At 35.3% G+C, this 144179-nt stretch overlaps 1 protein-coding gene across 2 annotated transcripts; it reads right to left on the bottom strand.

The window, feature by feature from the left end:
* Positions 1–30766: 30766 nt before the first annotated feature.
* On the bottom strand, positions 30767–107888 carry LOC128213121 (uncharacterized). 2 transcript variants are annotated; one of them, XM_052918653.1, is made up of 4 exons: positions 107733–107888; positions 97981–98043; positions 38825–39626; positions 30767–32354 (listed from the first exon to the last, which is right to left on the bottom strand). In XM_052918653.1, exons 3-4 carry the CDS (start codon positions 38951–38953, stop codon positions 31446–31448), a joined length of 1038 nt encoding a protein of 345 aa, XP_052774613.1. In that variant the 5' UTR covers positions 38954–39626; positions 97981–98043; positions 107733–107888; the 3' UTR covers positions 30767–31445. The 2 variants fall into 2 exon arrangements, with proteins under 2 accessions (XP_052774613.1, XP_052774612.1); XM_052918652.1 differs by lacking the exons at positions 97981–98043; positions 107733–107888 and adding an exon at positions 58569–58801.
* Between the last annotated feature and the right edge of the window lie 36291 nt (positions 107889–144179).

Here is a 144179-nt window from a genome sequence, read left to right as displayed (position 1 = left end):
GTAGGCGGAAGTGCGTTCATAGTGCAAGGTCCCGCTGTAGGCGGAAGTGCATTCATTGTGCAACGTTTCGCTGTAGGCGGAAGTGCGTTCATAGTGCAACGTTCCGCTGTAGGCGGAAGTGCGTTCATATTTCAACGTTCCGCTGTAGACGGAAGTGCGTTCATAGTGCAACGTTCCGCTGTAAACGGAAGTGCGTTCATGGTGCAACGTTTCGCTGTAGACGGAAGTGCGTTCATAGTGCAACGTTCCGCTTGCAACGTTTCGCTGTAGGCGGAAGTGCGTTCATAGCGCAATGTTCCGTTGAAGGTTGAATTGCGTTCATAGTGCATATTGCAACGGTGCAACGTTCCGCTGGAGGCGTTCTTGGTGCAACGTTCCGCTGTAGGCGGAAGTGCGTTCATATTGCAATGTTCCGCTTTAAACGGAAGTGCGTTCATAGTGCAACGTTCCGCTGTAGCTTTCATAGTGGAACGTTCCGCTGTAGGCGGAAGTGCGTTCATAGTGCAAAGTTCCTCTGATGAACGCAACGTTCCGCTATAGGCGGAAAGGCGTTAATAGTGGAACGTTCCGCTGTAGGCGGAAATGCGTTCATAGTGGAACTTTCCGCTGGAGGCGGAAGTGCGTTCATAGTGTAACGTTCCGCTGTAGACGGAAGTGCGTTCATAGTGCAACGTTCCGCTGAAGACGGAAGTACGTCCATAGTACGTTGATGTGCTTGGTTGGTGATATGGAAATTTTCATAACTAGTTATCAGTGTGGTTTAGATTCTATATATATCATATATAAGACCAGTCTATCCCCTCAGAGTCAAGCATGTTATTCTCTGAAGAGATAAGAAAAGCCAAAGGTCGGGTCGAGACTTGTCGGATTGGAAAGTAATATCACGCTAATTTGCATAACCAGTTCTTCATGTGGAGGTTTAGAATGTATATATAAAAGACCAGTCGAGCCCGCTTTTCTCTGAAGGGATCTGTTTTGTCTTTGGCCTCACACGTGACACATTTAACAAAAGTTTTAACAAGACATGACGAGAAGGCCTGTTGTTTAATTAAATAAATAACGTAAAGTAACGAGATTAGAAAAACAAAATGTGGACGCTTCAACTGCTACGAACTTATGTTTAGAGTGGTGTAGTGGTATAGGCATCCGCCTGTCACCCAAGAGGTTGTAGGTTCGACCCCTACCAAGGCAACCTTCTGATGACCCTTCAAAATGGACATCAGTGCTGGTGTCTACCCATGAAACCGACTCGAGTGTGATTTTTTTAAACTGTAAGCTAATGTATAAACTAAAGAATTTGATCTGAAATTCGAAAGTTTATAAAAAATCTGCAAATATTGGTCTGAAAAATGACAGTCTAACAAATACGACATGCACGCACAATACATGTACACACTAGCGGATTCACCCGAAATGCACCATTTCGGACTAAAAGTTGTTACAATTTTCTTGGGGCAGTACCACCAAAGCCACTGTCAACCCTTTTATCCAAATTCATTCAGGTTCAGAGGGAGAGGCGCCCCTGCTACATCTTGGAATACCACACTCATTAAATGTGGTCACACATGCTTGGAGTAAGATTCATCATTGTTTAAACGAGAAGTTTGGAATTTAAGTTGAGTGACTTGTCTCGACAGAAGTTCTGTTTAGAAAAGAGCTGATACTTGGACAGAATATGCACTTTTACATAAGTACATTTTAACAAGAACTCGAGCGTTAACCAGACTTGCCACTTATCGGTAAATATTGGGACAAGCATAAGAATGGATGCACGTACACCGGTTTTAAATTTAGCCTTGAGTGGGTTTTGACTTAATTTTCACTGTCAGTGCAAAGGCGGTATCCCCACTTTTATTTATGACGTTTTTTTTGATAATTATGCAATGTTAGTTGTCTTGTAGCGCTGTACTCTTGTGTGACGATTTAAGCCTTGGTATTATTAGTGTAATGTAACCGCCTCACGATTGCTTCCCTTTGTTATTAGTATTCATTTTGCTGTCTATTAATTAAGAGACATCTCCATTCGGAGCTACTCGGCCATTTTTATCGAAAACAACCTCGGTTTACAATGTCAGAAATCGATACACTTTAACACGCTGCAAGAAGATCGCGTAGTAATTTCAGTTTAGCAGTTGAACTTAATTACTAAACTTTTGCGAATCTTAATTATGTTTGTTATAATACACTTCACTGGCAATCAATTTAAACTTAGATCTACAAACTACTTCTGATGTTCCGGCGGTTGTTTTCGTAGAAAATACCCGAGGAGTTCTGAAAAGGGATTTCTCATTATAAAAGGGTTTAAATACTGTGAATATAATCATTTTACAAAAAAAAAACAATGGGAATTGAGCATTTTTCAAAAGCCGGGTATTGATTACTTAAAGATAATTTGATGTTATGGCTTCACGTTAGTATTGTTAAAAATTGCGATATACATCAAAATTCCAAAATATCAATACAGTTAAGCCCCGTTGGCTCGAACTCGCTTGGCTCGAATTACTCGTTGGCTCGAACTTTCTGAAGAGGTCCGATTTTCTTTGTTCTGAAGGTTAACAATCTCGCCTGGCTCGAGGTAATTTCGATGTGTGTGAAGTTGGCTCAGCCATCGGCAATCGACAATCGACATTCGATATTATATAGCAAAATCTTCAATGCCGAGCTACAATGTCGAGCTGGACAGAATTCTAGCTCGACATTCGATATTATATAGCAAATCTTCAATGTCGAGCTGCGATGTCGAGCTGGACGGAATTCTAGCTCGACATTCGATATTATATAGCAAATCTTCAATGTCGAGCTGCAATGTCAAGCTGGACGGAATTCTAGCTCGACATTCGATATTATATAGGAAATCTTCAATGTCGTGATGAATTGTCGAGCTGGACGGAATTCTAGCTGGACATTCGATATTATATAGAAAATCTTCAATGTCGAGCTGCAATGTCGAGCTGGACAGAATTCTAGCTCGACATTCGATATTATATAGCAAATCTTCAATGTCGAGCTGTAATGTCGAGCTGGACAGAATTCTAGCTCGACATTCGATATTATATAGTAAATATTCAATGTCGAGCTGCAATGTCTAGCTGGACGGAATTCTAGCTGGACATTCGATATTATATAGGAAATATTCAATGTCGTGATGAATTGTCGAGCTGGACGGAATTCTAGCTGGACATTCGATATTATATAGGAAATCTTCAATGTCGTGATGAATTGTCGAGCTGGACGGAATTCTAGCTCGACATTCGATATTATATAGCAGATATTTAATGTCGACCTGGAACGTCGAGCTGGACGTAATTCTAGCTCGACATTCGATATTATATAGCTGATATTTAATGTCTACTTGAAACGTCGAGCTGGACGGAATTATAGCTCGATATTCGATATTATATAGCAAATTTTCAATGTCGAGCTGCAATGTCGAGCTGGACGGAATTCTAGCTCGACATTCGATATTATATAGCAAATCTTCAATGTCGAGCTGTAATGTCGAGCTGGACGAAATTCTAGCTCGACATTCGATATTATAATTATAGAAAATCTTCAATGTCGAGCTGCAATGTCGAGCTGGACGGAATTCTAGCTCGACATTCGATATTATATAGCAAATCTTCAATGTCGAGCTGCAATGTCGAGCTAGACTGAATTCTAGCTCGACATTCGATATTATATAGCAAATCTTCAATGTCGAGCTGCAATGTCAAGCTGGACGGAATTCTAGCTGGACATTCGATATTATATAAAGAGCTTAACGTGATCACAGCATTAAATTGACATATTCGAGAAGTTTGGACCAATGAAAAATGCTATTTTACCTAAATTGTACCTTTGTTCTAAATGACGTTACAACTTGTTCTTGAATTAATAACATTCGGCTTGTCACGGCAAATTAACAAACACATTTGAGGTGTCCAATGTCGTGCCAGCACAACATTCGATTTTGAATGTCCAATGTCCAATGTCGTGCTAGCACGACATTCGATTTTGAATGTCCAATGTCCAATGTCGTGCCAGCACAACATTCGATTTTGAATGTCCAATGTCCAATGTCGTGCTAGCACAACATTCGATTTTGAATGTCCAATGTCCAATGTCGTGCCAGCACAACATTCGATTTTGAATGTCCAATGTCCAATGTCGTGCTAGCACAACATTCGATTTTGAATGTCCAATGTCCAATGTCGTGCTAGCACAACATTCGATTTTGAATGTCCAATGTCGTGCCAGCACAACATTTGATTTTGAATGTCCAATGTCCAATGTCGTATGTTTAGCTAACTTCACACAGCTTATTTTCGCAGGTACCTGGGAGTTCGAGCCAACGGCTGTATTCGACTGTACTAATACTGGTACGGTCTTGTAAACGAACTTACGCTGATTGTGAACATGTTTCCACTATGAATAGTTCTTAAAACTTATAGGCTTTTTGGTTTTGACTTATAAACGAAACTATTTTCTGTATTGTAACCCAGAACAGAATCATGATATACATGAAAACATAGCCAGTATAAGTACATGCATATTAACTTATTAACATTCAGAAAACACATGACAGTTGTTTTGGACTAAAAAGCGATATTTCAGTCAGAACTCGCTTTGGCGAAGTCGCTGTGACATCGGGACGTACTTCGAGATAACGAACATTCGATATAACCGAAATACCGAAGTGTATTTTTTTACCAAATACGTTTGAAAAAAGTTCGATTTTCACAGAACATCGAGAAAACAGAGTTCGACATAGCGAGTTTCGACTGTTGTTTTATATTATATTAGAGTTAAAACATGTTTTGGTCATAGATGTATATGTATGAGTAATGAGACGGTCATGTATTTATTTGTATAGATAGACTTATACGATCATACTAACATTGAGATTGCTGATAAGCATTTTACACTTTGGTCTCAATAGTACAAGCATAAAAACATAAATCAGCACCTGACTTGATATGAAAAGTGCAGTCAAGAGAAAGAATTAATGAATCAATCTGCTAGGTAGAGCAGAAGTAAATTAACTATTGAATATTTATCCGCTAAGTTACACCATTCTTACTCGGAGACCACCGTCATATTCATATTTTGGTCTGATTTGATAGGACTTTAATAAGTTTAATTAATCGGTTAATACCTTTTGTCTCCATATGCGATATTTTACGATTTGATGATGTTGTCGAAATAATTTCTCATTAGTGGTTTCTTGAGTTACTTCCTTTTGTTAACACTAGATAGCCTATGTCAAAGAGAGATACGTAAATCGCGCGCTCTTCTATTCTCCCATTGTTCATCGATCTTGATAAAGCCTTCGACTGTTGCAATCGCGACAGTCTACTCCAGTCAGGGCGCATGTGGACTCGTATATCACTAGCCACAGCTGAATACTTCACTGCCAAATTGTTAAAATCAGGTTCTTCGACCTCATATTTGTCAGTCATCTACCATCCGAAAATCTCCTGAATGACATGATAAGGGGAAAAAATAATTGGCAGATGGGGTTTTAATAATGACTAAGTATCTGTGATTTAGTACTATAGACTAGTTGACATGACATGTTATTTTGTATAAATTAATTATCAGAGAAATGTTACGCTATAGATATTTGGGCGAATATTTCTTTGGAATGTTATTTCAATGCACCTAAAACCTTTCTGCTTGCTTTCGTAACAACGTAGCTTTTGAGTGTACCTTTATTCTCATTGTTAAGGGTGGGAGTAATTTAGTGGATAAAGTCTTTAAAATAGGTATAAGTCTGTATTAGATTATATACATATCCGTCTTTTAATCAAGATGTCGTGCTTTCGATCTATACCAGGGGAACACTGAATTGGCCTCTCATAAAGAACACTACTGGTTTTTGTCAAGAATGATGAATATAAGATTAATATGGTCTTGGTTCAAACGTACTTTTTTCATATAGAAGTACGAATCACAGCTAAGTTTCAATTTATGGATCTGGTTGTCTTATGCAATAATCAAAACAAAGGCGTTAAAGTTAACAACGATGGCGTTAACAACGTTGTTAACTTAAACGAAGTTGCGAACAACCAATCCACAGTTAGTTGTTCAATGTAAAGATATATTACATAGTTAGGCATTATAAAACAGCCGACGACTTCTATTTGAAGGATTGGTTTATATTTGAAGTTTTGACTTCTTTGCTTGTCCCTGTACAGGGGCGGATCCAGGATTTGACATTAATGGGAGCGTAAATTAGGGGCGTGACCTTTTGACTTGCGCCCCCCTCCTTTCGAACCTTGATTTATTTCAAGTGTTGGCAGGGGGGTGGGGATATTCTAGTCTTTGGCGTATCTTTATACTTTTTTCTCCTATATTCCTTTTTTCTCCTATATTAAAATATTTCTATTTTTCAAAAATGGGGGTAGGGGGCACCAGGTGCGCCCCCTTTCCTGGAGCAGCTGGTGCTGTAGTTTTTTTATTGTATTGTTGTCATTGCAAATAGCTGATCCATTTTAAACGCTACCAGAAATATTTGTTCTACGGGCTGGTTCCGCAGTTCGAAAAAAAAAACAGAACAAAAGTTATTTTTAAAAAAAGGTATGCGCATGACTCAAATAAAATAGCAACTTGGTATGAGGTCATGTTGTAAAAAAGGAAACATCCTTGCTCTAGAATGCGAATTATGTCGTGTAGATCCAGGTTTAGCACCATGACTGACTTTTAGCATAATCCAAGGAGATCATGATCGCGGCATTAGACACTTTCTCTGCTACAATGATCCCATCCTGTGTCATGAATTCCGCGAGTTGCAAGCATTCTTACATGCGGGTCATAACAAGAGTACTTATCTCGCCCTGGAATACAATTGCATTCTTACGAGGGCATGTCTTACATCATTTCGTGAGGAATATCATTGAAATATACAAAGGCTGTACCTGTTCTTGACTCGTGGTTCTTGTTTGAAGCGTCTTAGGTTTTGAAACATTTTGGTCGTAAATGTTGGTATTTTTTGCACACGTCAATTATTTCAAAAGGGCAGAACATAGATTACACCTGATATATGTATATTTTTAAAGTTTAATGCATTTGTTTTTATGCTGAACTTATTTGACTTTAATGATCAAAACAAAAAAGCGTATGGTTTGTGTACCAATAAAAAGCGGTATGTTGAGGCTATATTTTCCTTAGAGAGTTTGTGGCCACGTAGCTGAAGACCCCACTTATAATGACTAATATTTTTATATGTACACATATGATATGCTTTTTTGTTTTGATAATTTATTCTTTGTTAAACATCAATCTATTTTATTCCCCCTTCAAATTCAATGACTTAATATCGGGACATGATTAAAGAGATCTAGTCCACCTTCTCAATGGTATATAGATTATTAAGAATACGTTGAACCGTAATATACTGTGATGTTTTTATGTGTGTTATTTTGTTTTGTTTCGTGTTTTGCGACTTCGTTTGTATATATTCGTTTGTTTTTGTTTCGTTTTGTGTTTTGCTATTTCGTTTGCCTGCTTGCCTGCCTGCCTACCTGCCTGCCTACCTGCCTGCCTGCCTGTCCGTCCGTCCGTCCGTCCGTCCGGCCGTCCGGCCGTCTGTCTGTGTGACTGTCTGTGTGTCTGCGTCTGTCTGTCTGTCTATCTGTTTAAATGATAACGTTTTTGCTCTTTGATACCGAAATTATACAAGAAAACACCTTAAAGAATAAAAAAGTCTGGTTTTTAGTTTGGAGCGAATTCACGCCGGTACAGTCAATAAAAAAAATCAACAAAACCACTCGCCCACTAGGACTCATGTCCCAACTGAATGATAACTAACCTTTAAGCCTTTTGTTGAATCGAGTTACTTACACTGTAGATAATATTTGAGGAAATATCAAAATTTGTTGAAGGGATCCAGCCGTCAGTACTTTGTTTTAACACTACTAATGATTTGCCAAACTTTATTTCGTCATAAAAAAGTGCATTCTGCAAAAATAGAAATAAAAAACATGAGCAAATCAATTTAAGGTAAGCCATCCATGATTATGATTCAAAGATGTGTCAGTGCATTTTAGATTTTAACATTGATACTAGTTCTACGTTGAATTTAAATTGATTAATCATTATAATATTTTTGCATGGATTACATTTTTAAGTACACCTTACTGACGATAATGCTATGATAGGTTATAACAACGGGGGATTTGTTACTATTATAAATTAGCAATTTAAGTAATTTGTTTCTGAAATTACACACTGTCTGTATGAAAACTCTCGGTAAAACTTAAAGTATTAAAACTTAGCATTTTGTAAATTTAAATCGAATCTTCATCAGTAGCAAACGGTTCACTGGGAGGTAAAATCTCAACTTTTTGTCCGAAAGTTATCAATAAGAGCCAATCAAATGAGTAAGCAAAAATATCTTTAAGCGAAAAACGTAAAAGCAAAAAGTCATTTAAAATAGCGGGTACAATTCTCCGGCATTTGATGATGACAATATCAGGATGAGGAACCAAGTGACTTAAAGGTGTTCTTACGTGGGTCATCAAGGGTTAAAAACGATGTCAACAAACAAGTGACGTGAATTCTGAATAACTTTTTTTGTCAAAAAAATCTTAGCCTGTAAAAAGACTATGCTTTTTTCTGCTTCTGCATGTGTGAACTATTTTAGCTTTCTTGTATTTGTATGATGTAATCCTTGGCTAAATTTCACCTGGACATGATTGTGTAAAACAATGCAACGCTGAAATTCTGGCCAAGGATTGCATCATTGAATTACAAGCAAATCTAAAGCACTGTTTGATAAATCGGGTTTCAACCGTTATGACCCATGTGAAAACCCATTTGAAATCACGTGATTCCTCACCCTGGAGATAGTGAAATATGTGCAGTCTGACACTGTTGTCTAAGGATGTTGTCATGTGTCGTTGAGCTAGACCATGGCCATTGTTCCTTAGTTTAAACTTGCATGTAGTTACTTTAGGTAGATTATAACGAAAGCTGATATGATATAAAATCCCTATCGAGTCCGTTCCCTTGGCAACAAACAGTACTGGCTCTTTTTGACATGCTGTGAGAGTAAAACCTCTGGTTGTGCTAGAACGCACAACCTCTTGTGTGAGAGGCGGACTATGTGACGAAAGTTAACACGCTATAAAATCACTATTGAGTCCGTGCCCTGGGCAACACACAGTGCTTTCTCCGTTTTGACATGCCGTAAGAAAGAACCTCTGGTTAGGCGCGAACCCCCAACGTCTTGTGTGAGAGGCGGAATTGTCTGAGAAGCGGACACTTATACTATTAGACCACTCTTACCCTAGTTCAAGTAATCAATGACTGTCTGATTTTCCCTGTAGTTTCAAATTTATCATTATTTAAGTATTGTTGTACCTTTATAAAAAAAACTATTTTAGTAGTTTACAGAGATAAATCAGAGAATTAAAAATGATATTTCACTGTTCCAAACAGTGAAAGTATGAATTTGATTTGTTTTCCGTTTTAAAATCTAGCCCGTTCTGCTATTCAAATCAAACAACAACGCACACGATGCTGGGGAATGGTATCAAAGACGTGGCGTTACGTGCCAATGCGTATTGGCGCGTTTTTCTGATAAAATGCAATGAAATGCCTTAAAATAATCTTTGAGGGATAAAATCAAAGATCACAATATATTTCACCTCGTGAACATCACAGTGAATACTTCACTCGTGGTATAGCTTTTGGTGTTCAGTATGTGAAATACATTACGATCTTTCTCGGAAACATACTATTATACGCTATGTATTATGTTCTTTATATGTACATTTAACACAAAAAACTGTTAAATTTTTCGTGTAACATATTGGGTTTTGTTCTATTCTGTTCATTGATAGAGTAGGAGTAGACAGATGATTTTATTTTGCGATCTAAGTCAAAAATAAAAGAATTCTTAGCACGGATATTTTAAGCATTTTGGCGTATATTTTTTTTTAAAACTATTGCTTTTAGAGAGCCAATTCACTAACCGGTAAAGACATTTACTTAAATCTCTAAATTTAATATTTGAACACAAATATGGATCAAATTTGACATAGCTTTTAGATCGTGCTTTTAAAACAAGCCTTACAATTTCTTCAGAAAATGGAGGCCAAACTGTCAACTTAAAATAACATTGACATTTAGATGCGAAAAATGACGACTTATATTACGATTGTAGACTTTATAGTTATTGAATATGCTGTGGTATTCACCAGTTGAAGATGAGGCCGATAGTGCTTTCATGTGGTGAAATCACATCATATTGAATTACTTACAAGTTCATTGGTTTGTTATTGTTAAGTTCACTATAATAAATGAATTAACGTCGTCTGTAAAAATGAGACCTGTTGAGGCTTTCTTGTTTACAACAAAACACATTTTAAATTTGCACTCTCACAGATTGACTTTGACAACTTGTTTTTATTTTGTCTTGATATGAGCAATTTTTGCGTAAATGTCTGTAAACCAGTGATATAAGACTGCTGACAAAATATCAGCTCGCAATTTTTTATCTTAACGTTCGAAAATTGATACAAAGGCTGTACCTGTAATTGAATTTGATGTCTAAAAGTGCTAACCCGAGGTATTGAAGTGAAACGTCTCGATAAAGCCGATATTTTAGCACGAAGGGTCTCAATAAATCTGTAATTTGTAATTTTCTGTCTTTATAAGCGCGATTCTTTGTATCGAGCAGTCTCAATAACCTGATGCATTGCATTGAACATGCTCAATTAATTCGATACCCTGTAATTAACAGTCTCAATAACCCCGATACTTTGCCACTAAAGGTCTCAATAAATCCGAGAAATAGTATTTGACATCTTAATAAGCCCGATACTTTGTAACGAGCAGTCTCAATTAACCCTATACACTGCACTGAAAAGTCTCAATTAATTCATACTCTGTTTTAAACATTCTCAGTAGATTTGAGATTTTCTAGTAACAGTCTCAAAAAAACTCCGGGACTTTGTAATCTCAAAAGAAATCCGACACTCAGTAATGAACAGTCTGAATAAATCCGAGACTATGTTATAAACAGTCTCGATCAATAAGAGACTTTGTAAAAAACAGTCTCGATAAATCCGAGACTTTTTATTAAACAGTATCGATAAATAAGAGACTTTGTAAAAAGCAGTCTCAATAAATCCGAGACTTTGTTATAAACAATGTCGATAAATTAGAGACTTTGTAATAATCAGTCTCAATAAATCCGAAACTTTGTAATTAGCAGTATCGATAAATAAGAGACTTTGTAAAGACAGTCTCGATAAATAAGAGACTCTGCATATTATTTTTTTCGAAAGGATTTGCTTCAAGAATATTATTTTCATCGATCATGCTTTTAAACTTATGAATATGTTAAGAATAACTCAAAGTAAATTAATATCATCATCAGATGTGGCCTAGTATGACACGTCGTAAACTATAAATTAATAAAAAAACCTCCACCCATTATCAGCTATTGTGTATGCTAATTAATGACGTGTTTATTTTGAGATCTTTAACGATCACGCAAAAGAAAACACTAGAACTCGATTCTATTTTCAGACAAGAAGTGAATCTTTTTTAATTTAGAAATTCTTTAGAATAATGCTTTCGTCTTTCCTTTCTTTTCATTTTCTTTCAATTTGATTCAAACGTTTTTCAATTATCATTGCTGGATTGGATGTCTTAATTTTGAACTTTGATAAATATTTCCAATACGCTTGAATGCTGGTTGAATTTGATACTTCTGAAATTTAAGTGTTGTGTTCCATCACCCACTTCATTAAGTGCAAAATATTAGAATAGGGTAAGCTAGGAATAAAGGAAACATAGATATGTAAGAGAAGATAAAGCGATGAAAATATCGGCTCATAAACATGAATTTTTGCGCACCGTGACTTTGCAAAACCATTAAAGCGTAATTTATTATTGTAAACCTTCGTGAATTATTGCCTTTTTAAAAGGATGATATAATTAAGGAGGCATGAAAAATTGTCTAAAAACTGATTAGATCTATGTAAAATGTTTAATTTCCATTCCAACCATGCCTCACGTTTCACTTAAAGGCAAGTATCCCAGAAACTGATTTACTTCATTACCTCATACAAAAAACATTAACACACATGGTCCATGTGCTGACATGGGGTATGCTTCATGAAGCCCCAACGAAATTCCTGTATTGATATACCTGTTTATGATGCCTCAACGGAATTCCTGTATTGATAGACTTATTTATGATGCCTCAACGGAATTCCTGTATTGATAGACTTATTTATGAGGCCTCAACGGAATTCCTGTATTGATAGACTTATTTATGAGGCCTCAACGGAATTCCTGTATTGATAGACTTATTTATGAGGCCTCAACGGAATTCCTGTATTGATAGACTTATTTATGAGGCCTCAACGGAATTCCTGTATTGATAGACTAATTATGAGGCCTCAACGGAATTCCTGTGTTATTAGACTTATTTATGATGCCTCAACGGAATTCCTGTATTGATAGACTTGTTTATGATGCCTTAACAAAATTCCTGTTTTGATAGACTTATTTATGATGCCTTAACGAGATTTCCTGTATTGATAGACTTATTTTTGATGCCTCAACGAAATTCCTGTATTGATAGACTTCTTTATGATGCCCCAACGAAACTCCTGTATTGATAACCATATTTATGATGACTTAACGATGTTCCTGTTTTGATAGATTTATTAAGAATGACTCAACGATATTTCTGTATTGATAGACTTTTTTATGATGCCCCGATGCAATTCCTGTATTGATAACCATATTTATGATGACTTAACGATGTTCCTGTTTTGAAAGATTTATTAAGGATGACTCAATGAAATTCCTGTTTTGGTAGACGTTTTTATGATACCCCAACGTAATTCCTGTATTGATAACCATATTTTTGACGAAATTCCTGTATTGATAACCATATTTATGAGACTCCGACGAAATGCCTGTATTGATAACCATATCTATGAGACTCCGACGAAATGCCTGTATTGATAACCATATTTATGAGACTCCGACGAAATGCCTGTATTGATAACCATATTTATGAGTCTCCGACGAAATGCCTGTATTGATAACCATATTTATGAGTCTCCGACGAAATTCCTGTATTGATAACCATATTTATTGGACTCCAACTAAATTCCTCTATTGATAACCATATTTATGAGGCCCCAAAACAGTTCCTGTATACATTGATAAGCGATTTTATAAATAGAACAATTGGATTTATATGACCATTGACTTAAAACAGAAACAGGAAGGCCTCAACTGTGATGGTCAGTATTGGAAAATTCCAGCCGATTGACAAGGATGTCCTCTTTTCTTGTTTAAACAGGGATATGTGCCTTTAAGCACCCACTTGTTTAATCGAATTGACAATAAAGATTCACGCAAGCATGTAGACACAGCACAAAAAACTGACTTAATCCAAGTGGAAACCACATTTGGTGTATTCTAAACCATTTTACTCATGAACCATACCTCTTGCACTCAATTTTGACTGCAAAAATATAAAATGGTTATCTGAAAAGAAAAAGAAAACGGTATTTGGAAACGGTATTGACCACCAAGGCGGTAACCCTCACAATATATTATAACAATATTATAATGGTTTATCGTCTTGTAACGTTGTCATATATACAAGTAAGCAGGTCGTTTCAAAAATGCTGATTTTTGAATTGGATCTAAGAATGATGTAGCCAATCGGATTGCTCGTTATAAATAATGGACATATACAGTGAATGGAGTCAATGACGGATAGGTTTTGGGCTACCCAATCAAAAAAACAACACATTTTATTTGATCAACGACCTTGACGATAATTTTCAATTTCCTTCTATTCTGTTCTGGAATTCCGACTACAGCTCACAAGTGCTAACAACAGGCTTCATACTTTGTACTAGTACTCTTAGCATTTGATTTCGGAAATGATGCATTATGTTATGTGTGATTACCATTATCAACACACTTAAATACAGGGTTAAATGAACACATTTTGCAGTGGAAATACGTCAAACAACTGAGAGAGGTCCAGAATGGGCTAATGAAGCTTTAGTAGTATCATGTAGCCAAGTACGCATACTGACAATTTGGCTGATTTGTTTTTGTCAGAATCATCTGGATTCATCTGCGTATTCGCGTTTAGGCAGCTACGCGCCTGGCTCCAGGTTCTTCCTTTAAGATAACGTTGTTACTCGACAGTCTGGCTACGCCTTGAATAGATATGATGTGACCACGTAAAGTTTTGATTCATTGCAATATGTCAAAACGTCGGAATAAGCATTATTATAGAACTATTTATTCCTTCAACATTCTTTCGCGAATGATATACACCTTTGATTGAAATTGTCAACCAATTATTACAAAGCGTTTTCTGATGCCGCAATGTTCACCCGACCGTGACAAGAGGAAACACCCTTTTCTGAAAGGTGATTGTGATGTATGTCTTATGCGCTTAGTGAGGCCTTAATTTAGAATTATGTGATGTTAGTTATAGGGGCAATTTGATCATTTATTTATTTATATTGATTTCCTATAGAATTTTGATTAAAAAAGTTAATGATGGTTGCTCCATAAAATGTTTATCCCCGCTAAGGTTTAAAAGCGCCGTTCTCATATTTCATGTCGACGATTTATTGTTCATATTTGTTTTCAAGATGAATAGTATATTTATTTATCTATTTATCTATTACTATATATAGCCTTAATGAATTTTATTTTCAATTAATAGCTATGTAAGCCACAAATACCAGTTAAACTCGCCAAAATTTCGCTTTTATTTTGTTATCTCACAAATCATTCACTTTTCTTTTTTTAATAATTTGTCAAATAAATTAAATAAAAAAAAAATTAAAAAAATAAGAATGCATTGAAAAATATGTTTCTTTTGTGTCCTTATCAAGTGTAAACATAAGTTGTTTCCCTTAAAAAATATGCATTGTATTAATTAACGAAATGTATTTCAATATACACCAAAAAATGAACTAACATATTCACTTTCGATCATGGTTATTAAACCAATGGAAACTACAAGGACAAGCCAAGTTGCCTGAAGCTAAACTAAGATTTTAGGCACAAGAAGCAAGGCCAGTGAACGCCGAACTAGGGGCTTAGCGATACCAGTGTGTGTATACCACGTGAAAAATTACGTCATAAATGCTACGTTGGAACTTAATGTTTTGCTTTAAACGAAAACTTTAAACAAAGATAACTTTACTATTTATTCACCATATTAAATGAAACATAACGCAGTATCCGTCGCTTACATAGCCCCGCCCTCGGGATTTTACTAGGGTTTGATTAAAAGTCAAGTTCCTTAAAACCCTTCGACAAATATTTTTCCAAAACCCCCGCCTGATGGAGCACTATCAAAACAGTTGTTGGAAACATGTTTGTCGAAGTGTTTGAGGAAACTTATCACGTAATCAAACTCCGGTAATAAAACGAAGGCGGGGCTTTTTAAGAGGTATAGACTGCTGCGAAGAAATTGAAGTTATCATTGTTTAAAGTCATTATTCGAAGCAAAATGTTGCCTTGGGAAGAAGCATTTATGACGTATTTGGTGTACACACACTGGAAACAAGATAATACACATAGGACAACTGTCAAAATATAGTCATTGGTAAATCCTGGGGGTAATCATATTGGCACTGTCAGTGAAAATTGGTAAATGTTGGGGTAACCATAATGACACGGTCAGTGAAAATTGGTAAATGTTGGGGGTAACCATATTGGCACGGTCAGTAAAAATTGGTAAATGTTGGGGGTAACCATATTGGCACGGTCAGTGAAAATTGGTAAATGTTGGGGTAACTCTATTGGCACGGTCGTTGAAAATTGGTAAATGTTGGGGTAACCATAATGACACGGTCGGTGAAAATTGGTACATGTTGGGGTAACCATATTGGCACGGTCGTTGAAAATTGGTAAATGTTGGGGGTAACCATATTGGCACGGTCATGAAAATTTGTAAATGTTGGGGGTAACCATATTTGCGGGGTCAGTGAAACATAAGTTATTACTAACTAGGGGGTTTAATTGGGGGGTTTCCGCACATCAGCAAAGCACATTCACATTCAGAAACTCTTAAAACTGAAATGTTGAAGCAATAAGAATAAAACGATGAGACCTAAGACCGTATTAAATATAATTCTTATACTTATCATTTTTATCAGGCTTAGATATACCCGAGTGATTCCCCTCAGGAGTGATTTTAATCACTCTATTGGTAAATTAATTTTACTGTCCAATCATAGCTTCTCCTATATTTAAGTTTGGTCTTAGTTGGCTATCGCGTACGGAACCATGTTTATTATTCGTCGCACTGGAATCAAAAGCCAACAAATAAACAAAACAATTGGTAATAAAATTGTTATATTAAAATGTTAATCGTTATATAATTATAATCTCCTTTCCCACGTGTTGCGATCGTTATGTTCGCATTAGTACAGTAGTTTGAAAATTCAAATGCGTAAAATAAAATAAAAACTTGAAACACCTGCTGCATATAGTTTTGCAATTGCCATTCATTCTGTTTGACCTTCGCTGAGTAAACAATGTAACATCTTTCTAATTCATTTCAAATCACCTTCAATCATTTAAAAGTTCACAGAATTACACAGTTAGAGTGATGTATTGAAATGCCCTTCATTACAAAGCATTAATTTTACAACTTGTTTTATGAACTAAACGGCAAATAAAATCAAAAATCATAGAAATGTATCGTGATCACTTCATCCCATTCAATTTCACTTAGAATGTTTCAGCTTGTTTTCTTTTTTCAATACTGTCGAGCTCCCTTGGCTCGAACTTGCAGGGACCGCCGAAACTATCTCGAGCCTCGGGGAGTTCGAGCCAAGCGAGAATGCTTATATTCAGCATAAAGAATCGGTGCTTAACATCCAGTTCAGGTCAACGAGGAAATCGAGACAAGCGAGTTCGAGCCAAATGGGTTCGTCTGTATCTTGACTATCTCATTTTCAGTGGTTTTATGTTCTTGTTTCGTAAACATGTGAACTAACTTAAACATTCCTAGTATTTTTGGTGCTGAAAGGAGATTGGATGCTGAAAGTACATTGGGTCACAATTTGCCGTCTATACATGAGGTATTGGGTCATAATTTGCCGTCTACACATGAAGCATTGGGTCACAATTTGCCGTCTGACCATGGAGCATTGGGTCACAATTTGCCGTCCAAACATGAAACATTGGGTCACAATTTGCCGTCCAAACATGGAACATTGGGTCAAAATTTGCTGTCCATACATGGAGCATTGGGTCACAATTTGCCGTCCAAACATGGAAGATTGGGTCACAAATTTGCCGTCCATACATGGAACATTGGGTCACAAATTTGCCGTCCAAACATGGAACATTGGGTCACAATTTGCCGTCCAAACATGAAAGATTGGGTCACAAATTTGCCATCCATACATGGAAGATTGGGTCACAAATTTGCCGTCCATACATGGAACATTGGGTCACAAATTTGCCGTCCAAACATGGAACATTGGGTCACAATTTGCCGTCCAAACATGGAACATTGGGTCACAATTTGCCGTCCAAACATGGAACATTGGGTCACAAATTTGCTGTCCATACATGGAACATTGGGTCACAATTTGCCGTCCAAACATGGAAGATTGGGTCACAAATTTGCCGTCCAAACATGGAACATTGGGTCACAATTTGCCGTCCAAACATGGAAGATTGGGTCACAAATTTGCCGTCCATACATGGAACATTGGGTCACAAATTTGCTGTCCATACATGGAGCATTGGGTCACAATTTGCCGTCCAAACATGGAAGATTGGGTCACAAATTTGCCGTCCAAACATGGAACATTGGGTCACAAATTTGCCGTCCAAACATGGAACATTGGGTCACAAATTTGCAGTCCATACATGGAAGATTGGGTCACAATTTGCCGTCCAAACATGGAAGATTGGGTCACAAATTTGCAGTCCATACATGGAAGATTGGGTCACAATTTGCCGTCCAAACATGGAACATTGGGTCACAAATTTGCCGTCCATACATGGAACATTGGGTCACAAATTTGCCGTCCATACATGGAACATTGGGTCACAAATTTGCCGTCCAAACATGGAACATTGGGTCACAATTTGCAGTCCATACATGGAACATTGGGTCACAAATTTGCCGTCCATACATGGAATATTGGGTCACAAATTTGCCGTCCATACATGGAACATTGGGTCACAAATTTGCCGTCCAAACATGGAACATTGGGTCACAATTTGCAGTCCATACATGGAACATTGGGTCACAATTTGCCGTCCAAACATGGAACATTGGGTCACAATTTGCAGTCCATACATGGAACATTGGGTCACAAATTTGCCGTCCATACATGGAATATTGGGTCACAAATTTGCCGTCCATACATGGAACATTGGGTCACAAATTTGCCGTCCAAACATGGAACATTGGGTCACAAATTTGCCGTCCAAACATGGAACATTGGGTCACAAATTTGCCGTCCATACATGGAATATTGGGTCACAATTTGCCGTCCATACATGGAACATTGGGTCACAAATTTGCCGTCCAAACATGGAACATTGGGTCACAAATTTGCCGTCCAAACATGGAACATTGGGTCACAATTTGCCGTCCATACATGGAACATTGGGTCACAAATTTGCCGTCCAAACATGGAACATTGGGTCACAATTTGCCGTCCAAACATGGAACATTGGGTCACAAATTTGCCGTCCATACATGGAACATTGGGTCACAATTTGCCGTCCAAACATGGAAGATTGGGTCACAATTTGCCGTCTAAACATGGAGCATTGAGTCACAATTTGCCATCTAAACATGAAGCGTAGGGTCACAATTTGCAGTCCATACATGGAAGATTGGGTCACAATTTGCAGTCCATACATGGAAGATTGGGTCACAATTCGCCGTCTATTCAAAGGGCATTGGGACACAATTTGCCGTCTATACATGGAACATTGGGTCACAAATTTGCCGTCTATACATGGGGTATATGGTCACAATTTGCCTTATATACATGGAACATTGGGTCACACTTTGCCATATATTCATCGAGCATTGGGTCACAATTTGCCATATATTCATCGAGCATTGGGTCACAATTTGACATCTATTCATGGAGCATTGGGTAAAAAAAATGACATCTAAACATGGAGCATTGAGTCACAATTTGCCATCTAAACATGAAGCGTAGGGTCACAATTTGCCTTATAAAAATGAAGCATTTGGTCACACTTTGCCATATATACATGGACATTGAATCCCAATTTGCCATCTATATATAGAACATAGAGTCAAAATCTGCCATCTATACATGGAACATTTAAGTTATAATTTGCTATATACACATGGAGCAATTTTGTCACAATTTGCCATCTAAACATGTTCGTTGTCTCCTCCTGTTCGCCTATTGGGTTAAAGTATTGGCTATGGTCAGTGGCTTAAGACATCACGAAATACTCATGTTATATCACTTTTAAGCGTTTTCATGATTCAATTTTGTTTTTGAAACAGCGTTCTATAACGTATTATGGTTATAAGCATCATTGATCAATATTTTTAAAAGAAGTAATTCTAAACTTAAGCAAAATCAAAGGTTCTTGAGTGATACCTCAAAAATGATAAGTTGTAGTCAAATCCTTTTTGGCTCAAGAATCATTTGTTATTGGAAGTTTTTATTTATCAACATATTCTATCAGAAAATACCTAATTAAAATAATCACTATACGATATACTTGCAGCGTAGTTAAATGTAAAGAAACGTGAAATTGTAAACCGTTCATTTACATGGTTTTCGATGGATAATGGCCGAGAAGTTCCGAATGTTATCCAAATACAGATGAATACATGTCATAGGCAAGGACAATTATCTAACCATTATGTGGAATTTTAAACGGGGAAACAGATGAGACAGGATTATTTTAACCATGTAAAGTTATGTATTATCAGCCTCATACTAGCTCCCAATGACAATTCTAGGCTTGTTTTGAGGAAATACTTAATTTGCCGACTTTTAGACCATCTGGTGTCAAGCCCCTTTAAGATTATAAGTATCTCTTTCATGGCCGCTCGTGTAAGATAGGTTCATTCCGACTCGAGCGTAGGGTGTTTTGTGGAAACGAGGTTTACCGAGTTTCCGCAAAACACCCTGCGCGTGGGTCGGGATGAACCTATCTTACACGAGCGGCTATGGTAGTTGCTTTTTCTCCCACCTCAGTTAAACAAAATTAAGTAAAAATGTATTTTTTTTTGCTGGAACTCTTTTGTGCTTAGTGAAAATAATTGCGTATGGATATGCGATAATTCGTGGTTGTCATGGATATTCGCGCAGTGATTCAGAGTATGTAAATTGTCTGGTCGGTCTTTAAATAGTTCTAAGAAGAGTGAAGCATTATTTCTTGAAAGGTGCGTGAAAACTGTTTTCTGGTGACATTTGAAGCGAGAAATAATTAACTAGCGTTCTAAATATTGCCACAAGACAAGGTTTCCATGATGCCCTTCAAACAGACGCTACAGACGACAGTCTTCAACCAGGTAGGTAATTACAATGTGGTGACCATTAAAAGAAGTTCCATACGGGCATTTTATCTTCGCCCGTGGGCAAGATAAGAATTTCTAGCATGGTTAAGGTGGAACGCGACTATGAATTTTTTTTCGAGTTTCTGTCTGAAAATTGGAATACGAATAGAAGAGCATATGCCCGATTAGGAACTGTTTTTACATTTTCAATATTCGGAACAATTTTGAAACTATGACTCCTCAAAATATACCACTGACGTCAATTTTGAGACGTCTCTCATATTTTTGCGTTCCAGCTACAATATCCGATAGTCTCACCAATTCTTCGTTTACCGCTAAGAAATTTAAACCTCAAGTGCGTCTTGTGAAAACGTCCCTAACTGGGCATATGCTCTTCTATTCGTATTCCAATTTTTAGACAGAAACTCGAAAAAAAAATCATAGTCGCGTTCCACCTTAAATTAATAGATCTATTTATCTGAGGTGGGAGAAATATATTTGAAACTTGATAGACATGATGATATAAACATTGCGCACATATGTAGAAAGGCTAATAACTCAATACTATGTCCACAAACTTATAAAAACCGTACGGTCTCCGTACAATCGTTGCTTCTGGTCACATGCCTACGGGCCAAGTACGATCTTGTTGAGAAGGTGGTCGAAGGGTATCCGTACGGACACTGGAGACAAGGAGCTCAGTTTTGCTCCACCTTATGGCTTCAAAGCTGCACTCTCACAGACTGGACGTTTTTGACAACTTTTTTTGTCTTCCGATGAACGAGCCAATGTATGCGAGATTTCATGGAAACATGTCATATAAGACTACTGACCAACAATCAGATCGAAGATTTTCTTATTTAATTAAAAAAAATTGATGTTTTCTGTATTTTCTCAAACCGTTAATAACGATTTTAGCCATAATATTAATTTACGAACGGAAATATGAAAATCTGCAATCTGATCTTTGTCAGCAGTCTTATTTCACTGGTTTGTAGATATTTACGCAGAAATTGGCACAATCCAAAACTAATCTAAACAAGTTGCCAAACGATAAATCTCTAAGTGTGCAGCTTTAAGGATGTCGGACGGAACCCGTACGTCGAACGTATCGCTCTGCTCGCCACGTTTGGACAACGTAAGTTATTAGCCAGTCGTCCGTAGTATCGGAGTACGGACATCTTACCTTGACCGTACGACTACCCTCCTGTCCTTAATCGGAATACTTTATTCGCTTTCATATATTTGTGAACGCGTTGTTCAACTTGAATGTCATTGACTTCGGTGAAAACCTATATTTAATCAAAACCTCACACGTACAAACACCTACTTTGTCTGTCATGGTCATAAAACATGCCATTGGCCTGGCATCTTACATTCATATTTTGTCAACGATATTAATAGACAGAAATAATGGGAAAATTATACTTTATAAACGTTTTAAGTATGTATTTTAAGGTCAATCTTAACTGTGTCGTATAGAATGAAATATATTCAATTATCAGAGATAAATGATGAATAATCTCTTCTCTGTTAAACACAACTGTTAATTGTCATTTTGATCGTATGTATACATCTTTATATAACAATAAAACGTTCTTTAAACTGTTTATTTACAGTTTATTTTTTGTTAACCTTCATTATATCATGGTATTTTATCAGCTTCGCCATTTCAAACGATTATTTCCCCTGATTAAAAAAGATACGTACAAGGGTGGCGGGGGTCGGAGTGTGTGTGTGTGTGGAGGGGGGGGATTTTGCATTTTGCAAGCTCTAGCCAACCTAAATGGGTTTTGCAAGTTTTACAAATGAAACGAGATATCTTTCAAGATCTACATTTAAATTATCGTTAAAGTCTTTAATAGGCATAAAAATATTATTTGCAATTTCAAACTCTCTGTATTTTACGTGTTCAATCAAATATTTATTTAAACTTAGAAACATTACAACTTAGAATTACCGCTTTGAAACGACTGTATATAAGTGATCCACATTGTCTAGTGCTTGCACGATACCCGAATATAATCGAATAATCGATGCAAATCGCTTATAACTACTCTTTTTAGCGATGGTATCAACCACTAAAATGTTGTCATGAATGAACAAAAAAACAGCTTTTATGTATGTATTTTTGGTAACTCAATTTGTTGGACAAAGTTTGATATGTTTGTGACAAAGATGTTGTTGAAACGAATATTAATTGTATTTTTATACCAATGTTTATAATCGAAAAACACTTTCAATTCGATAATTTATCTATTATGAAGCGTGTCCGATTATCATTCATCATCAGAGTACTACTGTCCATTTCCAAACTTGAGTAATCTCCCTCTATTCAAATGGAATGTAGAATTTACGAGAAATTTATTTTGATATAACTTCTTTATAACCCAATTTGCCGTAACACGCCTCGCCATTATACGGTCATATTAGTAAGTCATATTAACGATGTGGTTTAAACTTATTTTATATTGGCCGAAATGATCTTCTTTACGACCATAAATGTACATGTTTTTATTTTGCAATATTGTTTATTACTATGGAAGCGTATATCGTATATACTGTTGATGTGATCTTGTAGTCTTGTTGACTTGTTTTATGACGACTACCACTATGTCGACTTAATTTTCGTCAACAAAATTAGTTCAACATGCTATGTCGGCTTCGTTTTGATGACGTCATATATATCTTGTTTAATCTGATTTGTCGACAAATCCTATGTCGACATTAAGTGAAGTAGAGAACAAATTGACATATTTTTTAAACATATGGTGTTGTCACTCGTTTAGTCGACTTAAAAAATACAACATGTTAACACTATCAGTATATACTATATACGCTTCCATAAGTTATAGTACAAAAATTAGAAGATATAATTATTGTACATGAAAATATATATAAATATATATACATCGACGGCTTTCAAATATTTTAGATCTCATATTTATGCAAAATATTAAAAAGTAATACTACCTATGTATTTAGTATGTTGTTACACTCATGTGATCGTTGACATCATCGCTGACATGTCATATTATATTGAATTGCCTAAAAATGCCCAAAAGGTGAATTCCGTGGGTGTACAATATAGCTTTAAGCTGCATTCTCACAGATTTAACGTTTTGACATTAATTTTGTCTTGGAATGAGCCATTTTTTGCCACAAGGCCTGGAAATCACTAATACAAGACGGCTGACAAAAGATCAGATCGCAGTTGTTCACATTAACACTCGAGAACTGATTCTTATGGCTATAAACCTTACATACGAGTTCAGAAAACTGAATTTTTCGGCAGTTTCCCAAATGATTGAGATATGTTACACTGTGAGTTATCGTATTTGATTGAATTAAAGGCATTCATACCAAAATCAGCTGATTCTGAGACAAAAACTAAAAAGAACTGTCAAAACTGTCCTTCTGTGAGAGTGCAGCTTTAATGTGAAATGAGTTTTGTGTTCAATAGCCACCATACGATTATGTTATATAACAGTTTTATCCCTATGTTTCATGGTACTTATTCAATACAGCTTGGAAAGAACCGGGATCAGGGATCATATATTGAAAAAAAGTTTCCTGTTCGTCGTAAAAAAATCTTTTGTTTCCACTTATCCGACCGACCCATTTTTTCTTCCCGACCCACCACATTTATGTTGCCGTAGTCGGCATTTTCATTTCTTATTTTCCTAAAAAAACAACATTTTTGAGTGAAAATATTCAATTTTTACCATTTTATATTTATATTAACTACAATAACTAGTTTATACTTATTATTACTGCTCTGTTTTGAAGACGGTTGACAATTGTTATGAACCAGCTAGGAGTCTGTTCCCTGGATATAACCCAGTACTGATGTCCTTTTTCGAGAGTCCATGACTTTCCCCGGTGAGAAACGAAACAGTTAACACAACTGTTTATTCTTTTTGTAAAAAAATAATTTAAAAGCCCGGGTGGTTTTGCCCCAATATCTCAGTGTTTATGCCCCGATTTCCCGGTGGCTTTGACCCGATATATCGGTGGTTATGCCCTGATATCTCGGTGGTTATGCCCCAATATCTCGGTGGTTATGCCCCGATTTCCCGGTGGCTTTGACCCGATATATCGGTGGTTATGCCCTGATATCTCGGTGGTTATGCCCCAATATCTCAGTGTTTATGCCCCGATTTCCCGGTGGCTTTGACCCGATATATCGGTGGTTATGCCCTGATTTCCCGGTGGTTATGATCCGATATCTCGGTTGGTTATGCCCCGATATATCGGTGGTTATGCCCTGATATCTCGGCGGTTATGCCCCAATATCTCGGTGGTTATACCCTAATATCTTGGGGTTATGACCCGATATCTCGGTGGTTATGCCGTGATAGCTCGGTGGTTATGCCCCGATATCACGGTTGTTACGCCCCGATATCTCGGTGGTTATGCCCCGACATCTCGGTGGTTTTGCCCCGATATCTCGGTGGTTTTGCCCCGATATCTCGGTTGGTATGGCCCCGATATCTCGGTGGTTATGCCCTGATATATTGGTGGTAATGCCCCGATATCTCGGTTGGTTATGCCCCGATATCTCGGTGCTTATGCCTTGATATCTCGGTGGTTATACCCCGATATCTCGGTGGTTATACCCCGATATCTCGGTGGTTATACCCTGATATCTCGGTGGTTATACCCTGATATCTCGTTGGTTATATCTGGATGACCTTATTATTCCCACGTCTGGTACGTAGCTTAAGAGCGTAGAAATATAAAACGTCGAACTTTCAAAACAAGGGCCGTATTAATTAACAAACTTAGATTAAACTTAATAGTAAAGCTGCACTCTTAGAGATTTACCGTTTTGGCACCTTTTTTCATTTGGTCTAGGAACAAGCCATTTTTGCTTAAATGTCTGGAAACCAGCGATACATGACTGCTGACAAAATATCAGATGGCAGTGGTTCATATTTACGTTAGAAAATTGATGTTTTAGGGCTAAACTCGAGATATTGTGAGTTTTCTTAAACGACTGAAGTAAAGGCATTGGAGTCAAAATCAGCCGTGTTTGCGACAAAATTGAAAATATGTCAAAGCCATCAGTCTATAACAGTGCAGCTTTAAAGGGAATCGCTTATGTTTTTAAAAAATGCACTCTTTTGGATGATAAAATAAAGTGTGGCAAATCATTAGGCGTGTTTTAAACAAGAATACCAAAAGCTGGAACCCTTCAGCAATGTTAATATATGCTCAAATATCGTGTTTGAAGACCACAAATTTCATAAGGGTTAACACGGCTTTAAGCGATTCGTTGTTGCGTGATTGGTTGATTGATATTATCACGTGATGTTATCAATGTATTGTTAAAAGGTCAAAATAACCATCAATTTTGTGAAAGTCCTTGTGGTCTTGTGGTTTTTGCTGTCTTCACAAATGAGCTTAAATAAATTGATATAAACTTAAGAATTGAATAAGTCGGTCATCCCCTCAGAATGTGTTATGAATGCATATTCTTCTCTTCCTTAAGTTACAATTTGAATCTGTACTGTCTGAACATCTGGCGAGGCATAGTTGTCGTATAAAATATGTCTGTGAAAAATCGCGAATTATAAAAGTGTTATTTTACAACCTTAATGCACATACACATCTATTAGATAATGTAAATTATGGTCGTTTGTTGTAATTTAATAGCCGCATTCTACCCTTATAGCATGTCAAGTGAGGAAACTTTAGGAAAGGACTTGAATTTCACAATAGTGAGGTGTATAGCAAATAAGATATTTAAGTCAAAAATATTTTATCAGATGTACTGAAGAATTATTAGGCGCTAAGTAGTTCCATTTAAGATATACTTATATAAAGAATACAATAAATGCGCAACCCCTCAGGTAAATCGGTGGAGATTTTAATATGAAAAGTATATTATCAAAAAATTTAACAATTACTAGTTTCATATTTAAAGTTTTGAATGTCGACGTTGTCAAAATCATAATCAGTTGCAGCGAAAACAAAACCACATTCGGTAGCAACAACACCAGCAGCAGCAACACAGCAGCAACAGTTATACCAATAGAGAATAGACTACAGATAGAAAAGTTTACATCAGTTATCATCAGCGTCGTTGTCATCTTCATTATCATCTTCATCATCATCACCAGCAGCAGCAACAGCAGCAGCAGCAGCAGCAGCACCCACAGCAGCATCAATAGCAGCAGCAGCAACAACAACAGCAGCAGCAGAAGCAGCAGCAGCAGCACCAGCACCAGCAGAAGCAGCAACAACAACAGCAGCAGAAGCAGCAGCACCAGCACCAGCACCAGCAGAAGCAGCAACAACAGCAGCAGCACTAGTGGCAACAGCAGCAGCATCACCGTTACCACATTTGTTGCAACGTCTTTCATAACTGCACAGTCTCTACGCCGTTGTCTGCAGCAGTATCATATGCAGAAAACAAACAATAAATACATCAGCCTGAGTATTAAACAAACTTACCATATATTGCTGCAGATGATGTCAAATTTTTCGAATCATATTTAATTAAGTAATAAATGAGACTAAACCGATTAGGACATTTTATTTTATTAAGCATATTTGAAATACAATCGGAATACTCGACCGTGAACGCCCAATTTCTTTTGTTAAAATATCTGCTTTGTCACTATTAGTTTGGACCACATCTTAGCTTTCGACAAGCTGTAACAAGCTATAAATCTCGACACAGATGATACAAAATTTTATACCTTTTTAAATTACCTGGTTTAATATGCATGGTGTTCGCTTTACTATGTAACGCTTAATTGCTCATGGAAATAGCTAAAACTCGGTATCTTGTCAATTTCGCAAACGCTATAAATTTTTAAATTAAATTTTTTATGTCCATTTTTTGGTATGGCAAAAATGTTAAGATCGGGTACTGGATGTGAACTTATGAAGCTTATGAAGACGTAATTATTCGTTAAAAGAGGGCGGGATATCGTATGACGTTATAACTTATAACATAATAGTTATGTTTTCGTTCGAATGACACTAAATATTAGAGTTATACTCCATCAAGTGAAAACAGACCGCATGAAGCATACAGCATATTAGTCGCATTTGCTTGGCTTCCCTTTCAACAATTTTAACACATTTCATCAGAAAGAAATACTTGCCTTTGTTCAAGGCGATGCAAATTAATAAACTTTGAGGTACGTTTTGGTTGACTGATCGAATGTGAATTTACTCCCGAGTAATCGTTATTGTTCATGTTTACTTCACTAAACTATTAATTCTGCATAAGGCGTGCGCAGCCCGGCTGTCGAATAATTTGATTAGTAAAGCAACAATAAAAAAACTAATTAAATTAGTGTTGGCGCGAATGACTCTATACTAACCGGCCATAAAGCCAATAAATGACTTAATGCAAATATGGCTTTTCTTTTTTCATCAGAAGCCTTCCAGAAGCCAGCCATTAAACCAATATATGACTTATTGGAAATATGGCGGTTCTATTTCGTCAGAAGCTGTCTTAGTGATTTAATCAAAATCTGTCCAACGATATCCATTTGCGGAGACGTAAGCGTAAACACTAAGTGAGCTTTCAAGTGCCTTGAGATAGAATTACAGTCGACCCCCGATGGCTCGAAGTCGCTTGGCTCGCCTTCCTCGTTGGCTCGAACTGGATGTAAAGGACCGATTTCTTTATACTGTAGGTAAGCATTTCCGCTTGGCTCGAATTTTTCGAGGCTCGAAGTATTTTTGCCGGTCCCTGGGAGTTCGAGCCAACGGGGCTCAACTGTAAATAATTATAGTCAACGCAACTGTGTTTGTGTGCATTGTTGTGTATGGTTGTTGTTCTTATGATTAAGTCTGAAGCGACAAACATAAATATGTTTCGTATCTAATAATTGGAATTCCCAGTTATTCGCAGCAAGTGAAATATATGTTTATGTCATGGATATAAAAATGAAATGGAAATAACCGAAGAAGCCAAGAAGGTTATATGAACTTTTAAACATGTCACATCACGTCGTTAGTAATCACACCACCATATGACTTACGAAATATTTGACTATACGATCGCGGTAATTTCCATAAGGCAGCAATAAAAATATATTTGTTTGCAGGTTTTCGAAACTAAACAGGTGGGCAGGCAGGCAAGCGGGTCGGTGGTTTGGCGGGATTTTTGGAAGCCAGGAAGCAGGCGGGAAGGCAGACATGCAGAGGGGTGGGCGGTAAACAGGCTGGCAGGTGGGCGGGCGGCCGGTACGCAGACAGGCTTTTTAAAACTAGTTTTGTCGACAAATAAATTCAATATATCCGTTTCATGAGTGAAAAAGTCGAATAAATGTCTCGTTATAAGTATTTATGTAGACAAAGAAAACAAGTCAACAATACCTTATGCTCATGTCTTCAGTATACTTGTATATATACGATATATTCTCCCATAGTTATTTGTCGAATCGGCTTTTTGTCAGTGCCCATGTTATTTCTTCAATTAGTCACAAATCTCGTCAGCTCAATAATTTTTGACCCGCTGGAAGTATTTTGAAATTACTGGCCACAAATATTTACCACATTGAGACGATGTGCAACGCGCATGTCACAGCCAAATTAGTCAAGGTAATCCTTAGAGGTTAAAGGTCATATGACTACAACTTATGTTGGTCGATATCTTTTGAACCCCTTGAAGTATTTTTAAACTATTCGCCACAAATATTTTGAGACAATGTGCAGAGTGCATGTTTTAAACAGGTTGGTTCAAGGTCATGGTCACATTTCAATGTCAATGTCATACTTAAAGGACAAAGGTCATATGACTACAATACGTGTCCGCTCCATATCGCTTGAACCCCTTGAAGGATTTTGAAATTGCTCACCACAAACATTTACAGCGCATGTTACAGCAAGATAGGTTCAAGGTCAATGTAGTACATGTACTTTGAGGTCAAAGGTCATATGACTACAATTCGTGTCCGGTCCATATTTCTTGAACCCCTGAAGGATTTAAAAATTGCTCGCCACAAACATTCACAGCGCATGTTACAGCCAGCTAGGTTCAATATCAATGTCATACTAAGAGGTCAAAGGTCATGTGACTACAATTCGTGTCCGCTCCATATTTCTTGAACCCCTTGAAGGATTTTAAAACCATTCGCCACAAAAGTTCAACATATTGAGACGATGTGCAGAGAGCATGGTATAACAAGCGCGGTTCAAGGTCAATGTCACACTTTGAGGTCAAAGGTCATATGACTGTAACATGACTATTTTTCGTGTCCGCTACATATGTCTTGAACCCATTGAGGGGTTTTGAAATTACTTGCCACACATTTCCAATCTCAACTGTCGTGTAACCCAGACAAACACAGGAAACATCTGTGTTTTGGTCATACAAACAATCGTCTAATTTCGACATCGAATTCGACACAATGTGTTCAACAAGTTTTGTCTACAAAATGTTGGCATATACAGTTCGTTAATTAACAATCGACATACATTTGAATAATTTTCGCGTTATAACTCGTCATTTAAAACACCAATTACAAGTCGACAAGACTACATTAACACATCATCAGTAAATACGATATACGCTTCCATAGATATTATAACCAAAAGGTGGGCCGAGGCCTTAATCATATCAGTTGTACGCGCATGTATATTTATGCTATACCTTAATAATCAGTTTTTATATGCAGCGGTGTTTCATGTGCGGGTTCGATGTATCTTAAGTCGGGTTTATACGGATTGAATTACCCCCATCCAGGTCACGTTTGCTGACATACAATACCTTATGTGTATGACATAAAACAAGTATCAAATACGTCTCCTGTGCGCTTGCTTAATGTTTTATGATTTTCTTACTGATTTTGAAATGTGGTTACACACATCAAGGTCGCACAGACGATTGAACTTTTGATTGTTTTTCAAGTTCGCATTTTCCAATTAAATGACACCTACTGGGCTAATGGAATCATTTTGTATAATGGGCAACTTGATACTGTATTTGTAATAAAATAAGATGTCATACAATTTATTCCAAATTACTTCATAAAGCTTTTGTAATTACATCTCAAATTTATATGGTTTCTGTCGCTAACTGATTATCAAGGAGCCATTAATTTTGGCTGGAATTTTGACATTATCGACGCTGATTGTATATTTAATGATAACTATTTAGCAATTCACGCACAGGCATTTAGTTGAAGGTCTTCTTCAGAGAATTCAATTACATAAAAACGAAACCGGAAGTCATGTATTCAAAAAATAAAAGCATAGACTATGTTTATATATTTTTTTTAATAATTGTTTTTCATTACTGACATAACAATAAGTTAAATAAGATTTAAACATATTTTAAACAATTTTACATGATAAGTATAGTTGAAACCTACAAACAGTATGTCGACAAACTGTCCCGTTATAATCTCCATTTCATCTAAAATGCGCATGCGCATAGGAACACAAGCGCGCATGCGCAAAATGTATCATTTATACTGGCCATCTATATCTATAATAAATAAATCTGTAGTTCTATACAGTTGTTGTTTTTTTACCACTTTCAACAAACATAAACATACTGTTTCACTCTGGAATGCTTTATATTCCAAATCGGAATGTCTCGATTAAGTGTTAATACACATTTTATCACAATCACAATGGCGAGCGTCGTTAATAAAAACTGCATGAAAATGGATTTCGTACGTTCTGTCCTACTCCAAATAGCTATTATCACTGAATCTAGCAATAAGTACGTACATACGCCTTTGAAATAGTATCAACTGCTAGTTTCTCGTACTTATAGCATACCACAATACTATATACCCTAATTTCTCGTACAAAGCTCGGTTAAAGACACCACTAGGAAACCAAAAGGGAATGTCTCATTTTGGAATATAATTGCATGTCAAAACAAAAAGTTTGACGAAACCCGTGTGAATACGTGTACACTTTTAAACAAAAAAAATCTGCCTCGTTTTCATTCGTCCCTCCCACGGTTTCTGTTTTTGCCCTTTTTATTTTTATTTTTATTCCTTTTGCCCGAAGATCGGCCACTTTTCAGGCCGCACTCACACGCCACCGTGGCCTCGTGGTCCTGTATCACCCACGCCTCCTCATACGTCGTCGTTTCGCCAATTAATGGAACGGGCCGACAAGCGTTTTCGGGGTCCCTTTTAAGAAGTTTGATCGTGTACTTTACGGGCTTGCAACGATAAAGCCCAAAGAAACACGATTTCTGCGTACACTCCCCTTCCCAAATGTATTTAGGAAAGTATTCATCTGACATTGGCTTCCAATATTGTTTGATTTCACACTCCCAAGCAGGGTGGAATTGTTTATCACTAGATCGACTTCGCTTTTGTCGAGATTTCCGTCTAGAAATTGTGTCGAAAACCATATTTTGGTATAGAAATCTCGTATCAGTTGGAGTGTTTGTATTTTCACTGTCCTCTTCATCCCGTTTTCGCCGCCTCATAAACTTTCTATTTTGAACACTAAGGCTGGTATCTTTGTCACTCTTAACTCCGATGTCATCAATATCAGACTCGTCCTTAAAATAGTTTTGTAGAAATTGTTCATTTTTGTCTATCACAGAGTTTCCTGAACTTCCTCGCTTTTTTGTACCACCACCAGTGACGTCATCATCGTCATTGATGACGTCATCGTTTCTCATCTTCGTGTCATCCCACGCGATACCCATTAAAGTTTTAAGATCGTCGTGTGTCAACGGCTTACAGCCAGTAGTTCTTACTGTAATTGAGTCCTTGTGTTGGATGACAATACTTTTTGGACTATCCAACATCTTCTGGCTCGGGAACGCCGCCCCAGAGGTCGTGAGTAACATCAGGTAAAAAAGGGTGAATATCAGTTTCCTCGATAGATGTACCTGAAAAATATAAACATTTATTTGTCACCACGGAGTAGAAGTTCGTAAAATATTACAAAGAAGTTGCGAAACTCGACTTTTACGGGTAATTGTACAATGAGTATATGTTGAGTTTTGTGTGTGAACTACGTCATCAACGTATGCGTACATAAAGACAAGTTCAGACTGGAATTTACGATAGCTAGCGAAAAGATGCGAATATTAGCGAGTCTATAAATACAAGTGTAAATCGAAATTTCGGAAAGTAATTTTGAATAATGGCAACTTTCACAGGCACATTGTCATTTGCAACCTCTCCATTCGATATGTTTCAAAATGCTACTTATAATAATACGTTTACATGTGGACTTCTTTTTGTGAGTTACGTCAACAAAGTATGTGTACATTGTACATGTTTAAAATGGCATGCAAAACGTACCACACATAACGTAGTTTATGCGGTTTTCGGTTGCGAAATAATAATTACAATGGTACGTTTATGTGTGGACTATTTTTTGTGTTCTACGTCACCAAGTTATGTGTACTTTGCGCATGTTTATAATGCCATTAACAAATACCATAATGAACGTAGTGTATGCGATTATCAATGCACAAGTACAATGATAAAGAAGAGTTTACTCCAACATTTACTTGTACGGGTTGGTACACAGACAAGTACAAATATATGTGGTGTTCCGCATTATGTCTGATATTGAACTAAGCGATTTTAGTATTACATGCGAAAATATTTAACATGCATCATTATTACCCAACACTGTTAAGTCGTGTCCAATTAATATTTTTACTAATCCATAATTTATCCCACAGTGCATAAAGACAATTTGCGATGGCGTATAATTTTAAAATTAATGACACCCGCGATGGTTGTAAATTAAATATTAAAACATGACAGTCTATCATATATTTTGAACTTTACGTCACGTCGTGATCGCCTTGTATGGAAATGTTAAACATTAGAAAAGACAATGGTATGACAAAATTGAATGAAATCGACAATGAATTGAATAAATTCGTATTGATGAATAGCGAAATGTTCATAGTCATCGATTTGCTACGAGAGATTGAAAATGAGTTGATTTTTCATTATTCATTCAAGAAATCCTTTAGTAAGGCAGGCGCGTAGCTGCCTATATGCGAGTACGCGGCTGAATCCACATGATTCAGGCAAGCAAAAGTAAAAAAAGAAGCCAAAGTTGCAGTATGCCTACTTAACTACATGATCCTAAAGCTGGCAATTTTCCAGAACTAAATAAAGCACCTCAGAATGTCCACATTGCAGAAGATTGCAATTGTTTGCTAAATTTACCGAGGGGGCATGCCCCCGAACCCCCCTACCACAATTATGAATCCACATGAATAGAAGGCTACCTACGCCCCTGTAAGGTACATCTAACTTCAACCTTGAACTGGATTTAGAACCAGACAATCACAGAGTGCTCAAAAGCGAATAGTTCATATCATTCGACGTTGTTTATATCTAGTTTTGCTCATACAGTTAACGTTATATCAAGGCGATTGGTTTTGCGTTGCCAGACAACACCCGAGGCGGTATTTTTTCACATTCATGTCTTTTGAAGTATCTCGGCTTGAAAATATGGGGGAAAAACCCTGAACAAAACAACTTTTTCGTCCTTTTAAGGTTAAATGAGCCATTCGATCATTTATTTTTCATAATCTAATTTTATGCAACGGAACGATTTGGGAATAATTATATACCATTAATAGACATTAAGGTACATAATATAATTTCTTTTTCATTTTACGATGATATATGCCAGGTTTTGATGTCGCTGAAGACAGGTGTGAATGTGGGTGTTTCAATAAATAAAAACTTGTCAGTGTTGCAACGTTTTGTGAACTTTACTTCGGAGAAAGTTTGAGTCTTTAAACTTTTAGCTTGAGTATTTAACCTTTTAAGTTTTTAACTATCATAAAGTGTCCGTAATTTATTCGAGAACGCCATGAAAGTGTATGGGTGTGATGTGTGTCGCATGAATAGTATCAAAATATAAACGACAAAAACGAAAGTTAACTACTGCCACCATTCATCAACATCTTTAGGCTCAAACTCAGAAAAGTCTTTTTAGAATTACAGGATGTTTATACATATGTATTTCCGACAATGATACTTAAATACAAGTAAAACAAGTTAGTTTCCATAGATAATTCAATTTTAACCATTATTGCTCTTTAAACATCAATTAGAAATTAAAAGCTCACACTCAATACCAGGGTAAGTTATCACGTGACTTTATGGGGTTCTCACATAGGTCTCCACGGGTCACCTCCGATGTAAACAAACAAGTAAGTGACGTTATTTTTTAAATATCTTTTTTTGACAGAAAAGATATGAAAATCTTTCTTAGCCTATAGAATACTATGCTTTTTTCTGCTACTCGTGTGAACTATGTTAGATTTGCATGTATTTTAATGATGCAATCCTTGGCCAAAATGGTGACCCATGTGAGAACCCATTTTCTCACCCTGAATACGATAGTGAATAAAGGTCCTGTATTTCATAAACGCCTGGTTAATTACTCAAACTTGCACTTTTACCATGATATATGTTCTTGCCGAAAAGTTTTATGAAGCAAAGACAATAATTTTATAATTCTTTCATTTGTGATTGTCGTTAAACTTTGAACATCTATTTGTGTTTGTTAAAAATAAATAAAATGAAAAGCACATAATTGATATCAATCGGAAAACATCGGTCATATTCGCCATACGACGAGCCCGTATGCACTTCTAGCCAGTTCAACAGTAAAAGTAGTTCGCAAATAATAATAGTAATCAATTATAGTTTTTTAACATGTAATTCATATTTCTAAGTTCAAATTGCTTACCACGAAGTGTATTGTTGCATAGATCATGAACATTCCTCAGAGTAAAGTAATTATATTCAAAACTGTTTAATTGAAATTACTACGCGATCTAATTGCAGCGTAGTTAAATTTCAATAATTTCGACATCGTAATCCGTCCATAGATCTGAGGTTCTTTCGATGGAAAATGGCCAAGGAGCTCCGATTGAATTGAGCATACACATGTATTAAAACATCGGGCTATAACCTATATTAAGATATATCGGTTATTACCTCGCTAAAGCAGACTTCAGTATAGTATACTACAGTATTCAAAAATAGTTGTATGTCATTGTTTTGTTTATTTTTGTCTTTCCTTTTTGTCTATAATATCAAACACTTCCGCTGCTCGTCGGAAATATGCGTGTTTGTATCATAAGTATACTTCATAATCTATCTTTCCCATCGTGGTGGCCTTGTTATTTTCTCATTGAATCGGTGTGCCTTTGATTTCGTTCGACTGATATCGCTTAAGAGCTATGTTAACTAGATCTGAATTAGATATATCGATAATGCTTTAATGTTATCCGTCAAATCCGAATAATTCATATCTGTTCATTAATTCGGTTCCCATAACTTGAGTTGACAAGTACATCTCGTTTCGGCATATCGAATTCATTCGAGATTTCTGTTCGGCTAGACCGTATATTTCACAATTCACATTATTTTACGATCGGACGAATAACTGATCAGATTTTTCACAATTGTGCAATTTGTGATCACATTTTTCACAAAGGTGGGTTTCTCCGGGTACTCCGGTTTCCCCCCACAAAAAACAAAACACAAGACCACACTCTCGCGCAAGATCGTGCCAACGAGAGTGACTTAGTATAAGTTATCACAACTTCCTTTACAATCGCTGTAAAATATATAATGTTTAAACTAACAATATTCAAAGCCTACAGATTGAAATGCACTTTTCACAAATTATAAATCTGTGATTACAATTATCACGTTATTTGTATGAAACATGATATGTGAGCTATTTTGTCATTATTCGTTATCACCCGGTGACGGTAAATAGTTCTGAAACCCTTTTTTATACAGAGATTTAACATATACATATAAAATATATATACATACAACTGTATGTAGGTTCGGCGCCAAAGTGCTCTACAGTAAGGTTCTTACATGATTATCAATGCGGCGTGAAACGAATCTTTCATATAGCTTAGCCTTAAGTCCCTCAGTTTCGTTCGAGTTTTCAAAAACATAAAAACTGATGAAATGTGTTTGAATGATAGTTTCGTATTCAAAATGTTTACTACAGAATGGGATATTCAAAATATCAAATTCAGGAAGCGATTACTACAGTTCACTGAATTCATGCATGCATTTCGATAAACCTGTCATAAAGTGCAGAATGTCAAAGCCGACAATTAGCGGCGGTTTTCTTTGTAGTTCTTTAATTTAGATTAAATTGCGTGGTTTTTTAAACATGCCATTTGGGTCTTAACATCAGATGTAATATTTCTGTTTTTAACTTTAAAGAATAAAAAACATATGGTCGTTGAAAACAGATGGTTTTAAAATTTAAATTTAAACAAATCTTTAAAGAGAAACTTTAAAGAAACTTTAGGGAGTTTCCCTTTGAATTTAATTTAGAAACATACATTAATTTATGTTTTTGAAATTTCATTCTTTAAAAATAGATGCTATTTTACGCCTTGAAAATAATATATCATTAAAAGCTATTAGATTTTAACCACATGTTTCAGTGTGAATATCTTTCGATATCTCTAGGTGGAACTATTGTAAATTACGAAAACCAAATACACTTTCTACAATACATATTAATGGCGTAGATAAAAATACGGAGAAATGCATCATGGATTTAGGCGTACCCCTGTTTTGATCTAGATATTTTATCTCCTGTCCCACTTATAAATATAATTACCTAACGCCCATTCACACAAAGGTATGAACGAGAAAGTATGGAAGCGTATATCGTATGTACTGATCCAGTAGTTCTGTTTTATGTCGACTTAACGTGTTATTTTAAGCTTTGGAAACGTATATCATATATACAGATCATGTAGTTTTGTCGACTAGTTTTATGTCGACTTAACGTGTATCCTTAAGCTATGGAAGCGTACATCGTATTTACTGACCATGTAGTCTTGTCGCCTTGTTTTATGTCGACTTAACGTGTTATTTTAAGCTATGGAAGCGTATATCGTATATGCTCATCACGTAGATTTGTCGACTTTTTTATCATATGTCGACTCCAGGTGTTATAAAAGGACAAGTGGGCAAAATTATTATCAGCTTGTTGTCTTATGAACTGGATACGCCGATTTTGTTTTGACAACACGCTTTGTCGATAAGAAAAAAATGTCGACATAACGTGTTTATATTTATAAATCGGCAAAATGTTAGTCAAATGTACCGTTAAAAAGAAGTCGACATTGGAAGCGTTCTTACTTACTTTGCTTTTTTATTCAGCTTTGAATAGTTTCTCAAATATGATTGAAATTTTGTCCGAAATAATAAACACAAAAAATACTTACTTTTTCATATGTAACACTATATATGCCAATTACAATGAAATAAACCATCATATTTATGTTTTTATCCATTTACAACAGATCACAAAAACAATTTAGAAACAACAGCATCGGGAACAAGACGTGTCATTTTTGTCTCAGAGCGCATATGATTTTTAAACACTTCGTTGCCTTATATACTTTTTCTAGCTTCACTTAATTACAGACAATTGACATATTACATATTTTGTATTTTGGTATTAATTTCACTATTTCTCAGTCATTACTTTATTTCTTTTTTACTCAATGCAACCATTCATATATGCAATTCCAGAGAGCAGTTAATTGAGTGATGGCGTGCAGAAGACAATTATATAAATGTATTAAAGATATAAAAAAAAACAAGTACACCTTAGCATTGTTCAAAGTAAGCACTGGCTACAGAAGTTCAAAACCGTGCAACCGACCGGCCAGGAAAAACCAGAGAAACTTGTACACATTGCTTTCAAAGTATGAATGTTGAGCCTTGATTTATTTTATGATTCACAACCATCATGTTCAATGCAAAAGGAATTAATAATATAAACAGCGTAAAGTCGAATGGTAGATTGACCACTTTTTGACAACATTTAGTGTTATATCTTGCCAGCGACCACACTACGAAATCTCATCGTCAGTAGTTATACAGTAGATACGATATACGCTTCCATAATAACACAAGCGGGTCTTTGTTGCTGATGGAAACAAAAATCGTACTTTGCATCTGGCATTTCTAAGACAGCTTTATTTACAGTAAACCTTGGTTTTATCACGCTACGTCGGTACAATTAGAAAAAAAAAGACTTCCTACAACTTGACAACGCCATTGTTAATGGTTGTGGTGGTTGTGGTTGTGGTTGTGGTGGTGGTGGTGGTACTGATGAAGAAAATAATGTGTGATATTTATCATGTTGATGTTGTTGAGACGATGATTAATGTTGCTAAATATAATACTGATGCTGATGCTGATGCTGCTGCTGCTGCTGCTGATGCTGATGCTGATGATGATGATGTTGGTTAAGAAACTGTCAAAATATATGATACCTTACATATTTTGATATAAAATTATAAAATATATCTACCTGACGCAGAGAATAGGCCGCTCGCATCTCATGTGAAAGCGGATGTGGATACAGTGTTCCCCGGAAGCAGCTAGCCAGGTCAGGATCGAGTCTTACGACCCAGCGTCTCGATAATGTAGATGTCACCATTTCCTGCTCGCCCTGAATGCCCGTGGCCCGCACGCATTGTTGACACGCCAATCCCCAACTTCCGGTGCTGAGGAATATTCCGTCCGCCGTTTGGATTATTTATTTCGTAAAGATATAACTTAAGTTATTAAGGTACACTTTTCTTATTGAAGTGTTTCGTTCACTCGTTTTTGGACAATTTTCTATCGCACAAATTTGTTTTTCATTTATTTGAGTATTTGTTATTTTAAATCTCGCTTAAGGTAACCTGACATGAAAATACAAAGTATCTGATAGTTGTTTCTATCCGATAATAGTCTTAAAAGGTTTGTATCTTATTTCGTCTTAATCTTCCACTGCCGTCCAGTTACTGGGATCTTCGAATGAGAATTATCCGTTTCACAATCATTTTATATAAACAAATTGTCGATCAATATTAATTTATTATTTTTCCAATATCTTCGTTCGCCAGTTATGCGATTTGAGATATTTAAATATAACACTTTGTCCGTGATAAGATAAACATGCAGAACACAGCTCCTGTGAGCACTTCCAGCAACCCTAGGAACAATGGATAAATCCGTATTTTTGACGATGGTTCGGTAGCGGTTTCTATTGGACGAGCTTTACCTCCCACGCAACACTACTTACGTCTATCAGTTTATGACGGTAACGCTGAAGGAACGCCTCAATTCTGAAAAGAGACAATTCGTTTTTTTAAATGTTATGTAACAAGATCTTTTATTATAAACTCAACGATCAAAAAAATAAACAGTTTTATATTTGATAGCTGATATTCTGGGGAGGGTAGTTTTTCTATAACGTCAGAATGTTTATTTTTTTGTCGTGGAAAATAAGACACTTCGAAACAAAAGAAGCCTTTCAGAAAAAGGAAAATATCAAACGTCAAAGATATATAATCAAACGGGTTCAAAATATGACTTAATTACTGCCCGAATGTTATTAGTTGGTAAATCGCGAAATTAATAGTGAAAGGATCATTCAACTGCGCCTGAGTAAATGTCCCTTTTTGTCAACGATAGATCAAAATTCAAAAAAGGTTGAATAATTCAGGCCATTAATTATGACGTCATCAAATGCGGCCAAAAGTTAGGACAACACTCAAGCGAAAACGATTTAATTTAAATGCAAAAAACGCACGGTTGTATTTTATACGTTTGTATTTTGCTAAAAACCTAAGTACTTTCGATGTAACTTAATTTTTGTTTTTCGATATTTTTTTCAGTTTTGCATCGATTCACAAATCTAATCGAAATTTTGTCCGAAAAAATAAACACAACGAATACTTACTTTTCGATGTTCAACACTATGATATGCCAATTACAACGAATAAAAAACCATCATTTTTATTTTCATTCACAACATATCACTAAATCATTTAAAAACAACAAAATCGGGAACATTCAAAGATGTGACCTTTTTGTCTTAGAGTGTACTTGCTATTAAACATTTCGTCGCCTTTATATACTATTTCTAGCTTCAATTTATCATAGGAAATCAAGTGCATGACATCTCGTGTTTTTTCAGTATTAATTTCACAATTTCTCATACTTACAAATCGTTAAGTCCTTATTTTTGGACCAAAATGATTGTTTCTTATCAAATTCATCAATTTATTAATGTGTTTTATTGAGATATTGCGTTAAGACAGTCTTGGGTCCAATAATAACTTTCATTCATAAACCACTCGAACCGCATGTAAGGCGATATGGCTGTTCTGGCAATTACAGAATGAAAGGAATGGTAGAACTATGCGTGCCTGATTCTGTGAGTACAGATATTAATTCTCTGGCGTAATATTATTTTTGCCAATGAAAAGCAGAACTGTCTCTGAGTCACAGAAATAACTCATGGCACGGTTTATCATGATGTTAAATCTTGTATGGGTTAGGGTTTGGCCATTCCTCAGGACCATGGTAAACTCTTTGGTTTAAGGTAGTCGACCCACAAATAAGCCGGCCCCAATTTGTCAAATTGCTTAATGTTGACACGCTTATGTAACTTATTTTATTATACCATATGTCTTACTTTATCAAGAGTTTACTAAATACAACTCAGTAAGATTACCATTTCTTTTTTAAATCCCCAAACTCTGTAATGTGATTGTTTCACAAATTATACCCAACCAAAATTTGTGAGCTTAGCTTAATTCTGTTATAAGTGACTAAAGATTTTGTTCGAGAAAGTGTGGTCACATTCTTTGCTACATCCTTTAATCTTACATCGTCGGCAACCACGGTACATTTTCCGTACATTTTAACTGCTAATGCCTCATGACGTCATAATTATAATTAATTATGACGTCTCACCATTTGAAAAAAAATTGTGGGCTGATTTATATTTTGGAAAAAGAATGCCCTAAAACGATTTCACTGTTTTTTATGTTGCACGTTTTTGTTTTTATTTCAAACTAAAATGAACGTACATTTTGGCAAGGCCAAATATTCATGATGTTTAATAACGTGAGATATTAAATGATTGCTCTCATATTAAGCAATAAATAAGGACAGCTGAAACAGCTGTCTCGAATTTCGTGAGAAATACAGCAAATCACAAGTGTGTCCATTGAACTTCCAGAGCAGTAACGATTTGAAAGTTAACAACACTTGCGTTAACAAAGTTCTGAACAATCGACCCATATTCTACTCGCAAGATTCTTTCAAAAAATAACAACATATTTTGAATTAGTATAAAAATTTGACATTTTGTTGGTTGTATACCTTAAACTATAAATAGAATTTGAATTCCAACTCTCAGTCGGACTATTATATTATTCTGCGAGGCAGAATAAGGAGTGCACTTTTAATATTTGCTATTTTCATAGGTGTTATTTTTTCGGAGCATAAATCAGCTAGAAAACCGCCATTGCTTTGTACAAATAAACAAAAATCACTACAAAGGTTTAAAGAATGTTTAAAGAATGTGTGAAATTCGTTTTTGAAAATGATATTGATAAAAAAAGATAGGAAACGTGATGTTTTTCGAAATAAGCGTGTGTAAACAAGCTTTTTACGTTTACAATAGTACATAAGTTTTTCACGTTCAATAAATTAATCACAAATGTAGAGGACTCCTTTAATTTATATATCATAGTTGCATGCCAATCGAATCATTAAACAAATATCATTGAAGTGAAATTGCGTTGTACGAAGAAGACAGTCTTATTAACACAAGGGAGTCCATGAACATCAAAGCCATAAATAGTAATTAAAATTTGTTCTTGATGAAAAACTATCCTAGTTTTTCATAATTGCAATGATTAAACGCCATTTGCATACAGAAATAAATATTAAATATCAAGCAATGAGTAAAACATTAATCGAATCGAAAATAACGGAATCAAAATGTCGGAATGATCTCGCTATGTGGATTATATACCGGAAGTACTCTCCCTTTGGATGTAAAAACGTTAAATCTTTACCAATGGATTGAATAATAATAACCTTTGGGCATTGTGAGATTTTTGCATAAAATTCCAGCAATAAGCGAGCATGCGGCTTTAACAGTAGACGAAAAATACCAGAACCAAGAATGTCTAAAATTAGACAAATTAAACAAAAGTCAATCTGACTGGTTTGTTGTTCAATGGAATTTAAACTGATTATATTTGTAGCAATTAGCATGTTAAGATAAACCACTGCTTGAAAATCTGAAGAATTCAATTTGATAAAACAATTCCTTGTTGAATTTTTGCTCTCCGAAATTGGAGCCGCAGAACAGTGCTAAATCATAAATACCTGTTTTTAAAACATGAATGGCTAGAACAATCTGAGATATTTCTAATTCATCAGAGACGCTATAAAACACTATGTGTACTTGTACGTGTATCTGTGGGCACGGGTACGTGTCGTTACGTGTTCGTGTAACTATGGACACGTGGAGCTATAGGCACGGGTAAGTGTCTTTACTTGTACGTGCAGCTATTGACACGTGTAGCTGTTGGCACGTGTAGCTATGGGCACGGATACGTGTCGTTACGTGTTCGTGTAACTATGGACACGTGTAGCTATAGGCACGGGTAAGTGTCTTTACTTGTACGTGTAGCTATTGACACGTGTAGCTAAAGGAACAGCTAAGTGTCTTTACTTGTTCGTGTAGCTATTGACGCGTGTAACTATGGGCACGTGTAGCTATGGGCACGTGTAGCTAAAGGAACGGGTAAGTGTCTTTACTTGTTCGTGTAGCTATTGACACGTGTAGCTATGAGCACGTGTAGCTATAGGCACGGGTAAGTGTCTTTACTTGTTCGTGTAGCTATTGACGCGTGTAACTATGGGCACGTGTAGCTATAGGCACGGGTAAGTGTCTTTACTTGTTCGTGTAGCTATTGACGCGTGTAGCTATGGGCACGTGTAGCTATAGGCACGGGTAAGTGTCTTTACTTGTTCGTGTAGCTATTGACGCGTGTAGCTATGGGCACGTGTAGCTATAGGCACGGGTAAGTGTCTTTACTTGTTCGTGTAGCTATTGACGCGTGTAGCTATGGGCACGTGTAGCTAAAGGCACGGGTAAGTGTCTTTACTTGTACGTGTAGCTATTGACACATGTAGCTGTTGGCACGTGTAGCTATGGGCACGGATACGTGCCTTTACGTGTACGTGTATGAGTTACATTTTAATCTAAAATTTCTTGAGGAAAATCATTTAAATGTGTACTTGCAGCCAAACATATTCTCTCATAAATCACTATTTTCGGGCTTTTGCATGTTTCATGTTAAAAGTGTACAATATACACGTACATTTTCCTGGATGACGTAATGCGCACAAAGTAGCCCACACGTACATTTTCCTGGATGACGTAGTGCGCACAGAGTAGCCCACACGTACATTTTCCTGGATGACGTAGTGCGCACAAAGTAGCCCACACGTACATTTTCCTGGATGACGTAGTGCGCACAAAGTAGCCCACACGTACACTTAGCTGGATGACGTAGTGCGCACAAAGTATCCCATACGTACACTTAATTTGGTGACGTGCGCACAAAGTATCCCATACGTACACTTACCTTGATGGCGTAATGCGCACACAATATCCCATACGTACACTTGCCCGTACATATAGTGTTCACAACTTCTTTATCATTATAGGTATACATGTAATATTATAAAAAAAACACGGGTAGTATGAGGGCTTCCTTCCATCTCACCAGGGACCGTATTCTTAAAACAGCTTAGGTTGAAATTTTCAACTTAGTTCAAATTGCCATTTTTTTCTAATTTGAAATTTATGACAACTTGCAATGTTTGTACAACAAAATATGAAAATGAAGTAAATGCTCTCAATAATAAATTGATGTGAATTAATTTGAAAAGATGTAAAAAAAAGGTGTTTAAATCAACGTTGTCATAAGTTTGATGGCGTTTTTTTTTATTTCATTATACTTAGTCTCTTTAACCACTCAAAACGAAATAAAGTCGAAAAGCGACGAGTGGGAGTTTGTTTACTTACATTTGTAGATGCTTCAGAGAATTCAATACACCTTATTCCTAAAATGTTAATTAACCGTAATTTATGAGAGCCATCAAATTATAAAAATAAATCGTAGATAACTATCTGCTGCAAAATTTCTTTATGTTTACAAAACGACGGTCAGAAAGCTAATAAAAGCTGCAAGTCACGTGACTTATGCAATTTTAGCCGTAAAATGCTAGATATGCGAACTTACTCAGTAATTAGGCTTTAATGGATATATAAAAAAACACATTTTAATTTATGTCATATTTGGTTACTCGTTACTGAACTCTTTAAATTATTTAAGTGTCTAATTACATCTGATTTGAGTCTTTTCACTCAATTCATATTATTTACGGCATAAGTAGCTGTCAAATATAATTCACTAATGTCCCCTATGCAAGTGTTTAAGACGTCTTTACGTAAATCATAAAGTCCTAAGGACACTAAATGTTAAATACTTTTAAAATGCTACACTAAAATTTGAAATAAAGTATCATAATTCGCACATGAATGGCAATCATCGTTAAATATGGAAGCGTATATCGTATGTTACAACCAAAATATGAAAAGAAGTATCATACTCGTGTGAATGTCAATAATCGTTAAGTATGGAAGCGTACATAGTATGTTACAACTAAAATATGAAATGGAGTATCATACTCGTATATGAATGTCAATCATCGTTAAGTATGGAAGCGTATATTGTATATCACAATACTGTTAATGTTTCTATGTAATCTGGGCTGAAAGTAGTCTAATTTGGATATAAGAACGATGTAGCTAATCGGATTACTTATTATTTATAACTGACGAAATAGACTGAAAGTTTGTGTTATGTCGACTTGGCGAATTAAAACACCACATCTAATCAAAATTTGTCGACTTGTTCACTTACATAATGAACAGTTGACAATAATGAAATCGACATAACATGTACAACTAATGTTTTGATGAAAAATAAGTGTACTTATCCGTCTATACAAATGAGAGATTAATAAGAAACTGAGTAACTGAGTTAGGTATTTCAAAGCTTTAATTTATAAAGGTCAAAAGTCAAGGTCATTAAAAATTAAAACTATTTAGTTTAACAATGATGCTCTGCCCACATAAGAAAGATGTTGAATAGCCAAATTGACAAAAACACACATAACACGTGTAATGAAAGAACTGACACGTGTTCATGAATATGTTTAGAAATATGCATGCATAATTCTATAGGTAAAAGGTCAAGGTCATTTAAAATAAAACTATTAATTTCAACGATATACATGATCATGAATTTGCTTAAGAAATATGCATGAATAACTCTGTGGCTGTCTAAAGGCAACTACTGAAATATGTTTTAACTGCAAATCATGCACACATTTGTTCATATTTTGCATTCATTCTTGCACATTCTGTATTTAGATAAAACTGGCATTTAAGGAAAGCAAAATGTTTTGCGAAATTGCATTTTTATGAAGCGTGAAGGTTTTGTCAAATAAATGTATTTCAAACTTGATATCACATGAATAAATTTAATAACATAAGAGGCAAACAATTCCGATCCAACTTCATCTGTCACAAAAAAATAATTTTGTCCGACATTCGTAGCTTTCAAAATAGACATTTATGAAGTGAGTTCAAATTATTTGGAACTAATTTCGATCTTAACAAAATAGTTCATTGTTTTTTTTAACAAACCATCGTAGTCATTGATATTGTATTTAGGTATGGAAGCGTTTATTGTATATACTATAGATTTGGTTATGAAATCTGGTTGACCTGTTTTATGTCGACTCGCGAGATGTCCAGCTTAAAGGTAAACAAATCGACATATTGTTGGCAACGTGTAGTGTTTTAAAAGTAACAAATCGACATAAAACAAGACTAGATGATCACATAATCAGTGTATACCTTATGCGCTTCCATACTAGACAATTATAGCTCGCATTTGTATTGTTATTATTTTCTGCTTATAAAGAGTTTTTGTCGTCATTAAAATGGTTTGGATATGCGAAGTCTTGCTAAATTCGCAATTTGTTTATATTGTCATGCAAACATAGCTACCGGCGTGATAAAAACATGGCTCATTTTAATTATATTGTGATATAGATGGAATTATATTTCTGTCAATTGGAAATGCTGATCGATCTTATATCGCCCGCATATGGCAACAAGTTTAGATCAAAGAAAATTAGAATCGTCCAGACACTTGTGTTGCTATTTCAAGAATATCTTCAGGACTCAGAGAGTTCTAAAATAGTCCTACAAGATCTATATCTCCGTTAAAATAAACAACGAGGAAAGGCTCCCAATCTGCGTTTCTAAAGGTCAGAGGTCAAGGACATGAAAATCATCTGTTAGTGTATCTAGTTTGAAAACTCAGATGTTTGCTCTTTTTTAAATTGAGTTGTACCCTTTTTGTGGATTTCCTCAACTTCAATTTTCCGTCGAAAACAAAAAAAAGTAGTTCGTAAATTTCAAGTAATGTAATTAATGACCTGTAGTGTTTCGACGCGTATTGTGTATATATTAGTTTAAAATGATTGCCAGTGATGTGTATTATTGCATAGGTAATTAAGATTCCCAAGAGTGAAGTCATGGAAGAACTACGCGATCTACTTGCAGCGTAGTTAAATGTGAAGGTTTCTGACATTGTAAACCGTCTACAGATGAAAAATGGCCGAGGGTTTACGAATACCTTAACTGAACACAGAGCTGGTATATGCACGTTATACGGTTGATGAAATGTCTCGCTGAACTATGTATTTTACAATCTCGGTAATGACAGCTCTAATGGTATTGAATCTCGAGTGGGGTACCCAAATTGAGGATCATCTTGTCTTTATCTCCTGTCAAAATGTTTGTATCACTGGAGCTTATGCATTGAGATAACCTTGTTTATTATTAATATTTAACTAGGTGGAAATACGTAATCCGTGTTTGTCTAAATCTCGCTGATGTAGTCTTTTTTGGTTATGTATAGCCTGATGTATGCCCTTGTGTGGTTAATTTGGAAAAAAAGATGATTTATAGAGCGGGGTTTTAAGCAAAAATAGAGCCTGATGACAAATTATCGGTCGGAAATACCGTAACCTTTGTTCCGTTAAGACTTAAAGAGACACATCCACGTTTTATAGATTCATACATCAAACCAATCATTTTTAATTAAGTATGAAATGTGAACAAAATGCTTTTTTAGGTAATATTAGGTCTATAGATCGTATTAAATATCTTTTTTTTAAAAAGGGTGTCAAAAAAAGCTATTTTGCCGAAACACTTCATAAACGATACTAAAAACTGAACTATTTAAGCTTCCATTTACTAAATTACGTCAAATGAATATCTGTAGGTTGTTGTTAAGTATTTGTTTGTAACAGTAAACAAGATAAATCAATTTCAACAATGTTTTAAAAAAGCCGTTGCCCTCATATGATATGTGGGTGGGTCCCTTTAAGGTTGCTATGAAAACCTTAAACAACGTGACATTGACTAACATCCACTTTATCATTATCATATTTTTTCTTATTCTTTTGAAATGGAGACCCAAGAAGTTACAAACATAAGTGTAATAAAGGATAGGAAGTTAGGAATGAAATATGACACAATTAATTAGCAAACAAATCCAAAGTTATTATAATTATAACCTTGACTTACTTTTACATTTATTTTAAATACTTTTCTTGTTTACGTTTAAAGTTGATTCTGTATGTATAACTAGCATTTCTTAGTAAAGAACAAAACGGTTACAATAATTTATTATAATTTATTACAGTTATTTATGATGATATAAACCACATTGGAGATAAATCTCCAGTAATTGTTTCAAGAGGCTAAGAGAAGAATACCAGGGTGGGGCTTGAACCAACGACCTCTTTGAGTGAGAGGGAGACATCTATATCACTAAAGTGCCTTACATAAGCCTCTTTAATTCCAATGCCATAATTAATCTGTTTAAATCAGATTTATGAAAACATACCTGATAAATATTATTGCGATATAATTAATGAGACTAGTTTACATATTAAATATTCGTTTTTCTTGATTGATGGGAAATTAAGCGACTACATATCCCCCACAAAAACATCACGCGGGTTCAGAAAAGAAGAACGCTAGTTACCAATGGCATCGGATTTTCAAACTCAATCATTTTTTTTTAAATAAAAAAAATCTCATAATTTCAAACTAAAAATTATCACCCCAAAAATGTGAAAAAAATATTTTTATGAATATGCATTTTGTACTGTATATATCCCATTGTATGTTACCACCATAACAGTAATCGTCACCAAAGCATTGTTTTACCCCCGTTTTTATAAACAAACCATTTTATACATAATTAATGTCTTTCTGCCATACACGTAGGTGGTTTATAGACTAGAATGGGTCAATAAAAACACGCAGAGAGTCAAAACAATGATCCACATGTTATGTCTGTCGAAAGCGTGAACAGGCAGTTTTTATGAGCAAAAACTTGAAAGGCATACTTTTTGAATCCGCGATCTCCCCGTTAACGAACAAGGGAAGCACTAGGCGGGGACGGGGCGGTTCTGTAATGTGAAGGTTTCCAAACAGAACCTGCGTTTGTTTAAGTACTTTGAAGGTTTGTGATAGTTTTGTATTCTGTAAGTAGTGAACATACATTCCATCGTAATGATATCACTGTTCAGGAGGGCTGCAAAACCCCACAAGCAACGCTGTTAATGACTATTCAATATAGGACTTGACTTTGAGAGCGCGAAATCTGGCAGATTAAAGCATAAAATTGTGATAAAAGTGGACAAATCCAATTGAGAACTCCCACGCAAGCAGGCTGGTGTAATTTAGATGCAATCAAAATGATTTTACCTCTAATCAGGCACAATAGCGCCCAGGGAAGATATTTCGATGGAACTTTTGAACAATTTTCCCATAAAGAATTTTAATCTTGTGCAGTTTGCTATAAAACACAGCTTTAGTTTGGAAAAATTGGAAAACGATTACCTTCGACTAAAAATAGATTATTACAAATGCTCCATGCATAAAGGTTGTTTAGTGGAAGGAATGCTGAAACTGTACCAGGTCATTGTCATGTTAACATTTAAGATGAAAGTTTACATAGAACATACTGATGCAATAGAAACTGAAAAGGTCAAGCTCAAGCCCCAATTTCTCAAACAAGCTTACGTCACCAAGATCATGCTAACCTCAATATTTTTTTTTCCCTTTTTTTTAAATCATTTTGTCATTTTCTTCTCATTTTAATACGTTTTGAGACTTTGTCAATTTATGATAAACAAATCAAGTTTAATCAATCAATATGGCTTAATGAAGTAAAATACATTTACCTTTTATGGTTAAGATATTTTGAGCAATAGGGACCAGAAGCCACTACTCTGATATGATATTTAGTGACACAACGATCGAAGCCATATTGGAACAAAATACGATTCGCACAAAATTTGATATAAGACAGAAACCACCCACGCACACAATCCACATCAGTATTAATACAATCAGTCAAAAATTGGGGGTTAGCGTCCAAGACTGCAAACGTATTTACAGTGGGTTTAAACCCCACTTGTAAGCGCTTAACGTCAGACTTAACGTTACGCTTGCAATGTCACTCTTTTAAACCCGAACGTTTATTACTGAGGGCTAAATTTACATTATACTTTCTTTCTTTCTTTCTTTCTTTCTTTCTTTCTTTCTTTCTTTTTTTTCTTTCTTTCTTTCTTTCTTTCGTTCTTTCTTTCTTTCTTTCGTTCTTTCGTTCTTTCGTTCTTTCTTTCTTTCTTTTCTTTCTTTCTTTCTCTTTCTTTCTTTCTTTCTTTCTTTCTTTCTTTCTTTCTTTCTTTCTTTCTTTCTTTCTTTCTTTCTTTCTTTCTTTTATTGCGCTCAACACATTATACATGTAAATAAAGGTAGACTTTATATTATAACATGATATAATTATAATATAAAAAAACAACAACTAATGAACCAGGTTTTGTGGGGTCTGATGTTAAAGCATAATATATTTGAATATGAAAAGACATAAGATACACTTAACCATAACTAATTATAGGCGAACAATTCATCTTTAAAATACTAGGTTATATTGCCAGGTGGGTTTCGCAATGTTTTAAATACAAGAGATATTAATTTGCTTGTGGCCATTAACTTTTGACAGTCATTCTCACACATTATCCTTTGGAAGGATATAATATTGACATCATTTCTAAGAATAGCTTATAAGAATATAATATTGACATCATTTCTAAGAATAGCTTTTAAGAATATAATATTGTCTAAGATTAGCTCATAAGAATATAATATTGACATCATTTCTAAGATTAGCTTATAAGACTCGTACCGTGAGGGCAATTAACCAGAACATGCTCGAAGTTGACCTCAGAGACCGTTGACAGCTGTTTTCACGTGGTCGTGATGACAATATATGCTTACCAAAGTGGGGCGTGGAGTCTTTGGTGCGAATAGTACGCTCATCATTGAAAGTCAGGAAATTTGATACCACTTGTTCAAATTTACACAGGAATTATAATTATGGTTAATGTAAAGAACATTAACAGGCAAAAATAGTTTTAACTAAACATCTCTTTCTAAACATAGCACCTCCATATTGGAAAATGACGCGAAATAACATGTGGACCGAAAATCGACAAATTGAAAGATAAAACGAGTTTTATTACTTTTAAATGGCAGGCGATACGAAGGAACGTCAACCGTAGTAAGTTTTTTGTTGCTATTTGCATAGTTTCAAAACTATGCATAGTTTCACAGCACTTCATACTGGGTTCAAAGTTTCACCAAGATTTGGTTATACGTACTCGTCTTTCGAGTCCCGATGAGTTTTTTTTTCCTGCGTAAAATCGCACGCAAAAACCTGTTAAAATATTACAGGAATTTCAGATTGTACAGCAAATACTCGTATGTAAATAGCTTCTTTGACTGCAATGTTTAAGGATCTCTTGATAATCTTTTCTTTGTATTATTTACAATTCTGAAATTGTTTATCTATTACACATGCGTCACGGCAGAAAAAAAGTTGAGTTCTCTCGTGCAAATAAACGAACAAAACGAGTATTATATGTTTCGTCTTAGGCAGTGAATGTTTTTTACCAAAATAATCACATTCCATTTACATTCCCGAACTAAAAGCTATCAATCACGATAGCTTATTACAATTCACAATGTGCATTTCAATGATTTAAAAAGACAATTTTCTTTGGGTTAAATAGACTAATTTCTTTGGGTTAAATGCAACCGGTGACATAGCAATTTTCTGCAATTGGGGAAATAATGGAGGCCACAAAAGTCTTTGTGCAAATTTAAGAGGTACAAAAAGTCAAGGGCCAAATTAAGAAGAGTAGAACTACTTCAATAAATCATATTTAACTATTACGACCAGCTTTGTTCACAATTACAATTATAAAAAAAATAATATCACGTGTCAAACATTCGGCACAAATCTTACGCAGCATAATAAATGGGGGTTTCGCCACAATTAAAGCAGAAAGTATACAAAATAAACATTACTCTAAAATGTGTAATTAATGCATACCACGACATGATTGCTATGGATGGTTTTCAGATGTCATTGAAATGATTATTCAAGCTATATTGATGTGATCTACTATCATAAATCGTACTTTTTATTAGTTGAGATATGGGGAATACATTAAGCAGGGATATCATTATTAAATCAGAAAGCGAGGGACGACTCCGGGTAAATTTCGGGCCATAGAAAACACACCAAGCGCAACATTTTCGCTCATCACTGTAAAATTTCATACCATGCTCGAGATCATTGAACAAAGATATGCATGCAAGATTTTCATTTTAAAGCTGCATTCACACATATTTATCGTTTTGATTTATTTTTAGTTTTTGTCTTTGAATAAGAAAATTTGTGTGTGGAAATCAGTGAAATAAGACTGCTGAAAAAGATCAGTGTTTAGTTTATAATAATTACAATTACGTTCGCAAATTGATGTTTTATGTCTAAAAGCGTTATTAACGTTTTTTTCTGCAGGTTATCAAACAATTCAGACCTGTTCTATTGTGCATACCTAATTAAAAGCATTGATGCCAAAATCTGTTGATTCGGTGACAAATTATTCAAAACTGATATGTGTGAGAGTGTTGCTTTAAAGGGACATACTCTGCTTTGCATTTTTTATATTTAGGAAAAAAGATACGAGTCTATAAAGACAATGAATGTCTAAAACAATTGAAACTACATGGGCAAGCCCAGTAGCCTTAAATATAGCCATGATTGGTAACAAATGAGCAAGAATCAAGCCCAAATAAACACCAAACAAACGATACAATGGTACAGGATAACACACTTTGAACAGTTATCAAACAATCGTCATTAGTAAATGTTGGGGTAACCGCATGGGGCCTCTTTTTAATATAAATCTTATCCTTATCCTTAGACATGCCTCAGTGATTCCATTCAGCTAATTATGCAGGCCAATCAGAACACTTCTTCTAATTTTAATTCTGTCAGTCCAGAGGCTGCAGGTTCGAATCCCCTCCGCACCACTAATAAAATACTTATCGTCTTCCAGGACGGACGTTAAACGCTATGCACTAGTGCGCGTTAAAGAACCAAGGTAGCTCTTACCAGGGTTACATTCTGTCTGTGCACTGTGCTCCAAAAACCTAATATGACTAACAATCTTATCAGAGCCCTCGCCGAATTGGGCCTTGCCCGAGTGAGAGTATAAAAATACTCGAAACCGGACAATTTTGAACTTAGACGAGTCCGTTGAATAAGTGCATCTTTTATGTTGTTTGTATTTATTATTTTTACTTAACGAAAACAACAAGCTTTTAAAAAGTTGAATATGAAATATATTAAAGAAACAATCATTTAATTTCCCTTTCATCTCGTTTGAAAATAATGCTCAAGGGTTTCATCTTGTCAACGGGTTATTACTTTCAAGTGCTTCTACCCCTTATATAATTGACATATTTGTGCAGTTCGGATTGTGTTAGAGGGCTGAAAATTGAAGTTTAACATTCTTACACAGGCGAACATTCATCTGAGATTACCATCTAAGCCATATGCACACAGACAACATTCATATGGAGTATCTTGTCTAGGATTTTAAATGACCTAAACTTTAATATGATATACCAAAAAACCGCCGTGTCCTTAAAAACCCTTGCCCCATATTAAATTCTCGATGATATCATATATCATAATGTTTTAGTGGCCTGAAAACGGGTACTTATATATAAGAATGTTGTGTACAAAGTGAATGTTTATTTGACATTCAATTTTTGTTCCTTATTCAATTCGATAATGTATTGACTGATTTATATCCAGATACAGGTTTCGATATCTTTTCACAGATGTCCAAATAATCATATAAGGGTAGTTTTGAATGTGAAAAGTAGTGCTTAAGTTCTACGTTGACAAAAGATAGATGCATTTCCACACGTTTCCCGAACACCGGCTGAACACCAAAAACGTCGCATACTGTGAAATTGTAGGCTTTTTTATTGGCACATAGATAAGACAGCATAAAACATAGATATGATCCAAATAAGAGATTAGCCTGAACAATTATGGTACTATTTTGTTTGTTTTCTGCCTGAAATTTGCGAGCTGCGCTGTATATTGATGGGCTTAAAGATAACCTAAAATCATAACCTACATTTCAAGCCAATGATATTGCCGATTAGGCTCCAATTAGACCATGTTTAATCGTTAAAATTTGTAGTTTTACACTTTTGAAAAGACATGACGTCATAATTGGATTCCCACCTGTTGAAGAACAGGTTATATTTTAGGACATTAGCACATATACGGTGTTCAACGTGATATAATCGCATACTTTTAGAACATATAAGGTATTCCCCACTTGCTGAAAACCAGATATAATCTAAGACATTTAGAACATGTAAGGTAATATTTCAATAACTTTAACATAAACCAACCTCTATGCAAAAAAAACAGACAAGATTGTCCAATATTACATTACTAACTATATTTGATATAGTTGATACTGTCATATACTTATAAAAGTTTATTGTGTGCTTTGTCATGCTGATGTCATGTAATACCGCCATTAAAGGTTGTTGTTGCTGTTGTTGTTGTTGTTGTTGTTGTTGTTGTTGACAAGTCCATAAGATATGTACATTATTTTATACTATTTTGTATCCATTTATTATCTGTAACACATTTAACAGGCGACTACGTGGAAAATTACGATATCATTACGTTATTTAATCAAAACTAAATAAAAAATAACAGTTTAAATTACAATCAAATGTACGGAAAAATCCTGAACAAATGTTTGTAAACATGCAAAATTTATTCAACAGTTTACATATCCTCGTTTATTCGCAATCAAATATTGATGTTGTGTTTTAAAAATAAATGTATATCTTTTGTATACGCCTATGAACTGTCTGTCCTATACAAGTATTGTGTGTTTGCGAGCTATAAAGGAGAGTGAAATATTAACAAGTTGTTAAAATAGCTTGGGGTTGCGGAGGCATATCGAACGCAGATAGTCGTCATTGAAATAGATCAGCTAGCTTAGTAAATGACTTTGTCATTGCAGCAGAAATGTGTCTTGTCATCTTTGATATTTATTTGTGATAGCGAAGTTAGTAGTCACAACTTTTCCACTTATTCAATTAAAGGCACATCAGTCGCGAGGCCTTTGAACAGTCGTGGACAAAAATACTTGAACCGTTTTCATCAAATATGGCAGTACCGGTCAGACTTGCTAAAGAAATTGTTTTTGTTTTATTATATCATGTAAATAAGTAGTATGTGTGTGCCTAATATGTATATAATTTTACCTAATTAAAACAATACATTTCACCATCCCTGTCTGAAACAGTCCCCTATGGTATGCAGTTCAAAAACATAAATAAGTCGAAGCTCGCTATTTCGAACTCTGTTATCTGGTTATGTCGAACATTTTATGAAAGTGTATTTTTAGTCAGACATGTTTTGTTTTTTTTGGTTATACATAATGTTGGTTATCTCGAAGCATTTCCCTAGTTTCAAAAGACTTCGAGATAACGAGTTTTGACTGTATATCAGTTTCAACAGTCTTTCTTAAAGATGTTTGATTACGTTATATAGAGGATACTTGTTTCTTTCAGTGTACGATCTAAATATATTTCACCGAGTGAGCACCGAAAGTTAATGTATATACTTTTTGGTGTTCACGAGGTGAAATATGGCCAAATAATTTTGTGTTATTGGTCATAAAACACACAAAAAAATCCTATGCGTATATACTCATTCAATAAAAAAGTGCGATCCATCATTAACTTCTTATCGACTTCGAACACAGTTCTTTTGTTTATGAAAAGACATTCTGTAAGAGTCTACGTGGCTTAGAGGGTAAAACCCTCGAATGGTAACCCCGAGAGTTTGTTGATGAATCTTGATGACGTTTATGATTTTTTTTCTGTACTGATTTAGATGCAAAAGTGGCATTGGAATAATCGTTATAACACTTTTTTAACAAATCATTAGCACAATCGAAACTCGCTATGTCAAACTATGTTATCTCGATGTTCTGGTTATGTCGATTTTTTTCGAAATGTGTTTTTTAGTGAGTCATGTTTTTTTTATATTCCGGTTATATCGAATGTTCGTTATCTCGAAGTATTTTCCGCGGTCTAAACGACTTCGACATAACGAGTTTTGACTGTATATTCTTCTGTGCTTTCCCAAAAATATTTAGGTACAAGGAAATAGTGGGTCTTTAATATAGAAACCAGTGTACTTCTGTCTGTTTTCAAAGTAAACAAGTTCAGCTGGTGTTAGTTCGAAGGCTAAACAAAGATGTTTATTTTATACTAAGCGAACTAACTTACTTATTAAAACAGCAAATATGACTTTTGAGTCAGATTTTACAAACTTATTGTTACATGAAATTTAGCCAGCGGGTATAAAGAGTAATTTCGTATTTAGCTATTCGGTGTAAATATAACTTGAAATATGTAAACAAACTATAAATGATTTTCTTTTAACCAAAATTCCAGATCAATGTGTTAGATTTCGGCCTAGAAACGACATCGTACGTACTTTTAAAGTATTTCAGGTGCGTGAAATTGCTTTTAAATTAATACACCTCGTTAAATATGTTCGAACCTACCCCTATTTTGCTAAGCAAATATCTCAGTTGCAATAAATTAAAATAAGGCGTAGAAGATCATTAGCGGAAGGCCAGAAATATACAAAGCTTGTAAATATTTGCTGCAAAAAACGCTAAACCTTACTCTGATGGTTTGAATTAATAATTTATTTAGTTAACCGGGAACGTAAAATGAAATGTGATATATTTGTAAACATGTTATAGATCGATTGTAAAGTTTAAAGAAAACGATCTGAATTTTTCATTTTTTAAAATAATTATTATGGGTGGAGCGCTCATATTATAAGGTAACGTACAATAATTCAAATGATTGGAATAAGTTTTGCCATAATAAAAAGTCCTGGTATTCAAAGACAACAATTCATACTTGAAGTGGCTTTATAATACCACTGATAGCAAAAACGATCAGTTTTACTATCGATAGTGGTCGACATTATATTTTGTCCATTAAGAAGGCAGGTTTTCAGTACATTCATTTCAGAAAATCAACAGTCAGCCATTCTTGATTTTAATCAGGTGAAGCGGTAGATATAAACAGTGGCTGGCCCAGAAAGCGAGTAGTTTACACAATATAATGTAGACCACTAAACAACTCAAAAATTGTTATACTGAACTTACAAGAAAATAAATATATATGCGACTGCTTCACATGAAACCATTTATTATTGTTAGTACATACTTAGAATCTTTGACCATAACTAAGGGCCATCTGAACACCAAACATACGACGAACTAATGATAGATAGTGAAATATCATGTCCGTATTACCAATTGATTTGAACTTAATAATAGAACCCTGTAACAAACATTGTAAAACATGCCTAATGAACATCATAGTTTTGAGGTGCAGATAGATGTAGCATTTGCACATCTTCAAGTATATCATTTCGGAAAAAAACCATCGTAAATAACGAGCTTTGAAAAACTGACCCCAATGTTCGAGGAAGGAAAGGACATTAGAAATTTCAAACTGATGTGCTACAATATCATATGTGTTCAAATCTTGCTTTTTTGTTTGTTTGTTTTTTAAGTCGCTGTTGCTCCATTTGTGATAAATTATATATAACCTGTTGTCCGTGACATAATCTTTAATATATGGTATTTCACTCGAACTAGTTATTTCTTAAGGCATTGACAAAAACGCATAAATTTGAAGTTAAACCATCTTTGGTATTTCAAGCAAAAATGATGGATTTTGCGAGTAGTGCAAAAAAAATGAAACAAAGATCATTACTCCTATTTAACTTAATGCAGACTCTAAACAACCGCTTGTTTCGATTTGGGTAATAAAAGTAGGCATTAGTGAACGACATTATGCTGCATTAAACAATGTTAAAGGCAAGAAAACTGTTCAAGAACGAATTATAAATCACAGACTAATGAACTTACAAGCCCAACTGGTTACTTTATTTGACTCGAGTGTTGTTAAATGGCGCTAGACATGCAAACGCGATCAAATGATAGCTTTTGTTAAAACTCTCCAGCAATGTTTAAATTATCAAATAATTTGAACCACTGATTCGTTTGAAACGCATGCAAACTTGATAAGAGGCAAAGAGCGCATTACCGCAACCAAGTGTTTAATTCTTACACGAACATTTGATTAACGTGAGCTATTTGAAAGTTTTACCACCCTAGTTTGTAAATTGCAGAAATTCTAATTAATTTGGAGTGAAATCTCAGACAATAAAGGTACATATTTGTCTAAAAGAAACGTGTTCGAGAGTTTTGGGGGAAATAAATTATTTCAATACAAACTTTCACGAGACTTCCTGCATTTTTTCCACAATACAAAAATCTTTAAAATTGCAAAGTCGAAGCTCAACAAAATCTTGTTTAATTTTATAGAGGAAATCTTGGTATGTGATTTGCTTACTCGCTGACTCTAAATTCCAATATTTATCTTGAATTATTATCATAAAGCTGATTCAATGCAAATGAAAAACGCTAACATGTACTATTTCTTAGCAGTATTACACCCTTATTTCAACAATCAATGTAATGTTTTTCATTTTCATATCACAATTAACCTCACAAAACATATTAAAATATTTACTCACCAGTTATGTAAAATCTTAAGAATAATCCTTGAAAACTTTAAGAACAACTGAATGTCTTGACCACAAGTTTAAATTCCAAAGGTGTAGAAAAAAAGTGGAAGGATAATCCAATCAACAGATTAACACACAGTATAATTATGTTTCTTAATTTTCTTAACACAAAATATCCAATCAATTAGCGTTATCAGAACAGGGTTTTTTTCTTTCTTAAATCTTTCCTTATTACTTTACATCTGCTCACTGGATTTCAATCCTCTTTAATAACCGTAGTTGGTAAATTTGGAAGGTATACTAGCAAGCTATATTGCACGCATTGATAATCATTCGTTTACAATGTGCTAAGGCTTCGAAAATACACCATGTTTCGGTAGTTTGCAAAGTATTAAACTATTTTAAATCTGAGCTATCTTCTGTTTTTTTTCAAATGTTTTACTTGAATTTTTACGCAGAAAATGAATTACATACAGGCAAAAAAACGGACAAAGATTAAAACTGAATTAAAAGTGCAGAAATAATGTTTAGAATGTTTTAAAATATGTTTATATTAACTGGAGTTTATTGGGTTTAATTATTTGCCTCAATAATGAAAAATTAAAAACTTTTGACGATGATTCGGTTAATATATGAAATCTTTTGCGATCCGGTAACTTCATTTCAGGCACGCTTGATGCTATAAATGAAATGTTGAACTTACTATCTGCCGGGTTATAAATTTTGAGGATTTATTCTATTTCATAATATTGCTTAAGATGCAATCAGTTTTGCACATTCTTGTAAGAAGTTTTGACTTTGTTATGAAGTCGCTCTTCATAGAAAGATGTACGTGGTTGGAATGATATAGAAGTGCGAGCTATTTAGATTTTTAGGACAACTCTTTGCATATTTGAAATAGCTGTAATTTAAAATTCGCCACGGTTTATTAGCATTTAAAAGAGATTTGATGGGTAACGAAGTGCTTGAATATGATTTGATCAATCTAACACTGGGAGCTATTGGTAGAAATTTAAAGACTTACATAAAAAAATCACCGCCTATATAAAGTCTTTATTTTTTCTCGTAAGATTCGTGATTAAATATTTACTATATCTAATGACCAGGATTTAAAATGATTTCTGTTGTGTGAATTATTTCATAATACCAAATACAGTCTGCAGACCAGCAGCCAGGAACGTCAAAACTTTTCACGCGGACTCAGTTTTAATTGAATGAATGTTCTTTTAAATTGACCGTAACGGTAAAATTGCGTGACTTTTCAATATAAAACTTAGAAAAAGTTAAGAGCGACAAATCATTATAAAGCATGAATGATAGGTATCTGTGTTAATTTCGTATATTTTAACATGAATTTCTAGACAATTTCTAAAAATAGAAATTATGACGTGGGTCTTAGTAAGTCATATGGTCACAAGGCCAGCCAATACGATTGCACAATGTTGTGTTAAAGCCCAAAATTCCTAAAGAATTAAACTATTTCCAAACTATTCAATAATTTCAAAGTCTTACGTTAGGCGATGCGATTTGTAATTCGATTTCGCCCACAGATGCGTTTATTTTAAAACTAATGTTTAATTAATGACCAAACACTCGCGGTTTTTTGCACTTAAGTCATGTTCGAGAAAGCCCGAGGTATGTTCTAATTTTAGACATTTCTAGTATTGACACTCCACCTAACTATTTACTAATAGCTACTATCCCGTTTTTATGGGATATACGTTTACAAATAAATGAACGGAATTTCATGATGAATACATTTATCTTTAAAATTATTACTGCAAATTTAGAGTCAGCACCTGTTTTACTTCAAGCATGTACATTTAATATGAAAATAAACTATTTTGTAAAGAAGATATATTTTCGAAAAACATTAACTTAATCCAGCGTCAATCCGCCCAGAGTTAAAAAACAACTCAAATTTTACAATAATACAAAAGAAACTACAGGAAGAAGCCCAGGGGCTTATCATTAAAAATGGTTTGGGTATCAGTTATAGAAAGAGTAGATCAGTAAAACCAAAATCCAATTCCATTATACACCGAATACTGCCCCCCACCCCCCAATAACCATCGTCTGCTATACGCTCATTAATCAACACAGGCCGCCACGGTGCGCTGAAAATGGATCCGACCAATCAGGGACGTTTATCTACGCTGTGAAAACGTCAAAAATTGACTCCGCAATGCAAAATTGATGAGAGATTAACTACACGTATTAATGCCAATTGAATTAAGTTGAAATAACACATAAATACAAACTGAAATAACTTATGTATGATGAGCTTTTTTGTTTATTATTTCACGTATTATTTCTCATCAAGTGAATACTTTTCAGATGAGACCAAAACAGTTTGGGACAGAAGGTATCACAATTTAGCATTACGGTTTATGGCGAGGTAGTATTTTCATGGTGGGATACCTTACATGGTATTATGGAAGGTTCCAAGCATGTTTGTGGGTGGGATACCTTACATGGTATTATGGAAGGTTCCAAGCATATTTGAGGGTGGGATACCTTACATGGTATTATGGAAGGTTCCAAGCATATTAGGGGGTGGGATACCTTACATGGTATTATAAAAGGTTCCAAGCATATTTGGGGGTGGGATACCTTACATGGTATTATGGAAGGTTCCAAGCATATTTGAGGGTGGGATACCTTACATGGTATTATGGAAGGTTCCAAGCATATTTGAGGGTGGGATACCTTACATGGTATTATGGAAGGTTCCAAGCATATTTGTGGGTGGGATACCTTACATGGTATTATGGAAGGTTCCAAGCATATTTGAGGGTGGGATACCTTACATGGTATTATGGAAGGTTCCAAGCATATTTGAGGGTGGGATACCTTACATGGTATTATAAAAGGTTCCAAGCATATTTGGGGGTGGGATACCTTACATGGTATTATGGAAGGTTCCAAGCATATTTGAGGGTGGGATACCTTACATGGTATTATGGAAGGGGACAAAAATATCATATTTGAGGGTGGGATACCTTACATGGTATTATGGAAGGTTCCAAGCATATTTGTGGGTGGGATACCTTACATGGTATTATGGAAGGTTCCAAGCATATTTGAGGGTGGGATACCTTACATGGTATTATGGAAGGTTCCAAGCATATTTGAGGGTGGGATACCTTACATGGTATTATGGAAGGTTCCAAGCATATTTGTGGGTGGGATACCTTACATGATATTCCGGGCGGTTCCAAGATGCTTCGGAAGCATTTTCTCTAACGTGAACGCTTTTTTTAATCAACCATGTATATTGTTCCGATACAAACAAGAAATTATTTATGGTTGTAACGATGTTTGTTTATTTCAGTTTTTGTGCTATTAAACGTGAGTGCTGTATAAAAGAAGTTATGCTTACGATATTTAGGATAATTTGAATATTTTATAGGTTCGTGCCGTGCTGTTTCATCCATAACAATACCCGTTGTTCCGCTGTAGAACATATGCATTTACAATGACATTCGGTATTTTAACTTTAAAAGCAAAATCAAGCCTGCGCATTCATGTTGAATAAACATACTATTTTCAGGTTTTAATTTTATTATTGAATCAAAAGTGCAGAAATAATGTTTAGAATGTTTTAAAGTGTTTCTATAACGTGAATTTATTAGGTTTGATTATTTGCCTCAGTAATAAAACAGAATGTTTTACAAAAATATCATATTGGTTTGACGAACGCTGTTATGCGTCGATATCGTGACATGATGGTATTTGAAAAGATGGCATTTTAAGTTATTGTAAAAAAAAAAAAAAGAAGTTGCATGAAGTAATTGCTTTCAATAATTGGTGGATAAAAACTTACCAAAATATAGAAAGTTAATGGAAAAAAACAACAAAATAACAATTATTAGAATATCAACGTAAAAAAATGAAATTAAATCGCCTTGGTCACGATATAATGACAATTTCCTTTTTGCTGTTGTTACGTTGTTATTTTCTTAACATGTTATGTCTTTTTTATGTCTCATGATATGTAGAATATATCTGTCGACTCAACTTATACAGACTTCCATCGCTTGATTTGACGCTTTTTCTAAAATCAGACTCCAAATAGCCAAAATGTGGCTAAAAACTGTCGTTACGATATTTCATTTCAAAATTACCCCTTTTTTAACATAAAAAATACAAAAAATACTGGAAAATAATTGTATCAGATATCTTGAGCATTGAGTAAGCAATTTAGTCTTCTTTCTGTAGCTGGTTATTTCATTTAAATTGCATAAAAACTGATTATTTTTTTCAGTATTCCTTGATACATAAACCTCCCTGAAAAAAAACTGGAGCTCGAACCTAATGATTTTATTCGAATTATTATAACACCATGACCCTACTGTTACGGAGCGTATGTAATTTGGCTATTTGAATACTTTTATTTTTTACCCTTTGTGAAACACTTTTTGTCATTATATCGTGACCAAGGCGAAAATTATTATAAGTGATTGCCAGCAATAAATACATTAAACAATTTCTGAAATTAATTTATTATCCACACACATGATATGATTATTACCTACCTTATCTGCACTTTGAAAGTCATAACTAAACAATTATAAAATAGTGTAAGGCCGAACCCCAAAAAGTTCTGTAATTATCGTTTAATACCCTTGCTGAACTATGTTAGTAAGGTCTCGATTCTTAATCAGCTTGTATCTTACTTCCACATGTTATACCTTTCCCTAGATGAAGGTAAAGAAATAAACACAGTATTCTGTGACATCTCTTAAGCATTTGATTGCGTATGACATAAAGTGCAACCTATGGCAAGAAGCATTTTCGGTTTCTTTTCAATATGGCTTATTATCTGATTATCTCGATGAAAGAAAAGAATGTGTTGTCTAGCCTTGTACTAAGTCTGATACAGTTACAATATCTGCTGGGATCAATCAAGGTTTAATTATTGGGCCCTGTCTTTTTCTTTTATACATTAATTGTATTGTTATTGAAATAGAATCAACAATATATATTTAAAAAATGCGTCGAAAGGGGTTAATGTTGCCATGATGTCATAATGACTTGATCGCGCTGTGCATCTTTGTAAGACTTGGTCACAAAATGTATAAGTTTTGTGTCAAATTGTGTTGCTGATGAAGAACTAAACAGTGACAGTGAAGATTGGAAATCAGTAATCAACGTAATCAACAATATGTATTTAAAAAAAATGCTTTGAAATGAGCTAATGTTGCCATGCCGTTATGATAACTTGATCGTGCTGTGCATATGTGTGAGTCTTTGGCACAATCTGAATAGGTTTTGTGTCAAGTTTTGTTGCTGAAGAAGAATGTATCATTGACAGGGAAGGTTGGGAATCAACAAAATCAACATTATGTATTTCAAAAATGCTTTGAAAGAGGTTAATGTTGCAATGCCATTATGATAACTTCATCGTGGTGTGTATCTGTATAGGTTTTGTGTCCAATTCTGTTGCTGAAGAAGAATTAAACACTGACAGGGACGATTGGGAATCACCAAAATCAACAATATATTTTTTTCAAATGCGTTAAAAGGGGTTAATGTTGCCATGCTGTTATAATAACTTGATCGCGCTGTGCATCTGTGCAAGTCTTGGTCACAAACTGTTTAGGTTTTGTGTCAAATTTTGTTGCTGATAAAGAATTAAACACTGAAAGTAAAGGTATACAATATATATTTCAAAAAATGGTTTGAAAGGGGCTAATTTTGCCATGTCGTTATAATATCTTGATCGCACTGTGCATCTGTGTAAGACTTGGTCACAAAATGTATATGTTTTGTGACAAATTGTGTTGTTGGTGACGAATTAAACATTGACAGTGAAGACTGCATTAAAACCACAGGGGAAAAACGTCTTCAAGTATCTTATTCAGTGGTGTCACCTGAATGAAAAACGAACGAACGAACGAACGAACAAAACAAACACTGAGAACATCCATTTCTAGGACGCGTTAATCAATAAAATATAGGGTGACCTTCTTCAGAAACCAAGCAAATTCAGTGAAGTATTACACGATATAGGTTATGTACGACTTCTGTTTATGTTTTTTGTTTTGTTAATGCAAACATTCTCTGGATGTTTTCTTCATTATTTCTTAAACGAAGGCGTTTAAAGTACTTTAAATGTAAACAAAAATAGATTGAATGAAATTTTATTAAAACAAATACAATATGAGATTAACTGAAACGTCTTACTGGTATAATGAAAACTACAAGGACAAGCATAGTAGTCGGGTATTATTTTATTTTTTAAACAAACCCCGTTTAGGGATACGAGGCAAGGGCACAATTTACGTTCATGAAAACAAAATCATTAAACCATTTTCGAAAAAAAAGAAACTTGCAGCGATTTTAGACTTTTATATTGTACTCTATCTTTCCAAATGTCCTGAATATGGGCAGTTTAAGAACATCATGACCAGCTATGAAATTTACCAATCGTCAACTAATCTTTTAACACTTCGGTTTGTGCAAACATGTTTATTTGATAGACATAGCGAAAAATTAAGGATACAAGTCCATACAGTAAGTGTCAAGTTTTTATACAAACATATCTTTAAGACATTCACCTTTCTGTTGGACCTTCACCTAGATAGTATATCAGTGTAGCATTGATGGAAATCAATTTACGCGTCCAACTGAACTATCAACACTGTAATGTGAAGATGATATATGAATGTGTAAATATGACCAATTGTGAGTTATTTATCTATAAATTAATGATCGGTGGAAGGAAGTTCAACGACTCTTACTATCTTTCGTTGATTTCACAAAATGTTTTGAAAGTATATGTTTTAATGTTTTTAGTTAAAACTGTCTTAATAGTCGTTTCTTTTTACTCGCAATCATAAAGTGGCATTAGTTTTCGTTACTAATTTTCCCGTGTAAACCTTAAAGGGACACGTTCATGGTTCGGAAAATGCACTTATTACGGATTTTTTATTGCAAAATACGGTGTGAGAAATCATTAGGAGTGTTAATACTAACATAGTAACGGTCAATTGGAACCCTTTAACAAATGGTGATATATTCTCAAATATTTTCTTTGACGTCCACCTTTTTGAAATGCGTTACTAGCGCGTTTCAACAAAAGGCTGTAGCGTGATTGGTTGATTGACATTATCACGTGATGTTACTAATGTTTCCAATAAAGGTTTAAATATGCATCAGCTTTCTTGGAGTGCCTGTGGGGGAGTGGAAAAGGCGTCGATTTTAAGATTTTTCAAGTAACGCCAATTAAATTCAGTGTGTTGAACTCATGTATAACATCGAAATTTATTTCAATTGTGATCACAGAGAACTCAGGTTTCGCCCGTGGCTGCTTTCTATGATCATTCGGTTAAATAAATTTTAATCTTACATCGAAACTAAATCTATATTTTTGACTTCTATTCCTGGTGTTATAGACTAAGAACATATGAATTAACTTGATGAAAATTAAGCAGACAATCAAAGTATTTTGAAAATGTTGATATCAGGTGACCCCTTGTAGAGTTGGTATCATTTGAAAAGATATTGCCTTTTTATTAATACTGGTATGTCAAATATTGGACCGGAAATACATCATGGATACAGTTTTGACAGTTTATTTATGTTCTTTAGTTCAACTGAAATCGGAAGTAAAATGATCGATTATTCAATGCTTAAAAACTGCGTGTTTGTAACAGTTGACATGAAGTAAATTTCTTATGTTTAAGAATGGTCGGAGTGGGATTAGTGAAGGAGCCCTTTCTTAATCATTAATATATCACTTCAGGTTATCTAACTGACTTAGCATACAATCTCATTGGCTGATAAATTGCCAACGCATAAACAGACGTAGGGAGTGTATATCGGGATGGTGGCAGTAGGCGGACCTTTAAACACCCGCGAAAGTTGAAAATCTTACTAAATAAGCATAGAACTTAATAATTGCCTATCTGCAATTTCATTGGTTGAAAATATAGGTTGTATTCTAAATAAAATTGATATCGGTATAACATCGACATTTTCTGACTTTGAAAGAGGCCAGTATGACCCTTGATCAAATTAATGTAATACAATGGCTTAGATATGCATGTATATATGGCGGAGCATATTTATAAATAGATAAAATCAATTAATATCACAATGTTAACAACTATATAGTCGAACCCCGTTGGCTCGAACTCGCTTGGCTCGATTTCCTCTTTGGTTTCCTCTTTCGGTCTAAAGGACCGATTTCTATAAACTGAACGTAAGAGTTCCCGCTTGGCTCGAGCTCCCCGACGCTCGAGGTATTTTCGCCGGTCCCTCGGAATTCGAGCCAACGGGGTTCGACTGTATCTCTATAATTCAATATAATTGTTTAAGTATATCAATAATGAAATCTTCCTCTGCTGTATATAGGTATAACTTCTGCTTGAACTTACACATTCGAACACATGGCTCATGCTCAAATTCATATAAAATATATTATGTTCGTAAGTAAAATCTTTGGCGGACAAATAATTGAGTAAACAAATACACATATCATAAAACAAACAACTTTATCTTAATTCAGTATACCAATCTGATAATAATATAATGTTTATTACCTAAATAGTGAATAGACATGTTTATGAAACTGGTTATATATTTTGGTCGTCCAGCATGAAAGCGATTTAGGCCTCCCTTAATTGGCCTGAATTTGGGTATGTGTCTTTCTTATTTCAAAAGCATTAAATATTATCAGTATCTTCCATGGCCGAGAGTGTAAGATAGGTTCATCCCGACCCGAGCGAAGGGTGTTTTGTGGACGAGGTTTACCGAGTTTTCGCAAAACACCCTGCGCAAGGGTTGGGATGAACCTATATAACACGAGTGGCTATGGTAGAATCTTCTTCTCCGACCTCATTTTAAAAAAAATAGACAAATGTATTTTTTTGCTGGAACTCGTTCTGCGTCGTGAAAATAAATGCGAATAGATATGTGATCATTCGTGGTTGTCATGGATATGCGCGCAGTAATTCAGATAATGTTAATAGTGAAATCAATCTTCAAATAGTTCTGCGGAGAGTGCAACATTATTTCTTGAATTGTGCGTGAAAACGTTTTTTATGGTGCCATTTGAAGCGAGAAATGATTAATTAAGATTCTAAATATTTCCACAAAACAAGGTTTCCATGATGCTATAGACGACGGTCTCCAACAAGGGAGGTAATTGTGTGATGAAAATAAAAAAAAGGAGTTCCATACGGGTACTTGTTTCATCTTTGCCTTAAGAATTTCTAGCATGGTCAAATTCTTTGATCCGCTTATCTGAGGTGGAAGAACATTACGGCTAATTTCTTCACTGTACTGACGAATCTATTTACTAGCATGTTCAGATGAAACCATTGGCTGACTTTGAATGAGCCCAACTTCATTACAAAAGCCTCTGGTATTATTATCAGCCAGAAACTACATGGCCAAGCCCAGAAGGTTAACATATAGCCAATATCATTCGGAGCTCCTCGGCCATTTTTTATCGAAAACAACCTCGGATGTATGCCGGTACATCAATGGATGTAGTTCGTAAAATGTTGAATTATATCATTTATTAAATGTAGTAGTTTAGATTATATTCGTTGATCTAAGTTTAAATTGATTGCCAGTGGAGTGTTTTATTGCAAACATAATTAAGATTCCCTAGAGTAAAGTCATTAACTTTAACGGCAAAATTAAATTATTACGCGATCTACTTGCAGCGGACTTTAACATACCAATTTCCGAGTATATAAGCCGTCCATATACATCCGAGGTTGTTTTCGATAAAAATGGGCGAGGAGTTCCGAATGCCTGTTTTTAAGGCACGCTGGTCAAGGGCATGTGGTCATCTACCAAGCTTGTTCAATTTATGCCCCTGGGATCAAAACTGGGCACGCCCCGGGTTTCACAAGTTTCCTATAGACTTTTATTGGGAATTCTTATAAAAATCTTCGTGTCTCATACCATAATGCCCAGACATTTGATATTTCTCATGTAGCATCATATGATGGCCCTCTACCGAATTTGATCAAATTCTGCTCCTCAGGTCAAAGCTAGCCCCACCCCTTTTGACCAACTTGAGGGGAGGGGAGGGAGGGTAAAACCTATTTTTTTATATATCTTCACACCTGAAAACATTAAATATAATAAGTATTTTTATGCAGTGAACCATTCCCAATCTTGACAAATTATTCCCAATTGGGTTTTGATGGATTTTCAAGGGATGGATTTCGGACGGAAGTGAAAGGCGCCAGCCACAACCTTTCCATAATTGTGATGTGATGCGAGTGGTAATTTCTGCCCACCGTACACCTTCAAACGTTTCGTTGAAAATTGAAAAATGAGTAATTTTGAATTACATTTTTGTTCATCCTTGTTTTAAATGCACTGCACACTCTTCCTCATCTGTTTTAAAAAATCGTGAACATCAAACAAACATAAATCAACATCATTTCCCCATGGGGGAGTTTTCCGTTAAAAGCTCCACCTTCCTAATACGATAGTAGGCGATAATATTCATCATCCCTGCTTACTGCAAAAGTTTCTCCCCACTGAAATGGTAATCATTGACTGGAGATTACGAGATGTCTGTATTCCATATGCTCTTGGTAATATCGTTCCATCTGTACCTCTGGGGCCATAGTTGATTGAACTAACATTACCATATACAGTCCTGAACCCGCATCATGGACTGTGTCATTTAAATATTTTACTCCTACGTGCTGAACAGTCATGAAATGATTTTTCATTTTCCAGACTATTACATTTTTCCTTAATTCGTTGTGTAACCAAACTATGCAATTACAGTCAAGCCCCCTAAGCTCGAGCTCTCAGGGACCGGCGAAATACCTCAAGCCTCGAGGAATTTAAGCCAAGCGTGAATGCTTCATTCAGAAAAAAGGAATTGATCTTTTTAATCTAGTTCACGCCAACAAGGAAATCGAACCAAGCGTGTTCGAGCCAACGGAGTTCGACTGTACTGGCTTCAGCTGTGAAATATTATGATTCTATGGTAGTTACTTCCTGTCGCTAAAGAAGAATTTTGATGCGTCAAACTCAGTTATATATTTATGCTACAATGAAAACTACACAGACCAAAAGCCAGACATTTAACTTTGCCTTGGGTTCAATGCCCAGCAGATATTCAACGGAAGGCACACAGCGTCATATCCAAAACGATTTAGATTTTGTAGTCATAACAATATTGTTATCAATAAATGTGGGGTAACCACCTCTGACTTTCTTTGGAAATATGTGTTTCGTCGGGTTACCGTCATGGTACGGCCAGTAAATATATGACTTTCTTCGGGTAACTGCCTTGGAACGGCCAGTGATCGAGTGAGTGTCTTGGGGTTACCGCCTTGGAGCGGCCAGTAATCGAGTGAGTTTCTTGGGGTTACCGCCTTGGAGCGGCCAGTTATCGAGTGAGTGTCGTGGGGTTACCGCCTTGGAGCGGCCAGTAATCGAGTGAGTGTCTTGGGGTTACCGCCTTGGAGCGGCCAGTAATCGAGTGAGTGTCTTGGGGTAACCGCCTTGGAGCGGCCAGTAGTCGAGTGAGTGTCTTGGGGTTACCGCCTTGGAGCGGCCAGTAATCGAGTGAGTGTCTTGGGGTTACCGCCTTGGAGCGGCCAGTAATCGAGTGAGTGTCTTGGGGTAACCGCCTTGGAGCGGCCAGTAGTCGAGTGAGTGTCTTGGGGTAACCGCCTTGGAGCGGCCAGTAGTCGAGTGAGTGTCTTGGGGTAACCGCCTTGGAGCGGCCAGTAGTCGAGTGAGTGTCTTGGGGTTACCGCCTTGGAGCGGCCACTAATCGAGTGAGTGTCTTGGGGTTACCGCCTTGGAGCGGCCAGTAATCGGGTGAGTGTCTTGGGGTAACCGCCTTGGAGCGGCCAGTAGTCGAGTGAGTGTCTTGGGGTAACCAACTTGGAACGGCCAGTGAACTTATGGTTTCTTGGGTTAACACTTTGGGACGGCCAGAGAACAGATGGTTTTCTTTGGTAACCACCTTGGAACGGCCAGTGATCGAATGAGTTTCTTGGGGATACCGCCTTAGAACGGCCAGTGATCAAGTGAGTTTCTTGTGGTTACCGCCTTACCGGCCGGGGAATAGCTGAGTTTCTATGGGTTACCGGTGAAACATATGAGTTTTTTGGGGTTGCCGCATTAGTAAGACCACCCAAACAATAGTTTATGTGTGAGTGTGTGGGTGTGTGGGTGTGGAGGGGGGGGGGGAGGTCAGACACTGTCATAAAACAAGATCGCTAGAACACCATGGTATGCATACATGAAATAATAAATAGTGGGGCTACCGCCTTGAAATGGTCAGTAAAACAGTAGTTCATTTTGGGAATATAAACAAATTAAGGTTTAATCAACCTCACATTTGTCAAGTCAATCAAAACTACAACACATGTTCCACGGACGTGGCCGGCTTTGTACTCTCATACGAATTTTCCTTCCTTGGACTAAACTGTGGTAATCTCCACAATTTATGTGTATATTTACATAACATTCACGATTAACAATAATATCATCATCATCGTTTCCTTCTTAATTTACATTTTTGAGATTTTCTTGGCCTTAAAAATGAGACACGACTTCGTATTTTATCCGTTATGACTTCTTCTTTTGAAAGAAACGGACCAGGTTAACGATAATTGAATTGTATCTACTTACAAGTGAGTGATGCATGTATCAGAAATAATATCAACTTCAAGGCTGAATAGAGGTTTAAGGAGAAACTATACCATGGTCCGTAATGTGTTTCACTATACAACATCAAAGACTGTTCGTTGTTTTGTAAGTTCGGGCCAGGAATTTCGTCAGTCTGTAGAAGGTCGGTCTGAATTTTAAATGAGATAAATCTGACCATCTTCCATATTACGCTGTGTCATCCTTTGTGCTGCTTTCGGAAATCACCCTTTGAAACGGTACTTGAGATTGAAAATGGGAATTCTGTTGATATTGAAAGGTATACTTGAAAGTGAAAACAAACACGACAATGATATGTGTCAAAGCTGAAGTATTGAAGTCCCTGGGGCTGTTATAACAGATACATATCGCTCGCGTACTATTCAGCTGGTATGACGCGGCAAATAAAGCCTTGGTATGCATAACTTCAGTTAATTCCTTCATCATATGTCATGGTAATATAAGAAATCTCTTGTGGATCTGTCCAATAAATTCCCGGCAGAGAGCCCTACAAATCATTTCGTCGGTCGTAGATCAAGACTTGACAAATTATCGTCTAAATAGCTTCTCATGCAACTCTTTCTTTGTTTCTTCAGCAAAGGTTAAATATTAAACCCATACATTAAATAAAACAGTCGAAACGTGTTGGCTCGATATCGCTTGGTTCGATTTCCTCGTTGCCTCGAATTTGATGTAAAGGACCGATTATATACTCTATCTACGCATTAAAAAAAGATACTCCGAAGTATATGTCAAATCTCGCATTTTTTTTCGATTTTTAAATAAAAACAACATAGTTTTCCTTTAAAAAGTCCTACATTTTTTTAAAAAAAGATGCGAAATTGTAACAAAGAAATGTCGCCTTATTTTATTTATTTATTTATTTTTTTATTTTTTTATTTTTTTTTTTTTTTGGGGGGGGGGGGACAGCAAATAATATGACAAAATGTTGGATCGCGATGGCCCTAATAGGCTTTCGTAATAAAGGCCATATTTCAAGTACGACTAAAGTAGCAATTACGCAACTTTCAATATTTGTTTTTACTTACAGTCACATAATATGCCCAACGAACGATTATGTAAATTGAATTGCTTTTCTTTGATAAGTCGTAGTAGGAAATTTTGATATTTACCTTGATGTCATTTCTAGACGCCATTTCACTTGATACTAAACTTTTAACAAAATATATTTATCAAAGAATGATTGTCTTATTTCTTTTGATCAAGTATTAACTAGCAGTTTATCTTCCCTTTAAAAGCTATGTATTTTGAAACAAAAACATTCAAGATAGTACGAATCCTTAGCAAAATTTGAGTAGTTGAGTTTTATTTCAATGTCGTCTTTTACTTATGTTTGTCAGACACTAATGAAATGTAAACAAAAATGATGAGCTTAAATTTCTCAATTTTTGAAAGGAAATATCATTTGTTAGCACTAGCGGAGCCAGGGGGGTTCACCCGGCGCCCCCCCCCCCCCCCTCCCAAAAAAAAGATAAAATAAAATAGCAAATCGTCCAAAATTACCCTTTATTTCAATATAGGAGAACAATGTAATAAAATACGCCCGGGACGGACTAGAAAATGTTAAAAATGTTTGGTGGATAACCACAAAACGCCCCTGCCAACACCTAAATTTTGTTTCTGAGGGAGGGCGCAAGTCGAAAGGTTACGCCCCTAAGTAACGCCCCTCTAACGTCAAATACCGGATCCGCCCCTGGTTAGTCAAAAATATTCTATGTTTCCACTAACATCTCAAAAATCAAAGGGTAGGTAGGGAGGCATAACTCCTTTTTTGAAAACCGTGACTCTGTACCAAACCGCCCTATATCAAGATATATTAACTAGTGTCGAACATTTTAAATATAACGTAGAACATTTTAAATATAAAAACAGTCAAATTTTAACATTTTCACACAAAAATACACATATTCTAGAAAACTGCGAAAAGGCATTGCAAACTATGGCAAAAACGGGAAAAGCCGGCGGAAAAAAATGGGTCGGTGGGCTCTTATTTTTCATTTTTACCCATAATATTCAGAACAAAAATAAAATAAAAAAACTACTTAATAAGGTATACAGTCGAAATGCGTTGGCTCGATATCGCTTGGCTTGATTTACACATTGGCTCGAACACGATGTAAAGCACCGATTCCTTTTTACTCTATGTAAGAGAATTCCCGCTTGGCTCGATATTCGCGAGGCTCGAAGAATTTTGACCGGTCCCTGGGATATCGAGCCAACAGGTTTCGATTGCACAAAGAAGTATTATCATATAGTTTTCATTTTTTATTATTAAATTCCTTTTCTTCCCCGTTTGTGGATCAAACATTCATCCAGTTTATCTCAAAACCCAAATCGCTAGCTTTCATCTAAACAGGTGTCTTCGTTGCCATCTAAAGTGCATAGAATGGGTTTTCATTGTCGTTATATTTTGACTTACCCCACAAAAATGAAAATGAAGCAGAAGGTACATAATAGAAATATGTAATTTATGCAGGCCTAAGATATAATACATTCAGGAATGTTAAGGCGTGAGTCGACACTTTTTATCGTATATTCTTTTCATTTTTACCGCGATGTTATAAAACGTGAACACACCAATGATGATTAGGTCTAAAAAAATACGATTGTTTCGGGTAACCCGACTCTTCCTTCGAAAAAGGTGCCGACCCTAACATTTTAGTAGTCCTTTGAAAAATAATAATAAAAAAAAAAAAAAAAAAAAATATTTTTTTAAAATGATAATGATAGTATCAATATGTACTTTAAAACCCTTTGTTTTTATGCAGAAGATAGCTTTAAAGCAATTATCCAATGATGAAAATAACGTTCTTACATGAAGGCTAATGGAAAAAAATCTGTAACCCCACATATTTTGGAAATGGATGTAACCCTAACCAAACCATTTTTTTGGCCTTAGCACATAATATTGTAATTTGAGACCCTTTTTACATTTTCAATACAAGTTATGAATCGGCCAGGACCAGGCGTAGATTGCTAATTTACATAATAACATTTAGTATAAATAACAGACTTTAAAGGGACCAGACACCAGATAATATAATTGCAAGAAAAAAAGAAAATTGTTAAAACCTTACATAAAATTGATATCGTTGTGTACTACGTATTGCATTTTACTAAATAATGTATCCCATTACTAACCAAACGTGTATTATTCGCATTTTCTTGCTCTGTTTTCAAAATTGAATTTACTGGGATTGTCTACCACATAAATACCAGTAAATTTAAGTAAAGCGTTGGTATATGTAGCTTTACTAATCACATGACTTTCACATGCTAAATATAGATACCACTACAGTCGAAACCCGTTGTTTCGAACTCGCTTGGCTAGAATTTTGTTTTTGAAATAGTTTTCAGTAAGGTTAAGGTAGTTTGCGAAGTTTTGTTTCCGCAAGTAGTATGCATAACCAGCATAATGTTCAATGAATGATAAACAAAGCAACTTTTGTATTCATTGCAAAAGTGTTAACTTTTTATAATATTACTTCAAGCGAAAACATACTCGATAGCGCCACCACTACTCGACAGCGCCACCACTAGGGCAACAGCGCCACCACTTTATAAATATGTGCATTTTTACTTTTTAAGAAGTGCTAATTAGCTTTGTTGTGTTCCGGCATAGGTACTATACATAACAGTTATGTTTGCATGCGTGAGAATGTTCTTACGAGGTGTGTAAGAACAGAAATGTACTTGCTATGCAATCAGATCTCAAAATATGCACAAGTCCGATTCGGGAGAAAAGCTCCTGGCACCACAGTTTGCATAATATTGAAACGAAATAGTAACCAGCCTACAGTATAAGTGTTCTTACACGGTACCACATTCTCCGATTTTCGAAATACGTCAAATGAAATTATCAAATAAAATATAAATTATACTCACGTTTGTTCATGTAAACATAGAGCACAGCTCCACCACGGAAGTGTCGACAGCTCTTTTTCTTTGCACCACCATAAAGTGGTGGAGCTGGCGTTTAGAGGCCGTGATATCGAGTCACCTAGTAACTCCACAACGTATATTTCACGTCGACGACCTGTTTACATGTTCAAATGTATCATTTATTCACCGGAATAGGAAAATAGACGCCATTTTGGTACAATATAAATTGGGTGACCCAATATGGACCAGTCTTGGACCAATGGCATTGTGTCATTTATGTCAAGTAAATCTTAAAATGTTCTTCTCCCAATCAATCAGTTAGGTTTATGATCATCAAGACCAACAAATAGGTTTCCCCGGTTACTTCGCATTCGGAACTCCTCGGCCATTTTCAATCGAAAACAACCTCGGGTGTATATGGACGGTTTATCAATTTAAACTTAGATATACAAAAACACGTTAAAATTGAACACTTAATAAATTATATTATTAAAAACTTTACAAACTACTACTTCTGAAGTACCGGCATGAATTCGAGGTTGCTGTCGATGGAAAATGGTCAAGGAGTTCCGAATAGGTTACACCTGTTGGTCCAACAACGTTAAAAACAAATCTCTCGCGAAACATTCTGCTTGCGATCATAAGTTTACATAATTTTCTCACAAACGTTTGAAAAAGAAAAACATGTTAAATTAAGTACAATGCCAACCTCTGTATTGCATCAGAATTCGCTAGGGCAGGGCCATATATTCATAATATTAAGTGCACATTAAGTACCTTTATCATCAACCCCAAGGTCATGATAAATGATTAATTGATTTAGACCCACCCTAGTGCAAAAACACGTTTGATTTTTCAAATGTTTTCTTGTTTCAACGGGTTACGTGAAAAGATCGCCGTTAATTTAAGAAAAAATATGGAATACTATTAGGGCCAAAGCGATTCCGCGCCTCGCCTTTTAAAAAAGTCTAAAGAGCACTCCACCTTCGTCAGAAATGCACTTCGAATGTGACCAGTACATGGTAATAAAGTACGGAATCCTATTAGGGCCATCGCTATATCGCCCCTTAACTTCTAAAAATGTCCAAGAAAAAAGGCGATATTTGTTTTATAAAATGTCGTATCTTTTTTGAATTTGAACAATATATAGTGCGAATATGGTTGATAAATCGCCTGTATGTTACAGCTAATTTGTTTCATAGAATCTGACTAGTGAAATGGGTAGAAATGCGCGTATATTGTATGCAGGTTTTATAAACATATGAATAGATATAGTTGTGATATAATGAATCCGAACCATAATTCTATAAACATATGAATACATATAGGTGTGATATACTGAATCCGGACCTTAATTTTAACTTCGGAATAGCGATAACTTCGAAATAGCGATTTCGGATTATTGCTGAATTTTTTTATTATACAACGAATATATGTAATTGGGACCGAAAAATAAACTCGAAATATCATTAGTTTCGGATAAACGGTGTTCGGATTAAAGGTGTTTATATGTATCTGCATGATGAAGATGGTGCACATGGTGCCGGTATAATACAACGTCAGCCCAACTGACAATAGTTAGATCACTACAAGATACATTTGTGGACACATGAATATAATGTTTATCCAATATGTAAGTCCCTTTTTCACTAATTTCTTCTTTTACATTAAGCTTGATTTATTGTGAACATTTTGAAACTAATAGTATGAAATAGACATGAAAAAAGATGTTATACTTGAGGTTTCAGCATTAGGTTGTGCAGAATTAGCTTACGTAATGTCTTTTTTGAACTGTAATCAAACATTAGTGACACATTGTGCAATCTTTGAAGACCTAAAAAGCTTATTTTTGAAAAAAAGAAATTCATGAAATGTTGTACATTTTCTTGTCCGCAAGCACCACCCCTCCCTCCCCCACCCCCCCAAAAAAAAAAAAATAAAAAAAAATAAATAAATAAATAAATAAAATAAATAAATAAATAAATAAATAAATAAATAAATAAATAAATAAATAAATAAATAAATAAATAAATAAATAAATAAATAAATAAATAAATAAATAAATAAATAAATAAATAAATAAATAGATAAATAAATAAATAAATAAATAAATAAATAAATAAATAAGCAAACAACAATTACAACATTTAAGAAAAAAAAAACAGAATGAAATAAAATCTTCAAAACAGTTTGGACCACCAGGCTTACCGGACGCTAAATGTTATCATAAATAAAGCTAATAAGCCTCGTTAGGAAGTTATTTATGTATGTGTTTTATGCGTGTTTGCGACACTATAAGATTCAGGCAACAAACACTCTAGCGATGTTTTGCACTTTATTACCCAACAATCATTTTGATGTTTGCAAACTACAACCTGTAGTGAAACAAATAACATTAATTTAATTACAAAAACTCTGACAAAAGATGCATGAAAGGAACCGTATTAACTTTTCAAGCAAATGGGCAAAGTCAAGGGTGTTCCGTATACAACGCCCCTCACATTTATTACGTAATGGAACGTGATGGTTTCCTGGGTAATTCAGACAGTATTACGTTGTTGACATTATAATACTAATCTGCGAAATATTGGTCTAGTATCTTTTGAGTAAATTAATGATAAATTTGAAACTTCAGCCCACACAAGTTATTTAATGTGGTGGTGTCATTTCTGACAAACAAACAAAAAATGAAAAAAAAAAGAAAATTAATTTGTGCTCATAACTTTCCGTCTATTCCCAAGATTTATGTCCTTATAGATTTTACTGTTTTAGAGTCTCAAAATGTGCCTTCAAGGCGGATATTTTAAACAAGTTAGGTCCTTTGTCTTTGAAGGATAAAGTGTCAGTGTCTTAACTTTACTTATAACTTATAACATACCAAGGGCAGACCGCTCTGACGCTTTACGAAATATCAAACAAGTAACTGTGAGACTGGTTTCCAGACATTTACACAACGATTGGGTAACTCCATGACAAACAAATAAAAAGTTTTCAAAACGGTCAATCTGTGAGAGTGCAGCTTTAAGAGGGCCTCAGTAGACATAACACTTATATAGGGTGAAACAAAGCGTTTTCGTACATCTATTGTGGTTTGTATGTTATTTACTAAATAAACGAAGAACCCTTCTTATATTAACTTTTAGCTCGCTCCGCTAAAAAAGAGTTAGAACAATAAGATTTTCTCCTATAGGATATGCCCTGAAGCTGCAGAAGTCAAATGTCTTTAGGTAAAAAAATAACAAATTGATATGGTACTGCAAGGCCCATTGGTGTTAAGTTCAACTAATGCTGATGAATTGTTGAAAAAATACCTGGCGCACGGATTAATTCATTGTATATGCTAAGGTCAAGGTCAAGTCGATGGATCTTGAAATTTGAGTCCATCTTCCAAGTTTGAGTAATTGAGCTAAACATGAGTCAATTTCTGTTTTTTGTTTAAGAAAAACAAACAAAAACACCTTGAATCATATTAAATTATGGTGAAGTTCTGTACAAATGACAAATGATAAATTTTAAAGGGGTAATATTTGGGATAGGCGTAAAGCATAAATGTTGTTTTCTATAACGTTTATTTTAAAATTATTTATTTACCAACGATTATGAAACAAGTTATTACAACATCATTTTAATCCCTCTCGTTGGTACGATGTTACGCGAGAGTGTGGTCTTTTGTGGTGGAGGAAATGGGAAAACTCGGAAAAACAAAGCTCGCATACAGTGTTCAAGTAAAAACAACCGGTAGTCATTGTTCAAACACATTTAATGGTTTAGAAAAGCTCTGACAATCATATTATCTGATTACAAAACCGCTAAATTTCCATAAAGTTACGAAAATAAGCGCATAATTTGCATTAGGTTGCGAAAATGTAACCGCCAAATTTCCTTTTTGACAATATTTGATTTTGGTAAGTTAGCTTTTTTGACGGTCACGCATGCGCACTGGCTAATGGAAATGCCCTCGTGCTGCATTTCGCGCTAAACACAAAAGAAAGGTCGCAATTATTTTTGCCGTCGAAACATTTAGTCGGCGCCCGGCTGCGCTCGGCCTTCCGACTTAATCGTTTTGACCGCCACCCCCACCCCCACCCCCGGACCCCCCCCCCCCCCCAAAAAAAAACAAAACAAAAAACAAAAAACAAATAAACAACAACAACAAAAAAAAACAACAACAACAACAAGCTATCACAAAATAATAAGTGTATTTTTTTTATCTCGATTACTCCCGTACCTCTGAGTCTTTCAAAGTATCTGTCCATATATGTACATATCCTTGCAGGCACTCTGCACTTTGAACATTGAATCTTTATATCTTATCTTTATTTCCATTTCCTAATTACTTAATGATTTATTTCATTTATTAATGCATAAATTGATGATATTGCCATTATGTATTTTTATGGCGGAATAGTTATTTAAAATTTTGCAATGAAAGAAAATTAACGAATACGGATAGGGTCCGCTTAGTTTTAATGTCGCGTTTGTGAGTCCTATCTAACATCCTATTTAACATTGTGTTGTACTCGATTATTACCCTACAACCGTATTTTTGGTCCTAATTAACATTGTGTTGCATTCGATTGTTACCCTACCACCGTTGTGTTGGTCCTATTTAACATTGTGTTGCATTCGATTGTTACCCTACCAACGTTGTGTTGGTCCTATTTAACATTGTGTTGCATTCGATTGTTACCCTACCACCGTTGTGTTGGTCCTATTTAACATTGTGTTGCATTCGATTGTTACCCTACCACCGTTGTGTTGGTCCTATTTAACATTGTGTTGTATTCGATTGTTACCCTACCACCGTTGTGTTGGTCCTATTTAACATTGTGTTGCATTCGATTGTTACCCTACCACCGTTTTGTTGGTCCTATTTAACATTGTGTTGCATTCGATTTGTACCCTACCACCGTTGTGTTGGTCCTATTTAACATTGTGTTGCATTCGATTGTTACCCTACCACCGTTTTGTTGGTCATATTTAACATTGTGTTGCATTCGATTGTTAACCTACCACCGTTGTGTTGATCCTATTTAACATTGTGTTGCATTCGATTGTTACCCTACCAACGTTTGTTGGTCCTATTTAACATTGTGTTGCACTCGATTGTTACCCTACCACCGTTTTGTTGGTCCTATTTAACATTGTGTTGTATTCGATTGTCACCCTACCACAGTTGTGTTGGTCCTATTTAACATTGTGTTGCATTCGATTGTTACCCTACCACCGTTTTGTTGGTCCTATTTAACATTGTGTTGCATTCGATTGTTACCCTACCGCCGTTTTGTTGGTCCTATTTAACATTGTGTTGTAATCGATTGTTACCCTACCGCCGTTTTGTTGGTCCTATTTAACATTGTGTTGCACTCGATTGTTACCCTACCACCGTTTTGTTGGTCCTATTTAACATTGTGTTGCACTCGATTGTTACCATACCACCGTTTTGTTGGTCCTATTTAACATTGTGTTGTAATCGATTGTTACCCTACCACCGTTGTGTTGGTCCTATTTAACATTGTGTTGTAATCGATTGTTACCCTACCACCGTTGTGTTGGTCCTATTTAACATTGTGTTGCACTCGATTGTTACCCTACCACCGTTTTGTTGGTCCTATTTAACATTGTGTTGCACTCGATTGTTACCCTACCACCGTTTTGTTGGTCCTATTTAACATTGTGTTGCATTCGATTGTTACCCTACCACCGTTGTGTTGGTCCTATTTAACATTGTGTTGCATTCGATTGTTACCCTACCACCGTTGTGTTGGTCCTATTTAACATTGTGTTGTATTCGATTGTTAACCTACCAACGTTGTGTTGGTCCTATTTAACATTGTGTTGCATTCGATTGTTACCCTACCACCGTTATGTTGGTCCTATTTAACATTGTGTTGCACTCGATTGTTACCCTACCACCGTTTTGTTGGTCCTATTTAACATTGTGTTGCATTCGATTGTTACCCTACCACCGTTGTGTTGGTCCAATTTAACATTGTGTTGCATTCGATTGTTACCCTACCACCGTTTTGTTGGTCCTATTTAACATTGTGTTGCATTCGATTGTTACCCTACCAACGTTTTGTTGGTCCTATTTAATATTGTGTTGCACTCGATTGTTACCCTACCGCCGTTTTGTTGGTCCTATTTAACATTGTGTTGCACTCGATTGTTACCCTACCGCCGTTTTGTTGGTCCTATTTAACATTGTGTTGCACTCGATTGTTACCCTACCACCGTTGTGTTGGTCCTATTTAACATTGTGTTGTAATCGATTGTTACCCTACCGCCGTTGTGTTGGTCCTATTTAACATTGTGTTGTAATCGATTGTTACCCTACCGCCGTTTTGTTAGTCCTATTTAACATTGTGTTGCACTCGATTGTTACCCTACCGCCGTTTTGTTGGTCCTATTTAACATTGTGTTGCACTCGATTGTTACCCTACCACCGTTTTTATGGTCCTATTTAACATTGTGTTGCACTCGATTGTTACCCTACCGTCATATTTTTGGTCCTATTTAACATTGTATTGCACGCGATTGCTACGCTACCACCGTTTTGTTGGTCCTATTTAACATTGTGTTGCACTCGATTTGTACCCTACCACCGTTTTGTTGGTCCTATTTAACATTGTGTTGCACTCGATTTGTACCCTACCACCGTTTTGTTGGTCCTATCTAACATTATATTGAACTCGATTGTTACGCTACCTCAGTTTTGCTGGTCCTATCTGACATTGTATTGCACTCGATTGTTACGTTACCTCAGTTTTGCTGGTCCTATCTAACATTGTATTGCACTCGATTGTTACCCTACCTACGTTTGGCTGGTCCTATCTAACATTCTAGTGAACTCGATTGTTACCCTACCTACGTTTGGCTGGTCCTATCTAACATTCTAGTGAACTCGATTGTTACGCTACCTCAGTTTTGCTGGTCCTATCTAACATTGTGTTGCACTCGATTGTTACGTTACCTCCGTTTTGTTGGTCCTATCTAACATTTTATTGAACTCGATTGTTACGCTACAGCCGTTTAGCTGGTCCTATCTAGCATTATATTGATCTCGATTGTTAGGCTACCACCGTTATCTTCGTCTTTTTTAAAACTCTATTGGACTCGATCGTTACCATGCCACCGATTTGTTGGTACTTTCTAACATTTTGTTGCACTCAACTGTTACGATACCGCCGTTTTGTTAGAAGACAGATTGGTATACAATTACTCACTTTTTAACAACAATTTATAGCTGTTTCTATAACAACTTTTTTACAGTGTGTGCACTTCTTAGAATGTGATGTTCCTCAAACCACGACATTTAAAAAAGCTGCAATCCATCAAGTGCCTTTATTTGTGATGTATTGATCAATTAAACCAGGTTTTGTTTAAGAACCATGACAGTGTAAATTCTCATTGGCACGTGTTCTAACATGATGCAAACATAGATCATTTAGATCGCAACAAATGTTATCCAGTAAAAAATCTAATTTCCTTAAGTTCTTCAAAATCCACTACTGCAAACATTTGGTTATTAGTAAAATTTGAGACAAAGATAATTTAGTGGTTTATGCAAAACATGGCGTTTGACCTAGATTTAGGACCAATCAAATGATGTAAATATAAAATAAAATCAAAATGAATAAATCGAATGTTTTGATTGGTTCGTATAATATTTTTAATTGAAGAGGCATCAAATGGCTCGAAAAACAAATTAACTTATTATCTGAGAGCAATGTATTGTAGCGGATCCGTGGTCTAGTAATAACACACTTGACTGTCAATCGAGGGGTCGCAGGTTCGGTTCCATGCCGCACCACTAAAGCGATACTGATCGCCCTCCGGAGGGACGTTAAATGGTAAATTTTGCTCTTGTGGTGTATTGCACTGTCACTGGTGCAAGATAAAGAACCATGGTAGCTCTAACCAGGGTTACATTCTGTCTTAAAAAAGCTTACGCACCACAAGAGCAAAATATCTGTACTATCATTCGTGCTTTGTTTTCAATGAGCTGTAGGTTTAATTAAAACATATCTGTAGACGATCTTTAGGTTAATTGATTCATATAGTTGATTGCATATTTTCATTTTTTTTTATTCACCAGAAGAATGTTGACAGCCACCATTTTGAAGGCAACAATCATTTAATATCTCAAAGTTCGATGGCATGACATGCGCAGGTGTATTTCTTAAACTAAAATGTGATTTTAAGTGCACAGCTGATGTTTTTACAATCGCGTTTTGTTTTATATGTCCAGTTATTGTCGTATATTTAGCCGTGTTTCTGATCTCTATTTGTTTAGAAACAGCAGGACTAATTGTTTGATATTGACAGCATTTCTCTCATTACGACAATTTGGATTACAAAAAACAAACACAATTCGTATCGTGATAGATTTTCATAACCAATTAGGTTGCTTTTTTGTATTCAAACTATCTCAAAGATGCACTCTACTCCCAAATAAGATGCACCACAATTAATGCAATTGTTTTAATTTACCAATAAGGATGAATGAATATCGAAACAATGGTTCTTATGAAGGATACCGTGTTTAATTTGAAAGAAAGATGCAGAAAACACGGCATTTCTACCATATGAGACGATAGGAGATCACTATTAATCTTTTAGGACCCACCATTCGTTAAAAACTTTTCAGCTATTTAATACACGGTTACAGTAATCAATAGTAAATACTGCATCTTTTAAGTGCATTATATTAAGTAGTTAAAGGTGTATCAATAAAATTTAATGTTTTTTTTTTTTTATATAGACGAGTATCACTTGAATATTGACAGCAGTTCCCTCATTAAGACAATTTGAATTACAAAATACAAACACAATTCGTATTGTGATAGAATTTGCATAACCAGTTACGCTTCTTTATTTGAAGAAAAACTATTTCATGGTTACACACTACTAATTAGTTTCCCTAAATTTTCAATGCATTATATACAGACAGCACTTCAGATTAAAAAATGCCAGTTTTAGCGTTTCAAATATATGACAACCATGCATTTCCTTATAATTATTTTCAATCCCAAAATAAACAATAAAACTTTGTCGCGTTCTTTCACCTTTTGAAATTTTGCATCGTACATTGTTTATGAAATCCATGTTGCATCAGACCAAAAGACAGCAAGTTTTAGTACCAGCAAAAATGTATAACCTCTTAGATATTTATATTTTTGTTCTCTTTGAGTGAAGGTATTGGACTGAATTTAAAGTATAACAACTATAAATTATGTGCATCACTCCGACATAAACAAACTATCTCAGTCTTAAATATAGAAAGGTTATCCTGGGCCTGGCCTAAGACCACAGTTATTTTTACCTATATGTTTCATATAGACATTAACTTGGCTTTTCACTTTAAAACTGTCCCATTTGAAAAACAAGTAACTGGCTGCTGTGGAACAATCCAAGACACAGAATTTTATCACAAGAAAACATAAGGTTGACCAATGCTGTGTCTCACAAATAAATAGTCATACATGAGCCTGAGGTCAAGACGGAATAAGGCTACAAACAACCAATTTACACAGTTCCACAGGCAATGATTATTCTTTTTTTTTACACTGAAAAGCATCATTTTTTAACACAGTGTCAAATTATGCAAAATTCTATGCAGAAAGACCATCCGTGGTGGTGGTGGGGGGGGGGGGGGGTGCAGATACCTGTGGTCTTGAGTCTTGAGCCATTTTTTCCTGTTAATTTGGGTCTAGTTATAACGTACCTTAAAACATTAACAGATGCTGCAGATGCAAATAATAACGTGCACGACATTTTGACAGGAAGTGTTTGTGTTCGCAAAACCTGGCACAAAAAGGATATTTTGAAATTAAGCGAGTGGATGATAGTGTAATAAATAATGTTTAAAAATATTGAAAATCTCAGATTTGGTATGCGCCTTATTATAAAACATACTGTGAGAGGTTTATAAGATGAACATATTCGCTTGCCGTTTTGACATTAAGTTCTTCAACTGACAGGAGCTATCATTCTTAAACAGTCTGTAAAATTGCAATATTATTTTTTCCATATTTTTGCTTAAACCTAAACCAGGTCAACAGTAGATAAATCGAATAATTTCGTGTGCTTTTTCAGTTTCTTAAGTTTCTGAAACTGCATTTTAATGCGTAATTTGCTTTTTATGTCAAATAAGTTCAGTAATCATTGTTTCATCGTGTGCACTTGATTTCGGAAACAACTGTTTTTATGTTCTGCTTTAGGTGTTTCACATTTTGCTTAGCGCGTGATTAAGTCTATGCAAATAACGCCTTGAGTTAAACAGCAAGTTTATTTCAATTTTCATTTGAAAGTTGACATTGGTCCAAAAAATATTTAATGTCGCAGGTTTTTTTTTTGCAAGTAACACTTTGGCATTAGGTGCATATGTCGGAAAAAATAAAATCATTAATGTCGAACACCATGTGAAGTCAGTGGCGTTGTCATTTCTGTACTTAGTATTCAACAATGCTCCTTTTCTTCGATACCAGCATCTCAATAATTCAAAATAATCTCCTATCGCTATGACTTGGTGGAGGCAAAATGAATCAACTGATTGTACTGTTGTTGAGTTAAAGACATTTAGGTCTCAACGTTTGAATTTTATATGTTTAATATAAACAGTTTGATGTGATAATGATTTACATTATACGTAATTGTCTTTAAATTGATGATAGTGAATTGATGAAAAGGCTTATAGGTTTATTTTTGCTGTTATTGACATATGTTGCGATATTGGTAATGACGATTTTGAATTGCATAGTTGTATGTAACCGCTAATCGATTGGTCAAGTGTTAAACCAACAATCAGAGAGTCCTGGTTTAGGGCCGAGACTTTGGTTCGCTGCACCTTTCTATCCAACGACATCTGCTAGAAGTTGGCCGTTCCGCTACTTAAGATTCAAAGGTATCATATTTATTTATTCGGCTGCTTCTTTAATAATGTTATTGAGAGGCGAAAAACAATTTAACGACCCCAGTGCACTTCGGTTTTTAATGGGCCGTTCCAAATCAAAGCACTATAGTAATACATGATGATTGTATATATTAATGTGTACGTTGTCTTTGTTTTATCACATTGCCATTCAACTTTCGTTCAATGTGTGTTGAGCATTGGTCTTTAAACAGAATCATGGTTATTTGTTTATGTTTCGAGGCTAGTCAACGTAGTTCTGATTCGTCTACGTAGTCTTTGTGTAATCATCTCTCGATCAATGTCTGTTAAGAACAGAGCAAAACAGAATTTTAGACGTGTACCATCACAGAACATAGTCAAATAATAACAAACACATTTACAAATATGAATTCAACAAGTCACATAATACAGAACCGATGTAGGTCGAATACATGTGAAACATTTGTCTTTAAACAGTACTGTGGTTAATTGCTTGGCTTCGAGGCTGGTCCACGTAATTTCGATTGTATGGCTTTGCATAATCACCTTAACACTCAAGCCTAGACTGAAGTAGGGATGGAATATGTGTTTAATGCTTTCTTTAATTGAAAATATAATGCTCTTACTGCTACCGACTGCATATATACAGTCGAACCCCGTTGGCTCGAACACACAGGGACCGGCAAAAATACCTCGAGCCACGGAAAATTCGAGCCAAGCGGGAATGCTTACATTCAGTATAAAGAAATCGGTCCTTTACATCCAGTTCGAGCCAACGAGAATTTCGAGTCAACGGGGTTCGACTGTATAATTAATCATACCTTGCATTTTTGAGGGAAAATTCTCCTGTTTAATTGCTGTGTTTTTTCACCGTAACCTATCATGTAAGTCTCTCATGCTCACATTGAAACTGACATGACATAATTTTAATGTTATAGAGAGCTTTACTCAAATAAATCTTATGCTAATGATATAAGACCACAAAAGCGATCGCACATGCAAATAGCGTACATAACTGTCGGAAATTGCAAATGATAGTTGCGGATTTATACGTTCTCTTGGCCATAAATTTCGTGTAATAAAATACATTTGCGAAATCGGTTAATGTTGACTGAAAAAGAAATAATCTGGCTTCATGAGACAAGAGCGCCGCGTAGCGGTCGCCAATGCTCGACTTTTCTTTTTTTTCAAATCAAAATCATAGAACTTGTTAAACACGTGCGAATAATCTTGCAACTTTTGTACCAAGTTCTGAAAGACTCTGGCAATAAGATTTTATTTGAATACATTGAATGAATATTAAATACTACGACGACGTCGAAACTCAAACTGTGACAATCCTTCGACCCTTTCTTCTTTTTAAAAACAGACGAGGTAATAGTCTGATCAGGGCCGGTATTCAATACTGTTCTTAATTGGATCTAAAAACGATATAGCAAAGCGGAGTGTTTACAGACGAGCTAATAGTCTGATCAGGGCTGGTGTTCAATGCTGTTCTTAATTGGATTTAAGAACGATATAGCAAAGCGGATTGTTTAACGACGAGCTAAGAGTCTGATTAGGGCATGTGTTTAACACTGTTTTTAATTGGATCTAAGAACGATATAGCTAATCAGATTGCTCGATATGAATAACGGACCTATACAGTGAATAACGTCAATAATAAAAGACCATAAGATTGCCTACAGTTGAAAACGCCAAAGGAGTTGATTGTCTGGAACTCCTTATGCGGAGTTTCATGAAAAAAAAATCAAATTCTGATACCTACACCATTGACCTTATAATAACACCATTGACTTTTACTTATTTATTTGTTAAGATTGCAATAGAAAATACAGGCGGTGGCTTATCAGCCTATACGTTAACAAGTGTTGCTGCTCAAGTCGAGGATTATGCTAACTTTAGTCATAAGCATATGTGATTTGTGGTCACAAAGCCGGACATGTGGATTTTCCTTCGGGCACTCCGGTTTGCCCCACAACACAAGACCACACTCAACATCGTGCCAACGAGAGTAATTAATATAATGTTGTAATAATTTGTATCACAATCGTTTTAAAATAAATACCGTCGAATCCCGTTGGCTCGACCTCGCTTGGCTCGATTTCTTCGTTGGCTCGAAATGGATGTAAATGATCGATTGTTTTTACTAAATGATAGCATAACCGCTTGGCTCGAATTTTCTGAGGCTCGATGTATTTTCGCCGGTCACTAGGAGTTCGAGCCAACGAGGTTTGACTGTAAGCTTAAACTATAAACATTTCAGTTTGGCTTTGAGACCAAAAACTGTTATGATGCTAAAATCAGTCTTAAACCGGCTATATCCCACACTGGCCATCTCAGCTTTCTTCACAAACTGCGGTAATCGCTATTTTCATTCATATACAAATTGTAGCAGTAATGTCATTATGTTATGAGTTTACTGCAATTATGTATATTTGAAATATGTCTCTTGACATAAATAATATGATAGTTAATGTTTACATCGTAGGCAAATTATAAAAAAAAATGCATGTACACATCTGTCAGTTAAGCGCTTCATGGTTCGGGCACTGGCCTCTTTTTAGTGCAAGTTGCTGAATGAAACCATAGTACGAGCATAATAATATTAAGATTTCATCTGATAGGCTCAAATTTCTTTCTAAAGAAATATCTTTTGCCTTTTTGATAAAACCATATGAACGTTTTAAATGGCGTAGAGAAAGTAACACATTTCATTTTCTGCAATGCAAGCAAGTGACCGTACGGATGAAAGCCCTTTGATAGATATTTGTTATTTTGAAATTAATTAAAGTACTTATTTATGCATTCGAAACCCGCTGGCTCGATATCCCAGGGACCGGTATAATACCTCGAGCCTCGCAAATATCGAGCCAAGCGGTAATCCTTACATATATTAAGAGATCGGTCCTTTAAATAAAATTATATGCAGAAAGACCATCCGTGGTGATGGGGGGGGGGGGGCTGGGTGCAGATACCTGTGGTCTTGAGCCATTTTTTCCTGTTAATTTGGGTCTAGTTATAACGTACCTTAAAACATTAACAGATGCTGCAGATGCAAATAATAACGTGCACGACATTTTGACAGGAAGTGTTTGTGTTCGCAAAACCTGGCACAAAAAGGATATTTTGAAATTAAGCGAGTGGATGATAGTGTAATAAATAATGTTTAAAAATATTGAAAATCTCAGATTTGGTATGCGTCTTATTATAAAACATACTGTGAGAGGTTTATAAGATGAACATATTCGCTTGCCGTTTTGACATTAAGTTCTTCAACTGACAGGAGCTATCATTCTTGTACAGTCTGTAAAATTGCAATATTTTTCTCTTCATATTTTTGCTTAAACCTAAACCAGGTCAACAGTACATAAATCGAATAATTTTGTGTGCTTTTTCAGTTTCTTAAGTTTCTGAAACTGCATTTTAATGCGTAATTTGCTTTTTATGTCAAAATAGTTCAGTATTCATTGTTTCATCGTGTGCCCTTGATTTCGGAAACAACTGTTTTTATGTTCTGCTTAAGGTGTTTCACATTTTGCTTAGCGCTTGATTAAGTCTATGCAAATAACGCCTTGAGTTAAACAGCAAGTTTATTTCAATTTTCATTTGAAAGTTGACATTGGTCCAAAAAATATTTAATGTCGCAGGTTTTTTTTGCAAGTAACACTTTGGCATTAGGTGCATATGTCGGAAAAAATACAATCATTAATGTCGAACACCATGTGAAGTCAGGGGCGTTGTCATTTCTGTACTTAGTATTCAACAATGCTCCTTTTCTTCGATACCAGCATCTCAATAATTCAAAATAATCTCCTATCGCTATGACTTGGTGGAGGCAAAATGAATCAACTGATTGTACTGTTGTTGAGTTAAAGACATTTAGGTCTCAACTTTTGAATTTGATATGTTTTATATAAACAATTTGATGTGATAATGATTAACATTATACGTAATTGTCTTTAAATTGATGATAGTGAATTGATGAAAAGGCTTATAGGTTTATTTTTGCTGTTGTTGACAAATGTTGCGATATTGGTAATGACGATTTTGAATTGCATAGTTGTATGTAACCGCTAATCGATTGGTCAAGTGTTAAACCAACAATCAGAGAGTCCTGGTTTAGGGCCGAGACTTTGGTTCGCTGCATCTTTCTATCCAACGACATCTGCTAGAAGTTGGCCGTTCCGCTACTTAAGATTCGAAGGTATCATATTTATTTATTCGGCTGCTTCTTTAATAATGTTATTGAGAGTCGAAAAACCATTTAACCACCCCAGTGAACTTCGGTTTTTAATGGGACGTTCCAAATCAAAGCACTATAGTAATACATGATAATTGTATATATTATTGTGTACGTTGTCTTTGTTTTATCACATTGCCATTCAACTTTCGTTCAATGTGTGTTGAGCATTGGTCTTTAAACAGAATCATTGCTATTTGTTTATGTTTCGAGGCTAGTCAACGTAGTTCTGATTCGTCTACGTAGTCTTTGTGTAATCATCTCTCGATCAATGTCTGTTAAGAACAGAGCAAAACAGAATTTTAGACGTGTACCATCACAGAACATAGTCAAATAATAACAAACACATTTACAAATATGAATTGAACAAGTCACATAATACAGAACCGATGTAGGTCGAATACATGTGAAACATTTGTCTTTAAACAGTACTGTGGTTAATTGCTTGGCTTCGAGGCTGGTCCACGTAATTTCGATTGTATGGCTATGCATAATCGCCTTAACACTCAAGCCTAGACTGAAGTAGGGATGGAATATGTGTTTAATGCTTTCTTTAATTGAAAATATAATGCTGTTACTGCTACCGACTGCATATATACAGTCGAACCCCGTTGGCTCGAACACACAGGGACCGGCAAAAATACCTCGAGCCACGGAAAATTCGAGCCAAGCGGGAATGCTTACATTCAGTATAAAGAAATCGGTCCTTTACATCCAGTTCGAGCCAACAAGAATTTCGAGTCAACGGGGTTCGACCGTATAATTAATCATACCTTGCATTTTTGAGGGAAAATTCTCTTGTTTAATTGCTGTGTTTTTTCACCTAAACCTATCATGTCGGTCTCTCATGCTCACATTGAAACTGACATGACATAATTTTAATGTTATAGAGAGCTTTACTCAAATAAATCTTATGCTAATGATATAAGACCACAAAAGCGATCGCACATGCAAATAGCGTACATAACTGTCGGAAATTGCAAATGATAGTTGCGGATTTATACGTTCTCTTGGCCATAAATTTCGTGTAATAAAATACATTTGCGAAATCGGTTAATGTTGACTGAAAAAGAAATAATCTGGCTTCATGAGACAGGGCCGCGTATCGAACGACAATGCTCGACTTTTCTTTTTTTTTCAAATCAAAATCATGGAACTTGTTAAACACGTGCGAATAATCTTGCAACGTTTGTACCAAGTTCTGAAAGACTCTGGCAATAAGGTTTTATTTGAATACATTGAATGAATGTTAAATACTACGACGACGTCGAAACTCAAACTGTGACAATCCTTCGACCCTTTCTTCTTTTTAAAAACAGACGAGGTAATAGTCTGATCAGGGCCGGTATTCAATACTGTTCTTAATTGGATTTAAGAACGATATAGCAAAGCGGATTGTTTACAGACGAGCTAATAGTCTGATCAGGGCTGGTGTTCAATGCTGTTCTTAGTTGGATTTAAGAACGATATAGCAAAGCTGATTGTTTAACGACGAGCTAAGAGTCTGATCAGGGAATGTGTTCAACACTGTTTTTAATTGGATCTAAGAACGATATAGCTAATCAGATTGCTCGATATGAATAACGGACCTATACAGTGAATAAAGTCATAATAAAAGACCATAAGATTGCCTAAAGTTGAAAACGCCAAAGGAGTTGATTGTCTGGAACTCCTTATGCGGAGTTTCATGAAAAAAAATCAAAATCTAATACCTACAACATTGACCTTATAATAACACCATTGACTTTTACTTATTTATTTGTTAAGATTGCAATAGAAAATACAGGCGGTGGCTTATCGGCCTATACGTTAACAAGTGTTGCTGCTCAAGTCGAGGATTATGCTAACTTTAGTCATAAGCATATGTGATTTGTGGTCACAAAGCCGGACAAGTGGGTTTCCTTCGGATACTCCGGTTTGCCCCACAACACAAGACCATACTCAACATCGTGCCAACGAGAGTAATTACTATAATGTTGTAATAATTTGTATCACAATCGTTTTAAAATAAATACCGTCGAATCCCGTTGGCTCGACCTCGCTTGGCTCGATTTCTTCGTTGGCTCGAAATGGATGTAAATGATCGATTGTTTTTACTAAATGATAGCATAACCGCTTGGCTCGAATTTTCTGAGGCTCGATGTATTTTCGCCGGTCACTAGGAGTTCGAGCCAACGAGGTTTGACTGTAAGTTTAAACTATAAACATTTCAGTTTGGCTTTGAGACCAAAAACTGTTATGATGCTAAAATCAGTCTTAAACCGGCTATATCCCACACTGGCCATCTCAGCTTTCTTCACAAACTGCGGTAATCGCTATTTTCATTCATATACAAATTGTAGCAGTAATGTCATTATGTTATGAGTTTACTGCAATTATGTATATTTGAAATATGTCTCTTGACATATGATAGTTAATGTTTACATCGTAGGCAAATTATAAAAAAAAATGCATGTACACATCTGTCAGTTAAGCGCTTCATGGTTCGGGCATTGGCCTCTTTTAGTGCAAGTTGCTAAATGAAACCATAGTACGAGCATAATAATATTAAGATTTCATCTGATAGGCTCAAATTTCTTTCTAAAGAAATATATTTTGCCTTTTTGATATAACCATATGAACGTTTTAAATGGCGTAGAGAAAGTAACACATTTCATTTTCTGCAATGCAAGCAAGTGACCGTACGGATGAAAGCCCTTTCATAGATATTTGTTATTTTGAAATTAATTAAAGTACTTATTTATGCATTCGAAACCCGCTGGCTCGATATCCCAGGGACCGGTATACTACCTCGAGCCTCGCAAATATCGAGCCAAGCGGTAATCCTTACATATATTAAGAGATCGGTCCTTTAAATAAAATTATATGCAGAAAGACCATCCGTGGTGATGGGGGGGGGGGGGGGGGGGGCTGGGTGCAGATACCTGTGGTCTTGAGCCATTTTTTCCTGTTAATTTGGTTCTAGTTATAACGTACCTTAAAACATTAACAGATGCTGCACAGATGCAAATAATAACGGGCACGACATTTTGACGGGAAGTGTTTGTGTTCGCAAAACCTGGCACAAAAAGGATATTTTGAAATTAAGCGAGTGGATGATAGTGTAATAAATAATGTTTAAAAATATTGAAAATCTCAGATTTGGTATGCGTCTTATTATAAAACATACTGTGAGAGGTTTATAAGATGAACATATTCGCTTGCCGTTTTGACATTAAGTTCTTCAACTGACAGGAGCTATCATTCTTGTACAGTCTGTAAAATTGCAATATTTTTCTCTTCATATTTTTGCTTAAATCTAAACTTGGTCAACAGTACATAAATCGAATAATTTTGTGTGCTTTTTCAGTTTCTTAAGTTTCTGAAACTGCATTTTAATGCGTAATTTGCTTTTTATGTCAAATAAGTTCAGTATTCATTGTTTCATCGTGTGCCCTTGATTTCGGAAACAACTGTTTTTATGTTCTGCTTAAGGTGTTTCACATTTTGCTTAGCGCTTGATTAAGTCTATGCAAATAACGCCTTGAGTTAAACAGCAAGTTTATTTCAATTTTCATTTGAAAGTTGACATTGGTCCAAAAAATATTTAATGTCGCAGGTTTTTTTTTGCAAGTAACACTTTGGCATTAGGTGCATATGTCGGAAAAAAATAAAATCATTAATGTCGAACACCATGTGAAGTCAGGGGCGTTGTCATTTCTGTACTAAGTATTCAACAATACTCCTTTTCTTCGATAACAGCATCTCAATAATTCAAAATAATCTCCTATCGCTATGACTTGGTGGAGGCAAAATGAATCAACTGATTGTACTGTTGTTGAGTTAAAGACATTTAGGTCTCAACTTTTGAATTTTATATATTTAATATAAACAGTTTGATGTGATAATGATTTACATTATACGTAATTGTCTTTAAATTGATGATAGTGAATTGATGAAAAGGCTTATAGGTTTATTTTTGCTGTTGTTGACAAATGTTGCGATATTGGTAATGACGATTTTGAATTGCATAGTTGTATGTAACCGCTAATCGATTGGTCAAGTGTTTAACCAACAATCAGAGAGTCCTGGTTTAGGACCGAGACTTTGGTTCGCTGCATCTTTCTATCCAACGACATCTGCTAGAAGTTGGCCGTTCCGCTACTTAAGATTCGAAGGTATCAAATTTATTTATTCGGCTGCAAAAACAATGCATGTACACATCTGTCAGTTAAGCGCTTCATGGTTCGGGCACTGGCCTCTTTTTAGTGCAAGTTGCTGAATGAAACCATAGTACGAGCATAATAATATTAAGATTTCATCTGATAGGCTCAAATTTCTTTCTAAAGAAATATCTTTTGCCTATTTAATATAACCATATGAACGTTTTAAATGACGTAGAGAAAGTAACACATTTCATTTTCTGCAATGCAAGCAAGTGACCGTACGGATGAAAGCCCTTTAATAGATATTTGTTATTTTGAAATTAATTAAAGTACTTATTTATGCAGTCGAAACCCGCTGGCTCGATATCCCAGGGACCGGTATAATATCTTGAGCCTCGCAAATATCTAGCCAAGCGGTAATCCTTACATATATTAAGAGATCGGTCCTTTAAATAAAATTCGAAACAACGAAGAAATCGAGCCAAACGATATCGAGCCAACGGGCTTCGACCGTATCAGCACACTCTTTGATTCAAGATGACTCTTGTCTGATATAAAGACCATTTAGTGTTCGAAATTATGTTTTGTCCAAGAAAATGGCAGTTGTTTTTCAATTCTGCCGTACATTTATTTTGGTAATTCAGCAGTCAGTAGTTATTGATTTTTCAGGCTGAGGTCTTCAGACAAAATGGTATCCTAAACACTATGCTGGTTAAAAGATGCACTCTTACACCGAAATCAGATTTACCACAATACATTTTTATACAATTGTTTTAATATACCAAAAAGGATGAATACATGTCGAAAACAATGATTCTTATGAAGGATACCGAGCTAAATTTGAAAGAAAGGTGCAGAAAGCACGATATTTCTAGACCATAGTAGATCACAGTAACTCTTTTAGCACTCACTATATCATTTATTATTAATCAACTATTACGTATTTGGCGAGATACAGAGACAATTGCGGTACCAATACCAGACAATTGAAGACAATATATGCCAGAACTCGGCCAATATCAACAAAACTCGTCTACTATGAGTTTTCTCCGTTTTGATTGGCTAAAAAACTCGCCTAATATATGATTTGAGAAATGGACCATTTTCATTGGCTGTCGAACCTCGCCTATTATGAGAAATATGCCGGAAATTATTTTTAAAGGTAGCCATTTTGTTTTTCGTTTTCCGACTGTTTTGAAAAGTTTGTGCTTCTTATAAACCTATTTGGAATACTTGAACCTATTGAATGATTGAACCACCTTGTACGGTTTTATATTACAGTTGTATTTAACCCGTTTGTGGATTTTACGACTATTACGATTTTGTACACCGACAAAATGGACGACGAAGGTGAAACATTTGACGTTTTGGCAAATGATTTTTTACGAATTTAAGACGAAAAGACATGCTTCCTTACAATGTACAGTGCTTTATTCATAAGTATGTGCAATGTCACTCTAAGGATGCATGTCAAAATCAGCAAAGTCAAGTCTAGAAAAGCAGACACCATGAATGAATAAGGGATAAATACGGCTTCACTGTGAACTAAAAGGTAATGTATAAGAATGTTTTTAACCAAAATGGCAATAGTTAATTAATAAAATACTTATTAATAAGGTGATTTCATATTGGCCCAGTTATTTGTCCTCGGTCAGCTGTATTTGCCTTCGCCCTTTCGGGCTCAGGCAAATATAGCTAACCTCGGACAAATAACTAGGCCAATATGAAATCACCTAATTAATAACATTATAATATTTTTGCGTTTCCAGCTGTTAAATACACGGCTACAATCTTGTTATCAGTAATTAATATATTTCCGTAAATGCATTATTTAGTAAGTAGTTAAGGGTTTATCACTCAAAATTAATGCTTGTTATACATGTGTATGTATTGACTTCGAAAAAGGGTGTTCCTTTAAGCGTTATCTGTATGTACTGTATGTAATGATCTAACATGCGTCGCATTTATTATACCCCCGACAAACGAAGTTTGAAGGGGGTATATTAGAGTTACCCTGTGGTCGGTCGGTCGGTTTGTCGGTCCGTTGCAATTTACCTTGTCCGGAGCATAACTTAAAAACTACTGGGTGGAATTGGATTAAACTTCATACAATGGTAGAGCATAATGAGAGGAAGTGCAGTGTACAATAACCATAACTCTATTCTTGCTTATAACTAAGTTATTGCCCTTTGTTACTTTTTTGTCCGGAGTATAACTTGAAAATTACTGGATGGAATTCATTGGAACTTCATACAATGGTAAAGCACAATGAGAGGAAGTGCAGTGTTCAAGAACCATAACTCTACTTTAGCTAATTACTGAGTTATTGCCCTTTATTTGTTTGTTTTTGTTGTCAAATGTTTTTCCAGACATTATCTTGCAAACTACTAGATGGAATTTACTGAAACTTCATACAATGGTAAAGCACAATGAGAGGAAGTGCAGTGCACAAGAACAATAACTATATTTTAGCTAATTACAGAGTTATGGCCTTTAATACTTTTTCTTGTCCCGAGCATAACTTGAAAACTTTTGGATGGAATTTAATAAAGCCTCATACAGTGATTGATCATCATGAGAGAAAGTGCAGTGTTCAGGAACCGCAATTCTATTTCAGCTAATTACAGAGTTACTGCCCTTTGTTACTTTTTCTTGTCCGGAGCATAGCTTGAAAACTATTTGATAGAATTTCATAAAAAATATTATACTATTATCTTGCCGAAGGGCTATTAAAAAAGCACTCGTAAGGAACTACATTTTTATAGTTATCACGCAATTACCTTGTATTTCACACGAATAAACGGTAATGGCTTCCATAACTTTCAATGCGGTGAAATTGCGTTTAAATCAATGTCGATAAAACAATAAAATGATAGACATGCCTCGCCTTGTGGTTATAATTAGAATCAGAATATAATATTTCTTACTTCAAATGTCACCAAAAAAGTTTTTAAGCCGAATTCAAAAAATAATGCTGCACTCTTCGAACTATTTCAAGAACGATTTGACTATCTACGCATTTCAAATCACTACGCGCATATCTTTGACAACCACACTACTTCGTAAATAAAGTCAAACGTTTTTTTACCTAAATTGACAACATGTACTATTTACCAAATTTGTTACATTCTGGAACACTTGCCTTTCATGAACATTCAACTCAAAAATAGCATTTATGAAACAGTTTGTAGCTTTTATATCTTGATTAACCGTCTCCATTAAGCGACTCTATCTTTATTGAGCGACAATTCGAGAAAGTTTTCATTCATATTATATGCTGCTGTTATAATAAAACGCACCTTGTCCAAAATTAGAACCATTATCAACTTGCTTGTCATTTTTGTCAGGTACGGCATTAAACCAACATATCATTTCCTGAAATTCAGCTTACAAAACTTGAATGACAACTGTAAACAAGACCGAGCAGTCGCCTCAACAGGGGTTATGTTTTCTAAGAAATTACCGTGACCAGATGTAACAGCCTAGGGACTATAACTATCGTCTGGCGTTTGATAATAACACAATGCATTGCGGCATGATATTAATAATTTTCATATCCGAATGTCAAGAAACTAAAGCTAGAGTTACCTTTAGGGCAAAAGAGGCACTCGGAGGTGGATAAACTGTGCAAACATCAACAAGGCTAGCGACCTGAAGAGAAAAGTTTAAATATTTACGAAACGTTTAAACGAAACCACAGATACAATCTTAATTCAATTTTAAGGATTGATTGCATATTTTCTTGCTGAATATTTTCATGCTGAATGAACGCAGTAGGGCACGCGAGCAAATTCCATATAACCTGCCAAACGTATAATTTAAACTATTTCGAAAGTATGCGTACAAATCAATACCAAATTTTGATTTCCAGAATACCGCTTAACATCCTGTTGAGTCCCACGTACACAATAGTGCCCCCACACCCTTTAAATACTGCGTACCAAAGGGAGATTCATCATCACTAAGACCCAATACAATACAGCCGATTCCAAGTTAGGTTAACCCTTCCAAGATAGTTATCTTAATTCGGTGGCGAATCGAGGATTTCATAACTGAGGGGGAAGTGTGTGTGTGTGTGTGTGGGGGGGGGGGGGGGGGGGTATCAACCGTAAAAATCTTATGTATGTATATATATTGATATTTCAGCGCTTTAATGTTAGGTATCAATAAAAGATTGAAATAAACGTCAATTGCTGGCCAACTTGGGCATCTTCGGCTCTCACTGAAACCGCCACTGTAATTGTTATTGTGTTGTCCTGACCGTTTCAAGCTGCTTACTCCAAATATGTTAGGATAAATATATTTCGATGAGAGTGTGGTATCTTTGTAATGTTTTGTATGTGGTTACTCTTAACTTGTGTCTGTTCGTCTTGACCTTGTGCCCTGAAACACGGTCATCGTAAATTATTGAGTTTCTAGCCCCAATTTCTCAAAACATCTTGAGCAGATTAAGTAGATTATTTCACTTAGCCAAAATTCAAACTTAAATTTGATTTCAATAAATGAAAACTTGTTTATTACAATTAGCATAAACATAATCCCTATTTAAACTCTTAAATCTCCGAAAAGATAATATTACACAAAGCTAAGGGAAACAAAAATAGTGAGCTCAGCTTCACTTTGTTAAAAGGGACTTAATCTGTAAGAGAAACTGAAGCCAATGCTTGTCACTGTAGTTTCATTGAGTAAATGGATATTTGTATTGTTTGTGACTAATTTGCTTGTCCGTTTGCGGTTTTATTTATTTGCCTGGAAACAGATTCGCAGTGTGTTTAGCTAATTTGCTTCTGAGACAGCTGTTTCCTCTTTGTATGTGTTGTGTGCGTCATGACAAGGATTTCTTTTCCATACTGTTATCGCCACGTTCTTCATCTACATCGTAGTTTGTGTTTTTATCTTCTGGTTGTTCTATATCATTCAAAATGCTGTTGAAACTCGCTATGTCGAAGTCATTGGAGCCTTGACCAGAACTTCGAGATAACAGAGTTCGGTATAGCGAGTTTCGACTGTACTAACATTAATAACTATTATATGCAATTGAGCTTATACACTTGTACATGATCTTTCACTCTTGAGTTACATTTCGGAAGCTTCCTTACATTTTTGTAACATTATATAATGAAGAAATTTATGATAACTTTACTAAGTCACTCTCGTTGGCACGATGTTGCGCGAGAATGTGCTCTTGCGTTGTGGGAGAAACCGGGGTATCCGGAGAAAACGAACTTGTCTGGCTTGGTGAACACTAACGAAACTTTTATGCGCCCAGTCCTGGAATCCAACTCCACCCGGTGACCTTCGCCCATGGTGAGAAGCGAGTGCGCTAACCACTGCGCTAACAGGACATCCAGACTTCCTAACGTTTTTTTTTTCTACCGAATACAATTTTACCCGAGTTTTCTTACAGTTTCATATTGAAGACATTGCCTGTGCAATTAAATCGTCGATTCATAGCGAACTTAAAATTTAATTCTACGTTCTAATTAGAATGAGTTATTATTAAAGCTAGATCTTCTTTGCAAGATATATGATGATTTCTTTAGCGTACTTTCAGTACAATTTATTAAGATTAATTGGGAGATTGTAAAATCGTTTTGTGTTTCGTGGAAATACAATACGATCAAATTCGTGGCAATAAATTAAGAATGTTAATGTAACTTACTAGGTACTTCAAAGGCCTAGTTTAAGGAATGTTCGGCATGATAATCCCCTGCTGTGCATCTCCTGCCAATTGCACTAGTGTCACAGAAGGGACCCATTTCCTGTGTATTTGTTTATTGGCTCAGGGCCATTTAAGGTCCATTTCCATAATAAAACCTCCAAAACTGCACAGCAGATCGGAGATCTTATCAGAGGGATTAAGGCAAGTAGATTAAGATCAATACAGAGATTGTGTACTGTACACATATTGGGAAATTGGGGGGGGGGGGGGGGGTCACTTATAGAAGGCTTAAACTAGGCCTTTACGGTATCAGTCAGATATTACGCGAACTTTGGATGTCTGGTGACTCCTTATTATGTTAGCATCATTTGAAGGGGTTCTAGGTGAAATAACAAGAAGAAGAAAAGAATATACAATTATGATACCTAAACCTTATAAAGACACAAGGTTTATTTGCCGGAAAATATTTCGAAATATATTATTTCACGTTCAAAAACACAATTTGAAAATAAACAAGGTGTTGCTTGTTTTGGATGCGTATGCATTGGCAACACTTTAATTAGTGTATGTATAAAAGCGATATATATGGTTAATCAAGTTTATATCGATTAAGTGTTAAATTTCGTAAGCAAAAGTACTTGAATTCTTAGACACCCTGCGGAAACAAATATTTTTTAGACCTGTATGGCCTCAACTAGAGGACATTAAATACACAAATAGACACACAATGGTTACAAAATAAAATTATCACCTTCGGAAGCTTCGTGGAAAATATGTCTAAGGTGTGTGAGTTCCATTAATAATGATTTAGTTCATACTAATTAATCTAAACTGGATCGTGAAAACAGTTGAACGGTGATATAATTACTCTTGGGTCCGTTTCCTTGGTAGAATTAATACTGGTGTCAATTTCAAGTTTAAGCGGTCATACGAAAGTACCCCTGGTTTGTATCGAACTCACAACCTTTGGTCTGAAAGGCGGACAAATATACCACTAGATTACTGTTATCCCACTGGGGATCGAACCAACAATCTCATGGGTGAAAGGCGGATACGCTTACCACTTTCACTCTAGTGGGGATCGAACCCACAACCGTCTTGGACAAGAGGCGGACACCCATACCTCTAGGCCCTAACATCCCGCTAGGGTTGAACCCACAACCCCTTAGGTGAGAGGAGGACACCTATACCACTTTCGACCTGGTAGGGACTGAACCCACAACCTTATGGGTAAAAGGCGGACTACCATGCCACAAGACCACTCCCATCTCGCTGGCGACCTTACAAACAACCTCTTGGGTGATAAGTGAACACCTATACCTCTCTCATCCTGGTACGGATTGTACCCACGACCTCTTGAGTGAGAGGCGGACACCCAAACCACTTGACCACTCACACCCCGCTTTGGATCGAACCCCAACCAATTGGTGGACAACTATACCACTCTGACTCGTGAAGTGGTTGAACACACAACCTCTTGGGTGCGAAGCGTACACCCATACCACTAGAACCCTCGCATCCTCTGTATGTTATGTAAGACATGATACAAAACATCCTGTGTTCCGATTTCAATTTTACAGTCGTTATAAAGACAGTCGATTTCTAGCTAGTTCCATTTAAATATTTCAATGTAAACAACATTGACAAGCTGCAGTATATCACTGCATATATAATCACTGTATTATTCTGATCTGTTTCCTACTAATAACAATATATTGCACAACTTTGCAACTCATTTTCAGATTTGATGACATTAACCGTGTAGATAATTGATTCATAACCCAAAACCACCTGTCCCGATCCTGTCATGCAAATTAATAAGATATATGGAGAACTGGGTGACAAAGACGAATTTATAAAAGAGAATCAAACAAAATATGCAGCCCATAAACACTTTCATAAACCGACAGAGCGAGACATTGACACTTTAATGGCTTATTATAGGCTAACGCATTAAACAAACCCATACATTACAAATTACTTTAATACAAAATGCAGACTCCTATCATAAATATAGTGGGTGGCGTAAAATACACACAGGGTCGCTTTTATACTTTTGGTTAATTATAAACGATCATGTCTGCTTTAATATGCATCACTGCATTCAAGTATTGTTTGTTACAGAGTTGCATAAGGCTTTCTGACGTAACCAAATGGGTGTCACTGAGTGTTGTGTGTCCCTGTTATGGCAACAACGCGTTCCGTTTTGTATGAAAATAGCAGCTGGTCTCATATACCTATTCTGCTATATTAGGTTATGTTAATCTAAATCATTTTAAAATAAACAAACAAAGAGTTTGTTGTATAGGAACTGAGTTGTTGTTATACCATGGAAACTACTGGGACAAGCCGAGTTGCCAAAACAAGGGTAACATTGTAGAGTGTTCAGGATTGTGAGTGTGCCAAATGCTGTTTATTTGAGTTTATCAAGGTCTGCCCGCGCCCATTGGCTGCATTATGGCTTGACCCCGCCGTGACGTCATCATGACTTAAATTATGTTTTACCACAAGTGACATGAGATAGAAGTGACACCAATTCGCAGTCAAATCCAGATATTAGAAGTCTTGAAGAAACAGAGTGAGATACAAGAGATTCGGGTGCGATGGTCTAGCTCTTTGCGAAGAGACCTCTTGGTTCTTTAACGTGATCGATACACCGTATACAACTTTCCTGGGTTGAACCAGTACTGAGTACACCACTTTTCCAAGCACTACCCTTTAAATGCCGAGCGCCAGGCAAGGGGGCTACTTGTACCAACTTTTAATGTCTTTCGGTATGACGCGGACCGGGATCGAAACCACGACCTCCCGCTCCATAGGCGGACACCTTAACGACTAGACCACGGAGAAGGTGTGTGCCAAATGCTGTGCCTGATACCCTCAATGCACTACAACGCTATGCCTCGCTGTGTACCGTGGGCGATTGGCTTGGAGAATCTTGTACTCATAAATAATAAGTGCGGCAGTTTTATTGGTTCCGCAAGGTCTAGGATACTTTCCCGTTGAATAATATTCTGTCGAATGCCGGAATAGAACATGTTCCGCCATTTGAGTTCAATGATATATGATTGCAGGCAAGACTACTCGGCCATGGAGGCTATTGTCTTTTGAGAATTATTGAAGAATAGTTAATTGTAACATGCGATTTCATTGAAAGAAGAGTTGTCTCCCCTGCTTCATGCATTTTTATTTAAACGAGGTATTGTCAGTCAATTGTCCCGGTATTCATGAAGTATAACAGAATGATGTACCTTGATTGCCGACGATGCTGGCAATGGGATCAACAGACGGAGTCAAATTTAATTATTTAAAAAGCCATGAGCGCCCAAAACAAATCATTTAAGCAAAATACAACCGGCAATTCTTACATTTAATAAGAAAAAAACGCACAATTACCTTTTAATGATTAGCTTGTTGTATGGCTTATGTAAAGGCATTCGATAGAAATTTCGCGGCGAACACTTGGAAAGGAAGAATATTTTTGGTCTTTCGTTATATTATCTTAATATTACGTAGCAGCATAAGAATCAATGCCTGGTGGGAGAGATCTTGTTAAATAGCACCATGGCAATCATTGTCGGCAATCACGAAACTTTTTCCGTTACACTCCATGATAAATATCGTGGTAAAATTGACTGACAAATTGTTATTTTAATACATATGCATGAGGCAGGGGAGACAATTCTCCTTCCAATAGAATAACATATTACCATTAAGTTCTCTTCAATAATCATGTATTGTCCATTGTATCCACAGGCGAGTGGTCTAAATTTACAATTTGCAGTGACTAGTGGAGGGAGTTCAATCCAGCTATCGCCAGAATCCTTTTTTCAGTGCTTTAAACTCTCTGGCTATGAACATTGAATAGAGAACAGAGGTGTTGAAGTAGTGCTTCAACGCCTCTGTAAAGGAGTAGAATATAGTGCACGCTACCACAATGTATAAAGACTATAACAGCGGAGTTGATACAAAGCTTCAAAATCCCTGTTCAACACCTCTGTTCTCTATTCAATGTATATAGCCAGTGATTTTGAAGCTCTGAAAAGTAGGGTACAATATAATTTATACTGGTATAGAATATAAGAGCAGTAGGTGTACTGTCATACCTATAGGAGTCGATGCACTTCGTGACCACCTCGGATCTAGATGTCAACTTTTACCTTGCATTCAAGATGTAATGACCTATTCTAGATTCCAATTTTCACTGTTAATAGTATCGTTCAGTCCGTCTATTTTTCCAGCTAGTCTTACTTGTTAATGTGGTGTAAGTAGTAAAATGTAGCATATACTTGATGTTTACTTTTTCGTGTGGGCCGACGACAACCGAAGATTTTTCAAATGTATGTTCAATATTTTTCTGTATATCGATTCTGAGAAATGCATCGACAAACACAAAGAAGTTGTGGTCCACTTTTGACGATAAACAGAAAATAGAGCGACCAACCTAAGACAGAGGTACGCCCGCTCTATTTCCCGTAGAGCGACAAAATCATGCACATGGTGACCATTAAATCTTCAAAATGAATACGCAAGGAGTTCTTATCCCGACAAAAAATATTATAGTTGGGTTTAGAAGCGGTCGAAAGTGTTTCAAGTACTGAAAAGCTAATAATCTGTGTCAGAGTTCACATATATGTAATATAGTGTACATATATTACATATATTAACGGCACACGCTCCATGCTCATAATGTAAACAAGTCTAGCTAACTTGATGCAAATGGATTCAGATAAGTGAAAAGGTCGTGACAATTTATGGGGTAACTCTGGTTTAAAACAAGCACACATATTGTGACAGGCACTTGACCTTAAAAAAGGTGAACGTCAACATGAAAGGCATTGTTGGAGTTTAGATAATGTAAAAGCTGCATTTAGATGCACCATCACGTCCACTGACATTCCGAACATGATACATTGTTTTCGTGCACTTTGATTACCGGATCTGCACAATTAAACTTCACTCACGAGGCGAGTATTTCCTGGTAAGGATATAAACACTAGCTTAGTTACGAACGAACGTTTGAGGTTAAACTTTGGTGCACCTTTTATCAAAATTTGACAGTCTGGGGTTTTCAAAATAATTATTTGACAGTCTGAAATAATTTGATTCGCATTACGTGTAAACTTGTCATCATCTATGTTCAAATCGTAAAGAAAATCGTAGTGGGTACGGCACACCCAAGTCCTGTAGCATTGCCATGTCCTGGTATAGTCAAAATACAATAATCAATTATTATTTCTCATATTTGCTACGTTGCATAAATTGTTATTTATATGGATTGTGACAGAAACCATGCTGACATCGTTGTTAAAGGGATAAGACACCAGATGATGATACCATTGCAAGACGAAAAAGAAAATAGTAAAAAAAAAATACATAAAATTGATATCGTTGCGTATAACTTAATGATGTATCATATCGCTTACGACACATGTATCTTTCGCAGTTTTTGCGGGTTGTTATTAATCCAAAAAAATGTAAAAATAACGTCGGTATATTTGTCTTGACTAATCACGTGACTTTCACATGCTAAATATACACACTATAAACTGGGAATCCATTATGCGCTATTTCTAAACAGATAAACTCCGCTTGCGCGACAAAATATTATATTATCATGTAAAATGGTCATACTAATTCATATTGACAATTATATGCTTGTTTTGATGAAATATTGTATTTGCCGATTTTGGGGACCATCTGGTGTCTAGTCCCTTTAATAACTAATGATTTAGTTTGATTAGATATGTTATACGAAGAAAGATTTGACAGTTTGTACAAAGCAAGTTGTCGACTGAGTATAGCATTTGTGTTTCTTGATGAATAAGGAATAGGGAGTTCAATCCGACGCACAACACAAAACACACATCAAATGTAAACTTGAATGTCAGTTTTGGTGAAAGCTATTCAATAGTCATTGAAATCACTAAATCATATCCATCGAGCCCAAAGGACAAGCCAGAGTTTCTTAAGAAGCTAGCTATAGATACCGATATACTATTAAAGATCGGAACAACTTCGGATATTATCTAAATTATGATTCCTTGGATAATAGCCGAGGGTGTTTCGATTGTTAATGTTGTACAAACAACCAGCTCCAATACATCGCCCTCACTTGCCCAGTGGTAGAGCATTCGCTTCGGTTGCGAAATTTCGCGGATTCAAACTCCGACCGCGACAAACCCACCGAAAGACGTTAAAATACGGTATTAGTAGCTCTATTGTCTAACGCCCGGCGTCAACAGGGTTGTTCTTGGAAATTTTATACTCAGTACTGCTTAACAAAAAAAGTAAAGTTTATCGGAGCTTTACACCGAAAACGTTAAATAACCAAGATGTATCTTCGCAAAGGGTTATCGCACCGGTTCTCTTGTATCTCATTATGTTTCTTTTAATATCTGGATTTGATCGTTGCTTGCTGTGCAACCTCAATAAGAAAGGTTTTTATTTCAAGGCCATTGTTTTACACCCATGTGTGGGCTTTGTACATGCAGTAATTACGGCTTATCTCATACAATATTCACACAGTATAAACTAATCTAGCTTACTTGATGCAACTATGATTAGACAACTCTCAGCTATGTATGGGTTACTCTGGATTAAAACAAGGAACAACTTTCTGACAAGCGCTTGACCTCAATAACCGTAAATATAATTGGAATAATCTTAACACCAATTATGTGTGTCGTGTTACTACATTCAGATGCAACATCACGTACGTCGACATTCTGAACATGCCGCATTGTTCAGTGCACTTTGTTAACCGGACCTTCACAATTATCTCCCACTCATGAATCAAGTAGTTCCTGGTATAGATACAGAAAAAATACAAGTACTGTTGCGAACTTCTGAGGATAAGCTGTGGTGATATTTTTTTCTTTCATTTGAACGTCTTTGGTTGTCAAATTATTTGACAGTCTGAAACAATATGACGCGAATTACGTGTAAATTTGTCTTCATTAACGTTAAAATCGCAAAGAAAATTTGTAGTTGTCAGGCAAAACAAATGAATTCTTTGTTTCTGTTAACAACTTCAAAACAATAGGGTAGGTAGGTAGGTAGGTAGGTAGGTAGGCAGGCAGGCAGGCAGGCAGGCCGGCAGGTAGGTACGTACGTCCGTAGGCATACCTTTTTTCTTCTTTTTTTTTTGAGAAGCAGAACTCTGTACCAAACCGACCTATATCAGGGTAAGTCATTATAGTCGTAGAAAGTTTTAAATATAAAATGGTCAAATTTTAACGTGTTTACTCAAATAAATTCTTTTATTTAAGAGAATTAATAAAAAAAATCCATATATCCATTAAAATCCAAAAAATATGTAGGGTCGGTCGGAAAAACTAGGGTCGGTCGCGAAAACTAGGGTCAGTCGGCACGACAATCTATGTCCTGTAACATTGCCATGACCTGGTCCTGTCAAAACCGGTTTTACCTTTTATGCTTTTTCGATGAAATATGAAGTATTATCAGTGAATTAACAACATTGAAAATATAAAATTGATTTTCACTGCAAAATAATGAGTGAAAATATCAACTTTTAGAACTATTTTTAAAATTCTTTGTAGTTACTTCCTCTTGATCAAAACAAAACACTTCACTTTGAATAAGAAAATGTTGGCATAAAAGACGAAAAAGGTTATGTAAGTTTAGATAAAAATATTTTTGAAAATAATCAACTTACCGTTTATTGGAGAAATGGTTATCCTATTTTCAATCGTTTTCTTGAACTTTGTGGCTGAATGTTTGAACAGTTGCTTTCATAACAGATTACAGACAAAAACTCTCGAACATAAATAAAATATCATCGTTGAAATATAGTTTGAACTGTTTGTCGTTGTTATACGTGATACGAACTTCCCGAAAAAAATCACACAACAATTTGCTGATGAACTGATACTTTTTAACCCTAATCACGCCTCAAAATGTGTAAATAACCTAGTGTGGTCTTCACTCTTTACCTGGAAATCGACCTGTCTTCAAGCGAATCAGACTTGTCTTTGACAATGAGATGACTGAATACCCATGTTTCATGAAACAAACTCTAAAACTAAGAAAACTGTTTTATATCCAATGATTATCCGCAATTGTTTTGCTAACACGTTCGACCTTTCAAATGTCCATTGAATAAATGGCGGCGAAGTAAATTGGTTATGTATTCATGCCCCGTTTTAAATAAACCTTCTTTTAAACAAAGATTCACTCATAACACCTCACTGATGAATGCTTATAATGTTTGCACTAAAATCGAGCAAATAATAAACAACATAAAACTATCAGAGAACTTTTTCTCAACAAACCGGATATAGAAATATGACAAGTACGTCATCAGCTATAGTTTTGTTTGAGGGGCGTCCCACAGGTAGCGGCGTAAATAACACACTTCAAATAATGTGATAATTAAGAAAATAAAATAAAACTGCCAAAATAAGCATGAATGAAACAGATAATGTGTTTGTTTAATTTTAAGATCGTATTTTATTTCACGGGTTTCATGGAAAAACATAATTATTTTCACAAGTAGATTCCTCTATTTATTTGGGATATTTTTGCAAAGAAGGAAAAAACTGTATTTTGTATCGGATATTAATGCGACCATTCCCTTTTCATATAACATAGTTTTTAAACAATTAGTTTCTTTAGATAAGCTTTTCGTGTAGATAATAAACTTAGTTTGAACATAACAAGCTGTTAACTAAACCCTATATTCGTAATTTTGATGGATTATGAAATGAAATTTTCATTTGAAGAAAGACATTTATGCAATATAAACATTAAAGGGACACAATGTTAGTTAAGGGACTAGACACCAGATGATACAATCACAAGATTTTTTTTTGTTAAAAACGTATATAAATTTGATACCGCGGTTCAGTGGGGTTGACTACCACGTAAAATCCAGTAAGCTTATAAATAGCGGTTGGTATATCTATTTGTACTCATCGCGTGACACACAACTGCTAAATATACACAAATCATGACTTCCCGGAACAAACGGGCTTTGTAAGGAAGCCATAAACTGCTTTGAAACAAGGTAGATACAGAGCCCGACAGAACAACTCGGAGATTCAATTGATCGATTGAAACTTTTGAAAAAGGTTAACTCTGCTCAAAATGACACCGAGTTGCTCAAACGCTTAATGACAGTTTAATATGTGTAACGACCACATGCCTTGCAAGGTTTTTGAAAAAAAAACATTCTGAGATTTTTTTAAACTGGGAAACCATTATGCGCTATAATTAATCTTAGCTGAGATAACGACACGATTGTTGCGTTTATTCTTTGAATCGTGTATAATGATGTATATAATGGGTCTCATCCTAGTTCGCCTTGCCACTCCCTGGCTTGTTTTGAGGATATACTGTATTTTCCGTTTTTGGAACCATCTGGTGTCTAGTCCCTTTAACACTTGTCCCTTTAACACTTGTTAGAAAACAGCCAATGACATTTCAGGTAGGAATTCATAGTATAACATTCAGTTATAGACGGAAGTACGTTCATAGTACGTATGTTTACTTGGTTGGTAATATGCAAATTAGCAAAGCCCGGGTTCTGTGTGGATAGAGAATTTACTATATATATAAAGACAAGCAGACCCCTTCAGGGTCGTGCACGCTTTTCTCTGAAGAGATTTGCTTGCCTTGGTTTGATTTCGCACGTTACACTAGGTTTAATCATTAAGAAATTCAACTTTCGATGGTGTTTAAAAGTCCGCTTACTGCCACACATTCGATTTATTCTCCATGCGTCAGGTTTTGCGTTGACAATTTGCAAGCCAATGAGATTGTATTCTAAGTCAGTAAGATGACCTGAAGTAGCATCTTAGTGATGAAGATTTCTTTTTTACTTTAATGATCACAACAAAAAAGGCATGTGATTTGGGTACAGATAAAAGCTATTTGCGATATTTTGGCGCTTTTTAACCAGGGAATATGTGACCACGGTGCTATTTATCGAAACGCACATATATAAAGGCTAATTTTGTTTATCTGTCAACTAACTGTATGCCTAGTCTAATGCCTAAAATTGAGTGAGGCTATTGAAAATAAAACCTTGTTTACGCTCGCTTGCACTGACTTAAGCCCAACTTCAATCCAAGAATCACTTGCGCTGGAATTGAGCAGTCTCAATGTTGTTGTTTTCTATCAAGAAAACTGTCACAGTCTTTGTTTACAGCGTACAATCCGCTCACAGTTTTAAAGGCACACAGTAAAAGACGATGCCAACAAAATAAATAAAAAAATGTTAATGCATTATTGTGTTTACACGTTTGACGTCATGATCAAATCAAAGAAGCAAATGCTTTGTGTACGTAGCTACAAATTCCCAAGTTTAAAAAGCGCCACTATATCACTAATGTTCTTTATCTGTACACTTATCAAATGTTTTGTTTTTGTTCTGATCATACAAGTCAAACGAGTAAAATTAAATAAAAATGTTTGAATCAACCTATAGTATGCCCCTTTTACCTATGCAGTGCCCCTTCAATCTAAATCGTGCCCCTTTAACCTATATTGTGCCAATTTAACATATACGGTGCCCCTTTAACCTACATCGTGTGGCCCTTTAACCTATACTGTTCTCCTTTAACCTACACCGTGCCCCTTTAACCTACAATGTGCCCCTTAAACATATATTGTGTGCCTCTTCAACGTAAATTATGCCCCTTTAACCTATAGTGTTTCCCCTTTGACCTTTAGTTTCCCATTTGACCTAAAGTTTGTCCCTTTTAACTTTATTGTGCTCCTTTAACTAGTCTAGATAACTTGATTAGTAAAGTAGGTGATGCTCTGGTTTAGAACAATCACAAACATTCTGACAAGCACTTGACCTCAACAAAACGTAAATATAATTTACATTATCTTAACTCCAAAAATGCCTTTCATGTTGCTACAATTAGATGCAACATCACGTTCATTGACATTCTCAACATGCTTGAGTGGTCCCTGCACTTAGAAAACCGGATCTGATAGAACCACGAACTAGTTGGATGACATGAATTAAAATCTTAATCAATAAGAATGTGCGGAGTGAGGCTAGGGATGAGCCCTTCTTAATCATTAAGAGTTTACTTTATTTCAGGTAATCTTTCTGACTAAGAATACAACCTCATTGGCTGACACATTGTCAACGCAGGGATTGTGCTGTAGGCGGACCTTTAACTACCTGCGAAAGTTGAAATTCTTAATGAGAAAGCCTAGTACTTAACGATTGCCTATCTGCAATTTCATTGGCTGTAAATGCAAATTGTATTCTAAGAAATAACAGCTAATCCCTCTAAGGTTCTTGTACGTATTAAGCAGACTGTAACACTATGGCATAATACGGTGTTAGATTTATATTTGTCTTAAATGTATATCAAACTCTGTTTGGATGGTCATATCCTATATACAACAGACATATTTTACTTCTAAATTTAAGTTTAATCTAAGTTTGGCTTTCTAATGGTGACCTCGATCTCAATAGAAACATTAGCAGGTATTAGTTGCACTTATATATTATTAGATAATTGGCCGTATTCTTTAAGAATCTTTATATTGACGATTTTCAACTTAGTGTTAAATTGCCTTTTTTAAGTTGACTTTTAAGAAAACTAAATATGTTTGTACACCATTATAAAACTATAAAAAAAAGCAAAAAAATTGCTTAAACAATAAAAGCATATATGAATAAATTTGATGAAAAGCGGAGGGTATTTAAAATAATCTTTGTCAAAAATTACGAAAAATTCAACAAAGATGAAAATATCCACTAAGGTGTTTTATGAATACGGCTTAATATGTATAAAAACATCAAGTCCTCTTTGAAGCAATAAGAAACAATATGGAGAATCAGGCCGTAGTATTCTATATTCACGAATATATTTAAGCATGGGCGTTCAAATTTCGGGATGGAAATGTGTATTAAAAAATTGTGTCATTAGGTTCTGAAAGACGAGCACGTTTGTTGACTTTCGGTTTAATCAATTTGCCAATATCAAGACACATTTTCGACTTTCAGGACCTAACGACGTCATTCTCATCAGCATAAAAGATGCTGATTCAAAGGTTTAATCAACGTACATTTCGTGCTCATCGTGGATTTAAGCTGCACTCTAACAGATAGACAGTTTTTTCATGTTTTGTCTTGTATTCAGCTTATTTTTGCGCCAAAGCCAATTCTTTAGTAATGTTAGATAACTCACAATAGAACCTGTTGGAAAAACTGCCTAAAGTTCGTATCTCTTAGATCGTTAGTAATGCTTTTAGCAATACAACTTCACTTTAGAACGGCAATTATGAAAAACTGCGATCTGATCTTTTTTCAGCAGTCCTGTATGACTGGTTTCCACACCTTTAAGCCAAAAAAATAAATTAAAAAATGGCTCATTCCAAGACAAAAAAGTTGTCAAAATGGTCAATCTGTGAGAGTGCAGCCTCAAAAAAAATGATATTTTAAAAATGCACTTATTTTTTCCTCAAAATTACGAGCAACTGCTCCATTAAATTCGTGATTACTTCGACTCGATTATACACGGTGAAGAACTACAATCCTTGATCCACCATCTCATGTGTGATGCCTCATCTAGCTTTCATTATTATACTTATGTCAGTGTCTTTGTACGACTACTATATGGAACATGTCAACGTACAACAACTTAAATAGCATACCATAAAACGCATCATTAACAGTTTCAGAAACGGTATTTATGAATTACCATTCTATCTACAGTGATTGTGACTTTGACCAAGACCTTAAGTTAAACACATGCAGTTGCATAATTTATAATAGATAATGTGTGCCATTAAACGAAACAACAAGATAAGCAGAATTATTTAAATGTACATTTAAAAAGTATTCTAAGTTCACTTGTACTTCGTATCAATAATACAATGGAAACCATAGGGACGAGCCAAGTAGCCAAAACCATACAATAATCTTGTTTAGTGGTAGAAGGGTCACAATAATACAATGGAAATTACAGGGACAAACCCAGTAGCCAAAACCATACTATAATCTTGTTTAGTGGTAGAAGGGTCACAATAATTCAATGGAAACTACAGGGACAAGGCTAGTAGCCAAAACCGTACTATAATCTTGTTTAGTGGTAGAAGGGTCACAATAATTCAATGGAAACTACAGGGACAAGGCTGGTAGCCAAAACCATACTATAATCTTGTTTACTGGTAGAAGGGTCACAATAATTCAATGCAAACTACATGGACAAGGCTGGTAGCCAAAACCATACTATAATCTTGTTTAGTGGTAGAAGGGTCACAATAATTCAATGGAAACTACAGGGACAAGGCTAGTAGCCAAAACCGTACTATAATCTTGTTTAGTGGTAGAAGGGCCACAATAATACAATGGAAACTACAGAGACAAGCCCAGTTGCCAAAACCATACTTTAATCTTGTTTAGTGGTAGAAGGGTCACAATAATTCAATGGAAACTACAGGGACAAGGCTAGTAGCCAAAACCATACTATAATCTTGTTTAGTGGTAGAAGGGTCACAATAATACAATGGAAACTACAGAGACAAGCCCAGTAGCCAAAACCATACTTTAGTCTTGTTTAGTGGTAGAAGGGTCACAATAATTCAATGGAAACTACAGGGACAAGGCTAGAAGCCAAAACCATACTATAATCTTGTTTAGTGGTAGAAGGGTCACAATAATTCAATGGAAACTACAGGGACAAGGCTAGTAGCCAAAACCGTACTATAATCTTGTTTAGTGGTAGAAGGGCCACAATAATACAATGGAAACTACAGAGACAACCCCAGTAGCCAAAACCATACTATAATCTTGTTTAGTGGAAGAAGGGCCACAATAATTCAATGGAAACTACAGGGACAAGGCTAGTAGCCAAAACCGTACTATAATCTTGTTTAGTGGTAGAAGGGTCAAAATAATTCAATGGAAACTACAGGGACAAGCCCAGTAGCCAAAACCATACTATAATCTTGTTTAGTGGTAGAAGGGTCACAATAATTCAATGGAAACTACAGGGACAAGGCTAGTAGCCAAAACCATACTATAATCTTGTTTAGTGGTAGAAGGGTCACAATAATACAATGGAAACTACAGGGACAAGCCCAGTAGCCAAAACCATACTATAATCTTGTTTAGAGGTAGAAGGATCACAATAATACAATGGAAACAACAGGAACAAGGCTGGTAGCCAAAACCATACTTGAATCTTGTTTAGTGGTAGAAGGATCACAATAATACAATGGAAACAACAGGGACAAGGCTGGTAGCCAAAACCATACTTTAATCTTGTTTAGTGGTAGAAGGATCACAATAATACAATGGAAACAACAGGGACAAGGCTGGTAGCCAAAACCATACTTTAATCTTGTTTAGTGGAAGAAGGATCACAATAATACAATGGAAACAACTGGGACAAGGCTGGTAGCCAAAACCATACTTTAATCTTGTATAGTGGTAGAAGGATCACAATAATACAATGGAAACAACAGGGACAAGGCTGGTAGCCAAAACCATACTTTAATCTTGTTTAGTGGTAGAAGGATCACAATAATACAATGGAAACAACAGGGACAAGGCTAGTAGCCAAAACCATACTTTAATCTTGTTTTGAGGTAGAAGGATCACAATAATACAATGGAAACAACAGGAACAAGACTGGAACCCAAAACCATACTTTAATCTTGTTTAGTGGTAGAATGATCACAATAATACAATGGAAACAACAGGGACAAGGCTGGTAGTCAAAACAATACTTTAATCTTGTTTAGTGGTAGAAGGGTCACAATAATACAATGGAAACTACAGGGACAAGCCCAGTAGCCAAAACAATACTATAATCTTGTTTAGTGGTAGAAGGATCACAATAATACAATGGAAACTACAGGGACAAGGCTAGTAGCCAAAACCATACTTTAATCTTGTTTAGTGGTAGAAGGATCACAATAATACAATGGAAACTACAGGGAAAAGGCTAGTAGCCAAAACCATACTTTAATCTTGTTTAGTGGTAGAAGGATCACAATAATACAATGGAAACTACAGGGACAAGCCCAGTAGCCAAAACCATACTATAATCTTGTTTAGTGGTAGAAGGGTCACAATAATACAATGGAAACAACAGGGACAAGGCTGGTAGCCAAAACCATACTTTAATCTTGTTTAGTGGTAGAAGGATCACAATAATACAATGGAAACTACAGGGAAAAGCCCAGTTGTCAAAACCATACTATAATCTTGTTAAGTGGTAGAAGGGTCACAATAATACAATGGAAGCTACAGGGACAAGCCCAGTAGCCAAAACCATACTATAATCTTGTTTGGTGGTAGAAGGATCACAATAATACAATGGAAACTACAGGGAAAAGCCCAGTTGTCAAAACCATACTATAATCTTGTTTAGAGGTAGAAGGGTCACAATAATACAATGGAAACAACAGGAACAAGGCTGGTAGCCAAAACCATACTTTAATCTTGTTTAGTGGTAATAGGATCACAATAATACAATGGAAACTACAGGGAAAAGCCCAGTAGCCAAAACCATACTATAATCTTGTTTAGAGGTAGAAGGGTCACAATAATACAATGGAAACAACAGGGACAAGGCTGGTAGCCAAAACCATACTTTAATCTTGTTTAGTGGTAGAAGGATCACAATAATACAATGAACACAACAGGGACAAGGCTGGTAGCCAAAACCATACTTTTATCTTGTTTAGTGGTAGAAGGGTCACAATAATACAATGGAAACTACAGCCACAAGCCCAGTAGCCAAAACCATACAATAATCTTGTTTTGAGGTAGAAGGGTCACAATAATACAATGGAAACTACAGGGACAAGGCTGGTAGCCAAAACCATACTTTAATCTTGTTTAGTGGTAGAAGGATCACAATAATACAATGGAAACAACAGGGACAAGGTTGGAGTCAAAACCATACTTTAATCTTGTTTAGTGGTAGAAGGGTCACAATAATACAATGGAAACAACAGGGACAAGGCTGGTAGCCAAAACCATACTTTAATCTTGTTTAGTGGTAGAAGGATCACAATAATACAATGGAAACTACAGTGACAAGGCTGGTAGCCAAAACCATACAATAATCTTGTTTAGTGGTAGAAGGATCACAATAATACAATGGAAACTACAGAGATAAGCCAAGTAGCCAAAACCATACCATAATCTTGTTAAGTGGTAGAAGGATCACAATAATACAAAGGAAACTACAGGGACAAGGCTGGTAGCCAAAACTATACTATAATCTTGTTTAGTGGTAGAAGGATCACAATAATATAATGGAAACAACAGGGACAAACCCAGTAGCCAAAAGAATACTATAATCTTGTTTAGTGGTAGAAGGGTCACAATAATACAATGGAAACTACAGGGACAAGCCCAGTAGCCAAAACCATACTATAATCTTGTTTAGTGGTAGAAGGATCACAATAATACAATGGAAACTACAAGGACAAAGCCAGTAGCAAAAACCATACTATAATCATGTTTAGTGGTAGAAGGGTCACAATAATACAATGGAAACTACAGTGACAAGCCCAGTAGCCAAAACCATACTATAATCTTGTTTAGTGGTAGAAGGGTCACAACAATACAATAGAAACTACAGGGACAAGCCCAGTAGCCAAAACCATACTATAATCTTGTTTAGTGGTAGAAGGATCACAATAATACAATGCAAACTACAGGGAAAAGGCTGGTAGCCAAAACCATACTATAATCTTGTTTAGTGGTAGAAGTATCACAATAGTATAATGGAGACTACAGAGACAAGCCCAGTTGCAAAAACCATACTATAATCTTGTTTAGTGGTAGAAGGGTCACAATAATACAATGGAAACTACAGGGACAAGCCCAGTAGCCAAAACCATACTATAATCTTGTTTAGTGGTAGAAGGGTCACAATAATACAATGGAAACTACAGGGACAAGCCCAGTAGCCAAAACCATACTATAATCTTGTTTAGTGGTAGAAGAGTCACAATAATACAATGGAAACTACAGAGACAAGCCCAGTAGCCAAAACCATACTATAATCTTGTTTAGTGGTAGAAGGATCACAATAATACAATGGAAACTACAGGGACAAGCCCAGTAGCCAAAACCATACTATAATCTTGTTAAGTGGTAGAAGGATCACAATAATACAATGGAAACTACAGAGACAAGCCCAGTTGCCAAAGCCATACTATAATCTTGTTTAGTGGTAGAATGATCACAATAATACAATGGAAACTACAGGGACGAGCCAAGTAGCCGAAACCATACTATAATCTTGTATAGTAGTAGAAGGGTCACAATAATACAAAGAAAACTACAGTGACACGCCCAGTAGCCAAAACCATACTATAATCTTGTTTAGTGGTAGAAGGATCACAATAATACAATGAAAACTACAGGGACACACCCAGTAGCCAAAACCATACTATCATCTTGTTAAGTGGTAGAAGGATCACAATGATACAATGGAAACTACAGGGAAAAGCTCAGTAGCCAAAATCATACTATAGTCTTGTTTAGTGGTAGAAGGATCCAATAGTACAATGGAAACTACAGTTACACGCCCAGAAGTCAAAACCATGCTTATATGTTGTCTAGTGGTAGAAGGGTCACAATAATACAATGGGAACTACAGGGACAAGCCCAGTAGCCAAAACCATACAATAGTCTTGTATAGTAGTAGAAGGATCACAATAATACAATGAAAAATACAGTGACACGCCCAGTAGCCAAAACCATTCTATAATCTTGTTTAGTGGTAGAAGGGTCACAATAATTCAATGGAAACTACAGGGACGGGCCAAGTAGCAAAAACCATACTATAATCTTGTATAGTAATAGAAAGGTCACAATAATACAATGAAAACTACAGTGACACGCCCAGTAGCCAAAACCATACTATAATCTTGTTTAGTGGTAGAAGGATCACAATCATACAATGGAAACTGCAGGTACAAGCCCAGTAATCAAAACCATACTATAATCTTGTTTAGTGGTAGAAGGATCACAATAATACAATGAAAACTACAGGGACACACTCAGTAGCCAAAACCATACTATAATCTTGTTTAGTGGTAGAAGGATCACAATAATACAATGGAAACTACAAGGAAAAGCCCAGTAGCCAAAACCATACTATAATCTTGTTTAGTGGTAGAAGGATCACAATAATACAATGGAAACTACAAGGAAAAGCCCAGTAGCCAAAACCATACTATAATCTTGTTTAGCGGTAGAAGGATAACAATCATACAATGGAAACTGCAGGGACACACCCAGTAGCCAAGACCATACTATCATCTTGTTAAGTGGTAGAAGGATCACAATAATACAATGGAAACTACAAGGAAAAGCCCAGTAGCCAAAATCATACTATAATCTTGTATAGTGGTAGAAGGATCACGATAGTACAATGGAAACTACAGGGACACGCCCAGAAGCCAAAACCATGCTTATATGTTGTCTAGTGGTAGAAGGGTCACAATAATACAATGGGAACTACAGGGACAAGCCCAGTAGCCAAAACCATACTCTAATATTGTTTAGTGGTAGAAGGATCACAATAATACAATGGAAGCTACAGGGACAAGCCCAGTAGCCAAAACCATACTATAATCTTGTTTAGTGGCAGAAGGATTACAATAATACAATGGAAGCTACAAGGACAAGCCCAGTAGCCAAAACCATACTCTGATATTGTTTAGTGGTAGAACGATCACAATAATACAATGGAAGCTACAGGGACAAGCCCAGTAGCCAAAACCATACTCTAATATTGTTTAGTGGTAGAAGGATCACAATAATACAATGGAAGCTACAGGGACAAGCCCAGTAGACAAAACAATACTATAATCTTGTTTAGTGGTAGAAGGACCACAATAATACAATGGAAGCTACAAGGACAAGCCCAGTAGCCAAAACCATACTCTGATATTGTTTAGTGGTAGAACGATCACAATAATACAATGGAAGCTACAGGGACAAGCCCAGTAGACAAAACAATACTATAATCTTGTTTAGTGGTAGAAGGACCACAATAATACAATGGAAGCTACAAGGACAAGCCCAGTAGCCAAAACCATACTCTGATATTGTTTAGTGGTAGAACGATCACAATAATACAATGGAAGCTACAGTGACAAGCCCAGTAGCCAAAACCATACTATAATCTTGTTTAGTGGTAGAAGGATCACAATAATACAATGGAAACTTCAGAGACAAGCCCTGTAGCCAAAACCATGCTATAATCTTGTTTAGTGGTAGAAGGATCACAATAATACAATGGAAACTTCAGAGACAAGACCTGTAGCCAAAACCATACTATAATCTTGATTTGTGGTAGAAGGATCACAATAATACAATGGAAACTTCAGAGACAAGCCCTGTAGCCAAAACCATACTATAATCTTGTTTGGTGGTAGAAGGATCACAATAATACAATGGAAACTACAGGCACAAGCCTAATAGCCAAAACTATACTATAATCCTGTCTAGTGGTAGAAGGATCACAATAATACAATGGAAACTACAGGGACAAGCCCAGTAGCCAAAACCATACTATAATCTTGTTTAGTGATAGAAGGGTCACAATAATTCAATGGAAACTACAGGGACAAGCCCAGTAGCCAAAACCATACTTTAATCTTGTTTAGTGGTAGAAGGGTCACAATAATACAATGGGAACTACAGGGACAAGGCTAGTAGTCAAAACCATACTTTAATCATGTTCAGTGGTAGAAGGGTCACAATAATACAATGGAAACTACAGGGACAAGCCCAGTAGCCAAAACCATACTATAATCTTGTTTAGAGGTAAAAGGGTCACAATAATACAATGGAAACAACAGGGACAAGCCCAGTAGCCAAAACCATACTATAATCTTGTTTAGTGGAAGACGGATCACAATAGTACAATGGAAACTACAGAGACAAGCCCAGTTGCCAAAACCATACTATAATCTTGTTAAGTGGTAGAAGGGTCACAATAATACAATGGAAACTACAGGGACAATCCCTGTAGCATACACAATGATATAATCTTGTTAAGTGGTAGAAGGGTCACAATAATACAATGGAAACTACAGGGACAAGCCCAGTAGCCCAAACAATACTATAATCTTGTTTAGTGGTAGAAGGATCACAATAATACAATGGAAACTACAGGGACAAGCCCAGAAGCCAAAACAATACTATAATCTTGTTTTGTGGTAGAAGGATAACAATAATACAATGGAATCTACAGGGACAAGCCCAGTAGTCAAAACCATACTATAATCTTGTTTAGTGGTAGAAGGGTCACAATAATACAATGGAAACTACAGGGACAAGCCCAGTAGCCAAAACCATGCTATAATCTTGTTAAGTAGTAGAAGGATCACAATAATACAATGGAAACTACAGTGACACGCCCAGTAGCCAAAACCATAATTTAATCTTGCTTAGTGGTAGAAGGGTCACAATAATACAATGGAAACTACAGGGACAAGCCCAGTAGCCAAAACCATACTATAATCTTGTTTAGTGGTAGAAGGATCACAATAATACAATGGAAACTACAGGGACAAGCCCAGTAGCCAAAACAATACTATAATCTTGTTTTGTGGTAGAAGGATAACAATAATACAATGGAATCTACAGGGACAAGCCCAGTAGTCAAAACCATACTATAATCTTGTTTAGTGGTAGAAGGGTCACAATAATACAATGGAAACTACAGGGACAAGCCCAGTAGCCAAAACCATGCTATAATCTTGTTAAGTAGTAGAAGGATCACAATAATACAATGGAAACTACAGTGACACGCCCAGTAGCCAAAACCATAATTTAATCTTGCTTAGTGGTAGAAGGATCACAATAATACAATGCAAACTACAGGGACATGGCTGGTAGACAAAATCATACTATAATCTTGTTAAGTGGTAGAAGGATCACAATAATACAATGAAAACTACAGTGACACGCCCAGTAGCCAAAACCATACTATAATCTTGTTTAGAGGTGGAAGGGTCACAATAATACAATGGAAACTACAGTGACACGCCCAGAAGCCAAAACCATACTATAATCTTGTTAAGTGGTAGAAGGGTCACAATAATTCAATGGAAACTATAGGGACGAACCCAGTAGCCAAAACCATACTATAATCTTGTTTAGTGGTAGAATGGTCACAATAATACAATGGACACTACAGGGACGAGCCAAGTAGCCAAAACCATACTATAATCTTGTTAAGTGGTAGAAGGATCACAATAATACAATGGAAACTACAGAGACAAGCCCAGTAGCCAAAACCATACTATAATCTTGTTAAGTGGTAGAAGGATCACAATAATACAATGGAAACTACAGGGACAAGCCCAGTAGCCAAAACCATACTATAATCTTGTTTAGTGGTAGAAGGATCACAATAATACAATGTAAACTACAGGGACAAGCCCAGTAGACAAAACCATACTATAATCTTGTTTAGTGGTAGAAGGATCACAATAATACAATGGAAACTACAGGGACAAGCCCAGTAGCCAAAACCATACTATAATCTTGTTAAGTGGTAGAAGGGTCACAATAATATAATGGAAACTACAGGGACGAGCCAAGTAGCCAAAACCATACTATAATCTTGTATAGTGGTAGAAGGATCACAATAATACAATGAAAACTACAGTGACACGCCCAGTAGCCAAAACCATACTATAATCTTGTTTAGTGGAAGAAGGGTCACAATAATACAATGGAAACTACAGGGACGAGCCAAGTAGCCAAACCATACTATAATCTTGTATATTAGTAGAAGCGATCACAATAATACAATGAAAACTACAGTGACACGCCCAGTAGCCAAAACCATACTATAATCTTGTTTAGTGGTAGAAGGATCACAATAATACAATGGAAACTGCAGGGACAAGCCCAGTAATCAAAACCATACTATAATCTTGTTTAGTGGTAGAAGGATCACAATAATACAATGAAAACAACAGGGACACACCCAGTAGCCAAAACCATACTCTAATCTTGTTAAGTGGTAGAAGGATCACAATAATACAATGGAAACTACAAGGAAAAGCCCAGTAGCCAAAATCATACTATAATCTTGTTTAGTGGTAGAAGGATCACGATAGTACAATGGAAACTACAGGGACACGCCCAGAAGCCAAAACCATGCTTATATGTTTTCTAGTGGTAGAAGGGTCACAATAATACAATGGGAACTACAGGGACAAGCCCAGTAGCCAAAACCATACTCTATTATTGTTTAGTGGTAGAAGGATCACAATAATACAATGGAAGCTACAGGGACAAGCCCAGTAGCCAAAACCATACTATAATCTTGTTTAGTGGTAGAAGGATCACAATAATACAATGGAAACTTCAGAGACAAGCCCTGTAGCCAAAACCATACTCTAATACTGTTTAGTGGTAGAAGGATCACAATAATACAATGGAAGCTACAGGGACAAGCCCAGTAGCCAAAACAATACTATAATCTTGTTTAGTGGTAGAAGGATCACAATAATACAATGGAAACTACAGGGACAAGCCCAGTAGCCAAAACCATACTATAATCTTGTTTAGTGGTAGAAGGATCACAATAATACAATGGAAACTACAGGGACAAGTCCAGTAGCCAAAACCATACTCTAATATTGTTTAGTGGTAGAAGGATCACAATAATACAATGGAAGCTACAGGGACAAGCCCAGTAGCCAAAACCATACTTTAATCTTGTTTGGTGGTAGAAGGATCACAATAATACAATGGAAACTTCAGAGACAAGCCCTGTAGCCAAAACCATACTTTAATATTGTTTAGTGGTAGAAGGATCACAATTATACAATGGAAACTTTAGAGACAAGCCCTGTAGCCACAACCATACTATAATCTTGTTTAGTGGTAGAAGGATCACAATAATACAATGGAAACTTCAGAGACAAGCCCTGTAGCCAAAACCATACTATAATGTTGTTTAGTGGTAGAAGGGTCACAATAATACAATTGAAACTACAGGGACAAGCCAAGTAGCCAAAACCATACTATAATCCTGTCTAGTGGTAGAAGGATCACAATAATACAATGGAAACTACGGGGACTAGACCAGTAGCCAAAACCATACTATAATCATGTTTGGTGGTAGAAGAATCACAATAATACAATGGAAACTACAGGGTCAAGCCCAGTAGCCAAAACCATACTATAATCTTGTTTAGTGGTAGAAGGATCACAATAATGCAATGGAAGCTACAAGAACAAGCCCAGTAGCCAAAACCACACTATATTGTTGTTTGGTGGTAGAAGGATCACAATAATACAATGGAAATTACATGGAAAAGCCCAGTAGCCAAAACCATACTATAATGTTGTTTGGTGGTAGAAGGATCACAATAATACAATGGAAACTACAGGGACAAGCCCAGTAGCCCAAACCATACTATAATCTTGATTAGTGGTAGAAGGATCACAATAATACAATGGCAACTACAGAGACAAGCCCAGTAGCCAAAACCATACTACAATCTTGTTTAGTGGTAGAAGGATCACAATAGTACAATGGAAACTACAGGGACAAGCCCAGTAGCCAAAACCATACTATAATGTTGTTTGGTGGTAGAAGGATCACAATAATACAATGGAAACTACAGGGACAAGCCCAGTAGCCAAAACCATACTATAATCTTGTTTAGTGGAAGAAGGACCACAATAATACAATGGAAACTACAGGGACAAGCCCCGATAATCCAGCAAGTCATACCTAATTTCTATTTTTATGGTAAGGATATATTTGAATAGAAATTATATATATGGTAATGCATTTTCCATTTAAATCGGCAGAGAAAGGAGGAAATTTCCGCTTGGTGTCATGAATAAACATTCTGAAAGAGTTCGTCCCCATATGAATTTACACCGGAAATGACCTTATGTTCATATGACAAAATAATGATGTCAAATAACCGGATGTGACGACACATTTATTAGAAAGCAAGTTGTGTTAAACGTAAAGTGTATATGATGTGATTCTTTCTGGATATCATCTCAGTTTTCACTTAACTTCTAAACAGAATTTAAATGATCGGATATATCTTAATTGTTTTTATATATTTCGTGTACTATATTTTTGCAGTCATGTTGCGCGGGAAATGACATTGCTTTCTCATTTGTGATATTCGGCACACCATCAGCGCATGTTTAATGGTCAGATCTTTCATTTTTATACCGGAAAAGAGCGTGTGATAAAACTTATTTGAAAATATTCGTCAGTGAATACCAATTTTAGTTCAGCTTTTCCAGGAAATATGTTAGTAAGCTCAATAAGGACTTGTGTACTTACATATTCCCTGAACTCGTTAAATATAATTGTGTATTATATGACGACTCGTTACAGATCCTATATATAGAGAGAGAAATAAATTTCATCCTAAAAATGCTTATATGACAAAAATGACAATGCTTGTCATACAAAACAACTATCATTATCAATACAATGCCTAAACCTTTTCTTTACAATCTAAGGCCATAAAAATGATCACTCAACAGTTTAAGTAGGGAAAACGTCTTAATATCCATACTTTCTAAGAAGTTTATATCATTGACTTACTTCACGTTTACTGCCACAAGGTTTCTATTTTTATGCAAAAGTTCAATGGAAATAGGGTTACATCCTTTTTAAAAACATGTATGGATGGAAGGCTTTTTGAAATATTTTTTTATTAGGCATTATCTTAGAACGTTATGGACACCATTGAAGAATGTGGTTCAAATTATATTCTGTATAAAGCTTTAAAGTTTTAAAACTACATATTAAAATACGTTTTCTTTTGTGAGTATGTTTTTGTTTTTTTAAAGGGTAGGGCTGGCGCCTATTTCGTAAGTAGGATTAGGTTACTCGAATCAAATGTACTTTTTTAGGCCTTGGTGTGAGATTAACTTTAAGTTTTATAAGTCCAATTTATTTTAGAATCTGGTTAAAAATATTAATTATAAATTTTCTTTTCATAGTTTTATTTGGCTCTCTTCACATAAGGCAGTAAGGAACATGCATGATACAAAATGGCTCGATCTTGTTTGGCTCGATTTTCTCAATGGCTCGAAGTACTTGTAAAGGCCCAATTCATTTTTACCCTGTGTAAGCTTTCCCGCTTGGCTCGATATTCGCGAGGCTCAAAGTATTTTGGCTGGTCCCTAGAATATTGAGCCAACGGGTTTCAACTGTATTTAATACTAACTAAGCTGTGTGGTTAGGAATGTTATTGGATATTAATTGTGATAGACACCAAGCTATGCATCGATGAAATGTGTACTTATTAAAGGGACTCGTTTTTGGACCAAACATTGGGCCACAAGGACTTTTACAACAGAGTTGGAAATTTGACATTACAACAATACATTGATAACATTACCTGGTTTGGTAGTGTCAATTAACCAATCCCGCAACAACGAAATTGCTGAATGCCGTAAGTAACGCTATAGAAAATTGTGGTATAATTGAAAGACGATGTTTGAGCAAATATCAACGTTTGCTGAAGTATTTCAGCTGTCAGTATCTTAGTTTCCAGATTTGCCACACTTATTTCGTATTGAAAAAGTGCATATTACAAGCCATGAGCTGAATTGGGTGTGTACTTGACAGTGTCCAAGAAGTATGTCATTGTTCGATAGTGAACAGCATTTATGCAAGGGAAAGATTTTGTTCCCCATATTGAAGCGCCATATGCAATTATTGGGACAATTATTTCATTTATGTTAATATAAAAAACAAACAGTTGACAGTGAACAACCTTGACGTACTCCGGTATTTACCGAAAACCAGTCAGTAAAATGTCCATTAACAAGTATGATGATATAGTTATGGACAGAGACTTAACTACAGAGAGAACTTTGATCGACAGTCCAACATCACCTAAATTTGCCAAAGAAGGTTTCTATTAGTTGAATCGAACGCCTTCTAAAAATCGATAAACGCACAGCAAATAGACTGTAGATATTTCTAACGTGTATCAATGATACTAGTTAAACATGATATATGATCAACAGCACTGCGCTTTTTGAGGAAACCGTTCTACTCTTCTACAACAATATCTCCATGATCAGCCCGGTTTACAATACCGTCATTTAAAAAACACAATCGAACATCTATATATATATAGTTGCAGCTAGAGAGATACCACGTTATGATAATGTGACGTTTTTAGAACCAGATTTGGTATAGGATTGGTGATACTCTTTGTAAAGCGTGATGGCACCTAGCCTGTTTTAAAGCACACAATAAACAAATTTTGTAACACAAATTAATGTGCATCATTTCTCATAACTTCAGATGGTGTCTTTGCCAGCAGCGTTGTTAAGTTATGCCGATTCAATAGCTTTAGCAACATCTAATACATTAATATTATTGTATAAACTATCATCTGGGTTACTATCTTAAGAACCATATGTGTCGATACTTATATTTAAAGTTTCTTCATTCAGCAAATTAATATATTCCTGTTTTCATTTACAAAGAACATCCTTTAGGTCGTAAGAAATAGTACCACCATCATACACAACTTACATAGGTAGAGTATAATGACGATCAGATACAACACCAACAAATATAGTATCACCATCAGACACAACTTGCATAGGTAGAGTATTACGAAGTTCATATACAACACCAACAAAAATAGTACCACCATCAGACACAACTTACATAGGTAGAGTATAATGACGATCAGATACAACACCAACAAAAATAGTACCACCATCAGACACAACTTACATAGGTAGAGGATTATGACGATCAGATGAAACACCAACAAAAATAGTACCACCATCAGACACAACTTACATAGGTAGAGCATTATGACGATCAGATACAACACCAACAAAAATAGTACCACCATCAGACACAACTTACATAGGTAGAGCATTATGACGATCATATACAACACCAACAAAAATAGTACCACCATCAGACACAACTTACATAGGTAGAGGATTATGACGATCATATACAACACCAACAAAAAATATTCCACCATCAGACACAACTTACATAGGTAGAGCATTATGACGATCATATACAACACCAACAAAAATAGTATCACCATCAGACACAACTGACATAGGTAGAGTATTATGACGATCATATACAACACCAACAAAAATAGTACCACCATTAGACACAACTTACATAGGTAGAGTATTATGACGATCATATACAACACCAACAAAAATAGTACCACCATCAGACACAACTTACATAGGTAGAGGATTATGACGATCATATACAACACCAACAAAAATAGTACCACCATCAGACACAACATACATAGGTAGAGGATTATGACGATCATATACAACACCAACAAAACTAGTATCACCATCAGACACAACTGACATAGGTAGAGTATTACGAAGTTCATATACAACACCAACAAAAATAGTACCACCATCAGACACAACTTACATAGGTAGAGGATTACGAAGTTCATATACAACACTAACAAAAATAGTACCACCATCAGACACAACTTACATAGGTAGAGGATTATGACGATCATATACAACACCAACAAAAATAGTATCACCATCAGACACAACTGACATAGGTAGAGTATTACGAAGTTCATATACAACACCAACAAAAATAGTATCACCATCAGACACAACTTACATAGGTAGAGGATTACGAAGTTCATATACAACACCAACAAAAATAGTACCACCATCAGACACAACTTACATAGGTAGAGGATTATGACGATCATATACAACAACAAACAAAAATAGTACCACCATCAGACACAACTTACATAGGTAGAGTATTATGACGATCATATACAACACCAACAAAAATAGTACCACCATCAGACACAACTTACATAGGTAGAGGATTATGACGATCATATACAACACCAACAAAAATAGTATCACCATCAGACACAACTGACATAGGTAGAGTATTACGAAGTTCATATACAACACCAACAAAAATAGTACCACCATCAGACACAACTTACATAGGTAGAGGATTACGAAGTTCATATACAACACCAACAAAAATAGTACCACCATCAGACACAACTTACATAGGTAGAGTATTATGACGATCAGATACAACACCAACAAAAATAGTTCTACCATCAGACACAACTTGCATTGGTAGAGCATTATGACGATCATATACAACACCAACAAAAATAGTACCACCATCAGACACAACTTACATAGGTAGAGGATTATGACGATCATATACAACACCAACAAAAATAGTATCACCATCAGACACAACTGACATAGGTAGAGTATTACGAAGTTCATATACAACACCAACAAAAATAGTACCACCATCAGACACAACTTACATAGGTAGAGGATTACGAAGTTCATATACAACACCAACAAAAATAGTACCACCATCAGACACAACTTACATAGGTAGAGTATTATGACGATCAGATACAACACCAACAAAAATAGTTCTACCATCAGACACAACTTGCATTGGTATAGTATTATGAAAATTAGATGTAACACCAACTTTAAAAATGTTTCTCCAGATTTGTTTCTGAATTATGACGTGTGAGCGTATACACAAGTTTCTGGACTTGTCCCTGTAGTTTCCATTATATCGTTACCATGTTGGCTTAAACATCAAAGATGTTTAAAACTAAACAAATAAACAAACAAAACAGAACAGTTCTACAGTCATGTGATTGGAGACATCTTTTCCATAGACGGAACATTTTTCTGATTTATTTATTCCCTTAAACACGAAAAGCATTTATTTCTGAACTTCATGGAAGATTTATTTATTCTCAAGCACCGAGAAACCTCCGAAGATTGAGCAACCTCTGTTATCTCATTATTCATGTCATAATCACTATCATAAGGGTATAATGACCTCTCTGATCGCTTTCTTCCGGACCATAAATAGTTTAGTTCCAGCCACCTTAATAACACAATATCAATAAAAACGAAAGCACTGTAATCAAACTCGTTTAAATTTCAACCATAAGATAGCTTAAAAGATAAACTTGGTTAAAAGCGATACAAAACATTTCTAAATCGGTGAGAGCTGCTTTATCCCCGAGTGTTTAAATACCAGTAAACCAACGAGATGGCGAAGGCATCTTATCTTTATTCTAAATCGTGTCTTTAAAATCTAATTAATCAAAGAAACATACCTATTGACAAATTGACACAAAACAGCTATGCTATCATTTCCCTTAACACCTTTCTCTTTGAAGTTCGATCATCAAATTTATAGACCTCCCTTGCATTTTGCAAGCTTGCATTTTAAAATCACCCCATGGGTTATCAAATATTTCTTAGGATACATGGTTTTGTGGTTTTATTTCAATATCTTATAAATGTCAGAGACAAAATTCAACTCACTTCAATTGCATGAGACTTAAGTACTTTTATAATGCATTCATATGGTATTTGGATATGGAAGTAAATCAGTTCTGTTTTGATTTGAAATGTATCGAGTTTATTTACTTAATATCAAGTCCTAAAAATAAACTTTTCGAAATATTGCGCAAGTAGTATGTATGATCTGTCCCGAGTCATCATATTTCACACAATTTTATTCAACGAGCTTAATTTTGGAAAGCTAAGCTTTGGCGAGCTTTAAAAACAAATTTTTTGGTGTCAGATTATTGTTAGCACATGTTTTTTCCAGGAAGAAAAAAATCCACACACACAAAAGAAACTCTCCCTGTTTTACCTGTACCGCTGATGAGCCGCGCCCAACACCACAAAGAAATAACATTTCCAAAACTGCATACATTGCAAATTATATTACAAAATTTCCATGAGCAAGTGCATTGTCGGATTATTCCTTTATTAAAAAAAACATAAATTAAAAGAAATCGTGTTCTCCCACCTGAGATAAGTGGATCCAAAAATTCAACCATGCTAGAAAGTCTTTTCTCTCACCTCAGATAAGTAGATCCAAGAATTTAACCATGCTAGAAATTTTTATCTTGCCCACGGACAAAGATAAAACATGTATCCGTATTGACTCCTTTTTAATGGTCATCACATTGTAATTACCTCCCTTGATGAAGACTGTCATCTGTGGCATCATAGAAACCTCGTACTGTAGCAATATTTAGAATGCTAATTAATTATTACTCGCTTCAAATGTCATCATAATTTTCACTACGCACAAAAGAGTTCCAACAAAAAATACATGTTTATTTTGTTTTACTGAGGTGGGAGAGAAAGCATCTACCATAGCCGCTCATGTAAGATAGGTTCAACCTTCGCGCAGGGTGTTTTGCGGAATTATTATTATTAATCATAATCATAGTAGTAATAATAATAATAATAATAATAATAATAATAATAATAATAATAATAATAATAATAATAATAATAATAATAATAATAATAATAATAATAATAATAATAGCAATAACAATAATAATAATAATAATAATAATAATAATAATAATAATAATAATAATAATAGCAATAATAATAACAATAATAATAATAATAATAATAATAATAATAATAATAATAATAATAATAATAATAATAATAATAGTAATAGTAATAATAATAATAATAATAATAATAATAATAATAATAATAATAATAATAATAATAACAATAATAATAATAGTAATAATAATAATAATAATAATAATAATAATAATAATAATAATAATAATAGTAATTATAATAATAATAACAATAATAATAATAATAATAATAATAATAATAATAATAATAATAATAATAATAATAATAATAACAATAATAATAACAATAATAATAATAATAATAATAATAATAATAACAATAATAATAATAATAATAATAATAATAATAATAATAATAATAATAATAATAATAGTAATAATAATAATAATAATAATAATAATAATAATAATAATAATAACAATAATAATAATAGTAATAATAATAATAATAATAATAATAATAATAATAATAAGAAGAAGAAGAAGAAGAAGAATAGAAGTAATAATAATAATAATAATAATAATAATAATAATAATAATAATAATAATAATAATAATAATAACACTAATAATAATAATAATAATAATAATAATAATAATAATAATAATAATAATAATAATAATAATAAATAATAATGATGATGATAATGATAAAAATAATAATAATAGTAATAGAAATGATAAAGAATAGAAAACGACATATATACGAGCACACGCGTACTACATGTTCGGTTCTACTTTTACATTTAAGTACATCCATATCAGACAAATAAACAGGCAGAAAAACTGTAAAGAAGTTTTATGTGAGGGTCGAGGAGCAGAAAGGAGTTGTTAAGCAAATTGATTTCATCTCAACTATATGTCAATAACACGAGTAGCTGCCGACGTACAAACACATGCAGTGTTTCATAACCCATAACCATCATTTTAATATAATTCAGTGCAAATTTATGCAAGAAGCAATAACCCAAGTGCAGAAAAATCGAGCAATCCAAATAGAAATAGTTTACCTTTATAGCTACACTCTCACGGATTGAACCTTTTGACGATGTGTTTTTATTTTTTGTTATGGAACGAGCTAATTTATGCGTAAATGCACGCAAACCAGTGATATATGACTTCTGACAAGAAATCTGATCGCAGATTTTCGTATTTAAGTTCAAAAATTGATGTTTCATGCATTTTTCTTAAGCCGTTAGTAACGCTTTTAGCCATAAAACATTCATTTTCGAACGGATATAGGAAAATCTGCGATCTGATCTTTTGTCAGCAGTCTTATTATACTGGTGTGAAAATTTTAACGCAGCAAGTGGCTCATTCTAAGACAACAAATAAAAAAGTCGTCAAAACGGTATATCTGTGAGAGTGCAGCCTTAAAGGCATCAAGCTTCATTAAAAAAAAATATCACAAATGTGCTTAGTCTCAAAAAAATCCAAAATTAAAATCGAAATCGGTCAAATTGCATCTAAACAAAGAGAACTTGAGAGGGGGGTGGGGATGGATAAGATGAACATGTTCTGTTTTTAGATTTTAGATGTGTTTGGTTATCATAGTGTATTGGCTGTAGTATTTCCTTTTTAAAAATAGAACTAGGCAATCCCAAGAGTTAAACTTTTTTTTCAAATATGTTTCATTATTTTCGCTTACGTTTGCATTTTGTTTTAACTTTAGTACTGAATATGTTATCAAATGTACAGTTCAAAAACTGGTTCTCTTCTTTGTATCTCAAGCCTGAAAGACAAATTTGCGCTTGGTTGTCTTTAAAATGAACAAAGAAAGATATGAGTTATACGCCCCAGTTCACGAAGAAGTACACACTGGACTGGTATTCAATATTTGTCTTAAATGGAACTAAGAACGATGTAGCTAATCGGATTACTGGTTATTAATAACTGACCAATGGAGTGAATGAAGTCAATGATGCATGACCATAAAATTAACTTAAGTTGAATATTGAATACCACCCTTGTTCCTATTTTGAGCGGCATTTTGAGGAAGCTTAAACAAATTATGAATATTTAAGCAGTTTTCTTAACTTTAACACCTGCCAACATTGAAATCAACCTAAGGAATTTATCTATAGCTTTTATTCAAACCAGTAGTTTAAATTCCAAAATAATCATATTCACTTAACTATGCGAACATCCTCAACAGGGTATATCTTTTGAATGGAATAGTTCGTCTCATTATATGACAATTTCTTTTGATAAGCTTGACTTGTTCTCAAAGCATTCAGAGTATACTATATTGAAAATGCATCGAATTGGGATATTTAACATATAGCTTAGGCCAAACAAAACATATTAGTGTTTATCAGCCATCGCGCCTTTCATTTTTACCCAACTACATTTTTTCTATCTTCCACATATGTTCTGATATCTTTCTATTTATATTTTTAAACACAATTAGGATGGTTTTGGTATAATTCTTTTTCAAGACATTTCATTGAGATCAATCAATGTAACTCCGATCAAATATGTAGAAAGTATTATGTTCAACAATTTTATATAAGAGTCATTTTTTTAAATTTCTAGTCCAAAGGGGCTCAATTTTCGTTAAAAATTTGTTTAAAATAAATAAAAACATTCCCGCGCTTTTTTTAAATTGTGCCTGAAAAAAATAACATTAATTTCCCGTAGCCTAAAAATAAAGGAAGCTGTGAGCTTATCCGTGTATGTCTTTAACATGGCTTGACAAACGTCCACGTACTCTTTGATCGTAAAGCTGAAGAAAATATTTGTATTTAACATCCCAGCATGTGAAATACCCCATTTCAGATATGGCATAGTTTATGCATAAATCTGATACATAACACCGACAAAAAATATAACCTTTGTTAAACAAGTAATTTCATAAAAATGGGCGTTGGATTTTAAAGCATTAAATGTCAGCTAATTTGTTAAACAATATTACGGAAAATATCCTAATATTCGGAACGGAATTTAAAGGGATTTTTTGCAAAATTATAAAAAAAATAACAGCAATAACATTTTGTAATTACAAATTATTCCCTAGCCTTGGCACAATTGATCATTGAGAATTATTTGAAGACAGAAACAAGTGTTTTTCGCCGACATTTATACAAACACAGCTACTAGGAAGACGTCCTTCCCCATTTAAAGCTGCACTCTCAAAGATTGACCGTGATATAAGACTGCTGACAGATCGCAGTGTTTCATATTTACGGTCGAAAATTGATGTTTTATGGTTTAAAGCGTTACTTATGCACCAGTCAATTGTAACCACGGCCCCAGGTCCGGGGATATACCGGGGATAACCGGGGAAACTGGCCGTGTTTTTACTTTCCATATGACCCCACAGTGCAGGGTGAATGCGGTGGTGCTGCCTTCGCGCCAAAAATAGCGGGAAATTAGCCTTACCTAGGGTCACTAGGGTATGGGGGGCATTTGGCGGGGATTTTACCAGCAGTTCGTCTCCGCAGGGCAGGGATTTTACCCGGGCTTGGCTGGACCAAAAGTCAAAGTCTCCGCTATTCCCCGGACGCGGGGACCGTGGTTACAATTGACTGGTGGATAACGCTTAAAAGAAACTGAGTTTATCGGCATAAAACATCAATTTTCGAACGTAAATTATGGAAAATGCGGTCTGATCTTTTGTCAGCAGTCTTATATCACTGGTTTTCAGACATTCACGAAAAAAATAGCGTATTCCGACAAAAATAAAATGAATAAGTCATCAAAACGGTGAATCTGTGATGGTGCAGCTTTAACACTGAACCCTCATTAATAATTTGTCTATAGAAAGCCTTGTGCGCATAGTTTTGGGGTGAACGTTTTGCGCGCATTTCCTTTAAAGTACAAGGACGGTCTACGCTTTCGGAAAACTACAAGCGCACTTTTTCTGTCGCGGTTCATCTGGAAATCAACAACAGCTGGAAACAGTTCTGAAACCTCAAGGACTTGCTATATTGTTTTGCTGCAAACCAGACCTTTACTTAAATCATGCCTTAGTGCATTGGACTGTCTTTTTTTATACATAATAAACAGCTTAAAGTGACTCGCTCATGGTTTGTTAAATGCACCTTTTTTAATTACGAAATCAAGTGTGGTAAATCATAAGGAGTGTTATACAAATACCAAAAGCTGGAACCCTTCAGCAAATGTTGATATTTGCTCAAATATCGTCTTTGAAGACCACACTTTTCATTAGCGTTTATAACGCGATTTAAAATTAATAACGGCTGTGGTGTTGCGTGATTGGTAAATTAGCATAATCACGTGATGTGATCAACGTATCATAAACAGGTCAACATATCCACCACGTCCCGCTGGCTGTGTGAACTAGCCGGCTGTTTTCTATTTTTGTCTTGTCTTTACGGGCGTGGGTTCGAGCCCCACTAAAACCTAAATACTTTGTATGCTATAACTGTATTTTTTCTGCAATTTCGATATCATAGAGTAAAATAATGATAAAATAAGTGTTTTCAGATGCATTACCGGGAAAACTTATTTTTGGTCCAAAAACATGAGCGAGTCACTTAAAAGCTGCACTCTCACAGATTTACCATTTTGACAACTTTTTTTTATTTTTTGTCTTGGGACGAGCAAATTTTTGCGAAAATTCATTTAAACCAGTGATATAAGACTGCCGACAAAACACAAAATTGCAGATTTTTATATTTAAGTTCAAAAACTGATGTTTTATGCATTTATTCTAAACCGTTAGTAACGTTTTTAGCCATAAAACATTAAATTTGGAACGGAAATATGAAAATCTGCCATCTGATCTTTTGTCATCAGTCTTTTATCAATGGTTTGTAGATATCTATGCAAACATTTGCTCATTCCAAGACAAAAAAAGTTGTCGCTAATCAGATGTATAAAATTAGGCTTTATTTCAAATGAGTATGGTGATAAGATTCATTCGCTGTTAAGGTGGTCTTTTTACATTGTCATCAGCGTACAGTAGACCTATTTCAAAGTTTATAAGGTGTTATTTATGACATACCCATGGAAGAAAACGCCATTAAAAGATGTTTGTTGAAATGAATACAAATTGTAAAATTTTATGTGTAAGGTCAAGGCTGAATTTATAATAAAAATGTGAAGTTTTGAAATATATATATATTGTAAGTTGAAAAGCACATTATATTTTTACTGGATCACATATAACATAATGTTTAAAATGAGTTTAATAAAAAAAAGGATCAACATTCTCGATCAATTTTAATTACCATATAACATGAAGAGCGAAACACATTTTTAATTGGTATAATTTGTTTCATATTTTTAATTTAAAGAATTCCAAGAATTGAAGGACTTTTTTGTATAATAATCACGGTAAACTATTAAAATTATGTAAAACACGTTTTTGTTCCAGAAATTAGTCTCTGACATGAAATTAAATCGTACTTTTAAATATATACACTCCTACTGTTATTTTTTAGACGAACAAATATCCTTTCACTGATGTTCATTTCCGATTAACGTTACAACTTCAGAGTACCTCTGATATTACTGATTATTATGACCGGTTTAGTGACGTTTAATAGATATCAACAATTTGTGACGTCGATGAAATAAGTGACGTCATCGACGCCAGCGCGGTTTAAACAGTCGAATGTATACAAAGTTAAATTCAATTGGAAAGGTCATTTTGGCGTTATTAAATGATTAAGCCAGTTAATTGTAGCAAAGAAATAATTGTAAATATAAACATGGAATATTTTAGCGTTCAGGTGTGTATGAATCCCGTTTAACGTTCACAGCTAATAGTGAAGTACTTCTGATTTCACTAAACACGTTGTAAATAAATGTTTCCATATACCGTTTAACGGCAAGAATTTAACATTACAGCTGCACTCTCACAGATTTACCGCTTTAACACATTTTTTGTCTTGGAATGAGCAAATTTTGCATAAATATCAGCAAACCAGTGATATAAGACTTCCTGACAAAAGATCAGATGGCAGATTTTCATATTTTTCGCTCGAAAATTATTTTGTTTTATGGCTAAACACGTTACTAACGGTTTAAGAAAAATGCATAAAACCTCACTGTTTGAACTTAAATATGAAAATCTGCGATCTGATTTTTGTACGCAATCGTATATCACTGGTTTCCATGCATTTTTCGCAAAAATTGGCTCGTTACAAGACAAAAAAAATATAATAAAAATGTCAAAACGTTCATTCTGTGAGAGTGCAGCTTTAAATCCTTAAATGGATTGTTAGTGTTATTGTTTTGATCCTCTGTATGCCTACGGATTGCGTACGATATATATATTTTTTATCAAAACCTACTTATACAAAGTTATATATTTCCCTTGACGTTCATAGGCCTTCGTGCCGATCTCGGGGTGGTTTTACGAGGAGTTTGATTGAAATAAGAATATGACAGTACGATACGATTTCTCTGTTTGAACGTGATAAAATATGCGTAATTCTGTGTTGTTGAAACAGAATCCTTATAGATATACCTAAAGATATCATCTGTACCAATGTAACAGGAGTATGCAATCTTAATGATATCTAATATTGAATATTATTTTCTGATATAAATCCCCCAAAAAGTTGATACTTTTTTTGCGCGTTCAAATAGTCTCGGTAAATTATTAAAGATATCATTTGCATGTGCAGGTATGTCGTTCTTTTGGTGTTCTTTACACGGCTAAGAATTTGGTTAGTCCGCGGCCAAAAGGTCAATAATTGAAAACTTGGTAATTACTTCACAGGTGTGGACAAAATATCCCCCACCATTCTTTGCATTGGCGGACAAAATTTCCCCATATGATATTCAACTTTTCTTGACATTTTAGAAGGTTCCCTAATTTTCATAACGTAAAGATAAAAGTCAAATGTCCTTTAATTACATTTTACAACATTTCTACGCAGTAACATTTAATAAACAACATTGAGGATATTGTCCTCCTTTGCAGACAAATTGTTGGAGAGATTTTTTCGGGGGGTTTTTGTATTACAATCTTATAATAGAATCCAGTTTTGAAACTATACATGTTTTAAGTTGTTGCAATATCGATTGACATTTTCTTGTTGCAATATATATATTGCCGTTTTCTTTTTGTAATAGAGATTGACATTTTATGGTTGCAACATCTATTAATATTTACGTGTTGCAATATCGATTGAAGTTTTCTTGTTGCAAACTATATTGCCGTCTTCTTGTTGCAATGTATATTGACATTTTATGGTTGCAGTATATTTTGACATTTTGCTGGTACAATTTATATGATTGATATTCTATTAATGCAACATCCATTGGCGTTATCCTGTTGCAACATCTATTGACGTTTGTTTTGTTGCGATAAAGATTAATATTTAATTGTTCCAATACAGATTGCCATTTAATTGCTGCAATATAGATTGACATTTATTTATTGCAATAAAGATTGACATTAAATTGTTGCAATTTAAATTGACATTTAATTGGTGCAATATAGATTAACATATAATTGTTGCAATATAGATTAACATTTTATTGTTGCAATATAGATTAACATTTTATTGTTGCAATATAGATTGACATATAATTGTTGCAATATAGATTAACATTTTATTGTTGCAATATAGATTGACATATAATTGTTGCAATATAGATTAACATTTTATTGTTGCAATATAGATTAACATTTTATTGTTGCAATATAGATTAACATTTTATTGTTGCAATATAGATTGACATTTAATTGCTGCAATATAGATTGACATTTAATTGCTGCAATATAGATTAACATTTTATTGTTGCAATATAGATTGACATTTAATTGCTGCAATATAGATTGCCATTTAATTGCTGCAATATAGATTGACATTTATTTATTGCAATACAGATTGACATTAAATTGTTGCAATTTAAATTGACATTTAATTGGTGCAATATAGATTAACATATAATTGTTGCAATATAGATTGACATATAATTGTTGCAATATAGATTAACATTTTATTGTTGCAATATAGATTGACATATAATTGTTGCAATATAGATTGACATATAATTGTTGCAACATATATTAACATTTTATTGTTGCAACATCTATTAACATTTTATTGTTGCAATATATATTGACATATAATTGTTGCAATATAGATTAACATTTTATTGTTGCAATATAGATTGACATATAATTGTTGCAACATCTATTAACATTTTATTGTTGCAATATATATTGACATTTTATGGTTCCAAAAGATATTGACATTTCATTGTTGCAATTGCTATTGCCCTTTTATTGGTGTACGATAAAGTGACATTCTATTCTTGCAGTATCGTTTGACATTTTACTCATGCAAAATATGTTAACATTTTGTTGTTGTAATAACTATTGACAATTGTTGCAAAATATTGATATTTGCTTGTTTTAAGATATATTGAAGTTTTATTTTTGCAAAAGATATTGACATTCTATTGTTGCAAAGATTTTGACATTTAATGGTTGCAAAAAATATTTACATTTTATTGTTGCAATAGATATTTACATTTTACTTTTGCAAAATATATTGACATTTTACAGTTACAACAGCTATTGACATCGTATTGTTGTAATGTATATCTGCGTTTTACTATTGAAATATCAGTCGATTTTTTCATGCTTCATTATCTTTTGACAGCTTCGCAAATACCAATAAAAATAGTGCATTTATTATTTTCTAAACATATGAGATGTCGAGGCACTGAAACACCAGAAATCCCCACTGACATAACTATACAGACATTAAAGTTCCATTCACTAATTCATATTTAGGATTTTTTTCAATAATTTCATTGAAACCGTATTTTGTAAATGTGTTTATTATGCTTGGTAAATATTTAGCTATGCAAATATAACACGTGGCTTTTCAAAGTTGTCAAAGTCCTCTTTTGCATTAACACATTCAGTGTGAGGAATCACGTGACTAAAGGGGTTCTCACATGGATCACCACGGGCCACAACCGATGTAAACAAACAATTAAGTGACGTCAATTTTTAAATAACTTTTTTGACAAAAAGACATGAACATATTTCTTAGCCAAGAAAAGACTATGCTATGTTCTGCAACAACAGTTCAACAAACAATAACAAAACGATTTTCCTTTTTATCGTATCAAATCGCACTTATACCGGACATTGCCATAAATTGACCTTCCGAAGGAGAAACGTTAATTAGCGATAAAATAGCTGTTATTAAAATGAGTCGCATGCATTTCACATCTTTTTCTGCGTGAGTTATTGAATTGATTATTATAAGCGTCAGCTGGCTCCGAAGCGATTGAATAGAAGATTGGCTCCTTTTGGAACGTAGTTATGATCAGGGTCTTATTAATCAAAAAATGAAACGTGATTTACTGCTTGCGATAATACCAGAATAGCTTACAGCGGAAACGTTTGTTTAGGTGTTGTTGTTTTTTACCCAGCCTGGAAACAGAGAAGGAAACCAAATAGCATGAAAAGATAGGTTGGAGCCTGAAGATATTTATCTTGAATTTTACAGCGTGTATAAGCGACTGGGATGACGTCACGTCTAACGGATATTATTTTTTATTATTTTTTTATTTATTTATTTATTTATGGATTATTATTATTTTTTTTTTTTTTTTTTTTTTTTTTTTTTTTTTTTTTTTGGGGGGGGGGGGAGGTTGGAAAATAAGTCGACCAGCAATATGATTAAGACAGCATCTTAAAAAGATGTGTTTATTTCAAAATTGTGTATATGATAGATGAACGAACGAAGCAGTCAATAGTTCTTGAAAAATCGGAGGTTGGACGAAAATATAAAAGGGCTTATTTGTACTGAATCGCAAGCTGTAATTGCCCTGTTTTTCCTTCATTTTTAGGACAACATGACATTAAGACTTATAATGAAAGTAATTATTGTCTAGAATTACAGCAGTAAATGCATATATACAATAGCTAATAACAAGAAAAAAAACGGTTATAAATTGATCAAGACACACCTAAAATGAAATATAATTCTTCCTATGCCGTTATATCAGGTATTCTTATTAAGTTTAGAAACACTTTTACTCTTCGGTCAAGAAAAAAATGAGTGTGAACAGGTTTTAGCCTGTGGATTCCAGTGCAAGTGAAAATATATCAGACCAAACGGTTCATGATAAACAATTTAGTACACTAGGTTCACGAATATTTGATTCTATACCTAATTCATACGTCAAACGGCTCGTCTAATTTGGCGCTCACAGCTGTGTTCTCGTGCAAATATACAGAACAATTGAAAATAACCTTTAAACATTTCCTTAAACAGGCCAAGAAATAGTATCCAGTGTATTTCCCATCAAATGAGAACTTTCAGAAAAGAAAACAGACCAAGAATAACCAGAGGTTTACCATAGTTCCGCAGAACCCTGCTCAAAGGTTCGGAGCGGCCATGGTAAATACTTTTTTCACACCTCATTTAAACAAGATACATTTAAAATGTTTTATTTTTATTTTTTTACATACGGGTTCTTTTTTTCTTTGCCTATGGGCAAGATAAGGATTTCCAGAACGGCCAAATGTTGGGATCTACTTTTCTTCCACCTCAGATTATAAGTATCTTCCATGGCCGAGAGTGTAAGATAGGTTCATTCCGACCCGAGCGTAGGTTGTTTTGCGGAAACGAGGTTTACCGAGTTTCCGCATAACACCCTGCGCGAGGGTCGGGATGAACCTATCTTACACGAGCGGCTATGGTAGATGCTTTTTTCTCCCACCTCAGTTAAACCAAATTAAGTAAAAAATGTAATTTTTGCTGGAACTCTTTTGTGCTTAGTGAAAATTATTGCGTATGGATATGCGATAATTCGTGGTTGTCATGGAAATACGTGCAGTGATTCAGATTATGTTAATAGTCAAATCGGTATTTAAATAGTTCTAAGAAGAGTGAAGCATTATTTCTTGAAAGGTGCGTGAAAACTGTTTTATGGTGACATTTGAAGCAAGAAATAATTAATTAGGTGGGAGAAAAGTACATTACGGACATTACCATATTACAACGCTTTCGAAAGATTCATTGCTTTTAAATTTGATCATATACAAGACAATATTCTACTGCAGCCGTAGTGTGCATTGGTTGTCAATCCGATCTGTACTGTACAGTAACTAATTACCCCACTGGGTGCCTTTCTACAAAAACAAAACTGTAGAAAAAAATAAAATAAAAAGCTAAAAAATGGGGACAATTCCTTGAAAATGACGTCATAACGGTCAACTATTCTCAATGCTTACACATGGTTATTATTGCTAATCTTTTTTTACGTTTGTCATACATATAAGCGAAGAAAACACAACTGTGTGATATAGGCATTTAGTCCAAATGATCATACATTAGTTTGGTGAGTTTATGCTTTTTAGTTCTATTTTTAACACACATTTGCAACTATGCTAAAGGGGGGGGGGGGGGCTTTTTCATATCATGTGACAATTTTCAGAAAATAAATCATCATCAAAAGTTGATACAACAAATAGACAAGAGCTCATAAAACATCTTTCTTTGTCAAAGAAGCGTTATGTATAGGACGAACAAGTCCAAATATTGAATTATAATACTACTGGATTTTGTTTCATCTGCACCTAATTTTAATATTGTAAGCCCATAAATTTGTATCCTAATTGAAGGTACCTCCTAATTGACTGATTATTGATTACCCGTGTTGTCACCATGTGTTCAGTTTTAATAAATATGCGGTTAAGAAAATGATTAACTTTGCACAAGTCTAAATTTATTATATTATATATTTGTTCTGTTCTGTTCTTATAAGACTCGACATGTTTTTACCCGGCATGTTACTATGTTCCGCTAGTATACGAGTTGGTATTCGTGGAAAATAGAGATCTCGAAAAGCTTACTTGGCTTCGACGTGCTAATTTAATTTAATTTTATTGAGGCAAAGCAACACTAACAAATCATAAAGTTAATATCTTGACATGTATTTCGGAATTTTAAGTCGAGTTTTAAATTAAATAAATATTATTTTTTCTTTATTTTTTATTGGGGGGGGGGGGCATTTTTTTTAAAAGTAAATTTATAGGAGCGATTGTTTATTTATTTAAATCAGAATAAAATGTAAGTTTTATCTAACGAAAAAAAAAGAGTATTTCGTGGGGCATTAGCAGAGCTTCGAAAATACAGTCGAACCCTGGTGGCTCGAACTCTTTTGGCTCGAATTCCTCGTTGGCTCGAAGTAGATGTAAAGGACCGATTTCTTTATACTGAAGGTAAACAATCCCGCTTGGCTCGAACTTTCCGAGGTTCGAGTTATTTTCGCCGGTCCCTTGGAGTTCGAGCCAACGAGGTTCGACTGTAGTGAATTGTGACACAAGTGTTGAAGACATGATATGTATATTTGACTACATGCCTTTTAACGACTTTTTAATGAGTTCACACTCTTGGTGTAGTCTTTCTCTACGATCGTGATTAAAAACGGCATTTGATAGTACTGATGTTTTCGTAAATTTCTGTCGCTGTTTTCAACAAATAACAAAAGACCTTGACACTTTCGAGGGATGTTAATAAAGTTGTTACAACTGTCGGTTTTTATAAGGATATTTTAAAGGCGCTTTTAGATAACCCCCATTGATATTTATTTAATGATTTATAGCCGTATCATTGCCAAACTCCAGGAGGTGACCCTTGTGAAGATGTTTTGTGACAAACCCAAATGTAACAACGACATTAAAGATACCAAATTACATACAATATAATTATGACAAGACATGGAATACTTTGTTACATTACAGGGGTGGCTCCTAAGTTTTGACGTTAGAAGGGGCGTAATTTGTGGCGTGAAAAATAGGCTTTTGTGTGGGATACGGGTAAATGTCGCTTCCTTTAGTCTGAAATGGTACATTGTGTTGTATTATAAAATGTAATACAATAAACAGCTCGCTTTCGTATTGTTAAGGGTGGGCTCTCCGGGTGCACTATCGCACCGAAATTCTCTAGTGTAGTAATGTTTAAATAAAGAAATAATAACGAAACTCGGTCAGTGCCAGTGGTCAACCATTTAAGCAAACTCCCTGTTTAAAGGGACAAGGCTATGGCTCAAGTAAGCCTGAACAAGGGACACAAAACGTTCAGGTATCGAAGATGTACACACATGCCTCAACAATCTGTTTCAATAAGTAGGGAGTTACCTTCTTTGTACGGTCAGTGAAAGACGGGTTCACTGGGGTTTAAAGTACATTATGCGCGCGCAACCTCAGACCCATCAGTTATCAATACTTTTAATGGTGGCTTGATAAATAGCATTGGTCAAGGGTCAAATAGCATTGGTCAAGGGTCAAATAACATTGGTCAAATAGCATTGGTCAAGGGTCAAATAGCATTTGTCAAGGGTCAAATAACATTGGTCAATGGTCGAATATCATTGGTCAAATGGTCAAATAGCATTGGTCAAGGGTCAAATATCATTGGTCAAGGGTCAAATAGCATTTGTCAATGGTCAAATATATTTCGTCAATGGTTAAAATATAATTCGTCCGTGGTCAAATAAACTCTTACCGTAGTTTATAAAAAAATAAGCTTAATCTTTATATATAAAACTATGATAGTTTTAAAATTGAATTCTACCAATGTTTTATAATGAAGTAGATTGCTCCTTTAGCGCTGTGGTAAGTGCACTCGCTTCTCACCAAGGTGACCAGGGTTCGATTCCCGATATGGGCGCATGTGAGTTTGGTTTGTGGTCACCAAGCTGGACAAGTGGGTAC

This window comes from Mya arenaria, chromosome 13, assembly GCF_026914265.1.
Source record: "Mya arenaria isolate MELC-2E11 chromosome 13, ASM2691426v1".
Taxonomy (NCBI): domain Eukaryota; kingdom Metazoa; phylum Mollusca; class Bivalvia; order Myida; family Myidae; genus Mya; species Mya arenaria.
This window is presented reverse-complemented; position numbering and strand designations above follow the sequence as displayed.

Bases quoted from the DNA above. Each gene is read 5' to 3' on its own strand.
- LOC128213121 (XM_052918653.1), bottom strand. From the start codon at position 38,953: ATGGTGACATCTACATTATCGAGACGCTGGGTCGTAAGACTCGATCCT. The intron at 32,355-38,824 runs GTAGATATATTT...TATATTTTTCAG, and splicing joins CGGCCTATTCTCTGCGTCAG to GTACATCTATCGAGGAAACT.